At 42.1% G+C, this 116,155-nt stretch overlaps 1 protein-coding gene and 1 pseudogene across 1 annotated transcript; one reads left to right on the forward strand and one right to left on the reverse strand.

The window, feature by feature from the left end:
- Window positions 1–1,524: 1,524 nt before the first annotated feature.
- ZNF652 (zinc finger protein 652) lies at window positions 1,525–60,050 on the reverse strand. Its single transcript, XM_007525632.3, has 6 exons — window positions 59,905–60,050; window positions 21,044–22,216; window positions 18,307–18,454; window positions 17,847–17,962; window positions 16,054–16,198; window positions 1,525–2,752 (listed from the first exon to the last, which is right to left on the reverse strand). Exons 2-6 carry the CDS (start codon window positions 21,947–21,949, stop codon window positions 2,241–2,243), a joined length of 1,827 nt encoding a protein of 608 aa, XP_007525694.1. The 5' UTR covers window positions 21,950–22,216; window positions 59,905–60,050; the 3' UTR covers window positions 1,525–2,240.
- Window positions 60,051–66,933: 6,883 nt separating this feature from the next.
- On the forward strand, window positions 66,934–67,101 carry LOC132542187 (U2 spliceosomal RNA; annotated as a pseudogene).
- Window positions 67,102–116,155: the final 49,054 nt, after the last annotated feature.

Below are 116,155 nucleotides of genomic sequence, written 5' to 3' on the forward strand. Positions count from 1 at the left end.
TTGGTTTGGGTAACTGGATATTCAAAGAATGTATACAAATACTTAAAATAACATTCTTTAGAATTAACATTCAAAGACAGAAAAAAGCTATGTCTTGAGATACTTTTCTGCCTCAATCCAAATTTTTCCTATGCTCACTGTAAAAACACAAAGGCAGTAATCAGAAGGAAAAGGTCTACAAGTATAAAACCATAAAACTAAGAAGAGAATGTGGTACCTTAAAAATAGGGGCTTAACCTCTATTAGAAGGGTTCCTTTTTTTTTTCTTACCACCGAGATAAATCAGCTAGAAAAGCCCCTAAAGCATATTTGCACAATTAATAAAAAATAAATAAATAAAATCCAGAATTCTTATTCAGGCAATAGTGTAAGAACCCGAGGAAAGAAAAATCAAGGGAGTTCAAGATTGAGAGAGAGAAAACAGACCTAGCTCTGGAACTCAGTTCTGAGATTAAAAAAAAAAAAAAAATCCTTAGCTATAGATTTTAATCTGGATAAATGTGATCTATTAAATATAATCAATCAATACATTAGCCCTTCTATTCAGCCTTTCCTATAAGCTCCTGAATGATCATGCTTTTTTTGAAGTTCCCCACACTTGAAAAAGCAGTCTGCCTAAAAGCTTTAAAGGTACCGCCCACTTCTTCTTCTAGCGTTTGCCCTTCTTCCGTAGCCAGTCAACAGCGTCTGCTTGTTGCTGGCTTTGAAAGTGACTGGGATCCATGTGGATTCAGTCGGCTAGGAAGGATCGTCAGTTTCCCCAATGAATGGGTACTCACGGGATGCACCACAGGAAGGTCGATCCAATGCCCACTAATCACTTACAAATCCTGCTCTCACACAATTATGTGCAGAGGAAAGGGCAGCAAAATTTAGGGGTTTTCTTTCCCTCACTACAATTTAAACTTTAGAACTCAAAGTTACAGCTATACTCAGTGCTAGCACAGGCATTTAAAACCTCAGAACCGGTTTTTGAGTTCTCATGCAAACATCTCAGCCACTATCAACATGTTTGTGATTTTAGTGTACTATTTTATCTTTTTTTTCCTATAACAATTCTAGAATTATAAAGCAGTCTCAGAATGAGACTTCAATTTTCCATCTCATAAAGGTTGGACATGAACAGGTTCTAAGGGAAGTGAGAAGCAGACATGACTGAGATGAAATACTTCCCACCACTTCCTCATTTTGACCATGAACAGATTTACTCAAATTTTCAAAAATTTCAAGCTTTAGGTGACTTTCCTGGAAAAGGCCTAATCCTCTGAAAATAATCCTCTTTAATGTAATTACGGCATCAGGTGTAACATGAATGGCAGGAGCATGTTAGTGAGCCCAATAGATACCTGAACACTGAGCAAAGACTTAAAAAAAAAAAAAAAAAACTACCAAGAACTTATGCCAGGTTCTGAAAGCAAAGCCTCACTTCTGCAGTCATCTGGTCTGGAAACCATTTCAGATACATCTAGTCTCTGAAGCACCTTTGACTTGTACGGATGTAAGAATAATTTTGAACTATAGAAGTTATATGCATCTTTAAGAATCACATTTTGATGATTATAAATTTTTTTCTATTTTACAACATAGGTTCAGCTACATTGAAAAAATTACACCGCTTATTGAAATACATTTCATCTTAGAAACAGACTACTAAAGAAGTCTATACAAAAACTCTAAAATAATTTCTGTAGTAAAATAAAGAGTGTGTTAGGAGAGCTACACAAAGAAGAAAATTTCCATCTTTCTCTATAATGCTTGATATACTGTGAAACATGGCTAGCTGAACTCTGTAGCCAGCACCAAAAGCTGAAAAGAATTTATATGATACACAGTGATACAATTAATGCTCTGGATTAATCTCACAGCCTTCCCGATTAGTACAAAGAAAACCTGGCCTATCCCCTCTTTGAGGAGAAGTCCAGGATATAAAAAGCAAGCATACCTCATCAGCTGATATGAAATTATAAAATTCCACAGTCCAAGTATTTGAAATTTATAAAAGTCACCAGAAAATGCAAGCAAACTGGGCTTGAGTTTGGTGGTTCCCCTGGTTCAGATGATAGTTCCCTCTGTGAGCTCAAGATAAGTCTTGTTTTTTTTCCCCTTGGATGTGTTGATTCACCAAAACAATGACAAAGCTCTTGGTGGCAGCTGACAGCTACAGAAATGCTCACCGACTCTCTTTCTGCAAACTCATGTATGGGAACATAACTCACAGAGAACACTTAAGGAGATGGATGTTAATGATGCTGTGCTGAACTGTTCTTCTCTGCCAGGTGCCGCAGAAAGTTGTCCTCACCCTGGCCTCTATGATTTAAAGGCTCGCTCTTAAAGAGAGCTGGAGGTGGTGGCAGGTGAGGGACTGGAGGGATAGGAAGGTGGTGTGGGTGGTGAGGGTGTGGGTGGATGTGAAGGTGTGAGAAGGGGTGGGGGATCTGCCGAGGGGGAAGTGCGTTTACAGGATTCATGTTGATAGGAGGGGTTGGGGTTGTGGGTGTGTTCACCACAGAAGGAACTGGGGTGGCAGGGGAAGTTGTAAGTGGGATCTGGACAGCAGGCGGCACATTCACGGGACTGGTTACCCGAAAGCACTTCTCCTTGTGGGCCTTAAGCATGTTGGAAAAACGGAACCGCTGGCCACACACATCACATGGATAGGGCTTCTCGCCTGTGTGAGTTCTGCGATGCCTCTTCATGTTGGGGCGGCTGGTGAAGCTTTTACCACAGATTTCACAGATAAAGGGTTTCTCTCCTAAGGTGAACACAGATACAAAAAAAAAAAATTAAATAAAAATTAACATACTCTGTGGTAATGATGCGCTCCTGTTTTCCTCATATTCAAAAATATTATCACTCCTTTCTCTTACGGTATTTTCTATCTATTCTCACAGTCATGAAGAGTCCCAAAGATGGCACTTACAAAAAAGAGTAGATAAGAGTATAGCTAATACACTGCTTACAACCTGGGTTTGTTTAATAAACAAAATAAAAGGGGTGAGGTCAGGTGATAGCTCACCTGGTAAGATTACCCACCTTAACCTGCAGGAACCCCGGCACCATATGGGAACACTGTGGCATTGGTGGAGGCTCCATGGATGATAAGCCTCTTTTCTCTGTCTCCCTCTCTCTCTTCCCATATGTCTCTAAAATAAAAAGTTGGGGGGCCAGGCAGTGGTACACCTGGCTAAGCACTCACAGTACAGTGCACAAGGACCCAGGTTCAAGCCCCTGGTGCCCATCTGCAGGGGGTAAAGCTTCATGAGTGATGAAGCAGGACTGCAGGTGTCTGTCTCTATCCCTCTCAATTTTTCTGTCTTTATCCAATAATAAAATAAAAATAGAATTATTTAAAAAAAAAAGAGGAGAAAAAAAGTTGGCCTAGAGGCAGTGGTATCACATATGTGCAAGGCCCCAGAACCACAGTTTAAAAAAAAGGGGGGGTGTGGGGGTTATTTATAATAGTGGGTCTTCACATCCTATCTAAGGAATTGTTCATATGACTCAAGGAAATTAAAACTATAAATGAATCCCTGTCGTTACATATAGGCAAGTTAATCTGTCAGAAATTTCTGACATTCCTACCAACAGTAAGACTTCATCCAATGTGTTCTGTAGAGCAAGTGTGTCTTTAATTAATTTCTACTTAGACATAATCCTTAGCAAGTAGGTTACTTTCTGGTACTGGTCTTGAAAAGCCCAAGTCTGACTCACAACATAAATTTCACATTTGAATATTTCCTAGTGGAAGTGATGCTGGCATTTCTGCAGACATGTCTTCATTATATGGTATGGTATTATCTGGATTATTTATTTATTTATTTATTTATTTATTTAATCAGAGCACTGTTTAGCTTTGGCTTATAGTGATACTGAAGAATTGAACCTGGGACTTTGGAGACTCAGTCATGAGTCTCTTTACATAACCATTATGTTATCTACCCCTGCTTTCTGGCATTATTATTTAAAAAAAAAAAGATTTAGTTTTCATATATGAAAGACACAGAGAAAAACAGAGTACCACTTTGGTGTATGCAGCATAGGGTATTAAACTGGGAACCGTAGTCATGTATCGTCAATGCTCTACCAACTGAGCTACTTTACACACTGCAAAGTTTATTTTATTTTACCTTTTTTGGGGGGCAAGGACCCAGGTTCAAGCCCCCAGTCCCCACCTGCAGGGGGAAAGCTTCATGAGTGGTGGAGCAGTGCTGCTGGTGTCTCTCTGTCTCTCTCCCTCTCTATCTCCCCCTTCCATCTCTATTTCTGGCTGTCTCTATCCAATAAATAAAGATAATAAAAAATAAATTAAAAGATACATTACTTTTTTTTTCTTTACCAAGCACTGTTCAGTTCTGACTTATGGTAATGCTGAGAATTGAAGCTGATACCTCAGAGCCTCAAGCATAATAGTCTTTTGCATAACTGTTCTGTTATCTCTCCAGCTCTATCTGGTGCATGTGAAGAGTTCTTAGCATTCCTGGTGTCAGTCTACTACATGCGCCCCTAAGAGCTTTTTCCAAAAGCCCAAAAGTACAGGGACACTGTGTATGTAATGGGATGTGTTACTTCTCGTTGAGAACCACTGGGTCAATGAGTTAAAACGGAAGCAAATCCCGTATCTCTAAAAGCACTTAAGGAGGAAATTAGGTTTGTATTCTAAAGGTTTAATTAAAGCAACAAGTTAATAAGAGCGAGATGAAAGGTCAGAGCAGTGTTCCTTCATACATGATGTTGAGGATTGAACCTGGGGCCTCAAACATTAGAAATGAATTTTATCTGCTAGGTCACCTCCCTGGCTGCTCAAAGGGTATAATAGGCCTGAAGAAAAGGTGTTTTAATAAAGACAGAGAATCAGAAGAGAAGACAGAAAATAGTAAGACTTTGGCAGGCTGTCTTGTGCAGTGCTGAAAGAGCAACCTGGCCAATAAACACAGACATTCCAATCTGTTGAGTATGAATGTCACTGAGTCACACAGAAATACTATCTATCTATACTTAGTTTAAAATCTCTCTTGAGCTTGAAACTCACTTTTCAGACCACCTAGTAGATTTCTTCACTAGAATACTCTATAGATTTTTCAAAATTAACAAGTGAAAAGTTAAATTCATTATCTTCTCTAACAAGTCTTTAAAAAAAAATTTCTTTGTTGGGGGATTAATGGTTCACAGTCAACAGTAAAATACAATAGTTTGTACATGCATAATATTTCCATATAATAGTACAACCCCTACTAGGTCCTCCTCTGCCATCATGTTCCAGGATCTGACTCCCCCTCCTGCCACACCCACCCCAGAAGTCTTTTACTTTGGTGCAATACACCAACTTCAGTCCAAATTCTGCTTAGTGTTTTCCCTTCTGATCTTATTTTTCAACTTTTGTCTATGAGTAAGATCATCCCATATTCATCCTTTTCTTTCTGATGTATCTCACTTAACATGATTATCTTCAAGCTCCAAGATGGGTTAAAGAAGGTGAATTCATAAATAAATAAATAAAAACTAAAAAAAAAAAATTTTGAAAGCATTAAAAAAAAAAGAAGAAGAAGAAGAAGAAGGTGAATTCACCATTTTTAATAGCTGAGTAGTATTCCAGTGTGTATATATACCACAACTTACTCGGCCATTCACCTGGCTTGCTTCCAGGTTTTGACTATTACATACTGTGCTGCTATGAACATAGGTATACACAAATCTTTTTGAATGGATGTGTTGGGTTCCTTAGGATACATCCCCAGGAGAGGAACTGCAGGGTCATAGGGTAGGTCCACTTTTAGCCTTTTGAGAGGTCTCCATACAGCTCTCCACAGGGGTTGGACCAACTGACATTCCCACCAGCAGTTCTAGCAAGTCTTCTATTTTTCCACTTTAGGTATTAATAAAGACTCCCAAACTGAGTAGCCTTGATTCTTTCTTTCCATACCACCAACAGACACTCACTCACCAGAGTCATTCAATTCTAGTTGTCTAACATTTTGATTTTGTTTACTGTCAGTGCTATAGTTCTATCTTCACAATTGTTTACTTGGGTTATTTTAATATTCACCTATTTTCACTGTTGCAAATATTTTTGTTGTTGTTACTTAGAGCTCTGCCACTCTAACCTCACTTTTTTTTTTTTTTTTTTTCCTCCTCCAGGGTTATTGCTGGGCTCGGTGCCTGCACCATGAATCCACCGCTCCTGGAGGCCATTTTTTCCCCCCTTTTGTTGCCCTTGTTGTAGCTTCGTTGTGGTTATTATTATTGCCCTTGTTGACGCAATTCGGTGTTGGATAGGACAGAAAGAAATGGAGAGAGGAGGGGAAGACAGAGAGGGGGAGAGAAAGATAGACACCTGCAGACCTGCTTCACCGCCCGTGAAGCGACTCCCCTGCAGGTGGGGAGCCGGGGGCTCGAACCGGGATCCTTACGCCGGTTCCTGCACTTTGCGCCACATGCGCTTAACCCACTGCGCCACCGCCCGACCCCCGTAACCTTTTTAAGACAGAAATGAAGAAGCAGACACAAAGAGAGAGGGAAAGACAGCACAGCACCGAACCTTTCCCCAGTGTGATAGAGGCCAGGCTAGGCATGGCAAAGCAGGCATCTGACCAGGTGGAGAGAGCTTGCCATTCTCCTCTCTAATCCTGCGCCCTACCCTCCACTCCTTTCTCCACTGCAGTCAGAGTGAACTTTCAGACAGTAGTGTTACACTCTGCTAATCATTCAGGAACATCCTACTGACTTGAGATGAAAGGGGGAAAAATGATGTAGAGCTTATAGGGTACTTATTTATTAATTTTGTGATCTTGTACCACCTATTTACTACTCTCCAATGTCATGACTTAGCATATATGCCACCCCATTCTACACTTCAATCCACCAAAATTTAGTGAGTCCATGCACATGCTTTTACCATGAAGCTATTGCCATGCCTCGCTTATCTTTCACCCCAACTCCAATCTGATGATACACTCTGTGAGCCTGTGGACTATTTCAGTCTTGCTCATCACAGTGGCTCTACTTAGTAAATCATTAGTAAATATTAAAAAAATTATTACCTTTATTTATTGGATAGAGACAGTCAGAAATCAAGGGAAAGGGGGAGAGAGAGAGGGAGAGAGGAAGACAGACAGGAAGAGAGACAGAGAGACACCTGCAGCCCTACTTCACCACTGGTGAAGCTTCTTCCCTGCCGGTGGGAACTGGGGACTCAAACCCAGGTCCTTGTGCACTGTAACATGTGCACTCAACCAGGTGTGCCACCAGCTGACCCCCCATTAGTAAGTATTTAACTCTAAGACATGCACTTCCCCCCACAAGTTAACATCTCTGGAACTGGCACACCCTGAAGCCAGTTTTTTGATTAGCAGTATTTTCTTAGCAGTATATAGCGCAAGTCTGCTCTATGATTGCTGGTCCCGTGGATTTGGGAAAAATATGCTGCTCACCAACAGGGTCATTCCATTATCTTCCCTACCTTAAAAAAAAAGATTTGTCAGTTGTACCCTTGAGACAACAATAGTCTTGTAAAGCATTTCCTCAATAAAAGCAAATGACTAAGGTTAACAAAAAGAGATTTATCTATTATTAATATGAGAGAGAAAGAGAGAGAGTGTGTGAGACCACCAGAGAATCACTCTGGCACACAGGATGCCAGGTAGCAAACTTGGGACCTCCTGCTTGAGAATCCAATGCTTTATCTACTGCGCCGCCTCTTGGGGCCTCCATTACTTTCCTGCCCTACAGTTCTGTCTTTGACTATCTTCTTGTTATAGTTTAGCTTTTACTATACATTTTTAAATAGGCTGACTGAAGGACATGAAAGCTCTGACTTTTCCTGGTAAATAAATAATTTCATTTATATGTAGTAATATTATCTATCATATATGAACCATCTGATCCTGATTTTTTTTTTCTTTCTTTTCATTAGAGCACTGCTGAGTACTAGCTGATGGTGTTAGGGTGGTGCTGGGATTGAACCTGGGAACTTGAGTGCTTCAGACATTAATATGTATTGTGCTCCTGCCCTGATCCTGACCTTTTAAGTAAACTGACACAAATTGTAGAAGCTTCAAGCCAAACTTGAAATGATACCTTTTGCGTTCATATTTTACATATCCCTCCATATCACTACTAAGCTTCCATTAAATTTATGCCAGAATCACTAAATGTGTGGTTCTGGAGTGAGTTAAACTACTTTGGGTAATTTATTTAATCTCAGCTTCAGTTTCCTCAAGTGACAGATAAAAATAATAGAGGAGTTGGAAAAAGGACTAGAAAGCTGGATCAGGGGAGAGAGTGGCTCCCAAATATGGGAAAGTAGAGCCCCACCTCCCCCAGATCCCTGCCCCACTAGGGAAAGAGAGAGACAGGCTGAGAGTATTGATCAACCTGCCAACGACCATGTTCAGCAGGGAAGCAATTAAGAAGTCAGGCCTGGGGGTCATGCGATAGCGCAGTGGGTTAAGTGCATGTGGCGCAAGTGCAAGGATCTGCGGAAGGACGCTGGCTCCCCACCTGCAGGGGAGTCGCTTCACAGGCAGTGAAGCAGGTCTGCAGGTGTCTATCTTTTTCTCTCCCTCTCTGTCTTCCACTCCTCTCCCCATTTCTCTCTGTCCTATCTAACAATGACGATAACAATAATAACTACAACAACAATAAAAACAAGGGCAATAAAACGGGAGAAAATGGCCTCCAGGAGCAGTAGATTTGTAGTGCAGGCACCGAGTCCCAGCGATAAACCTGGAGGCAAAAAAAAAAAGTCAGACCTTTGGCCTTCTGCACCCCACAATGATCGTGGGTCCCTAATCCCAGGGGGATAAGTAGGAAGCTATCAAGGCAGGGGACTGGATATGGAGCTCTGGGGGTGGGCAATGTGTGGAAATGTACCCCCCCCCCCTTATCCTATGGTCTTGTCAATGTTTCCATTTTATAAATAAATAAAAATAAAAAAATAATAACAGGACTTAAAAAAATACAAGGAAAAGTACTTAGAGTGGTATACAATGCATTCTAGCTGCTGTTAGTATCATTGTTGTCATTACCACGATCACTAGTATTGGACCATACATGTCTTAAGAGTAAACTCAGGCATTGTAAGATCAGTATACTTTATTAATGAATGAAAGTAAGAGAGTGACTAGAGCTCAGGGAAGTATGCAGTATTGGGGACTGAACTCAGAGTCTCAGACACAAAAGTCCTATATCTACCCTCTGAATACTCTTGGTGAGCTATAACCTGGTCTTAACTCATCCTTGTATTCCTAAGTACTTACCACGGTGTCTGGTACCAAGAAAATCAGCAATTGCTCCATTACTGGACTCACTCCGCACCAGTTTAGGAAACCTTGCCTAAAGGATGGTCAGCTTCTCTAAGGCTTGCCTCATTTTTCTTTAAGTGAAAAGAAATAGCCTTGTTCTGGGGGGATGGATCAACCTGTCAGTGCCTATGTCCAAGGGAGAAGTAGCTATAGGAGCTAGACCTCCCACATTCTGGATCCCAAAAAGAATTTTGGCCCATACTCCCAGAGGGTTCTATACCCCCATTCCACTAATGAGCTTGTCACCAGGAATCCTGTTTTAATATCATCAATGAAAGGGAAAACACCAGATTCACAGAAAAAACTATCTTTCTCTCCCCCTCTCTGTCTTCCCCTCCTCTCTCCATTTCTCTCTGTCCTATCCAACAACGACATCAATAACAACAACAATAATAATAACTACAACAATAAAACAACAAGGGCAACAAAAGGGAAAATAAATAAATATTTTTAAAAAGCATATAAACATAGATATAGTTATAGAATCAGCCAATATTGGCAACCTTGGGAGAATTACTACAGCTTCCAATGGTGGAGATGGGGACACAGAAGTCTGATGGTGGGACTTTATACCCCTATTATCTTACAGTTCTGTAAATAAGTATTAAACCATTGCCTTAAAAAGGGGGGGGGGGGTCAAAGGAGAGGAAAAAAGAGAGAAATCAAACTTTCTGAATTTGTAAGAAATTAGAATAAAAAAGAAAGAGGCTGCACCAAAGGAAAAGACTCTGGGGTGGGTGTGGGGGAGAGTACAGGTCCTGGAAAAGGATGACAGAGGACCTAGTGGGGGTTGTATTGTTATGTGGAAAACTGAGAAATGTTATGCATGTACAAACCACTGTATTTACTGACTGTAAAACATTAATCCCCCAATAAAGAAATTAACAGAAAGAAAGAAAGAAGCAAGGAAACAAAGAAAGAAAGAAAAGAAAAGAAAAGAAAAGAAAAGAAAAGAAAAGAAAAGAAAGAAAGGGGTTAGGTAGTGGCGCACCTGTTAAGTACACACATTACATTGCACAAGGACTTAGGTTCAAGCCCCTGGCTCCCACCTGAAGGAGGAAAACTTCATGAGTGGTAAAGCAGGGCTACAGGTATCTTTCTCTTTCCCTCCCCTCTATATCTCTCCCAACCCTGTCAATTTCTGTCTCTATCCAGTAATAAATAAATAAATAAATAAAAATTCTTTAAAAAGAAAATTACTCTTAAAAAAAGAAAGAAAACCACAAGAAATAAGCTTATCACTGTCAATTCCTGCAATAGCCTTAGTCCTCACCAAAACAATATCTAAATGTGTTCTGGATCCAGTCTTCTTCTTTTTAAGGAGACAGGCAGTGGTGCACTTGGTTAAGCACAAGAAGCTGAGTTCAAACTCCTGACCCCACCTACAGGGGAAAGCTTCATAAGTGGTGAGGCAGGGCTACAGGTATCTCTCTGTCTCCTTCTCCCCTCTCAAATTCTCTGTCTCTACCTAAAAAAAAAAAAAAAAAAAAAAAAAAAAACTTTTTCCCCAAAGGTTTTATTTCTTTATTAATAAGAAAGATAGGGAGAGAGAGAGAAAGAAGGAGAGGCAGAGAGAGAGAGAACCAGATATCACTTGGCACATGTGCTGCTGGGGACTGAACTCAGGACCTCATGCTTGAGAGTCCAATGCTTGGGGTGAGGGAGATAGCATAATGTTATGCAAACAGACTCTCATGCCTGAAGGTCCGAGGTTCTAGGTTCAATCCCCCACACCACACATCAGAGTTGAGCAGGGTTCTGATTTTAAAAACAAAACAAACAAACAAACAAACAACAACAACAACAACAACAACAAAAAGGCATGTAGAAAATCCAATGCTTTACCCACTGCGCCACCTCCCGGCCCACTGTTCATCCAGTCTTAAACAAACTATTTCTTTTCTTCTTTTTCTTTTATTTTTCCAAATCTTCCTACTTTATTGTTAGACTCTTCCACAGGCTGACTTCTTCCACCCTAAGCCTCTTCTAAGAGTTTATCGAACTACTGTATGTACTTTCACTCATCAATGGATAAAAGGCTGAACAAATGAGCTTCTTTTTAATCAGAGCAGTGTTCAGCTGTTTTATGGTGGTACAGGGAAACAAATCAATTTTTATAATCCATCTAAGGACATTCTTTTTGGTCCTTTGCTTGCCTGTTGGCCCTACCCTCACCTTCAAACTTTATGTCTGTCTGTTATGAAAACTTCATTCCCTGGACTGGGGAGATAGCGTAATGGTTGTGTTAAGAAGCTTCTGTGCCAGAGACCCTTGAGTCCCAGGTTCAATCTCTAAAGCTACCATAAGCCAGAGGGCTAAGCAGTGCTCTGGTAAAGAAATAAAATTAAAGAAAGAAAAAAAGCTAATTTCTTCCCCTGAGAAACAAGCCATGGTCTAGCAAAAAATGTTCATTTTTTAAAAAAACTTTTGAGTAGGATTAACTATGCATAGCTATAAATGAAGCAAAGCTTTTAATCTACATCCTGTCAGTTGGCACCTAGGTCTTTCCAGGTACTGCCCCACCCTGTGAGTGCCTTGAGGCCTCTCATCAAGACTTTGTATAGGAAGGAATGATTCAAGTTGGTAGAGGCTCCTCCTGTCCTGGTAGGGCCCAGTACCCACATGACATGCAGAATTGAGGGTCCCTGCACCTCCAGTTTCTCTGAATGTTTGACAAACAGAAAGATAACATACAGGGCTGGGGAAACAGCATCATGGTTATGCAAAAGGACTTTATGCCTAAGGCTTTAAGGTCCCAGGTTCAATCCCCATAATCACCATAAGTCAGAGCTGAGTAGTGCCCTGGTCTTTCTCGCTGTATCTCTCTAAGATAAAATAAATAAAAAATTTTTTTAAATGACATATAGCTGCAGGTCGGAAGCTCAAGTAGGGAGAATAGTAGATGTTCCTTTTTTAAAAAAAATTTATTATTATTATTTTTTAATTTTTTTTTTTTTTTAACCAGAGCACTGCTCATCTCTGGCTTATGGTTTACGGTAGTTGCAGGGATTGAACCTGGGACCCTGGAGCCTCAGGCACGAGAATCTCTTTGCATAACCATTATGCTATTTATCCCTGCTGGTAGATGTTCCTTTTCTTCTCTAAGGTTAGTTCTTTAATGCAGTAGAACACAGGGCTTGCAAACATGAGATCCTGAGTTTGTTCCCTGACACTGCATATGCTTTTCTCTCTTCCCCCTTGTTAGTAAGTTTTTAAAAATAAAGTTGAGCCCTATGGTTTTGTCAAGGTTTCCTTTTTATAAAGAAAAAAAAAAAAAGGAAAAAAATAGCCTCCAGAGCAGTGGGTTCATGGTACAGGAACAAAGCCCCAGCAATAACCTTGGAGGCTAATAATAATAATAAATTTAAAAGTAAATAAATAAATAAAGTTGAGCCAGGAGATAGCTCACCTAGTAGAGTACACACTTGATGAACAAAGACCTGGCATTGAGTCCCCAGCACCATTCACAGCAGGTGTTATGGTGTCTCTCTTTTTCTGTCTCTCCCTCTGTAACTTAAAGAAAAAGAATCCCCAATTAAATTCCTGGCACCCTATATGCCAGTGATGTTGTGGTTCTCTCTCTCTCTCTCTCTCTCTCTCTCTCCTTTTTCAGAGCACTGCTCAGGTCTGGTTTATGGTGGTGTGGAGGATTGAACCTAGGACTCTGGAGCCTCAGGCATGACAGCCTCTTTGCATAACCATTATACTATCTACCCTCATGCCCCCCTTTCCTTCTCCCTGTTTCTCCTTATCTTGTGTTAATAAACAATATTTTTTTAAAGTGACTCAGAACTAAGAGCCTAGTCAAGAGCTACCAAATTATAAGCATAGAATTTATATTAAACACTGCTATATTTGGAAAGTACTGCTACATACTTGGGCTTCAAAGTTTTCAGTATTTTCTAAGGTACTATTATTTGACTAAATCTTCTTGTGGTTCTTCATCTAGCCTAATCCTTAAAATGTAAGAGTGTGCCCCAATGATGATATTTTACCTACTACTTCCTACTGTGAGAATGACAACCATTATTACTACCATTATCCTAATAGAGGCACACAATGTGGTGATTTGGAGAACATAGAGAGTACATTTGAGCTTATATGAAGCTTTTTCTTTCCAGAACCTTAAGTACAAGTTCCATACGGTAGCTATGGACAAATAAATACAAGACACTGAACAGAACTGGCTTCAAGTTAAAGCACTGGATTGGAGTCTCTGATATTACTGGCTTGACTGTTTTTGCTACTGAGTACACAGTTTTGTTTTGTTTTTAAATCCATCAATAGCTTAACTGCATGCAGATTTTGGAGACTTTTTATATAAGTATGTGAAGAATCAGACTAGCTACACAAGGAGTCTTAAGCAAAAGGCATACCTGTTACCCAAGACAGCAAACATGCAGTTGCCTGACTGAAAGACAGCTAAATGGAAATTCATGAGGCAGAATATTAAGGTTGAATAAACTGTATTTTTTATTATCTTTATTTATTTATTGGATAGAGACAGGCAGAAATTGAGAGAAAAGGGGGATGATAGAGAGGGAGAGAGACAGAGACACACCTGCAGCCCTGCTTCACTGCTTGTGAAGTTTTCCCCCTGTAGGTGGGGACCAGGAAGGTTGAATAAACTTGAAAAAAAACTTTTTATTTTTGCCTCCAGGTTTATCACTGGGGCTTGGTGCTGGCCCTATGAATCCACCACTCCTGGTGGTTATTCCTCACCCCCAACCCCTCCCTTTGCTACTTTGTTTGACAGGACAGAGAGAAATAAAGAGGGGAGGGGAGACAGAGAGGGAGAGAGAAAGATAGACACCTACAGTCCTGCTTCACTGCTTGTGAAGTGTACCTGCTGCGGGTGGGGAGCTGGGACTCAAACCTGGGTCCTTGTACAGATCCTTGCCCTTAGTACTATGTGCACTTAACTGGGTACACCACCACCTGGGCCCCCCAAAAGATAATTTTTTATTAATAAAATTTTCATTTCTTTACTAATACCAGATAAAGGAGAGAGAAACAGTATCATTCTGGTATATCCATGTTGGGCATGGAACTCAGAATCTCATGGATGTAAGCTCTACTTAGTGTATAGGGCCACTATTTATTTAATTTTGTATTGGGAGGGCGAGATGGAAGGAGGAGTATTAATCAGCTCTAGCAATATGGTGGCACTATAATAATTGAGCCTCTAGAGCCTCAGGCATGTAAATCTAGTACACAACCTGTCTGTTATTTTCCTTGCCCTGAACTTTTGATTTTAATAAATTTTCATAAAAAATATGAGGGTGTGGCCAGGGAGATGGCTCAATAGGCTGAGTATAGGACTTATATAGGAGAGGTTCCAGGTTCCATCCCAGATATCACATATACCAGAGTGAAAGTATGCTCTGGTTGACCAGTTTCTCTCTCTTCTTCTTCTTCTCTTATTAAGTAAAATTGTGGTAGTGTATTGCACCAAAGTAAGACTCTGGGGGGGGGGGGGGAAGAGTACAGGTCCAAAAAGGATGACAGAGGACCCAGTGGGGGTGCTGTATTGTTATGTGGAAAACTGAGAAATGTCATGCATGTACAAACTACTGTATTTTACTGTCGACTGTAAAACATTAATCCTCCAATAAAGAAATTAAAAAGAAAAGAAAAAAATGGGGGGTGGGTCTTGGGTTTATGGTTGGGAGGTGATTTAGCAATAGACCAAAGGACTTGCATTCATGGGTCTCTCTGGGTTCTACCCCAGGCACCATACATGACAGCATGGTGCAGTGCTCTGGTCTTTCTTCTTAAATAAACAAATAAATAAATAGATTTTTTAAGAATCAGAGAGTTTTCTGCTTTGAATGGAAAATAAGTCCATCAGGCAGACATTTTTCTTTGGAGTGCGGTAGCAACAAAAGAGCGCCATGGGCAGAAAGTCCTTACCATGAATTAATAGCAGGCTAGGCTAGGCAAGGTAACCTCTTGCTACTCTAAGTCTGCTACTCCACAGACTGAGAGAATCTAGAATCCTATTATTACATTTTATTTAGAAACTTGCAAGACTTTTCATACTGTTCAATTTTTTTGCAAAGACTGCTTTTTCCAGAAGGTCAGGTTAAGACTAAGAAAGTAATGATAGTGTTTACAGAGGAAGATGTTATCTCAGCCCAGCCGGATAATCAAGTGCTTACAAGATTCAATTCTATGTTATGAAGAATATAATGCTGAAAGCAAAAAGTGGTTATAAAATAATTGAACCTCATGTAATTGATATGCTCCTGAAAAGTATTAAATTCTGATAAACTGAATTCAATCAATAAAAGGTTCCTCTCTTCCTTAGACAGACAGGCTATACACATAGGCATATAAGCCAGTTTCATATAATCTCAAGATCTCCTCTTCCTCAAAGGATCCATTATCTTTCAGGATCCCAAAGTTAAAAGACACTACTCATATAAAGTACTATGAAAGGGTGGAGGGTAGACAGATAGCATAATGGCTATGCAAAGAGACTCTCATGTCAGAGGCTCTAAAGTCCCAGGTTCAATTCCCCACACCACCATTAAGCCAGAGGTGATCTAGCAAATAAATAAAGTATTATGAAAAACCTGACTTTAAGTAGTATAACTATGTAATATATACAAATATATTACATGTATATTAATATATATATGGAATTTTTACCTAGAATAAAAATTTGTGTTTAGGTTTTTAAAAACTGACTCACAAATGATCATCAGTCAGTAATTGAAACATACTTGTATTTCTCCCAAGAAATTCTTACCAGTGTGTGTTTTCATGTGTTCATCGAAGTACTGCTTCATGTTGAAATCTTTGCCACACCACTGGCACATGAACTGCTTATGCCCAATGTGGATGCTCATGTGGGAGCGGAGCTGGTACTTGTACTGAAACCTTTCATCACAGTTCTGCAAAAGATACAGTGGAGGGGAAGTGTTTTTCTTATTGCTGTGATTTTTAAGTACAAAGTGAGAGATAGAGACGGTGAGATGTACCTGGTTGAGTGCACATGTTCCAATGTGCAAAGACCCAGGTTCAATCCCCTAGTCCCCATCTGCAGTAGGGAAGCTTTACAAGTGGTGAAGCAGTGTTGCAGGTGTCTCTCTTTCTTCCTATCATTCCCTTCCTTCTTGATTTCTGCCTGTCTCTATCCAATAAATAAATAAACATAATTTAAAAAATAATCATTTATTTAGGGGGGGAAGAAAGCATAGAAGCTCCCCACAGTGACCCCCCCCATCACATATATGGTAAAGCAGGCACCCTTCCAGGTGAGCTTTTTTGCTGGCCCATAGTGAAGATTAAAAAAAAATTTTTTTTTGGGGGGGGGGAGTTGGGCGGTAGCGCAGTGGGTTAAGCATAGATGGCGCAAAGTGCAAGGACCAGAGTAAGGAGTGAAGCAGGTCTGCAGGTGTCTATCTTTCTCTCTGTCTTTCCCTCCTCTCTCCATTTCTTTCTGTCCTCTCCAACAATGATAACAACAATGATAACTACAACAACAAAACAACAAGGGCAACAAAAGGGAATAAATATATTTTAAATTATCATTATTTATTGGACAGAGACAGCCAGAAATTGAGAGGGGAGGGGGGTGATAAAGAGAGAGATAGAGACACCTGCAGCACTGCTTCCCCACTTACAAAGCTTTCCCCCTACAGGTAGGATCTGGAGGCAGAGTAGTTTTATTTGAGCTGACCCTAGATAGTCTCTAGATCAGGTGCACCCCTTTTTTTTCCATATGCAAAACCTGTTTGTGTCAACTATTTGGCTCTGCTGTATTTCTACAGTTGGGTTATTAATAGGGGGAAATCTCAAATATAAATATCACAGAAGCATGTCCAATCTCTGAGTTATTGAGTAAAAGAAAATAACTCATGTTACTTCTAAATTTAACCAAGTCTGACAGAGTTAACAGTGTATTTAAAATACCATTTCATGGCTTGGGACATGGTGTAGTGGATAAAGTGCTAGACTTGCAAGCAAGAAGTCCTGAGTGGATCCCTGGGTACTACATGTGCCAGAATAATGTTCTGGTTCTCTCTTCTGCTCATAAATAAATCAATAATTTAAAATGTGGGTTTTCTAGATAGCAGAGAGATCATACACAATATTCAGAGTAAAGATACGCAGGTTCTGTTGAGTGCAGCTTACACTTGGTATCACATCACACGCATCTCTCCCTATCTCACTATATACTAGTTTGTCAGAAGTTGTGACGTATTTTCTATGTTTTTCTACACAAAAGTGTGTCATTACTTTCTGACATCTCAGTATATAAGACACAGTTCCTAGGCTGGACCTAATGGGCTGTGTGTTTTTTTAATTTATTTTAATTTATTTATTATTGGGTAGAGATAGAGAGAAAACTGAGGGGGGAAGCAAGAGAAGGAGAGAGAGAAAAAGGGAGAGAGCGCGAGAGAGGAAGGACACCTGCAGCCCTGCTTCACCACTTGTGAAGCTTTCCCTTTGCAGATGGGACAAGGGGTTTGAACCTGGGTCCTTGCGAGTGCTTAACCAAGTGTGCCACCACCTGGCCCCTGGCTGCACTTTTCTTACCTCACATCTGAAGGGCTTTTCTCCAGAATGCTGCAAGGAGTGCACCTTGAGTGACATACTGCGTTTGAATGATTTTCCACAGGTTTCACATGTAAATGGCATGTCTTTTGTGTGTGCTGAAATACAGAATATACTTATACTCAAATATCAAAACTAGAAAAATGTCCTACCTACCATGAGATTATTTTGCCATCTTAATTTTTCACACCCTAATTTGTGAGGTTTTAATAGCAATGTACTCAAGGGAAAAAATAATAACAATGTTGAAAAGAAACCTGGGTGTGGAAGACTACACCATTCAATTTAGTTGTGCTTACTGAAGACATGCTGCATTTAGTTTGAACAAGTCAAAACTGATTATAGTAAGGTCATTCCTCATACTCTGCCCAAACTAGAGCGTAAAACACTCAAAGAACAAAGGAAAATTACAGGTGAGAGGAGAGAAGCAGGAAAAACTTACCAACCATGTGTTTCCGTACATGAGCCATGGTATAGAACTTCTTTTCACAAATTTCACAGGAAAATTTCTTTTCTGCATATCCATGAACAATCTTGATATGTTCATGAAGGGACCAGAGTTTCTTGAATGATTTGTTACAGGAAACACACTAAGCAGGATAAATAGAAATAATCTTTATTTGTAGGGACTTGCAGAATGCCGTACCTGCCTACTGGCAGATGAAGTGAGCGTGCTTTAAGTCTCATGGCACCAAGCTGCAACTCCAACAGAGTCCAGAGTCCAACACCAATACCTATAATTCTATTTTTCAAGATGCATCTTTTAGAGACACTTTGGGAGTGTGGAAACAATGGTTAAAAAAAAAAAAAAGAAGGAAAAAGGACAGAGTAAATAACATAATGGTTATGCAAAGAGACTCATGCCTGAGGCTCCAAAGTCCCAGGCTCAATCTCCTGCACCACCATAAAACGGACAAGCAGTGCTCTGGTGAAAAAAAAAAAAAAAATCTGGTGAAAAAATGCAAAATCCTACTAATATCAAAGAATTTGCTGCTTTTATCAATGGACTCAGGGCCTTGTATATGAGCGAAGTCACTGCATAGGAGTATTATGTAACGAGGAGGTTTCACAAGTGGTAGAGCAGTCAGTGCTAGTGTATCTTCTTTCTCATCTCTCTCTCCCTCTCTATTTATCACCCTCAGTATAAAAGGAAAGTAAGAGTCCACTGGGAATTATGTAGGTACAAAGCCCTGGTGAGAGGAGGAGGAGAAAGAGAAGAAGAAAGATAAACCTCTTAGTGGATATTGTTTGAGAAAAGAATATTCCCATTAGCCTTTTTTTTTTTTAACACCTGCAGACCTGCTTCACTGCCTGTGAAGCAACTCCCCTGCAGGTGGGGAGCTGGGGGCTCGAATCTGGATCCTTATGCCGGTCCTTGCGCTTTGCACCACGTGCGCTTAACCTCTGCGCTACTGCCCAATTCCCCACCCATAAGCCATTTTATAGGCCTGGACTTTAGTTTCTATTTGTTACTATGCTGTCAGAATTATTAGAATTTATGGGGGGGGGGGGAGAGAAGCACAGCATTCTTTTGGAATGTAAAGAGCGAAATCCATAAAAACCTAACTTGTTTAAACATATTACAGTGAAGAATAGTAAGGAAAGTCACAAAGAGGCTTCATTAAATGTTTTATTTTAGGGCTGGGGAAAACAGCATAATGGTTATGCAAAAGGCTTTCATGCCTGAGACTCTGAAGTCTCAGGTTCAATCCCTAGTACTACCATAAGCCAAAAATGAGTAGCACTCTGGTAAAAAGCAAAACACAAAACAAACAAACAAAAGAAACCTTTCATGCCTGAGGCTCTGAAGTCCCAGGCTCTATCCCTGGCACCACCTTAAGCCAAAACTGAGCTTTCTCTATGTATATTTCCCTCAGTATCTCGCTTATTAGATGTTTTTATAATGTTAATAATTTCAAATACTAAAAACCAAATGCTTTGTTGTTGTTGTTAACTTGGTAAAGTAGATTTAAGTGTAATGAAACTACACAGAGGTCAAGAACCACTTTTCCAGCAATGAATCATGACAGAATTTAAGTCTGGCCCCTAGGGTGCAGCACTGGATCACACCTGAACGGCTACATCCGGTTCATAACCAAGCAAGGAAGGACACTGGTAGTTACAGCTGGGCATGAGCACCATGACTCAGTCTTCTCTTATTTACCCACCATGCTGAAAAGCAAGCCACAACTGATGAATCGAAAGGCAGTGAATTTTTAGCAAATGTAACATATACTGTATAAGGTCTCCTTAAAATAAAGCAATCATCTTAGTTGTTCATTAAAAGCAAGAGGAAAAGAGAAAAATAAACAGCAATCCAAGAAACCACAACAAAACAACTTCATCTTTTAAAAGATTTGCTTAAATATGTTTAAACTAATATTTTAAAGATCTTATGAACACATAAACAGACTTACCTTTTATGAACACCGTTAATATGTATTCATATGTGCAAGCCAATATAACACACCATGATATAATTCACTCGACAAAATACAACTTGCCGCTCAGGTAACCCACCACAATACAGTCCTCTCAAGCCACCAGCCTGTGAATACCTTGTGCTGTTACCTTAACTGTACAGTAGCATAGCGTGACCCTATTGCAAGGTGAGCAACATTTCCAACCAGCTCAGCCTCTGTTAATGTTTGCATATTCCCACGGGCTCAGCCTCTTGACAATTTAGTGCTGTCATTTCTCCACTGGTAAAAACAAACTCACTCCTGGAGATCTTCCATGTCCTCCGGTCTGAGTCATTACGGTTTTTGTTCCCATCAGCTGCACTAGAATCTGGCATATTTTTAATGAAAGAATCTCTCTCTACTCCTGACCTTTATTCAATGTCCCCCGCTTTGACAGAGAAGATGCCAGAATGAATTATGTTATGTGTTCTACCACAGTGGATCTCAGTGGAAAGGCATTGCTGGCTTAACTTCCTGGGCAATCACCTATAACAGATCCCTTTCCAATGTACCTGGGTTCCCACTAGTCCAGCGTCAGTTAAACATAATGCTTTTGAAATAAAATGTTAAGACCTAGCAGGACCTTTTTAAAAAGGTAAGTTGGTGAAATCTGTCCCTTCAGCCACAATTGTACTTATTCTTTTGGGCAGATACCAGGTGAGTCTGAACAGCCAGGTTCTATCCTGGAAAGTTTGCCCTCTTGGTGATGAAACCTACCTGAATATTTTTTTCACAGTCTGTTTGCTGGTGAAGGGATAGCTCACTTTCCAGGACAAACTTCTTGCCACATTTATCACAAATCTGCATGCGCCTATGAGTAACGTTCATGTGCTTCTCTAGGTACCAGCGAGTATTAAACACCCTGGGGCACTTCTCACAGGTCAGAGTCTCTTTCTCTTCACACTTAGCTTTCTGGACTGGTGCTTTGGGCTCCTTTGTGGGCCGCTTCTTACGTTTAGGTGGCTCTACACTCTTCCTACGGCCTCTGGTCGTCCTGGGAGTGGGGGAAGTGGCAGCTGCAGCAACTGAGGCAGCTCTCCTGGTTCTCCTTTGTGTGACGCTGACTTTCTCCACTACCTCCTCCTTTTTCTTCTGCCTTTCATTCTCTCCATAGTCGTTGCTGTCATCTGTGGTATCTTCCTCACTCTCTTCCTCTTCCTCCTCACTGCTTGTCTTTAAAACAGGAGTCTCTTTGGACTGAGAAGAGACACCCTTTTCCCCTTTAGAGACATTTAATGTTTGATTATTAAGGTTTACCTCCACTATGATCTGCTCCCTTTTGTAAGAGACTTCCTCCTCTTCCTCCTCCTCTTCTGTGTCATCAGAATTCTCCCGGTCTTCCTTAACAGTGTGCACGTCAGACACTGCTCTCGTCTCCCTGAAATATGGTTGTTCTTCTGTTTCATGGAGATGTGGTTTGCTCATCTTGGTGTCCACTAACACAGAATAAGGACTTCCTGATTCTCGTTTGTATACTTTGGTGGACAGGTCAAGTTCCTGGTTGGCACCATGATAAAAGGTAGATGGCACTTGACCACGATGGCTATCTTCTTGTGCCATCCCCGCTACATGCACAGCACAGTTTTCAACCAGCTCCTGACAAGAACTGGCTGTGTGGCTCATTGGTTATGTGGCCCAATTTCTTAAGCAGTTCAGACTATTGCAAAATAGCTTTAAAATAAGATGATTATTTAAGACTCAAATCTTTTTCTATCCACAGAGAATCACCCAAATGGGGGTGGGGGGGAAGGTATTCCTGGAAACTGTGTGCAAGACTTCCAGCATTGGCAGCACCAAAGCATAAATCAAGAAGGTTTGGTATTATGGCAAGAGCAGAGCACTAGTGACTTTTCTTTTGAAGAGAACTGCACGTGACTTGGAGCATCTTATCTACAAAGAACAAAGAGAAAAATAAAAGGTCAGATACTACTACTTCCTTTTTATACTGTGCACCTACAACATACATTTATACTTATGCATCATACCACAAATAGAGCTTAAAATGACTAAATTATTTATATATACAATCCTCTCTCTTTATATTTACTTATTTATTTTGGATAGGGACAACAGAGAAATTTGAGATGGGGTATAGGTGGGGACAAAGATATGGGGAAAGTATAGAGAGGGAGAAAGACATCTATAGCACTGCTTCACTGCTGGTGAAGCTGCTCTCTTGCAGGTGGGGATCTGGGACTTAATGGGTCCTTGTGTATTATAATATGTGCATTCAACCAGATGTGCCACCACCTGGCCGCTGCTTAACTGATTCAATGTGGGCCATTATTTTACTGGTTTATAGGCAGGGATAGATAGCATAATGATTATGCAAAGAGACTCTCAAGTCTGAGGCTCCAAAGTCCCAGGTTCAATCCCCTGCACTACCATAAAACAGCTGAACAGTGCTCTATTGAAAAAAAAAAAGTATGAGGGTCCCTGGTATTGCAGGTATCAGAATGGTGATCTGAATCTCTCTCATTATAAATGAATAAATAAATACTTAAAAAATTTACTGGGGGGCTGGGTGGTGGCGCAAGCACCCTGGTTCAAGTCCCCAGTTCCCACCTGCAGGAGGAAAGCTTCAGGAGTGGTGAAGCAGGGCTGTAGGTGTCTCTGTCTCTCCATCTCCCCCTTCCTCTCAATTCCTAGCTGTCACTATCCAATAAATAGAAATTTTAAAAAATTTAAATTTATTGGTCCAACCCCTGTGGAGAACAGTCTGGAACTCCCAGAAGGTTAGAAGTGGATCTATCCTATGATCCTGTAATTCCTCCCCTGGGGATATATCCTAAGGAACCCAACACACCCATCCAAAAAGATGTGTGTATACCTATGTTCATAGCAGCACAATTTGTGATAGTCAAAACCTGGAAGCAACCCAGGTATCCAACAACAGATGAGTGACTGAGCAAGTTGTGGTGTATATATACACAATGGAATACTACTCAGCTATTTTTAAAAATGGTGACTGCACCATTTTCAGCCCATCTTGGATGAAGCTTGAAGAAATCATGTTAAGTGAAATAAGTCAGAAACAGAAGGATGAATATGAGATGATCTCACTCTCAGGCAGAAGTTGAAAAACAAGATCAGAAGAGAAAACACAAGTAGAACCTGAACTGGAATTGGCATGCTACACCAAAGTAAAAGACTCTGGGGTGGGTGGGGGGAGAGTATAGGTCCAAAAAGGATGACAGAGGACCTAGTGGGGTTTGTATTGTTATATGGGAAACTGGGAAATGTTATGCATGTAAAAGTATTGTATTTACTGTTGACTGTAAAACATTAATCCCCCAATAAAGAAATTAAAAAAATTAAATTTAAAATTTTCGCTGGTTTACATGAATTCAGCACACTTTTTGGAATGTAAATTCAAAGGTAGCAGGTGTCATTACTGTGCTATTCACTGTGCTATCCTGAGAGCTGAACATAGTTCCCAGCACACTGTAGTGTTCAGCCTCATAAACAATGACTACGTGAGTATCTGCTAGAGTTTAGGTTCTCCATCCTCCACACCACACAACCTACTGATATGATGGATCTCTGTTATACAGTGTGTATCATACATAAAACACACGAGCTTTACACTGGCTGGCTTTCTTTTCGACATCAGTTACTATCATCCACCACAGTGAGAGAGCTCCCACAACAAAGAGAGTAGTAAACTGTCAGACCAGGAAAATAAAGCAAGTTCACAACCAGAAAATAGAGAGATGTTCCTAGCCTTACATAATTTATAAAACTGAGTATTGTTCTCAGATTTATCAGAGTAATTTAAAAGTTGCTAAGTATTTTTAAATTTGTTCCATGCATAACCTACTACATGAATTCAATAACTGGATGGTTTTTCATGTGTCAGTTTTATAGAAGTTCAAATTCTAAGAAACGGTAATCATCAGGTTGGCATAGTTCCAAGAAAAATGAAACTATCCATTTAAAAAAAAAAAAAGATGGGAGTTGGGCACATGTGGCGGTTAAGCACATGTGGCGCCAAGAGCAAGGACCGGCATAAGGATCCCGGTTCATGGCCCCGGTTCTCCACCTGCAGGGGAGTCGCTTCACAAACGGTGAAGCAGGTCTGCAGGTGTCTAACTTTCTCTCCCCTTCTCTGTCTTCCCCTCCTCTCCATTTCTCTCTGTCCTATCCAACAACAATGACACCAATAACAATAACTACAACAATAAAACAAGGGCAACAAAAAAGAAATAAATAAATATTTTTTTAAAAGCTAAAAAAAAAAAAAGAGTAGGAGGGCACAGGGCACATCATTTGCTCTGTACAGACCTCACACTGCTGTTTCATCAGTCACCTAGGCTCTGAGTCGTCTGAGTACTACTGTAAGCACATACCCTGTCTAGCTGACAAGAGGAAGAAAACTAATTTATTTGAATGACTTATATACAGACAAGCAGTAAGGAGTAAGGGTTAAGACCTATTTATTACTTCTATTTACTTTATTTTTTTTGTTTATTTTTACCAGAGCACTGCTCAGCTCTGGCTTATGGTGGTGTGGGGGATTGAACCTGGGACTTTAGAGCCTCAGGTATGAGAGTCTCTTTACATACCATTATGCTATCTACCCTGCCCTCTTCTTCTCTTTTTTTTTTTTTTGAGGTGTTTTTTTTAAATTTATTTCTTTATTGGGGAATTAATGTTTTACATTCGACAGTAAATACAATAGTTTGTACATGGATAACATTCCCCACCCTGCCCTCTTCTATTTAATATCCATCTTTTTAAAAAAATATTATCTTTATCTATTGGACAAGGACATCCAGAAATTGAGGAAGGGGGAGACAGAGGAGAGAGACAAAGACACCTGCATTATATATTAATTAATGAGGGAGATTGGAGGTGTAGAGGGAAAGGGGGAGAACTAGAGTGGTCTAGAAGGTGGTGCAGTGGATAAAGCCCTGAACTCTAAAGTATGTGGTCATGAGTTCAATCCTTGGCAGCACATCTCTCTCTCCTCCTATCTTTCTCATTAATAAAATCTCAAAAAAAAAAAAAAAAAGCAATCTTTTTTAAAATTTTTATTTATTTATTGAATAGACAGAGAGAAATTGAGGGGGGAGGGGAAGATAGGGAGAGAGAGACAGAGACACCTGTAGCCCTGCTTTACCACTCATGAAGCTTTCCCCCTGCAGGTGGGGATCAGGGGCTTGAACCAAGGTCCTTGAACACTATACTGTGAGCACTTCACAAGGCATGCCACCACCTGGCCCCAGAAATATAACCTTAAAGAGAGAGAGAGAAAATCAGACATTACTCTAATACATGCGATCAAACTTGTGGCCTCATGCTTGAGCACACCACTTTATTACTGTGCCACCTCCCAGAGCACAATTCTGCATCCATGCAGCTCCCTTGTATCCTCCCAAGAGTGGCAGCACAACTTTTTGCTTGTGGAATTTATTGCTTACATTATTTGGACATTACGTAGTTCACAGCCATTTCTAGCATTATTCTGCTGTCTCCTTCCTCTTCCATTGGCTTTGCCACTATGAGGGGGGCTGTTTTAAAGACTTTGCACATGTACGATTATTCCTGCAGTCACAAATCTCCTTGAATCAAGTATTAATAGTTTCTTTTATACCTTGTGTTTTAGTAAGAGAATCCTAGTAGCTTTATTTTAGGTGTGTCAAATATCTGACCTACAGAAATAATGTAAATTACTACAAGTGCATCATTAAATTTATTGACATTATCTTAAATTAATCAAGGGAGGAGAGACAGTAGAACTTAAGTCAGTTAAAGACTAAGAATTGGTGGTCCAGGATGTGACGCAGTGGATAAAGCACTGGACTCTTAAGGATGGGGTCCTGAGTTCAATCCCTGGCAGCACATGTACCAGCATGATGTCTGGTTCTTTCTCTCTTTCCTCCTATCTTTATCATGAATAAATAAATAAAATCTTAAAAAAAAAAACAAAACTAAGAATTGGAAAATTGGGAGTCGGGCGGTAACGCAGTGGGTTAAGCGCACATGGCACAAAGCGCAAGGACCAGTGGAAGGATCCCGGTCAGAGCCACCGGCTCCCCACCTGCAGGACAGTCACTTCACAGGCGACTGTCTTCCCCATCTCTCTCCATTTCTCCCTGTCCTATCGGACGACAGCAACAACAACAATAATAATAACCACAACAATGATAAAGCAACATGGGCAACAAAAGGGGGAAAATGGTCTCCAGGAGCAGTGGGTTCATGGTGCAGACTGGACCCAGCCCCAGCAATAACCCTGGAGTCAGCTCACACCGGTAAGCTCCTGATGCACACAACCCAGGTCAGAGCTTGGCCTCCACAGCACTGGAGAAACTTCAGTTGTAATGATTCTCCCTCTGACTTCTCACTCTCAGTGGAGGTAAAAAAAAAAAAAAAAAAAAAAAAAAAAAGAACTGGAAAATTAATCAGGAAGCCAGGGAAAAAATAAATGTAGGAAAAACCTTTGGTGGTGTCATTCTTAATATGTCCTTCCCCAAGTCTTTCTGGCCCTCAGCCTTCTAGGCATGTGGTGGAAATGTACTTTCTAACCCTGCTCTAGCTGGCTGGACTCTGTGACTGCTTGTGGTTAGTACATCATGAGTAAAAAGGATGTGGGGGAATGAAAGGAAGCCCGTTCAGTACAACATGCATCTAACCGGTGCAAGCCCCTGGATCCAAGCCCCAGCACCACGTGGGAGCATGATGGATGACAACAGGAGACTTCCATGGATGGTAGAGCACAGCTGCAGTGTCTATACTCTAGAGAAAATTTGCCGGGATGGGCTAGCTTCATGGGTGGTAGAGAGACAACCAGGGACTCATGGCTGAGTGGGACGCAGTTCAATCTTTATTGTCGGGCTAGCTTCGCAGGAGACAGACTGGGACTCTTGGAGTCGGAAGGCAATTCCAAGTGTGCTAAAACAGAAGAGCAGCTGTATATATACTTGCCAAGTAGGGTGGAAACAGGACGTGATGTAGAGAGGGTGGAGCGAAAAGAGACTGGTGGAAATCAGGGTGACTGCAAGAGGGGGCAGAGCAAAAAGAGAGGGGGCGGAGCAAAAAGACATTGTGAACCAGTGGGGATTAAACCAATGCCCTGCAGGCAGGGAGGTTCCTAGGTAACTGGTTATGTAAATAGACCGCAGGGATAAGCAGGGGGAAGCTGGCTACTGCCCAACAAGGGGGTATGGAAGGAAGGAAGGAATGGAGGGAGGAACGGAGGAAGGAAGGAAAGTAAGCAAGGATGGCCAGCAGTATTGTGCATGGGCAAGACCCAGAGTTCATCCTTTGACTCTGCATAAAAAATAAAATAAGTGGGGGGTCAGGCAGTAGCACAGCAGGTTAAGCGCAGGTGATACAAAGCGCAAGGACTGGTGTAAGGATCCCGGTTCTAGCCTCCTGGCTCCCCACCTGCAGGGGGGGGGTCACTTCACAAGTGGTGAAGCAGGTCTGCAGGTGTCTATCTGCAGGTGTCTATCTCCCCGTCTTCTCCTCCTCTTTTCATTTCTCTCTGTCCTATCCAACGATGACAGCAATAATGATAAGCAAGGGCAACAAAAGGGGGGGAAATGGCCTCCAGGAGCAGCAGATTCATAGTGCAGGCACCAAGCACCAACAATAACCCTGGATGCATAAATAAAACAAAATAAAATAAGTGATACTTGGAAAGCGAGGGCATTTTTAAAATCAGTATGAGACTCTCCAGATCTCTCTGTCCTCTGTCACAGGGATCAACAATCTTCAAGACGATGACCTGAACCTCCTAAATGACTAAAAGGACCTACAGGAAACGTACAATGCAATGAATTCATTTTTACATAAAAATTTAATGGATGGGGGTAGATAGCATAATGGTTATGCAAAGAGACTCTCATGCCTGCAGCTCCAAAGTTCCAGGTTCTATACCTCCCACCCCGCAACATCATAAGCTAGAGCTAAGCTGTTCTCAGGTTTTTTGGTTGTTTTTTTTTAAAAAAACTATTAAAATTCAAGGATTTACTTTCGTGTGGAGTTTTTTTAAAAAATTAATTAAAATTAGGACCAGAGCACTACTCAGCTATAGCTTCTGTAGCACCAGGGACTGAACCTAGGAAGTCAAATGTTTCAGATATGAATCCTTTACATTATCACCTCCCTGGCCCCACATGGAGTATTGTTTTTCGTTTTCTTTTTTATTTTTTGGATAGGACAGAGAGAAATTTATAATGGAGGGGAAGATAGAGTGGGGAGAGAAAGACACCTGCAGACCTGCTTCACTGCTTGTGAACTGACCCCCCCACACACACACACAGGTGGGGAGCCGGGGGCTCAAACCGGGATCCTAGCACAGGTCCCTGTGCTTTGTACTATGTACTCTTAATCTGCTGTATCTGGTCCTCACAATTACTGATAAAGATTCCAAATTGAGTTAGATGGAGCCCTATAAAAGTTTTTCTAGTGGTCCAGGAAGTGGTGCAGTACAAAAAGCATTGGACTCTCAAGTAAGAGGTCCCAAGTTCAATCCCTGGTAACACATGTAATAGAGTGATGCTCTGGTTTTCTTTTTCTCCTACCTCATTAGTAAAAAGCTTTTCTAAGATGAGAACAGGGACGATGTTCTCTCGCCAAAGTAGTCTCTTAGTCTGTGTTAATATCAAGGCATATTTCACTGTCAGGAAAATAAGGAAATGACATCTATTACTTTGGTAGTGAAGGGAGGGAAGAAGGAAGGAAGGAATGAAGGAAGGAAGGAAGGGAGGGAGGGAGGGAAGGGAAGGAGGAAGGGGGTTTGGGTGATGGGGAGGAAGAGAGAAAGGAGAAGGGAAGGAAAGCAAGCTTTACAAAAATAAATAAATAAGGAGGTGGTGCAGTGGATAACCACTGGATTCTTAAGCATGAGGTCCTGAGTTTGATCTCTGGCAGCACATGGTCAAGAGTGGTGTCTGGTTTGTGTTCTCTCTCTCCCCCTTCCTAGGCATCTCATTAACAAAGAAATAAAATATTTAAGAATAAATAAATAAATAGCCTGAAGATCCCACTGCTTTTTTTTACCTGCCACCAAAGTCACTGCTGGGGCTCCACACTTGCATAATTTCTCCATTCCTGGAGGCTGCTTCTCCTTTTCCTTTATACCTTTTTTTTTTTAATTAATTAATTTTCCCTTTTGTTGCCCTTGTTTTTTTATTGTTATTGTAGTTGTTGTTATTGATGTCGTCATTGTTAGATAGGACAGAGAGAAATGGAGAGAGGAGGGGAAGACAGAGGGGGAGAGAAAGACAGACACCTGCAGACCTGCTTCACTGCCTGTGATCCTTATGCCAGTCCTTGTGCTTCATGCCATGTACGCTTAACCCGCTGCGCTACCTATACCTTCTTTTAATGCAAGTAGTGGCTTGTTCAGTGGCTTCATGAACCACTATACTTTCCACTTCATATATGTGGGACTAAATTTACATTTCTCCTCATGCTTAAGAAAGGTTTTGATTATTGAAGCTTATATCATTAATTAATTAATTTGTATTATAATGAAGCTGGTCTCCATTATAAGCAGGTGTCTCTGTGACCCCAAATCACCACCCAGGGGACTAAATCTATAAAGGTTCAACTCACTGATGCTGGGTGCATATGCCTGTGGAGATTAATATCTACTGTTTTGATTATTATGATTGTTATTAGTATACTGGTTACATTATTCTACAGATGTTGAATGGTCTACCCCAATCTTGGTTTTCTGTTTTGTTTTGTTTCCATAAACACTGCTTATGTTAGTGTATAAGCTTTCAGTATGTGAGGTTTTCCAAGAAAGCATACCTGGAATCATAGCAGATATATACCTATAATTAAGTCAATGAAGCCATGTAGAACCAGTCAGCAGACGTATGAGCAAATCTAAGAAGTATGGTTAGAAAACAACTGTGGGGCTACAGAGTCAGCTCACACCGGTAAGCTCCTGATGCACACAACCCAGGTCAGAGCTTGGCCTCCACAGCACTGGAGAAACTTCAGTTGTAATGATTCTCCCTCTGACTTCTCACTCTCAGTGTTTCCCTTTCTAGCTGATAAATGTTGGCCCAGAGTGGTGAAGAAGGTGGGGTGGGGGTGAGGAAGGGAAGAGAAAAAATTGTCCAAGTGGCTATGGCACATGGAGTTCATGGGAAACAAACAAAAAGCCAAATGAGTAAATAAGGGTTGAACTATCAAAAGAACCAACAGCCTGGGCTAAAAGAAACGGTGACTGGTCAAGACTTAAAAAGCTTTTCAGGGGGTCGGGCAGTAGCACTGTGGGTTAAGCACATGGCACAAAGCACAAAGATTGGCTTAAGTGCAAATATCGGCTTAAGGATCCTGGTTCCAGCCCACAGCTCCCCACCTGCAGGGGGGTGTTCACAGGCGGTGAAGTAGGTCTGCAGGTGTCTATCTTTTTTTCTCTCTCTCTTGTCTTCCCCTCCTCTCTCAATTTCTCTCTGTCCTATCCAACAACAATGACAGCAATAACAACAATGATAAACAACAAGGGCAACAAAAGACAGTTGCCAGGAGCAGTTCATTTGTAGTGCAGGCACTGAACCCCAGCAATAACCCTGGAGACAAACAAACAAACAACAACAAATAAAAAAGGCTTTTTACAAGGATCTATGGCAAGAATAGGCTAAGAAAGCTATTCACTTCCCTAAAGGGAGCATCTTCCTTGTTGTCCATTTTGGACACAATCAAAGCACAAAAAAGGAAAGGAACAAAGTCTAAGAGGATGAGGCCAGAAGGAAAGGAAAAACAAGTGAGTTATCCTCTTCAGAAGCAGTGAAATCAAGGTCTATTCGAGAATATTCTCCACTTCTACAGGGGGTCCCTCCTTTCAGTGACTTCAGAATTTGCTGCTGTCTGTTGTTAACTATGTCTCCTACTCTTCCCTTTTAAGATTATAGTAGTTAACCCTGTTATTAGTCATGAGTATATATTGTATGTGGGGGTAGATCATCATCTCATTTCCTTCACAGGTCTCTGAATCAAGAACCGCAACATCTGAACCTGAAGTTAAGACTACTATGCACTGTCACATGAACAACCACTTAGCTCACATATCCTTCGGTCATTCAGAGATCTTACACTTGGAGTTTAATGCCATGATTGGATAAGACCTGGAATTTTTGAGGTCTGGGAGGTGGTACAGTGGATAAAGCACTGGACTCTCAAATATGAGGTCCTGAGTTCAATCCCCAGCAGCACATGTACCAGAGTGGTAGCTAGTTCTTTCTCTCTCCTCCTAGCTTTCTCATTAATTAATTAATTAACAAGTAAAGACCTGGGATTTTCTACCTTAGGAAAGGTATGGGTATTTTGTTTGTGAGAGACAGCAGAACAAAATATTTGATGACCAAAAGGATAGTGCTGATATCAAGTATTTTCATCTGTCCCCCTGGCACAGGTAGCCATAGAAACATCAATAAGTCATACTGTCACAACAGAAGAAACAGTCTAATTATTCATTTTGAAAAACAAAAATACGGAGGTCGGGTGGTGGCGCAGTGGGTTAAGCGCATGTGGCACAAAGCGCAGGGACCGGAGTAAGGATACCGGTTGGAGCCCCCGGCTCCCCACCTGCAGGGGAGTCGCTTCACAGGCGGTGAAGCAGGTCTGCAGGTGTCTTTCTCTCCTCCTCTCTGTCTTCCCCTCCTCTCTCCATTTCTCTCTGTCCTATCCAACAACGAACAACATCAACAATGGCAATAATAATAACCACAACGAGGCTACAACAACAAGGGCAACAAAAAGGGGGGGGGGGAAATGGCCTCCAGGAGCGGTGGATTCATGGTGCAGGCACCGAGCCCAGCAATAACCCTGGAGGAAAAAAAAAAATACATAGGCTTTCTGCCCACATCTCTCTTCACTTGACTTTGTCTTGGCACCTTCTCCCTTGTCTAATTTTTGGTGACAACCAGAACTTAAAATACCTCCTAAGGGCACAACAGAGTAGCTTTTACAAAACTAAAACATAGTAGGGAAATTAGAACTTTCCAGGTTCCCTCAGCCCAGCTCTTAATGCATATCTAAAATTCTAACTAAATTATTACCAATCATTTTGGTTTTTAGAAAACTCTTAAGCTAAAATCTGAGCTTTATGAACTTCAAAAGTAGATAGGAGAAACACATGGGAAATATCTGCTGATTCTTAAAGCTGCGTAAATTCATCTCTACAGTAATAGAACAACACAAGTTCAGCTGCTTTAAAGACAATTTTATCCTTTTATTAAATTTTTTAAATTATCTTTAATTTTTTAATTATCTTTAATTTTTTTAAATTATCTTTATTTTTTTAATTATCTTATTGGATAGAGAAGACAGGCAGAAACTGAGAGGATAAGGGAAGACACAGAGGGAGAGAAACATAGAGGCACCTGCAACACTGCTTCACCATTCACAAAGCTTTCTCCTTGCAGGTGGGGACCAGGGGCTCAAACCTGGGTCCTTGCACACTGTAACTAACATGTGCTCAACCAGGTGCACCACCACTCGGCCCCCAACTTTCTCCTTTTTCATAAAACAAATTTCAAAATGGGTTATTCTTAAGTGTTCTACTACAATGAATGTACATAATTTGGGAGGCAAATGTGGTAGTGGTGTTAGAAATGTACAAACTGAAAATAAATGGTCCAAGTAGTCTAAAAGCTTCTAGGAAGTAGTAGCTTTAGACAGTTTTCAAGAGTATCTCTTTAAATTCAGTTAAAAGGAAAACTACTAATTCTGTTCTTGAAATGTTTTAATAGTTAATTGACAAATTCAACAGTTTTTTTTTTCTTCAATTAAAATATGTACCTACACGATCATGAAGAGACCCACCGCCTGAGCAACCCAGAAAAAAGGGAAAAAAGATGTATCTAGATCCTCCTCATATATAAAAAGTTTCTTTGGAGTAAGTCTTCTTATGTTGGAAGGGCAATCTTGGTAAGGCATAGCAATCTGCCACCACTATTTACTCAACTGCCTTGAGAATCAATTCCACTGACCTATTTCCAAAGTTCAAACAGTTCACACACTGTCAGGCCTTTATCCTGTTGAATGAATAGGTTACCAAGGCATACAGCTATCTATGGGGACCTATCCAAAACAGAAACTACCCAGAAGAGAATGGAACAGGGGCAGGGAATAGAGAAAGACAAACACATATTGGCAGAGTTCTTCCAACAAAAGTGATCTCTTGGGAAGAATGGACAGGATGATATTTAGGTCTGTGATAATAGTGATTTGGCACTTTGTTCAGAGCTTCACTCTTTAGAAGGTATTCACTTCTTTTCCTCACCAGATAAACATGCTACTGACATATTTGCCAAATAACAACTAACCTCAAAGTCCTTGGGATGGCCAATTATTTAATGAGTTTCTCAAAAGTAGAAATTTGAAAGTTTAGAAGAAAAATTAACATTATAGTTGACAAAATCTGGGTATTATAAAGGAAAGTGTATCTCAGATAAACCTGAACTAGGGCAGGGGGTAGCTAGCATAATGGTTATGCAAAGAAACTCTCATGCCTGTGGCTCCAAACTCCCAAGTTCAATCCCCCACACCACCATAAGCCAGAAATGAGCAGTGCTCTGGTGTTTCTCACTGTGTCTTTCTCTCTCTGCATCTCTCTCAAAAATAAAAATAAATAAAATACTTTAAAAATATTTTTTAAAAATAAAGTAAAATAAACCTGAACTACAGGTTAGCTTTAGATGGGCAGAAATAAAGGTAGAAAAGTCATTCCTAGAGAAGGAAAATTAAACAGGGATAACAGTGGGGAACTTTCTGAACAAGAGACAGTTTAAATTATTGAGTTTTGTTAAAATACAGGCATATGGAAGGGAGAGCGCAAGATATGCAAATCACTGCCATATTGTGGTCAACCCTGAAGATTAAGCTGAGTTATATCTTTTGTTTGTTTGTTTTTTAATTGCCACCAGAGTTCACTGGGGCTCAGTGCCTGTACAATGAATCCACTGATCCTAGCAGTCAATTTTTTTTTTCCCCTTTCTGTTGTTGGTAGGGACAGAGAGAAACTGGGAGGGAAAGGATAAATGATAAACAGAGAGACAGATAGAGAGATAGAGAGATAGATTTGCAGTACTGCTTCACCTTTTGAGAAGCTTTTCTCCTACAGCTGGGGGCCAAGGACTTGAACTCAGGTCTTTGCACAAGGTAGTGTAAGTGCACTAACAGTGGTACACTAGCCTTTGAATTATATAGCAACAAACAATTTCAGATCTATATTTTAAGTATAATGTTGAAATGTACATAACAAAATAAATATACAATAAGATAATATAAATTTAAAACAAAGAATTGAAATAGATTTTAAAAAAAAAGGAAGTAAGATAACACCAGGGATTAGGATCAAAATAAAAGCATAAACCATTTTTTTAAAAAGATTTATTTATTTATTTATTTATTTATTTATTTATTTATTATCTACTTCAAGAGTAAGAGAAAAGCCAGAGTACCAATCTGGCACAAATGGTGTCAGGGATAAAATCTAGAGCCTCGTGTTTATAAATCCTGGGCTCTACTCACCTAGTCATAACACACACAATTTCATTTTTATTTTGTTTTTAATTTTATTATCTTTATTTATTTATTAGAGCCAGAGGAAAAGGGGGAGATAGAAAGTCACCTGCATGGAGCAGGGCACCAAAGTAAAATCCCTGGGGTGAGGGTAAGGGTGGACATTTGGCTTCCCAGGACGGCGGGGGGGGGGGGGGGGTAGTAGGATGGGACAGTCTTTTGGTGGTGGGAGTGGTGTTTCTGTACACTCCTATTAATTTGTAGTCATATAAATCACTATTTAATTAATGAGAGGGGAAAATTGATTGTGTATCTCAAGCTTTTTAAAGCACAGACTGAATCTTTTTAATACATAGGCTGAGACTTTGATATGTTGACTCTCTCAAAAGCCTAGACCAGGGAGAACAGAAGCAACCAGTGGCACTGCTATATACAAGATGTTCAGTATTATACAGCAAATCCTAACAAAGGGACTTTTCAAAGTTAACTCAATTACCAAATAATGTGATGATAACAATAACTATCTATTGTCTTCTTGAACCCTAAGACAGCAGGAACCTCACATTTCTACTATAGAGCCTATATTTCCCCCAGTCCTGGAACCTTAGGGTGAGGCGCACTTTCCTGCATGCTTCTCTCAATTCATACCAAATAATATTGCATCTGCCAATCACAACCTAATCAACACGAGTGCCACCTCAGCATGCTTCACTTCAGACTTGTGTCCAGAGACTTCACATGTGGAATGACAACCCTTCAGCTTCATTACTCGGGTGAGACCTTTCCTTTCATAGTATTCTCTAATTCCATTCCAGGTGGTTCACTTCCTAGCAAAGTCCCAAAACCTAGATATAGACCAGGTCCCATGAGATAGAGCATATGTTCACACGTATCCATAAACTAGGGCAAATATATACCTGAAAGCAAAAGCACACAATAGTCTGCAGTGAGTACCCCCCAACACTTCATCTGCACTATTCCAGCCTTTAGGTCTATGACTGTTCAACAATTTGTTTGGCTTTGTATGTTAACTCTCTTTTCAGCCACCAGGTTCCAGATACCAGCATGATGCCGAGCAGACTTCCCTGGACAGACGACCCCACCAATGTGTCCTAGAGCTCCACTTCCCCAGAGACCCACCCTACTAGGGAAAGAGAGAGGCAGACTGGGAGTATGGATTGACCAGTCAATGCCCATGTTCAGCAGGGAAGCAATTTACAGAAGCCAGACCTTCCACCTTCTGCAACCCACAATGACCTTGGGTCCATACTCCCAGAGGGATAGAGAATGGGAAAGCTATCAGGGGAGGGGGTGGGATACGGAGATCTGGTGGTGGGAACTGTGTGGAGTTGTACCCCTCCTATCCTACGGTTTTGTTAATGTCTCCTTTTTTAAATAAATTAATTTTTTTTCATTTAAGAAAGGATTACTTAACAAAACCACAGGGTAAGAGGGGTACAACTCCACACAATTCCCAACACCCAATCTCCATATCCCACCCCCTCCCCTGATAGCTTTCCCATTCTCCATCCCTCTGGGAGCATGGACCCAGGGTCATTGTGGGTTGCAGAAGGTAGAAGGTCTGGCTTCTGTAATTGCTTCCCCGCTGAACATGGGCGTTGACCGGTCGGTCCATACTCCCAGTCTGCCTCTCTCTTTCCCTAGTAGGGTGTGTCTCTGGGGAAGCTGAGCTCCAGGACACCTTGGTGGGGTCTTCAATCCAGGGAAGCCTGGCCAGCATCCTGATGGCATCTGGAACCTGGTGACTGAAAAGAGTGTTAACATACGAAGCCAAACAAATTGTTGAGCAATCATGGACCCAAAGCTTAGAATAGTGGAGAGGAAGTGTTAGGGAGGTACTCACTGCAAACTCTAGTGTACTTCTGCTTTCAGGTATATATTTTGCAGTAGTTTATAGATACGTGTGAAGATATGCTCTTTCTCACAGAAACTGGTGTGTATCTAGGTTTTGGGACTTTGTTAGAGAGTGAACCACCTGAGATGAAATTAGAGTATACTATGAAAGGAAAGGTCTCACCCGAGTAATGAAGCTGAAGGGTTGTCATTCCACATGTGAAGTCTCTGGACACAGTCTGAAGTGAAGCATGTTGAGGTGGCAATCGTTGCGTTGGTTAGGTTGTGATCGGCGAATGCAATATTATTTGATATGGATTGGGAGAGGCATACGGGAAAGTGGGCCCTATCCAAGGGTTCCAGGACTGGGGGAAGTAGGGGCTCTATAGTGGAGATGTGAGGTTACTGCTGTCTTAGGGTTCAAAAAGACAATCGATAGTTAATGTTATCATCACATTATTTGGTAATTGGGTTAACTTTGAAAAGTCCTTTTGTTAGGGTTTGCTGTACAGTACCCAGTATCTTGTATATAGCTGTGCTATTGGATGCTTCTGATCTACTTGGTCTAGGCTTTTGAGAGAGTCCGCATATCAAATACACAGCCTATATATTAAAAAGATTCAGTTTGTGTTTTAAAAACTTTGAGACATACAATTGATTTTTCCCCCTCTCAAATTAATTAACTAGTGATTTATATGTCATCTACATTTTGCTAGGAGTGTACATAAACACCATTCCCACCACCAAAAGACTGTGACCCATCCCTCCCACCCACTCCCACCCCCCACTGTCCCAGGAAGCTGCATGTCTACCCCTCACCACAGGGTTTTTACTTTGGTGCCTTACTTACAATTTGGTCAGGTCCTGCTTTTAGTTTCCCTTTCAGATCTTCTTACTCAACTTCTCTTGATGAGTGGGATCATCCCATACTCATCTTTATCTTTCTGACTTAGCTCACTTAACATAATACCTTCTAGCTCTGTCCAAGATGGGTTAGAGAAGGTGGGTTTATTGTTCTTGATAGCTGCACAGTATTCCATTGTGTATATATACCACAGCTTTCTCAGCCACTCATCTGTTGTTGGGCACCTGGGTTGCTTCCAGGTTTTAGCTATTATGAATTGTGCTGCTATGAACATAGGAGTACACACCTCTTTTTGGTTGAGTGTTATGGAGTCCTTGGGGTATAACCCCAGGAGAGGAATTACTGGATCATACGGAAGGTCCATGTCTAGCCTTCTGAGAGTTTTCCAGACTGCTCTCCACAGAGGCTGTAGCAATTTACATTCCCACCAGCAATGTAAAAGGGTTCCTCTGTCCCCACAACCTCTCCAGCATTTGTTGCTGCTGTCCTTTTTGACAGTATGCCATTCTTACAGGAGTGAGGTGGTATCTTAGTGTTGTCTTAATTTGCATTTCTCTGACAATCAGTGACCTAGAGCAGTTTTTCATGTTTGTTAGCCTTTTGGATCTCCTCTGTAGTGAATGTTTTGTTCATATCCTCTGCCCATTTTTGGATGGGGTCATTTGTTTTTCTGGTGCAAGGTTGCTGAGCTCTTTATATATTTTGGTGATTAGTTTCTTGTCTGATGTATGGCATGAAATTAATTAATTTTTAAAAAAGAAAGACACCTGCAGCCCTGCTTCACCACTCACAAAGCTTTCCCCCTGCAGGTGGAGATCAGGGTCTCAAACCTGTGTCCTTGTGCACTGTAACATATGCGCTGGAATAGGTGTGCCACCACTCAGCCCCACACAAACGACTTTAAACTAAAGTCTACTAAGGTAATATTTAACAAGTTTAAATTGTAACTTTTCAAATTCTTTATAAGAATATGTTTCTTACAAAATAACTATGTAATTTTCCAACCTAGTAATTGAAACTAAAACTCAGGCCCACACTAAAATCTTTTATCCCCTAATCTAAAAATGAATGAAATCTCAGCATGTCCTATCTCTTCCTTAAAAATACTCTCTAGTGGGTCCAGGGAGATAGCATAATGGTTATATATTTGTTATGCCTGTGGCTCTAAAGTCCCAAATTCAATACCCTGTACCACTGTAAGCCAGAAGTGGTTTAAGAAGTTAAAATTATATATTTTTTAAAAATTTAAGTCTTTAGTGTCAAGTAATTTTTCAACCTATAATATGGTATATACTGGAGGTTTATACCATTTCAGATGCAAAGCAAGTATAGTAATTCTTTAATATGAAGGTCCCTGGGTTGAGGTGACAGCATAATGGCTATGCAAAAGGCTTTCATGCCTGAAGCTCTGAGGTCCCAAGTTCAGTTCCTAGCACCACCATAAGCCAGGGCTGATCTGTGCTTTAGTCTGTCAGTACTTTCTCTTTGCCTCTCTCTTTCATTAAAAAATGTCTATTGTATTTACTGTTGAATGTAAAACATTAATTCCCCAATAAAGAAATAAATAAAAAAAAAAGAATTTGGTTCCTCAGAGAACCATGTTTATATCTGAAAAAAAAAGTTTGTTTGCTTATTTATTTATTTCCTCCAGGGTTATTGCTGGGGCTCAGTGCCTGCACTACAAATCCACTGTTCCTGGAGGCCACTTTTTTTTTTTTTTTTTTGCCTTTGTTGCCCTTGTTGTTTTTATTGTTGTAATTACTATTGTTGTTGATATCGTCGTGTTGGATACGACAGAGAAATGGAGAGAGGAGGGGAAGACAGAGAGGGGGAGAGAAAGACAGACACCTGCAGACCTGCTTCACCGCCTGTGAAGCGACTCCCCTGCAGGTGGGGAGCTGGGGCCTCGAACCGGGATCCTTATGCCAGTCCTTGCGCTTTGTGCCATGTGCGCTTAACCCGCTGCACTACCGCCGGACCCCCAATATATATATATATTTTAAATGTGAAAATTCCTGTATGCTTCCACCAGTCTCCTTTTTTTTTTTTTTACTCTTTTTAAAAATTTATTGGGGAAGTAATGTGTACAGTCGACAGTAAACACCAGTCTCCTTTCTATAAAAACATTATTTCACATAATGACTAAGTGCTCAGATGTTTTAGATATTTATTTACTTATTTATTTAAAGGAGCAAGAGAGAACAGGATCAAGCTCACACTTTGTTACTTGTATGCTTGCAAGTCCTGCACACAACTGCTGTATCACCTCCTTAGTTGCAAAAACATAGGTATTTTTAAAGCTAAGAAAATCTAGGGACTGGGTGGTGGCACATCTAGTACAGTACATGTTACAGTGCACAAGGACATAGGTTCAAGCTCCTGGTCCCCACCTGCTAGAGGGAAGCTTCCTAAGCTGTGAAGCAGGGCTGCAGCTACCCCTCTACTTCTCTCTCCCCCTTCCCTCTTGATTTCTGTCTCTAATATATATATATATATATATAGAATGTAGTTGCCGGGGGCCAGAATGCGGCACACGGGATTAAGCGCACATAGATAGTACTAAGCTTAAGGACCCATGCAAGGATCCTGCTTCGAGCTGTTGGCTCCCCACCTGCAGTGGGGGACACTTCACAAGCGGTAAAGTAAGTCTGCAGGATATCTATCTTTCTCCCTATCTCCCCCTCCTGTCTCAATTTCTCTCTGTCCTATCCAGTAAAATGGAGCAGTGGAGTTGTAGTGCAGGCGCTGAGCCCCAGCGATAACCCTGGAGGCATAAATAAATAAATATTTTAAAAAATAAAGTTTATAAAAAGTAAACATTTGGAATACCCTGCTAAAATACTTTTCAGTCTTCAATATCTTTTCCAATCTGAAACCTTTTTTTCATCTTGGTCCTACTGAAAATGATACATTGTCTGGAAATAATTTTTTTTATAAACTCGTGGATAACAACCACGTACGATGCCGAGAGAGTTCACTCAGCAGAGTGCACACAATGCCATACATGAGGCCCTGGACTCAAGTCTCAGCACCATGGACAGCACTAAGGCAGCTCCATGCATGGTGGAGTGGTGCTCCTGTCTATCTCTCCCTCAACACAAGGAGAAGAAAGAGGAGGGAGAGGAGGAGAAGTAGGAGAAGGAGGAGGAGGAGGAGGGGAAGGAGGAGAAGAAGGCAAAGGCAAAGGCAAGGAAAGACAAGAGAGGAAAATACTGGCCAGGGACAACCATTCATCAGTGGTATCAAGCATGTGCAAGGTCCTGAATCCATTCTCCAGTGGTGCATAAAAAAGAAAACAGATAGTATTAAAACACTTCACTTCAGGAAATTCAAAAATATAAAACCAGTCCAAATTAAAATATAACCACTTCAAAGTAAAGGGGACAATTTCAAAATTAAGCCCCAAACAGCTTTTGATACAAACCACTGTATGTTGAAGAAACAGTAACCTAGTTTCATTTTGAGTATAATGTTTGTTGTCCTCAAGGGATCAGAAACTTTCTAGAAAAATCTTTTGTAAAATGCCAGATAAACCATCTGGGAGCTAGCTCACTTGGTAGAGCATGCAGTGACAAATGAGTGGCCCAGGTTCCAGCTCTGTTATCATATGGAAGTGAGACAGCATCAGGGGAATTTTAGTGCTGTGGTGTCTCTCTCTCTTACCTCTTTCTCTTCCTCTCTGTAGATAAAAATTTTAGAGTGAGAGCTGGTGAAATAGCTCACTTGGACTATGTGCTGCTTTGCCATGTGCACAACCCAGATTCAATTCTGGCCCCTACCACACTGAAATAAGCCTTGATGTTGTGGCCTCTCTCGACCGATCTTAAATAAATAAATAAATAAAACATTTAAAAATATCAAAGTGGTGAAATTGCATACATGCAAAAAAAATGGGGGCTGGGTGGTGGCACACCTGGTTGAGTGCATATGTATACAATGCACAAAGACCCAGGTTCAAGCCCCTGATCCCCAGCTGCAGGGAGAAAGCTTTGCAAGTGGTAAAGCAGTATTTCAATTGTCTCTCTCCCTCTCTATCAACCACCTTCCCTCTGGATTTCTGGCTGTCTCTATCCAATAAACAAATAAAGGTAATTTAAAAAAAATTAAAGTTAGGTAATAGGTAAAGAAAATAGAGGAAAATGGCAATATGTCCATATGCCATGACACACTTCAACTTAAGAGAAGAAAAGCATGGTCCATATGAACATATATGCATACACTAACCACAGACCATATCAACAAGCCCCAGTCACTAGTGACATAATACTAACATGTGAACTCGAGGCAGGTGGCCATCTGATTATCTGCTGTGAGGAGAAAAACCCCTTAACACCACACAAAACTATTCTTGGCTATTTACTCCTTGGGGCAATTGATCAATAGAGACCTGAGCAGGGAAAGCTAATGGAAAACATTCAAATATACAAAGGTTTCCCCACACACACACATAGAATTCTTAATTACCTTCTCTAAAAATATGGCTCTCTGTATCAAATTTTCAGTATGCATATTTCAGTATGGCAAAAATTCTAAGCATCTTCAGGGGTAGATAATATAACGGTTATGCAAAGAGATACTCATGCCTGAGGCTCCAAAGTCCTAGGTTCAATCCCCTGCACCACAATAACCCAGAGCTGTGCAGTGCTCTGGTGTTTCTCTGTGTCTTTCTCTCTCTGCATCTCTCTCAAAAATAAAATAAAATAAAATTCTAAGAATCCACATTTCTGAATGAACAACCTGTTTCAAGGCACTATCACCTCATAAACTAGAGAAGTTATTTTTGGGGTATAATAAATTAATTAGTAAAAATACAAGCTTTAGATATTTACATTTCAATTACAATAGAATGTCTAAAAAAAAAAACAGCCTGTGAACAGCAAAAGCACTGAGTCCAAGAGGAAGTGAACAACTGGCTCAAAGACAAATGAGTAGGTGGAAGAAACATTTATGTGGGGAGGAGGATTTTTATACAACACTTTTCTTTATCCAAAGAAAACCACATCTCTTTATAATATATATGCTATAAACAGCTTGTATTTTTAATTTGGTTAAAAAAAACAAACAAATACTTGTTTAATAACTTTTGTCATAACCTAATTCAATCAGTGGTTAAGATAACCAAGTCCACATGACCAAGTAGGTTGCCTGATTAGATAGGTCTAAGGACATGACTAAATCTAATTCTCTTTCATGTACTCATATTGAATGAAAGACTTTAATTAGTAATGTGAATTTTTAAAAATATTTATTTTCCCTTTTTGTTGCCCTTTTTTACTGTTGTTGTACTTATTACTCTTGTTATTGATGTCTTCGTTGTTAGGACAGAGAGAAATGGAGAGAGGAGGAGAGAAATGGAGAGAGGAGGGGAAGACAGAGAGAGGGGACAGAAAGATAGACACCTGCAGACCTGCTTCACCGCCTGTGAAGCGACTCCCCTGCAAGTGGGGAGCCGGGGGATGGAACCAGGATCCTTATGCAGGTCCTTGTGCTTTGCGCCATGTATGCTTAGTGCCAAGTGTGCTTAACCTGCTGTGCTACCGCCCAACTCCCAGTAATGTGGATTTTTATTAAACTATGTTTTTTTAAAAATTTATTTATTATTGGACATAGACAGAGAGAAATTCAGATGGTAGGAAGAGAGAAGAGAGATACCTGCAGCTCTACCCCATTCATGAAGCTATCCTCTGCAGGTGGGGACCAGGGGCTAGAACCCGGGTCCTTGCACACTATAGTGTGTGCACTTAACCAGGTGCACCACCACCTGGCCTCTAATGATAGATAAGTGGGTAAAAAAAATTTTTTAACTGTCATATAAATATATAAGATGGATTACTATTCAGCTGTTAAAAATGATGACATCATCTTCTTTGCACTATCTTAGAGGGAACTTGAAGACATCTAGTTGAGTAAGATAAGCCAAAAAGAGAAAGACAAGTATCAAACGATATCATTTATAAGCAGGATTTAATAAACGGGCTTGGAGGGAGAACACAAAGTGAAATGTGGACTGGGCATGGTGTACTACATCAAAGCAAAGGACTCCAGGGAGGAAGGGGCAGAAGAAAACTTTCGAGTCCTGATGCATAATGAAATTATACTCAGGTGTCAATGACTGTACTGTGAAGCATTAACCCCCTTAATAAGAAGAAAATAAATAAAGGGAATAATCACACTTTTTAATCTGACTATGGAAATCCTAAATGGGCTTTTTTTTTCCCCTTTTGGTACTAGTGCTTTGTGCCTATGTAATACCACTGTTGTCAGTGGGCTCTTTTTTCAACCTATTAAATATAAATACAGATAGATATAGGGAGAAAGAAAATGCAGAAAGAGGAAAGAAAGACATCATAGCACTGTTCCACCACCTGTGAAACTTCCTTTGGTGCCAAGCCAGTGGCAAAAACAAAACAAAATAAAACAAAACATGTTAACTCTCTTTTCAATCACCAGGTTCCAGATGCCATCAGGATGCTGGCCAGGCTTTCCTGGATTGAAGACCCCACCAATGTGTCCTGGAGCTCAGCTTCCCCAGAGACACACCCTACTAGGGAAAGAGAGAGGCAGACTGGGAGTATGGACCGACCAGTCAAAGCCCATGTTCAGCGGGGAAGCAATTACAGAAGCCAGACCTTCTACCTTCTGCAACCCTCAATGACCCTGGGTCCATGCTCCCAGAGGGATAGAGAATGGGAAAGCTATCAGGGGAGGGGGTGGGATATGGAGACTGGGTGTTGGGAATTGTGTGGAGTTGTACCCCTCCTACCCTATGGTTTTGTTAATTAATCCTTTCTTAAATAAAAAAAAAATTAAAGAAAGAAAATGCAAAAATTAAATAAAATAAAACAAAACACAGTAATCACAAAGTAAGCAGACTTTTAAGAACATTCAACAAGTATTTGTTGAAGACCTACTATGTGTGAGGTGCTAACACATCTGTGAACAGTACAGATATGATCCCTGGTCTTATACTACTGTCAAGTAATAAACAGGGTTGTCTGGACAATAGGCTCTATGGTTACCTATTTATACAAAAAATAATGACTGTCCCTTTTTTTTAAATTTTATTTATTTATTTTCCCTTTTTTTGCCCATGTTTTTATTGTTGTTGTAATTATTGTTGTCATCGCTGTTAGATAGGACAGAGAGAAATGGAGAGAGGAGGGGAAGACAGAGATGGGGAGAGAAAGATAGACACCTGCAGACCTGCTTCACCACCTGTGAAGCAACTCCCCTGCATGTGGGGAGTCGGGGGCTCTAACCAGGATCCTTACGTTGGTCCTTGTGCTTTGTGCCACGTGCGCTTAACCTGCTGTGCTACCGCTCGACTCCCTTGTTCCTTTTTTTTAAGTTTTTTTTAAATATTTATTTATTTATTCCCTTTTGTTGCCCTTGTAGTTGTTGTTGGATAAGACAGAAAGAAATGTAGAGAGGAGGGGAGACAGAGAGGGGGAGAGAAAGATAGACACCTGCAGACCTGTTTCACCATCTGTGAAGCGACTCCCCTGCAGGTGGGGAGCTGGGGGCTTGAACCGGGATCCTTCTGCAGGTCCTTACTCTTTGCGCCACCTGCGCTTAACCCGCTGTGCTACAGCCCTGACTCCCATGACTGTTCCAAAGAGCAACATGCTTATAAAATGTGTAACATTTCAAGATTTTAGCTTTCTTTTTCACTCCTTTAAAGAATTCACCAGGCATTTTTTTTTCAAATTGCATAAAAAAAGAAAAAAAAAGGACTTTAGCTATTCATTGCATTTTAATGTGTATACCTGCTAAGGTAGTAAACCAAAGTTTTGCTTTATTCAAATAAGAGGAAGTAAAAATCTGATTGTATTACATCAAAATATATACAAAGCTAATAAATGAATTAAAATGAAAATGTTAAAAATGAAAACTATTTTATAAACGTTTAAGCCCCTTGAGAAGAAGCAGTTCTTTTTTAAAATACTATATCCATGGGGCTGGAAAGATAGCATAATATAATTTTTATGCAAAAATACATCTGAGGCTCAATCCCCTGTACCACCATAAACCAGAGCTGAGCAATGCTCTGGTAAAAAAAAAAAATACATATATATATATTACTTCAACATTCTAACCTATATATGTTTCTGGATATTTCTACTCAAAGGAAATAGGGCAGGAAATGTAAATATGAGTGTGGAAAACTGTCATAATGGCTAGCAAGGAAACTACCAAAGCTGTGTCAAAGCTGGGGAGACAGCATACCAGTTATACAAAAGACTTTCATATCTGAATCTCTGAGATTCCAGATTCTATCCACAGTACCACCATAAGCCAGAGCTGAGCAGTGCTTTGGTGTCTGTCTACCATACATCCATGCATCTCCCTTCCCACCTATCTATGGGCTGTTGGAAAAGTTATGATGTCTTTTCTTTCTTTTTTTTTGGATAGGGCAGAGAGAAATCGAGAGAGAAGACAGAGGGGGAGAGAAAGATAAGACACCTGCAGATCTGCTTCGCAGCTTGTGAGGTGACCCCCTTGTAGGTGCAGAGGCGGGGGTTTCCTTACGCTGGTCCTTGCACTTTGCACCACCTGTGCTTAATCCGCTGCACTACTGCCCGGCCCCATGATCTTTTTTCTTTCTTTCTTTCTTTCTTTCTTTCTTTCTTTCTTTCTTTCGTTCGTTCTTTCTTTCTTTCTTTCTTTCTTTCTTTCTTTCTTTCCTTCCTTCCTTCCTCCATTCCTTCCTTCCTCCCTTTCTTCTTTTTCTTTCTTTCTTCCAGATTTTATTTATTTATTAATGAGAAAGATAGGAGGAGGAGAGAAAGAACCAGACATCACTCTGGTACATGTGCTGCCAGGGATTGAACTCAAGACCTCAGGCTTGAGTATCCAATGCTTTATTCACTGCACCACCTCCTGGACCACTATTTTTCTATGCAAAAATACATAATAACTTTTCCGACAACCCAGTATCTGTCATCTTTCTCTCTCATTAGAATTTAGTGGGGGAAAGGAAGCAGGAGCCAGCCAAACAAGCTCCTAATGGACAAAAATAAGATAACTGAGTATGAACAAGGACTAATGACAGTAGTGTGTAAAGCGCATCAAATGTGATTAAATCCATTAGGTCACCTATAGACTATACAAAAAGAACTTACTCTTCTGAAAACTGTTAAGTGAAAAGAGAAATGCAAGTATTTGGTTTGCTTTTCCCATCAGATCTGAACCTTAGTGAAATTAACAGCTACTAAGGAAAAATTTCTTTTTATAGAAGTATTTCAGTTTATAATTAAAAATAGGGGGCTGGGCGGTATAGCACATCGGCTTAAGCACACATGGTGCAAAGCACAAGGGCCGGCTTAAGGAATCTGGTTCGAACCCCCAGCTCCCTACCTGCCGGGTCGCTTCGCAAGCAGTAAAGCAAGTGTCTATCTTTCTCTCCTCCTCTGTCTTCCCCTCCTCTCTCGACTTCTCTCTGTCCTATCTAACCTCAGCAACAGCAATAACAACAATAAACTACAACAAGCGCAACAAGGGCAATAAAATGGGAAAAATGGCCTCCAGGAGCAGTGGAGCCCCAGCAATAACTTTGGATGCAAAAAAGTAAAAAATAAATAAATAAATAAATAAAAAATAAATTATAGTGGTAGTGTTATTTTGCAATTCCTAATTAATAAATATAGCAAAAATCATCAATGGCTGGTAACAGTACCCAAAAAGAAACAATCCGTAATGTCTCCTGGCAGAAGTATATGCCACCACCCACCAGTCTTGTCCCATTCCTACAAGAAAAACTGAATCTTAATCTGGCAACTGTATACATACAATAAATGGTTGTGGATTCTTCAAGAACAAAAACTGCAAGAAAAAAGAAAGAGAGGAAGGAGGCAATCAAGCAAGCTAGCTTAACTAGAGAGGAGATAGCAAAATGATTATGCAAAAGAGATCCTTCAAGCCTGAGGCTCCAAGGTCTCAAATTCAATGCCTGGCATCACCACAAGCCAGAACTGAGCAGTGTTCTGGTAATAAATAAATAAGTAAATAAATAAACACAAAAGAATATTTGGGGAGTGCAGTGGTGATTCACCTAGTTAAGCACACATTGCTCTGAGCAGGGTCCTGGGTTCAAGCTCCCACTCCCCATCTGCAGGGGAAAGCTTCACAAATAGTGAAGCAAGTACTGTAGGTATCTGTCACTTTCCCCGCTCAATTTCCATGTTACAAAAAAAAAAAAAAAAAAAAGGAAGGAAGGAAGGAAGGAATGGAGGAAGGAAGGCAAGAGGAAAAAGACTGCTTCTAGGAGCAGTGGATTTGTCGTGCAGTCACCAAGCCCTAGCTATAACCCTGGTAGCAATAAAAAAATTAATAATAAAAAGGAGAGAGAAAGAAAACTCAACCAGCAGTTGAGAAAACTCAATCAGTTATGCATGACTGAGATTCCCCGTTCAATCTTCCCTGGTGCTGCATTCACCAGAGAGGCATCTAACTTGTCATTCTCTTATGTAAAAGCCTCATATACATAATGAATAAATTTTTAAAAAATTTAAAGAATTTATTTATTTATTCATGAGATAGGAGGAGAGAAAGAACCAGATATCACTCTGGTACATGTGCTGCTGGGAATTGAACTCAGGGACCTCATGGTTGAGAATCCAGTGCTTTATCTACTGTGTCACCACAATAAAAAGCTTTTTTTTAAAAAAAGAGGGGGAAACAAAATAAATTTAAAGAAAAAAATTTTTTTTAAGTAGACATTAATCATCACTTTTCTTTGCATCATAATTTAATATTTGAGCCTGTATTCAAATAATAAACTGGAAAAGCAATTATGAGTTAAGTGGGCAATATAAACACTGGTTGAATAATTAATGATGGAGAGGAAGCTATTTGTAATAATAATATTGTAGTTGTCTTTTTTTTTTTTTTTTTCTGTTTTAAGGAGCCAAAGCTTCACACATGCATAAACTCAATCACTGGTCCTGGGCTGCTTTTTAACTCAGACAAACAGGCAGAGAGAGGGGGAAAAGACACCACAGCACTAGAGCTGCCCCCCCATACCATAGTATGCCCAGGGAATTCTAGTGCTCGAAGCTGGACCGTACACATGGCGAGGCAGGGGCCTCACCTGGTGAGCTATTCCTTTGACCCTGTGATTGTCCTTTTCCTTCCTCCCTCGCTCCCTTTCTCCCTTCCTTGACAGACCAAACCACTACTCAACCATTTACGCAGTGCAGTTCTGGGAATCAAATCAGGGCCTCTCATTGGCAAGGCATATACATTATTGCTGAATCATGTCCCCATGAAAAAGAATTATGGGGCTGGGAGGTGGTGCACCTAGTAGAACACAAGTGTGACCATGTTTTAAGAAGCTGGGTTCGAGCCCCTGCAGGGGGGAAGCTTCACAAGTGATGAAGCAGTGCTGCAAGTATCTCTCCTTCTCTATCTTCCCCTTCTCTCTCAATTTCCCTATCTCGAGCAAAAGGAAAAAAGAAAGAAAAGGAAGAAAATGGCCACTGGGACCACTGGATGTTTTATGCAGACACCAAACCTCAGTGGTACCCCTGGTTGCAATAAAACTTTTTTTTTTTTAATAAGAAGGAACTATATTTCATTGTAATAATGTCACCAAACTCCTAAAGAGCAAAACACTTCTCATATTAAACTAATGTGTATTCATTCATTTTTCTTTTTTTCTCTTTTTTAATCAGAGCACTGCTCAGTTCTGGCTTATGGTGGTATGGTGGGGGATTGAACCTGGGACTTTGGAGCCTCAGGTACTAGATAATTTTTTTTTTTAACCAGAGCACTGATCAGCTCTGGTTTTATGGTGGTGCAGGGGATTGAACCTGGGACTTTGAAGCCTCAGGCATGACAGTCTGTTTGCATAACCATTATGCTATCTACCCCTGCCCTAATTAATTTTTTAATCCTCTCATATTCCAGTTCAGGATCTCAGATTTGCTAGAGCCTATCCCAGCAGATAAGGGAACAAGACAGGTCTCAATTCTGGACCAGAAATCTTTTCCATAGCAGGCCACACTCACACATACACACCCACATGCATTCAGACTGGGACAGTACAGACACACCACTGACCTAACATGAACATCTCTGAGATGTACCAAGCAAAAATCTACAGACACAGAAGAAATTTGCAAACTCTACTTCAGCTGAGAAGTGCTTCTTTTTTTTTCTCTCACAAGCACTATGAAAAATGATGTCTACATTACTGCAGCACTGTCTCACCACTTGTAAAGTGAAGCTTCCCCGCTGCAGGTGGGGACCAGGGGCTGGAATCCAGATCCTTGTGCATTGTAATGTGTGTGCTCAATCAGGTGCACCACAGCCTGCCCCCACTTTTTAATCTGAAATTTTTATGGTTTTTTCAAAAGCAAGACTTCTTCCTTTAAAAGACAAAAATATAATTTCAACTTGTGTAGGACATCATAATTTGAAGAAAAAAGGGTCAGCAAAATAGCTCACCTGGATGGTGTGCTGCTTTGCCAAGTGCAAAGGTTCAAAGCCAGCCCCCACCACACTGTAGGAAGCTTTGCTACAGTCTCTTTCTCTGCCTCACTGTTTCTATCTAAAAAATAAACTAAGATCAAGTAAACTGAAAGCTAAAGGAAAAATGTTAACTACAACCTAAGAAATTAGGGAGGGGCTGGGAAGAGAGCACAACTGGACAGTACATGTGCTCTGTCAGGCACACAGCCCAGGTTCAAGCCAAGCTCTTGCTGCACTGGAGGATCACTATGTTTTGGTTTTTGTCTGTTTTGTTTTGTTTGCCAGAACATGGCTCAGCTCTGGGATGTGGTGGTTCTGGGAACTGAACCCAGGATCTCTGGTGGCCAGGAATGAAAACCTATTTGCATAACCATCATGCAGTATCTCCCCAGCCCACTCTTTCTTTCTATACTTAAAAAAAAAAAGAGTGGAACTGCAAAGTCCAATACGAACCAAAATAAAGGAATTACAGAGGCTGGGCAGTGGTGCATCCAGTTAAGCGTACTTAGTTCTATGGGCATAAGGACCAGGTTCGAGCTCCCACTCCTCATGTACAGCAGGAACTCTCACAAGAGGTGAAGCAGGTCTGCAAGGTGCCTTTCTCTCTCCCTATCTCCCTTTCCCTCTCAATCCTATCTAATAATAAATAAATAAATAAATAAATATTTTTTAAAAGAGTTGCAATTATTTTAAGATATTTTCCATTATATTTAATCCCTCCTTATATAAATATAAGAGAATACACAGGGCTTGCTTGCTCTCTCTCAATATTGTGAAAATCCAGTGAGGTCTAAAAAAATGTTCTAAGAAAAAATGATTTGAAATTTTGTCCCATTAAACACTTCAACGATTAACTTAAAGCTGGACATTAGTCTTCCCAGAACTTTATATTTATTTTATTTATTTACTTTTTGCCTTCAGGATTATTGCTGGGGCCCGGTGCCTGCCGCCGGTGCCTGCCGTATGACTCCACTATTGCTGGAGGCTATTTTTTCCCATTTTGTTGCCGTTGCAGAGGACAGAGAGAAGTCAAGAGAATAGGCAAAGAGAAAAACAGACATCTGCAGACCTGCTTCACCACTTGTGAAGCGAGCCCCTGCAGGTGGGGAGCTGGGGCTCGAACTGGGATCCTCATGCCAGTCCTTGCGCTTTGTGTCATATGCGCTTAACTCACTGCGCTACAGTCTGACACCTCCTCCCATAGCTTTATTTTAAAATAAAAAATAGTGAGTATACATTCACATGGAACAATTTTTTAAGTACACAAAAGTATCATATAGGGAGTCGGACTGTAGCGCAGCGGGTTAAGCGCAGGTGGCACAAAGCACAAGGACCAGCATAAGGATCCCGGTTCGAACCCCGGCTCCCCACCTGCAGGGGAGTCGCTTCACAGGCGGTGAAGCAGGTCTGCAGGTGTCTATCTTTTTCTCCTCCTCTCTGTCTTCCCCTCCTCTCTCCATTTCTCTCTGTCCTATCCAACAACGACAACAACAATAATAACTACAACAATAAAACAACAAGGGCAACAAAAGGGAATAAATAAATAAAATAAATATTTATTTTAAAAAGTATCATATAGACTAAAGTAGCATTATTCATGATAGTACACCAGAAAAAAAGTCTATCCACCGTATAATGTATACATATATACTATAAAGAGACAACAGAATGTTAGACACTAGTTGGATTATTAAATGAATATTAATTGAAAATAAATAATTATTATATACATGACTATTGTAAACATAATTTTGAACTTAACAAGTCATAGACAAATGAGAATACATTGTATTCCACTTATATAAAGTTTAAAAAAACAAGCAAAATTGATCAATGATGACAGAATTCAGAACAGTGACAACCTTTGAGAGTACAGTAACTGGAAAAGGACTTGAGAGATTTCTGGGAGGTTAATTCACCTTGCTTATCCTAGGTGTTAATGAGGAAAGAAGTTGTGATTTCTCTCTGTATATTTATGAATTCTTTACTTTTCTATATGTTGTATACTTGAATTATTTTTAATATTTTATTTTTTTAAATATTTTCTTTACTTATTTTTTAATGAAAAAGACCAGAACACTGTTCAGCTCTGGCTTATGATGGTATGGAGGATTGAACCTGGGACCTCATAGCCGCAGGCATGAGTCTTTTTGCATAAAAACTATGCTGTCTCCCCAGCCCATATAACTGAAATTACATTTTTTACTTTTTTTTTTTTTTTAACCAGAGCACTGTTCAGCTCTGGTTTATGGTGGTACAGGGGACTGAACCTGGGACTTCAGAGCCTCAGGCATGAGAGTCTGTTTGCATAACCATTAAGTACACAGTGGCAACTGGAGAAACTGTTCAACTGCTAAAACACTGGGCTCTCACTTCTTTAGTTCCTGGTTCAACCCCCAGCATCAACACGTACCAGAGTGTGCTCTGGTTTCTTTCTCTTCTCTTTGTCTCACATGAAACTCTCATATATAATCAATAATTTTTTAATTAATTAAATAAAAAGTACACATGAAATGACCCCCCTACACTGAGTCATCCAGTCCATCCTCTTCAACAGACTAATAATATTACTAGTTTCTTTTGAAACTGACGTTCAGCTTCTGAAGAGTTATTTCATGTTATGTAGGAAAATCTCCAAATATATTCACTCTTGTACCCAAACTCTTACACAATCAAAGCACATTTTTAATATACAGTTATGTGCCCTGTTTTTCATTAATAGCATAAGTTGGAAGCTTTCCACAGGGGTGTTGGGTTGTAGGACACTCGGTTAAGTACTTACATTACAATGCTCAAGGGCCCAGTGCAAGCCCCTACTCCCCATCTGCAGGGGGGAAGTTTGACAAATGGTGGGACAGTGAGCCTGAGAGTCTGTTTGCATAACCATTATGCTGTCTCCCCTACACTTCGCATTCTTTTCTGGAGTTATATAAAATTGATTCTATTGTATGAATATATCCTAAGTTTTAAACCAATTCTATATGGATGGACACACAGTTTTCTTTCCAAGTAAATAAATTAATTCTGAATGTTTTGCATATTTAAAAAAAAAAAAGCACACAAGGAGAATCTTTCAGGCAAGATAATCTCAAACTGTATATAATGTGTTTTAATAGTATATAAACACAGGGAAGATATATGTGTCAGTCAAGAATTAGGGGAAAATGTATAAAACATAAAAAAAAAAACCACCTGAGGTAAGCAATACTACCCACCACCACTCAAAAATATATATATATCACACATCTTATCATGTGTTTCAATGTTTGTAGGCCAGTTTTACTTTAGATATAATAATATCAATATATTCAAAAGAATGAGAACTCACATGGGCTGGGATATAAACATTGTATAGGTTATACAGTATAATTAAGAAGCTGTATTCCATTGAGTTCTCTAAATAGAATAAAGATTCCAAAGTTGAAAAGTACAAATGACTTAAAAGTCTATTTTTTTTTTTTTACTAGCATTTCAAAGGGAATCACTCAGATATGACCAAGGGCAAGGAGGAGGAAGAGGAGGAGGGGAGGAGAAAAGAAGAACAACATCAACAACAGAAACAACTAGCTATCTGCCAAATCATTTTATTCTACTAGAAAGAAAAAAAAAAAGAATGGCTAAAAGCTCCCCCACCAAGCCCCCCACCCCCACCCAAGTAGCTCAATGTATTACAAACAGAGAGAGAAAAAAGTATAAGTCAACCATCTAAATTTTATTTGTTCAGTCTGGACCCACTTAAGTGTCATTATTATTACACATTCTGGCCAGCATTTAAGTTTTTTTTAAGTGTCTGAGGCAAGTCTAAAACCATTATTTAAAGCGCAAGGACCGGCATAAGGGTACCAGTTCAAGCCCCTGGCTCCCCACCTGCAGGGGAGTCACTTCACAGGCGGTGAAGCAGGTCTGCAGGTGTCTGTCTTTCTCTCCCCCTCTCTGTCTTCCCCTCCTCTCTCCATTTCTCTCTGTCCTAGCCAACAACATTAATAACTACAACAACAATAAAAAAGACAATGGCAACAAAATGGAAAATAAATAAATATAAATTAAAACCATTATTTGCCAACTTTTCTTTATCAACATTCCAATACTGGTGACTGACTACACCAAAGTGCAAGTGTCAGGTGACTCAATAAAAAAAGAAAATAAGGATTAGCAGATTCCCTGAGGTAAATCCTACTGAATTACTGCTGTGTCTGTTTTATCTGAAAAGTCTATCTGTAACTCTTGTGAGTTTAAAATCATCACAATGATATTCTGTAAAAAGGACAGAATAATGGAATTCTTTAAGAGCCAAGAAATCCTATTTTAAAAGTTGTATGGGCTAAGTAAAATTACATATATATTCTTCACTCTGCTTTTCAAAGTAATCAATTCTCTTTTAAAAATGAAAAAAAAAAACTGTTACAAACCTGTCTTTTTAGGTAAAAACAGGACTCGGAGGTACACACACAATTTATAGGTATAAGCCTAAAGGGGAAAATTAATAAAATCTGATAGAAAAGAGTCCTTACTTTGCTTTCTCCCTCCAGAACAAAAATGCCCAGACCACTAAAATCTACAGCTCTAATAACAGTTTATGATCAACACCTCAGAAGAGCAATGGAAATTACATTTTTCTCACTTTATTTTATTTATTACTCATGAGAGAAAGAAATTCACATGAGGGAGAGAGACAAGACAGAGCACACTTCAGTACATTAGGGACCAGGAACTTCAGGCATGCAGAGCTGATGTTCTTTCTACCAGTTGAGCTATTTTCCCCAGATTTGAGCAATAAGGTTTATTTATTTATTTATTTTATTGGATAGAAACAAAGAGACATCAAGGGGGAGGGGGAGACAGACAGAGACAGACCTGAAACACTGCTTCACTGCTTGTTAAGCTTCCCCCACTGCAAGTAGAGACTGGGATCTTGAACCCAGATCCTTGTGTACTGTAACGTGTGCTCAACCAGGTATGCCAACACCCAGCCCAGCAATGAGAATTCTTTAAGAGAAAATATTCATGGGACTGAGAGGCGGCTTATCATTAAGGTCCCATGGTTCAATCTTTGCTAGTCATTAAAAATAGATGAAAAGTTTTTTGCAAGCAAAAGATACTGAGTTCTATGACACCACATACACCAGAATGATGCTCTGACCCTTCTTTCTCCCTCTCTTTCATGAAATAAATCTTTTTAAAAACAAGAAATGTCGGGAGTCGGGTGATGGTGCAGCGGGTTAAGAGCACGTGGCGGGGAAACTCAAGGATCCCGGTTTGAGCCCCAGGCTCCTCACCTGCACTATAGTCGCTTCACTGGCGGTGAAGCAGGTCTACAGGTGTCTGTCTTTCTCTGCCCCTCTCTGTCTTCCCCTCCTCTCTCCATTTCTCTCTGTCCTATCTAATAACGACGACATCAATAACAACAATAACTACAACAACAATAAAAAACAAGGGCAACAAAAGGGAAAATAATATTAAAAAAAAAAAAAACAGGAAATGTCCATAGGCGTTTTTAAAATCAAAATAACTTCTATAAAACCAGACTTAACTTTAATAGGAATCTGATATATTCACTGATTCTATCATACACTTTATGGTTTGTATTAACCATGGAAATTTACACAAGGCTTTTTGTGTGATTCCATCATGGAAAAAGTATTCACTGAGATACCCTAATGCCTTCACCCCTTCATAACCAAATCTCTAAACAGATTTAAAATAAGCACAGCCTGTGGGTAACACTTTAGAATACAGAACTAGGTTTCATTGCCTCCACCAAGTTCAGTCAACCACAGAGCAACAAATCAAAGTTCCAATAAGGAGACTGCACCTGCAAGGCTTAGGTATGCTCCAAAGCGAATATTTGCAACTTTTTCATCCCAAATCTACACAAATGAAAGTATGCAGTTTACAGTGCCAGGCCTCTTAAATCTTGCAAACCAAAATAGTCAGTAGTTTCACTCCCACATATCCTGTGTCCTACCAAATATCCAGCTCTTAGTATGCACAAGTGTCAAAGACGACTAGAACCTTGCATGTATTAATTTTAATCCTCATAACAAACCCCATCCTGTTGATAAGAAAACTGAGGACAGAGAAGCCAAAGTGATTTGTCCCATGCCAATAAATGGTGGAGTGATGTATGATGCAAATCTAACTCTGCTCGACTCCAAAGAAATGTCTCTCTGATCCTCTTTCCGCTAAAGTCACTAATTACAACACTAGCTCACCTTTACTGAAGTAAATTCAAGTGCTGTCTGAAATGATGACAGCAACTGAGGAAAAAAAAAAAGTCATATGAAAATCAATGCATAAGACCCAAGAGTTTCTGATGAGAAATGCAGTCCTCTCCTTTAGAATAACTAGTTCCAAAGACTAGGGTTCAAAATACAAGAGGATCCACAGGGTTTTGCTATTGTTGTTGTTGTTGGCTATCTTTCAATTGACTTTTTAGAACAAAGGAAATGAAACTAAAGAGTATAATCACGTTTTGAGTGAAATTATCTAAAATCCTTTAGAAAACAGTAATTAAAAAAAAAAAACTTCACTTTTACCGTTTACTTCTTAAATAGGATCCAGACCATCAAACATGAAATCACATCACAGTATTACTATCAATTCTTTTTTTTTTTTCAAAGAGACTTAAAAAGTACTTTCTTACCACACTACAAGATTACTTCCCATACTTAGAGCAGAAATGGAAACAGCTCTGGGTGTCACGAATCAGATCTTGAGGCCACAGTTGCAGACAGTAGGTGCCGTTTCCCTTGAGTTGAAGCTGCTGATCTGAAACCTCCTAAGGGAAGGGTGTCTGGAGAAGTGTGTTGAAGAAACTAAAGCAAGCAGTTTGTATTAATGAGAGTGAGCTGCTGGCACCACTACTCTTGACGTGTTCCACTGCTATGCAATTGTTTTCTGGCTTTCAACCTCTGAATCTGGCAGTGAGAACTCTGCTCTCAGTCCTAGGTGGTGTTATATGACCAGCTGCTCTGTGGTGTGTGGGTGTTTAAGTAAGTGACTGGTAAGAAGAGGTTCTACAATATTAAATCAAGGTGCACTGTCCCCTGAGATTTTAATGATCTGTCACGATACTGCGCTAACAAAGAAAAGAACATGTTTTCAACTCTAAAAGGGTTTGGGCTTAAGATAAGGCAAATAATTTATAACAATAAAATGTGAGGCTTAACAAAAAACACAGCCTGTAATATTATACCTCAAATGCATTTATTAGATAATAAAAAATGTGGTATTTGCACTCTCAGCAAGCTTTCAAACTTCATAGGGAACACTGCATAATTACTGAAATAAATGCTACTTGTTCCTAGGATGTGAGGAATGGTTTCTAGCAAAATTCCATGTCTCCCTTAACTTTCAAGAAGTTGTCAATGCCATGAATTCCTTGGTCTCTCTCAACCCCTCAAATGCAAACAACATAGAAGTCTGACAGATTCTTCAAGTGAAAACTACTGTCAGACTTCTAAGCTCCTGAAGAGCAGGAGGCTGTGTTTATTTTGCATCACTGCAGCTCACAGCACCATCATAAATTGGAATAAAAGGCTCTTGATTAAAATATGGTCAAAAAGCAAATGGATGCTCAGTGATTTAAACAAAACAGCTTATATTTATCCTGTATTTATTGACAAGGTAGTAAAATTCCCATTCCTACTTCTAGATTCTAAATGGGAAGACTGAATTCCCTAGCTACAGAATTGAAATTCTTCCATTAAAACAAAATTAAAAAATTATCCTAATGGCAATGTCACCCTTAACAAAGACATGAAAACACTGTCAATACAGTTTTAAAAAGAAAGAAAGGAAGAAAGAAAGAGAGAAAGAGAGAAATCTTCATAAAGCATGTGCTCTATTATGGGAATTACAAAGCTTTCTTTTAAAGAATCATATTTTAAATATTATAAATAGCCTCCATAAAACAGACCACTAGCTTTGCTAATGACATTTGCTATAAGAAGAACATAGTACACTACATGGGTACACTATCAATTTTAAATTATTTTGACCCCAGTTCTAACTTTTTCTGAAACTCTCCCATATGTCTCACTTCTGCAGAAAGACAGAGAAATGATATCCTACAAATATTCAACTCATTGTAATCAAAGAAACACAAGGATACAGTCATAATCTACTTTGTTGTTTATTGCTCAGGACCAAAGTAATGCCAACCTTTAAAAAAAAAAAAAAAAAGCAGAGCAAAAACACAGACTCAAGTTCCTTTCACTTTTGCAATAATACAAAATCTTAACCTGAGGTCCGAGGACCAACTTCAAGACGAATGTAAATTGCATACACAATTATGTGTTTATTCCACTAACGGGGTCCTTGGAACTTTTTATTATTTTTTTTTTTTTTTTGGAACTTCTATAAACCTGAAGATAGGTTAAAAATCAGTGAAACAGACATTTCCAGGATCACTAAAACGAGTGGTGAGTATTTTAAACAAAATTACACTCAAGACAGTGTCTACCTGAATTCATGTGCAGTGCTAATACACACAGGCCAAGCTGCCCACTAGCTCTGAGCATCACAGCAAGGCTCACAGCTCTCAATCAGTCCTCCCCAGGACCATCACCTACCCTCGCAGCACATGCACACACATCCCAGCCACTGCAGCTCCTCTTCCTTAGACACACACATGTCAACAAAGCATGTGTTAGTTGCCATTCCCAGAACAATACCAGGCCTGGACATCTCCGGAGGGGAAAAAAATAGAGAATTCTTCACAAAATATTACCCTATTTACTTCCTATGACTCCATCGCAGATGCTAAACACCACAACAAACAAATGCAATTAACACCTACAATAGGCATCTAAGTAATTGAGGGAAAGCATTACTCAGCTATGACTGAGGGTGTGTAGGACCTACCTATTAGGGAAACACTAACAATGCTTGAATATCGGGACAATCAATGACAGACTCATGCACGAACATCCTGAGAGCATGAATTGTGGAAAGCACCCTTCTCCAAAGGCAAAAGCACATTCCTTTGATTGGCATATGCCATTTCTGACAATGGATCCGCAGTGACAGCGTCTGCTCGGCAATCAGGAAGTGTGTGTGTGTGTGTGTGTGTGTGTGTGTGTGTGTGTGCGCGCGCGCGCGCGCAGTGAGGGAGGGACACACTAGATGTGATCAAAGACTGGCCCTCTTCAAGGAAGAGCATATGGGATCTTTAATAGTGAAGACAGACACAGACGTCGAGGGTGAGGCAGGGGGCATTTCTCATTTCTATAGGAACCATCCCTCAACAATGAACATGTTATGTGCAGACGTAGTGAGGGTGTCACGACCATTAGTGTCTCCCATCTATTAAGTTAAGAGTCTGATGGGAGGGGAGGGGAAGCCGCGGGGGTGGGGGGGGTGAAGAAAGGTCGACGCTGCACTCTGGGGTGAGTCCTGGGCGGGTGTACACAAGATGCATTTTATCTCAGGTAGCAGCACAATACTCCGGGGGTTGGAAGTCTGGACGCAACCGCAGGGCGGGGGAGGCAGAGGGTGCAAACCACCAGCTGCAGGGCAGAAGAATGCTCACCAGAGCACCGGCGCAAGCCTCCCCGCGGCCGCTAGCCCGTGCAACCCCACTGTCCCCGCAGGCCTCGGGGCAAAAGGGACTCGCTGCAGAGCTGGAGGCCAGCCCGGGTCCCGTGGGGGGGGGGGAGGAAGGAGTGGAAGAGGGCGCCCCCCAGCCCGAGTCCAGGAACACAAGAGCGCAGAGCTCCGGGCCTCCGCGCCGGATGGGCTGCTCCGGCCTAGTGCACGCACTGCCTCGGAGCAGGGTTAGCCCGGAGCCCGGAGCCCGGGGCGGCCCGGCGGGATGCAGGGAGGAAGGGCTGTTGCACGGGGCGCAGCCGCGACCGCGGCGTGTGCGTGGGGGGCAGGGGCGCCTACTCACCCGGGCCGGCCGCCTCCGCCTCCGCCTCCGCCGCCCCGACCGCCGCGTCGGCGGTCCATCCCTGCGGCGGGGGCCTGCAGCCGCGGCGCTCGAGTAACAACCGCCGGCCGGGCCGGCCCCTCCCCCCACCCAACGTCCGTCCTCAGGGCCGCTCCGCAGACCCGGCCTCGGCCGCCGCCGCCGCCGCCGCCGCAGCGCTACGTGGCCGCCGCTCCGACGTCTCGCGACTCCCTTCCGAGCGCGCGAGGGCGAGCGGGGCCGGCGGGGAGGGCGGCGCGCGGGGAGGGAGGAGGGGAGGGGGTGTGCGTGTGTGGATGTGTGTGCGAAGAGGGGGCAGGGAGCGAGGGAGGGAGGGCGAGCGGCTGCGAGAGCGCGCGCGCGCCCGCGGCCCCTTCCCTCGCCGGCCCCCCCGCCCAACAGGCATCCCGACACCTCCCTCCGCCCGCCCCCCTGGCATCCCGGCCGCTGGGCGCGGCGGCGCGCATGCGCGGCCCTCAGGGCTAGCCTGCGCGCACCTTTTCTCCCTCCTGCCACATTGTGGGCGCTCAGTCGTCCAGATAACCGCCGGCTCCCGCTCCACCCCCACCCTCCGCTACCCCGCCCACTCCGCCCACTCCGCCCACTCCCGAGCGCCCAGGTAAAGGCGTGGGCTGCGCGTGCGCACCGCTCTCCTGGGTCTGGGGGCGTGGTTGCTTGGAGGGCGCCAGAGCGAAAGGGGGGAGTGCGGGACTCCTCGAAATAGGGGGCGGACTAGGGTTAGGGAAAGGTAGAAAGTGAAGAAGCGGGCCTGAAGGAGGCAAAGTAGGCCCCAGGGAGATTTAGAATCGAAAGAACCTTGGGTTTATGAAATAAAGTTTTATTTTTTTTTAATCTATAAAATGTTTGCTTTTGGCCTCCTTTTCGCCGGTGTGCAGTGTGAATGACAGAAAACAGAAATAAGTCAAACAGTGGTGGTCATTCGCCGATGAACAGGACAGCTAATAAAAACCGGAGAAATACAGAGATTGCCAGAGCGGTCAGAAAAGCAAATTCAGAGTGACTTGCTCTGTGCTCAGGATTAGGGGAGGGTGTGTGTGTGCGCGTTTGAGACACAGACCTGCTTCAAGAAAGGAAACCTGCATTGTTATATTGCAACATTGTGACTAATTAGCTATTAATCATTAATATAATTAATAGTACTATTAGTTAACAAGGTAGCATTTATACAACTTGGTGCCAAGAGAGTATTCATAATTGGAAGGACTTTTAGTACAGTGAGAGGAAGGCCCAGGGTGGAAAAGAACCATGGCAGCAACTGCAGGGTCAGGATGACCTCTTCCATCATAAGCTAATCTTTCCTGACGTTTTCCCAAATCGGCCTTAATTGGGCTTTCTTTCTCTCTTTCTTCCTTTCTTTTTGTTTGTTTTCAATTTCTTTATTGGGGGATTAATGGTTCACAGTCAACAGTAAAATACAATAGTTAGTACATGCATAACACTTCTCAGTTTTCTACATAACAATTAAACCCCACTAGGTCCTCCTCTGCCACCATGTTCCAGTACCTGAATCCTCCCCCCACCCCAGAGTCTTTTACTTTGGTGCAATACACCAACTCCAGTCCAAGTTCTGCTTTGTGTTTTCCCTTCTGTTCTTATTTTTCAACTTCTGTCTATGAGTAAGATCATCCCATATTCATCCTTCTCTTTCTGACTTATCTCACTTAACATGGTATCTTCAAGCTCCATCCAAGATGGGTTAAAAAAAGGTGAATTTACCATTTTTAATAGCTGAGTAGTATTTCATGACTTACTCAACTCATCTGTTGTTGGATACCTGGGTTGCTTCCAGGTTTTGGCTATTACAAATTGTGCTGCTATGAACATAGGTATACACAAATCTTTTTGGATGGGTGTGTTTGGTTCCTTAGTATATATCCCTAGGAGAGGAATTGCAGGGTCATAAGGTAGGTCCACTTCTAGACTTCTGAGAGTTCTCCAGACTGCTCTCCACAGGGGTTGGACTAATTTACATTCCCACTAGCAGTGCAGAAGGGTTCTTTTGACCCCACAACCTGTCCAGCATCTACTGCTGTTACCTTTTCTGACGTATGACATTCTCACAGGAGTGAAATGGTATCTTATTGTTGTCTTTATTTGCATTTCTCTGATAATCAATGACTTGGAGGAGCAGTTATTCATATTTGTTAACTTTCTAGATCTCTTCCTTTGTGAATATTCTGTTCATATCCTTTCTCCATTTTTGAATGGGGTCATTTGCTTTCTTGTTGCTGAATTTGGCGAACTCTTTGTATATTTTGGTTATTAGCCTCTTGTCTGATGTATGGCACGTAAAGATGTTCTCCCATTGTAAGGGGCCTCCGGGTGATGGTATCTTTTGCTATGTAGAAGCTTTTTAATTTGATGTAGTCCCATTGGTTTATTTTTGTTTTAGTCTTCTTTGTAATTGGATCCGTATCTGATAGTTTGTGGTCTAGCATCCAAGTTTTGATCCATTTGGAATTTACTTTTGTGTTTGGTGAAATACAATGGTTCAGTTCAATTCTTCTGCATGTTTCAATCCTAACTGGGCTTTCTTATCTTCCCTCCATTATTTAAAGCATGCTTAACATGTGAAGTGCTACTTGCCAAAGTAGATAAAGTACTAGATTCTCAAGCATGAGATCCCAAGTTCAATCTCCACATCATATGTGATAGAGTGATGCTCTGGTTCTCTCCTCCTCTTTTTATGTACTAAACAAATGTGCTGTCACTAAGGCTGTCCTCTCTAGACAATTTCAATACAAATTCAGATATCTAAACCCTTAATAGCACTCCTAATACAATTCCTGTGGGAAGCAGAATAACATGAGCTTGGGCCAAAGTTAGGAAAGAGATTGAAACTTTCTCTCTTTATTTCTTATTATATTTATTTATTTATTGGATATAGACAGCTGGAAATCAAGAGGGAAGGAGGAGACAGAGAGGGAAAGAGATAGAGAGATACCTGCAGCCCTACTTCACCACTTGCAAAGTTTTCCCCCTGCAAGTGGGGACTGGGTGCTTGAACCTGGTTCCTTGCACATTGTGACATGTGCACTCAACCAGGTGCACCACCACCCAGCCCGTGAGATTGAAACTTTATAAATAAAGGTGTTTAAAAGCTAAATGTGTCCTTGGCCCCTTTCTAGAACAATTGCTTAGTTTTACTACACTTGAACTGCAGATCCCATGTATTGTAATTTGGCAACTTTGGGTCCTGTTGAGTGAATGTATAAACACCAAAAAAATGATCTCATGGAGGCCCAAGAGGGTGGCACACCCAGTTAAGCACACGCATTATCATGTGCAGTGCAGAGCTTCAGGTTCAAGCCCCCACTCACTACCTAAAGGGGGAAGCTTCACTAGTAGTGAAGCAGATAGATCTGCAGTTGCCTCTCTCTCTCCCTCTCGATCTCACCTTCCCATCTCAGCTTCTCTCTGTCCTATCAATCATATTTCAGCAGGTAGAAAATCTTTAAGCATAACAAAAGAAAATAAGCGTAAGTTATAAAAGGAAGGACTTAGATTTAGTGTAAGAAAGCACTTGATATAGGTGGAGATTGACAAGCCCAGAACACTAACTTAACCTTCTTGCATACTTAAGCCGCACCCCTCCCTCTCTCTGAGTTTGCAGAGATCACTAAAGAAAGGAGGTGACTTTCCAGTTTTCTATGACTCTCCAGCCACAGACCAACCCTCTGCAGGACTTAATAATTAGAGTCATAATAATGCTACTACCTCCACTGAGAAGTGCTTTATGGTTCTTGCAAGGAGGCTAAGTCCATTATCTGATCAACTCTTCCAACAACCCTGTGAAGCAGGCATGACAGGTATTATTCTCAGTGAAGGAAAATCAGGTCAAGGAATATTTAATGGCCCAGCTAATGTAACCCTGCCCAATACACAGTAGAGCCAGAACAGGACCCGAACTGATTTTCCTCTTTTAGAGGGTTTGATGGACCTCCTCTCAAAAACTGCTACTTACCCCTACAGGGTAAAACATGGGTAATTTTAACATGTGTTGGGATTTTATTTATTTATTTTAGAGCATTATTCAGCTCTGGCATATAGTAGTGCCAGGGATTAATCTGGGACCTTGAAACCTCATTCATGAAAGTCTTTTTGTGGGGCTTGGGCGGTGATGCAGCGGGTTAAGCTTACATGGCGTGAAGCACAAGGACCGGTGTAAGGATCCGGGTTCAAGCCCCCGGCTCCCCACCTACAGGGAAGTCGCCTCACAAACAATGAAGCAGGTCTGCAGGTGTCTATCTTTCTCACCCCGTCTCTGTCTTACCTCCTCTCTCCATTTCTCTCTGTCCTAGCCAACAGCTAATGATATCAACAACAACAATAATAACCACAACAAGGCTACAACAACAAGGGCAACAAAAGGGGGGAAAAATGGTCTCCAGGAGCAGTGGATTCTTGGTGCAGGCACTGACTCCCAGCAATAACCCTGGAGGCAACAACAACAAAAAAGTCTTTTTGTGTAACTACTACATGATCCCCCTCACCCCAGCTGAAGTATAACTCTAATATTCAATTCTATGTTGCATCTCCTTTATTTAATTTTTTCCCTTTCTTTGCCCCTGCAGGGCCCTGGGGCTTGTTCTTATGTATCTGAAGCATTGATCACTAATATTTGGAAGGTTTTTAGCCCCAGGGGGTATCAAAGACATGCCATTGATTCTCCACTCCCTTAACTCTTGCCCCTCACATACTTACCAAAGGAAGAGGGCCTGCCAATTGATGTCATCCCTCCACATGTCACAAGAAGACGTTTGCTCTCAAGCTTCCAATTCCATTGCTTTCCTTCTCTGACTGCTGGACAATTTTCAGAGGCAACATTTAGCATTCTTGCCTGGCCTCACTGGAGAGTAAGAGTCTGTCTGGTTTCCTGGCCTTGGCTAGTTCTTGAGTAACATTTTCACCAGGACAATGATCAGAAGTCAACAGAAATCATTTGTTATCTTTATTTTTTGGCACCAAGGTTATTGCTGGCATTTGGTACTTGCATACCTCCACTGTTTCAGGTGGCTTTTTTTGTTTGTTTATTTGTTTGTTTTGGATAAAGAGTGAAAGATAGAGCTAGAGAAGGAGAGACTGGGGCAGGGTAGTAGTGCACCTGGTTGAGCATACATGTCGTACTGTGAAAAGGCCCAGACTCAAGCCCCCAGTCCCCACCTGCGAGGGGAAAGCTTTGTGAGTGGGGGAAGCAGTGCTGCAGGTGTCACAATATCCAAAAACTTTAAAAAGAGGAGAGACAGAAAAGGAGAGATACCTGTAGTACTGCTCCAGTATTCATGATGCTTTCCCCTTTCAGGTAGGGGTGGGGGCTTGAACTTGGGTCCTCAAACATGGTAACATGTGTGCTCTACCAAGTGAGCCACCTGAAACCCACTTTTTAAATTAAATCTTTAGCAAAAAAGCTCCTGCACACTTTGACAGTTCTGAAAATCTACTCGGATTTAAACAGCAGGAGAAATATCTGATTCCTATAAAGTGAACTGGATGGCCTGACACAATCTACCTCTCACTTCCCAACTTTGCATGACTGCATTCTCTTCTGTAATGGCTCGTACCACCAGGTCTTTTATGCAGGCCGTGGCTGTGGCTCCGTTTTCCCATTAACTAACATTTCTGTACTTTTTAAAAAGATAAATCTTTCATATATATATATATATTGCATAAAGACAAAGAAATTGAGAGGGAAAAGGGAGATAGGGACAGAGACATCTGAAGCACTGTTTCACCACTCCTGAAGCTTCCTTCTTGCAAGTAGAGACTGGGGGTCCTTACACAGTGTAATGTGTGCACTTAATCAGGTGCTCAACTTCCCAGCCCCTAACATTATCATTCTATGGCACCAGACTGAGAGCCAGTGGCCTAATCATGGTCTCCTAGGTTCTCATACTTATAACACTGTTACATATGCTCAATCATTTCAACCCTTAAATTCTGTTTAAAAGGGAGTCAGGCTGTAGCACAGCGGGTTTAGTGCAAGTGGTGCAAAATGCAAGGAACGACCTAAGGATCCCAGTTCGAGCCCCTGGCTCCCCATCTGCAGGGCAGTCACCTCACAGGTGGTGAAGGCAGGTCTGCAGGTGTCTGTCTTTCTCTCCCCCTCTCTGTCTTCCCCTCCTCTCTCCATTTCTCTCTGTCCTATCCAACAATGACAACATCAACAACAACAATAATAACTACAACAATAAAACAACCAGGGCAACAAAAGGGAATAAATAAATATAAAAAAAAAAAAAAGGAGATGAGATTATGGGCTGGTAAGAGAGCTCACCTGGTAGCTCTCCTGCTTTGCCATGTGCATGACCCAGGTCCTTGCCCTGTTCATTGCGGTAGAAGAAGCTTCAATGGTGTCTGATCCTCTCTCCTTTTGTCACTCTCTCTCTCTCTTTTTTTTTGCCTCCAGGGTTATTGCCGGGGCTCGGTGCCTGCATCACAAATCCACTGCTCCTGGAGGCCATTTTTTCCCCTTTTTTGTTGCCCTTGTTGTTTTATCATTGCTGTGGTTATTATTATTGCTGTTGTTGCTGCTGCTGCTGCTGTCGTTGGATAGGACAGAGAGAAATCGAGAGAGGAGTGGAGACAGGGGGAGAGACTCCTGCAGACCTGCTTCCCCACTAGTCCTTGCGCTTCAAGCCACGTGTGCTTAACCCGCTGCGCTACCGCCCAACTCCCTGTCACTCTCTTTTTTATCTGAAAAAGTTGGCTGGTAGAAGTGCAAAGGATTAAAGAAAGATAGAGAGATCATGTGGTTGTTAGAGTCTTCCCAACCTGACTCCCAGGATTCTACTCTAGCAAGCTGACTATATTCATCAATACCCTGTAATTCTATTTTTTCACAAGCACTGCTATCCAGTTCTCACTTCTAAATCCTTCCTAAAAGAAACTGCCCTTTTTGCAGAACAGATACAGCTGTTTTTGAAGTCCCTTTTGCATTCTCATTTCATGTCTCTTATGACAGTATTTAATTGTTCAGAAAACTGGGCTTTTATCGCTTCTCGGCCTTTTGGCTAAGATCAAGTGTAGAAAACCGGGCTTTTTTACTTTTCTGGCCTATGACTTCTATGCATACACACATATTGTATATGTATGTGTCCAGTGTTAAAGGGATGTGAGTTGTGGGCACTTTTACTCTTGTGCCCCATCGTCTCCACCACCCCATTTGAACCCTAGTGGAAAGTTAAACACCTTACCTGCAGGGGGAAAGCTTCGCAAGTGGTGAAGCAGAGCTACAGATGTCTCTCTGTCTCTCTCCCTCTCTATCTCCTCCTTCCTCTCAATTTCTGACTATCTCTATCCAATACATAAATAAAGATAATAATTGTTTTTAAAAAATTAAACACTGGGTGCCTGTGAAGAAAAAAAAGAGGATGCTCTAAAAAGCCAAACTCGTAAACACAAATCTGTTCTAGGGATAGAGAGAAGAGTGGCTACTGGACTGGCCAGTGCAGTGTGGTCTGAGCTGTAGTCTGAGACCTCCCTCTGGTTCACACACTTCCCTACAGTGATCTTCTCTGTACAGTAGCTTCTCCATTTGAAACTTCTCAGGAGTTTGGACTTGAATTATCCTGACCTCCTTATCCTCAAGATGATTTTTTTTGCGTCCAGGTTTATTGCTGGGGCTCAGTTCCACCACTACCAATCCATCGCTCCTAGTAACCTTTTTTTTCTTTTTTAAATTTATTTTATTTTATAGAACAGAGAGAAATTGAAAGGGGAGGGGAGTTAGAAAGAGGGAGGCAGAGGGGCCGGGTGGTGGCACACCTGGCTGAGCGCATGTATTACAATGCACAAGGACCCCGGGGTTCGAATCCCTGGTCCCCACCTGCAGGGGGAAAGCTTTGCGAGTGGTGAAGCAGTGCTGCAGGTATTTCTCTGTCTCTCTCCATTTCTATCACCCCTTTCCCTCTTGATTTCTGGCTATACTTATCCAATAAATAAAGATTTAAAAAAATTAAAAAAAAAAAAAGAGGGAGACCAAGATAGACACACCTGTAGACCTGCTTCACCATTTGTGAAGCGTCCCCACTACAGGTGGGAGCCCAAACCCGGATGCTTGCACCAGTCCTTGCGCTTAGTACTATGTGTGCTTACTGGGTGTGTTATTGCCAGGCCCCCTCAAAAATTTTTTTTCTTTATTGTGGGATTAATGGTTTATAGTAAAATGATTTTTCATATTTATTTTCCCTTTTGTTGTCCTTGTTGTTTTTCATTGTTGTTGTAGTTATTGTTGTTGATGTCGTCGTTGTTAGGATAGAGAGAAATGGAGAGAGGAGGGGAAGACAGGGGGAGAGAAAGACATCTGCAGACCTGCTTCACCACCTGTGAAGCGACTCCCCAGCAGGTGGGAAGCCTGGGGCTCAAACCGGGATCCTTACGCAAGTCCTTGCGCTTTGCACCACCTATGCTTAACCCGCTGCACTACCGCTTGACTCCCAGAATGATTTTTTAAAGCCATGTTTATGTGACAATTTCTACAAATCTTTTATGACCGCATTTAATTCTTCCCTCAACCCTGGGAGATAGGAATGGCATAAAAGGTTGTCTTATCACCCCATTTTATTCAAAGATATAGTTTCATATTTCATATGAAAAAGGGGGAGGAGTTTAATATGAGAAAGAGCAAGAAATCAGAGCACTGCTCTGGCACTTGTGACACCAGAGATTGAACCAAGAACCTCAGGCATGCAAGTCCTATGCTCTTGCAGCTAAGTTATCTCCCCAGGGGCTGTTCCCCATTGTTTGAGAGAGAGAGAGAAACCTGGGAAGTGGTACAGTGGATAAAGCCTTGAACCCTCAATCATGAGGTACCAAGTTCGGTCCCCAGTGAGGTCCAAGTCCAAGACTTCTCTGTAATAGTGCCGAAGTCTTTGGCTGAACAAATAGATGCAGTCTCTGCTCTCTGGAAGTGTGGGCTCAAATGGGCAACCACAATTCCAGCAAACATCAAAGAACAAGCTAATCATGATCTTACATACAGGACTCAGTAAATAAACAGATAAGGAAAGTCATGTTTGCTTGGTCTGCTAATGGATTAAAGCCAGTGATAACCCTGGTGGCAATAAAGAAAAAATTCTAGATAGGTAAAAAGTGTTAATGAGGCTAAAGTTTTAGCACAATCACGTCTGTCCACTTGCTTTGCACACAGAAAAATACTACACACATTCTTCTCTTTATCTTCATGATATCGGCAGGCATGGATACCAGTGTACACAAAGTGGGATTCAGGATCATTTAGAAGTCATCTCTGGTGGGGGTTGGGCGGTACCACAGTGGGTTAAACACACATGGCGCAAAGCACAAGAACCGGCTTACGGATCCGAGTTGGAGACCCTGGCTCCCCACTGGCAGGGAGGTCATTTCACAAGTGGTGAAGCCAGTCTGCAGGTGTCTATCTTTCTCTCCTCCTCTCTGTCTTCCCCTCCTCTCTCCATTTCTCTCTGTCCTATCCAACAACAATGACAGCAGTAACAATAACAATAATAACCACAACAACGATAAAACAACCAGTGCAACAAAAGGGGAAAAAAATAGCCTCCAGGAGTAGTGAATTTGTGGTGCAGGCACTGAGCCCCAGCAATAACCCTGGAAGCAATAAATAAATAAATAAATAAATAAATAAATAAATAAATAAAAGAAGTCATCTCTGGTGGTCCAGGAGGTGGTGCAGTGGATAAGCATTGAACTCTCAAGCATGAGGTCCCAAATTTAATCTCCAGCAGCACATGTACCAGAGTGATGTCTGGTTCTCTCTCTCTCCTCCTATCTTTCTCATAATTAAATAAATTAAATCTAGAAGAAGGAGAAGAAGAAGAAGAAAAGGAAGTCGTCTCTGCCTTCAAGTAATTTCTTCAGCCATTTTTGTAATTGAAATCGATGGGAATGCATCGGTTATCCCTACCTGTATCACCACAGACAGACAAGGGCAGATGAACTCAAATCTGTCTTACTTTATCAATGCAAGGTAGCCAGTTAGGACAGTGGGAAGGTGTTGGTCTTAATTTAAAAACAAAACAAGGGGCCAGGTGATGGTGCATCTGCTTAAGTGCACACATTACAGTACGCAAGGACCAGGGTTCAAGCCCCTGGTCCCCATCTGCAGGGGAAAAGCTTCACAAGGGATGAAGCAGGGCTACAGGAGTCTCTCTGTCTCTTTCCCTCTGTCACTCCCCTCTCACTTCTCTCTGTCTCTATCCAACAATAAATAAATACAAATTTAAAAAAAATTTTTTAAAAAAACGGCCTGGGTAGTGGCACAGCTGATTAAGCACACATGGTGCAAGGACTGGTATAAGGATCTTGGTTCAAGCCCCCAGCTCCCCACCTGCAGGGGGGGTCACTTCACAAGCGGTGAAGCAGGTCTGTAGGTGTCTTTCTCTCCCCCCTCTGTCTTTCCCTCCTCTCTCCATTTCTCTCTGTCCTATCCATCAACAAGGACAGCAATAACAACAATCATAACAACAATGACAAACAACAAAGGCAATAAGAGGGGAAAAAATAGCCTCCAGGAGTAGTGGATTCTTGGTGCAGGCACCAAGAATAACCCTCCAGCGATAACCCTGGAGGCAAATGAAATAAAATAAAATAAAATAAAATAACAACCAACCACCAGCTACAAATACTGAGTTTCCAGTATACCTATGAGCAAGTGGGGACTGCCCCGCCCCCCAAGCTGGAGAGCCCTCTTATCTCCAAGGGCACTCTTACAGCCCAATTCCTCCCCAGGAGGTTCTGCCTCAGGGTTTGTCTATCTTAAGATGATCTAAAGCAATGAGGCCTGGATTGTCTTTGAGTCTTTAAAGAGGCTGGCAGATTCTTTTAGGCAGCACGCTTTAATTGTTGTCTGTAATTGATGTGACATACGCCCCAGAGGCATGCACTGAGGTCCAATTGCAGAGATGGTGTTTTAAAAATCGGAATTAATTAATTAAAGAAGGCGGCTGCGGGGTTGTGAGTGCCAAGCTCTGTAACCCTAAACCTGCCAACCCACCTGACCCACCTGCCTCATCAACTGAGGAACAATCCCATGAAGGGAGGATAGGAGACCTAGATACAGTGCAAGAAGAGGGGCTGCAAGTGGGGGGAAGGGCAGGGTTCTTCCCTTTAATAACCCCCCCCACACACACACACACACACACCAGACTTGGCTCTTGAGAACTGGATGTAGAAATCAGTGTGTGTGTGTGTGTGTGTGTGTGTGTGTGTGTGTGTGTGTGTGTGTGTTGGGGGGGCAGCAAAGGGGAGGCAAAGTCAAAGGAGGCATGTGAGATGAGCTGGCGGGCAGGGAAGAGGCAAGAATGCACAGAACTGGGATTTGGAATGAAAGGGGGAGCTGTGTGGCAGGAGCAAAGAGAGATGGAACCACTCAGGTAGTGACGGCAGACCCGCAGAGCTAGTGGGAAGGAAGGGACTGTGTGGGCAGAGCTCAGACGTAAAGCTTTAATGTGGGGTAGGAAATACGGCACCTGGAGCCTCTGGTGTTCAGAGGAAGTTATAATTAAACCCCTGACCTGAGGTCATTAACACTGTGGCAGCTTTTCATAGGAGTTGGGCTAATAACAATAACAACAACAATAATAACAATTAACCATAATGAGACCTTATCTGGAGCAGGTTCTTTCCTTAGCTTTGTAAGCATTATGTCATTAATTCCCCGGGCTGCTCAGGGCCATCTTTTTTCTAGAAGTAGTGGAGGTATAAAAAAGAAACAGATAATCCCTGTGCCATTCCACTTGCTGCTTTTGTCTGAGCAGGCTGTTTTTTTTTTCCCAATATTTATTCACTTTTGTTGCCCTTGTTGTTTTATTGTTGTAATTATTATTGTTGTTGGATGGGACAGAGAGAAATGGAAAGGAGAGGGGGAGAGAAAGATAGACACCTGCAGACCTGCTTCACCCACCGTCTGTGAAGCGACTCCTCTGCAGGTGGGGAGCCAGGGGCTCGAACCAGGATCCTTACATTGGTCCTTGAGCTTTGCACTATCTGTGCTTAACCCACTGGGCTACTGCCGGACTCCCTAGGGCTGGTTTGTTTTAAGAGAGATTCTTAAAATAGGGTTCTTTTAGGGCTTCACAGTTTTACATTCTTTTGCTTCTATTTAGAATGATGTTTAAATAAGGTGAGTACACATATAAATTGATCATGACAAGATGCCTAAATAAGTTTGATGTGAAAAACTTTAGTCCTGGAAGGCCAGAATGTAGTTCATTTGGTGGAGTGCACACTTTTTCTTTTCAAGGCCCCAATCACCAAGTGGAAACACCATGCACAGAGGAAGCTTCATGTGTGGTGGGAGAGTGCTATGGAGTCTTTCTCACTCTATCTCTCTACCTCTCTTCTCTCACCCTCTATCTAAATAAACCAGCAACCAAACAAACCTGTTGTATTCCCCATGCTCAGAACTGTTCTTTACTCTCCTATGAATTCTCTGATGTCAAGTGGCAGAGAACTTTGGGGGAGGCTTTCCCACATTCTCCAGATTTATGGTTTCTCTCTAATATGCACACTTATGTAGGTAGTTATTGTAAGTGAAGGTTTCCCAACAGTCACTTTGTTCGTGTAATTGAATTCCAAATTGCTGAGTCAGATGTGCCTCAAGAGCTTCCAGACTCACCGGAGGGCTCTCCCACAAACAGACACACTAGAAATAGGTTTCTTCCCACTAGGGATTCTCTGATGTAGAAGATGGTAACTCCACCCAAATAAGGGATTATTCATATTTATTATACTTGTGAATTTTTTTCCTGTATGGATTCTCTGATGTTTAATAAGAAAGGAAAGGCAAATAAAAAAAAAATCTCAACAAAGGTATAAAATAATAAATAAAAATTTTATAAAAAAGAAAGACAGAAACTGGCTGAGGTAGGACAGAACAAAAAAGTGACTTGGGAGGAAGTACAGCAGATAAAGCATCAGACTCTCAAACATGAGATCCCAAGTTTTACTCTTGGCACTGCATGTGCCAGAATGACATTCTGATTTTTTTTTTAATCCCTCTCTCTGTCTTTCATAAATAAATGTATCTCAGGAGCCAGACAGTGGCACAGTGGTTTAAGTGCACACGGTGGAAAGTGTACAGACTGGCATCAGGATCCCAGTTCGAGCCCCCAGCTCCCGACCTTCACAGGTGGTGAAGCAGGTCTGCAGGTGTCTTTCTTTCCCCCTTTCTGTCTTCCCCTCCTCTCTCTATTTCTCTCTATCCTATCCAACAACAATGACAGCAATAACAACAACAATAATCACAACAACAATGATGATCAACAAGGGCAACAAAAGGGAAAAATGAATAAATAAATTAAGTTTTAAAAAATAAATAAATATGTCTCTGAAAAAGGAATGAACAAGGAGAAAGAAAGAGAAGGAAGGATGGATGGAAGAAAGACAGGAAGGAAAAAAGAACTCTTTCTAGGGCAGTGAATGGAAAACTGCTTCAAACTTAAGACACTTTGGAAATTTGTCTCACTAGTACTTTTATTTATTTTTTAAAATTTATTTATTCCCTTTTATTGCCCTTGTTTTTTTTAATTTTTTAAAATTATTTTTTATATTTATTTATTTATTTTCCCTTTTGTTGCCCTTATTGTTTTTCATTGTTGTTATAGTTATTATTATTGCTATTGATGTCATTGTTAGATAGGACGGAGAGAAATGGAGAGAGGAGGGGAAGACAGAGGGGGAGAGAAAGATAAACACCTGCAGACCTGCTTCACCGCCTGTGAAGTGACTCCCCTGCAGGTGGGGAGCCGGGGGCTCGAACCAGGATCCTTATGCCAGTCCTTGAGCTTTGCGCCACCTGCGCTTAACCCACTGTGCTACCACCCGACTCCCTTTTTTTTTTTAAAGATTTTATTTACTTACTAATAGTAAAGACAGGCGGAGAAAGAGAGAGAGAGACAGAGAGAGAGAGAGACAGAGAGAGACAGAGAGAGAACCCCAGACCCCACTCTGGCACATGTGGTGCCTGGGATTGAACGCAGGACTTCATACTCCAATGCTTATCTACTGTACCACCTCCCAGACCACTGTAATGCTATTTTCTCAGTCTAAAGCTGAAGCCACCACTTTCACTTTCACCAATCATATCTAAAAAGGAATGCTTTACTGCCCACTTCATATACACAACCCTATTCCACCAGCATTCTTGGGCCCATTCCAGTTCTAAGAGGAGGAATGTCATCACCATGTGACAGAAGCACTAAGTGCAGATGGAGCCCTGCCCAGGAGAGGCCCCCCAAAAGGCCCCCCAAAGTGGTTTGTATTCATGTACATTGAGGGGTTCCCCCATCTCTACCATCTACCACAGTCTTTTTTTTTTAAAAAACTCATATGGGATATTGATGCTTAGAGAGAATGTGCATCATCAGCTAGGCCTTTTTACTTATGTCAATGTCATTAGAAGACTTTCCAAAGTTAAGACTATAACTTTTTCTTGCTTGCTCCATTCTGTAGAGGGTGGTGGCAGACTAGTAAGAGAGTGTAATCTACAGCGTCTCGACTTGGTGAGACAGTTGGAGGATTTTTTTTTTCCCCCAATTAGAGTAGTTAAACACTGACTCAACTTCCAACAATTGCATGAGGGTTAAGAGGCTCCATTCATAGACAAGTTTCACAATGAAACATGGGAATTCTGCCTGTCATGGGCGATTTAGTCCAAGCAGAGAAGAGGGTGGCTTTCACAGTCAACAAATTGCCTGCGTTCTGGATTGGTACCTCATCTGGAACTATGAACTGCCTTTTGCAGTTCTCCTGGATTTCATTGCCCAAAGGGCTTATTTGCATGAAAGAAATTCATCTGCTCTTAAATCTGTCCCTGCTTCCTGTGTCACTTCCCTAGTAGATTGAATTCAGGAAGGAAGGGGCCTCACCCCAACTCTAGAGCCCCCCCACCCTCTTATATACCTACTGGGGTGGGCAGATTAGAGACTGGTGTTGTTTTGGGTCTTCCAGGCAGGAAATAAGAGATCTGTGAAGCCGCAATAGAAGTGCAGCCCTGACTCTTGGGAACTCTGATAGTCCTCTGGAAACCATACACATCATTAATTAATTAAACTTATTAATTTATGAAAGAGAGAGAGAGAGCATCACTTTGACACTTGAAATGCTGGAAATTGAACTCAGGACCTCATGCTCACAGGATAAATGTGCCACCTCCTGGGCTGCCTATGTACACATTCTGTTCTTAGGTTTCCAAGGGTTGGAGGCACACCTGTCCTAATCACCATTAGAGTGGCTTCAGTACCTGGTTTATAATAGCTGTTTACTAAGTATTGAATCAATCAGTCAGTTCTGAATGTGGAAGTGATTTCTTTCCAGAGCTCTTCATCCTAGTTCTTGTTCTATTCAGAGAGTTACATTATAAATGCTAGCATGTTGGGGACAGGAATGCTTTTGGGTGATTAGGAGAAAAGCTAGATGTACATGGGGAACATCAGTACTAAAAATAGGGGGAAAAAAGTAAGTAAATAATCACAAAGATTAAAAAACAAAGTGCATGGGAAGGCACTTGGCACTTGTTTGTAAGTTCAAATTCATTGTGATAAGTGACAGGGAGCCGCTGCAGGAGGTGAAGGTAAGTAAGTGAGGTTTCATTATCATAGCCATGTTTGATCTGGAAGAGGGTAGGCTCACTAAAGAATAGTGTACGTTGGAGCAGGCTAGTCACAGTAGCAAGTGTAAGAGGTGACTTGGGCCAGCAGAGTGACTCAGCTTGTGAGAATGCCAACTTTCATACTGGAAGTCCCAGAGGCTGCAGGTTCAATCTCCCACACCATTGTAATGCCAGAACTGAGCAGCACTCCAGTCTTTCCCATTCGACTCTAATTCTCTCTCGCTCATAAAAAACAAACAAATCCTGGTCCTAGAGGTGGTGCAATGGGTAGAGCACTAAACTAGCCTGCATGGGGCCCTGAGTTCAGTCTCAAGTATCATATATGTCCGAAGGACGCTCTGCTCCCCGTCTCTACCTAATTAACAAATTAGTAAATAAATAAATCTTTAAAAACAAATAGCACAAAACATTACAAATAAATACATTTTAAAAAAAGAGAGATTACTTTTGTTGCTATAGGCTGTGTATTTCAGCCAGGTGGGCATGAGAAACCCAGCAAGACTGAGTGAGTGAGAGCTGAAGCAGACAGTCAGTGCAAACCAGGCCCGGGCTGCCCAGAAGCGAAGACATCTTGGGAATCAACCCAGGGTTCTGGTGTTGGGTGGAGTGGTGGTGGTGGTGATGGGGTGAAATTAAAAATGAAGAGCTTTCTGTCTCCACGGAGTGCCTTACGCATGCACACCCAGCTCCGGCAGACTACCTTGCACATGGTAGCTGATAAACACTCCATAAACAAATGCATGGCTGATGGTCAGGTTCTTGGAGGTACTGAGGATGTGAAAGCTTGCAGAGGCCCTCATAAAGTGCTGGTACTATCCTCTCTCCTCCAATTTCCTCAGTCTGCTCTTCTGTACTGACCCATCTCTCCTTTATGTGAGAAAACTTCCTCACAGACTGATACTCGTTTTTTTTTTTTTAAAGATTTTATTTATTTATTAATGAGAAAGATAGGAGGAGGGAGAAAGAACTATCCATCACTCTGGTACATGTGCTGCTGGGGATTGAACTCAGGACCTCACGCTTGAGAGTCCAGCGCTTTATCCACTGCGCCACCTCCCGGACCACAACAGACTGATACTCTTTAAAAAAGGGAGGGGGCTGGATGATGGCACACTTGCTTGAGTGCACATGTTACAATACACAAGGTCCCAGGTTCAAGCCCCTAGTTCCCACCTGCAAGGGGAAAGCTTTGTGAGTGGTGAAGCAGTGCTGCAGGTGTCTCTCTGTCTCTCTCTCCCTCCCTATCTCCCCCTTCCCTCTTGATTTCTGGCTGTCTTTATCCAATATATAAATAAATAAATAAATAAATAAATAAATAAATAAATAAATAAATATTTTAAAGAAATTTAAAGAAAAAAGTTTGGGGCTGGGGGATAACACAATAGTTATGCAAAGAACCTTTTATGCCTGAGGCACCTAAGGTCTGAGGCTCAATTTCCAGCACTATCATAAACCAGATCTGAGCAGTGGTCTTGTAAAAACAAAACAAAGCAGCTCCCACACCTAAGGACATCTAATCTTTAACTAAGGGGCTCAGACTATTAAATGGGGAAAGCAAAGTCTCTTCAACAAATGGTGTTGGAAACAATGGGTTGAAACATGCAGAAGACTGAAACTGAACCACTGTATTTCACCAAATACAAAAGTAAATTCCAAGTGGATCAAGGACTTGGAGGTTAGACCACAAACTATCAGATACTTAGAAGAAAATATTGGCAGAACTCTTTTCCGCATAAACTTTAAAGACATAAATTTTAAAGACATCTTCAATGAAACAAATCCAAATACAAAGAAGACTAAGGCAAATATAAACCTATGGGACTACATCAAATTAAGAAGCTTCTTCACAGCAAAAGAAACCACTACCCAAACCAAAAGACCCCTCACAGAATGGGAGAAGATCTTTACATGCCATACATCAGACAAGAGTTTAATAACCAACATATATAAAGAGCTTGCCAAACTCAACAACAAGACAACAAATAACCCCACCCAAAAATGGGGGGAGGACATGAACAGAATATTCACCACAGAAGAGATCCAAAAGGCTGAGAAACACATGAAAAAATGCTCCAAGTCTCTGATTGTCAGAGAAATGCAAATCAAGACAACAATGAGATACCACTTCACTCCTGTGAGAATGTCATACATCAGAAAAGGTAACAGCAGCAAATGCTGGAGAGGGTGTGGGGTCAAAGGAACCTTCCTACACTACTGCTGGGAATGTCAGTTGGTCCAACCTCTGTGGAGAACAGTCTGGAGAACTCTCACAAGGCTAGAAATGGACCTACCCTATGATCCTGCAATTCCTCTCCTGGGGATATATCCTAAGGAACCCAACATATCCATCCAAAAAGATCTGTGTACACATATGTTCTTGGCAGCACAATTTGTAATAGCCAAAACCTGGAAGCAACCCAGGTGTCCAACAACAGATGAGTGGCTGAGCAAGTTGTGGTATATATACACAATGGAATACTACTCAGCTGTAAAAAATGGTGAATTCACTGTTTTCAGCCGATCTTGGATGGACCTTGAAAAAATCATGTTGAGTGAGATAAGTCAGAAACAGAAGGATGAATATGGGATGATCTCACTCTCAGGCCGAAGTTGAAAAACAAGATCAGAAAAGAAAACAGAAGTAGAACCTGAAATGGAATTGGCGTATCGCACCAAAGTAAAAGACTCTGGGGTGGGTGGGTGGGGAGAATACAGGTCCAAGAAGGATTCAGAGGACCTAGTGGGGGTTGTATTGTTATATGGGACTCTGGGGAATGTTATGCATGTACAAACTATTGTACTTACTGTTGAATGTAAAACATTAATTCCCCAATAAAAAAATAGTACGAAAAAAAAAGCAAACAAATCTGATTATTTTTTTTAAGTCTGTTTATGAGAGAGAACCAGGCATCAGTCTGTCACATCTAGTGCCAGGGATCAAACTCGGGACCTCATGCTTGAGAGTCCAATACTTTATCCACCGCACTACATTCCAGACCATAGGTTGTTACTCTTTGGGGGAGGGGGGAGGTGAGGGGGGACAGAGGGTAAGAGAGGATGGGAGAATTGTCAGACAGGATTCACTCAACCCCACCCAGTCACCAAGTTATTTTTCACATTTCCTTTTAGTCACACACACACACACACACACACACACACACACACACACACACACACACACACCTTACCCACTCATTGTCTGGCCCTCTGCCCCCAGGCCTGGCCCATCTTTATTAGACCCTGGCTCTTCCTCTCCCAGGGTGCTGAAAGTGGCCTTTATAGAGTTGGAAACTTTGCAGGACAGTGGCATCACCTTCCCTCTGGGGCTTGGGGGGAAGATCCAAACTTCAAATTAGACTCGAAACTAGGAGCCTGACCTCATGATGCCCGAAGCACCTGACAAATAGGGAGGATACTAGCTCTGCTGTCCTGGCCTCAGACCAGTTCTCTCTTCCAGAATCCACACCTTCCCTGGCTCCCCTCCAAACTGACAAGATCTGCCCCAGTTGGGGGAAGGCAAGCATGGTCTAGTGCATAGGGAATGGCAGTAGAGGGAGGGTTTTTTTTTTTCCCACAGGACCGCCCTCAAATTAGTCTCCAACTCTGGTCTTTTCCCCTCATGAGATGTTCTGCCCTTGCTTCCAGGGGTGGGGGCTTGCCTGGAGTTAAGACATTCCCCTTGCTCTCTGGGGAAAAGAAAAAACACTGCAGTCACTTTGTGTTCCCTTACAGCCAGGAGCCACCTGCCCTACCCTCCCACCCTACCCTACCCCACCCTACCCCACCCTACCCCACCCTACCCTACCCCACCCCAGGAGCCTGGCTCACTGGTGAATGGTGACTTGGGGCTCAGCAAGGCAGGGTCCTGCAGGATGAAAGCTCAGAGAAGCCCAAGCAGGAATAATGATGATAATCATCAACTGTGGCGTCTTCACCATCTTGGAATGCGAGGCCCCACGCCCTATGTGCCCCACACCCCACTCCAAGGGCTCCTCTCCCTTGGTTTTATTGCAGCGATCCCACACTCTGCGATTCCCAGCCCAGCCCATCTGGTTCCCCAAGGACGCAGTCCAGTTACCTGCTCATCCACTACCCAGGCTCTATGGGAAGAGTCGGCTCAACAAGACCCAAGTGAATAGTAGCCACTTGGAAACTCTGGGCTCCAGGGTTTCCCAGAGAAGCTGCCTGCCTGTCCCTGGCCTCAAGCACTTTCCCACAGCCCTATCTCTGTCTGGTCAGTGTGAGCGCCAGGAATCTTGTCTGTGTCTATACATTTGAACTCAAGTCCTGGCTAGACCACAGGCTAACTCACCAGAGGACCCTGGGGACATTTGGTTTTTAACTCCTTTGGGCTGTTAAAGGGACCATGAATTACCAAAGAAACCAGCCTGAAGCCGCCATCTTTCTTGGGCATACGTGTGAGCAAAGTCAGAACTCAGCAAACTCTGTGCCTTGTCTAGGGACCAGTTCTCTCATACCTGAGCACTGTTCCTGAGTTTGAGTCCCTCCTGAGCTCATGTCACCAGTTTAACTCTTTGATAGGCTCACTTAAAATCAAATTTGTGGGGGCTGGGTGATAGCGCAGCGGGTTCTTCTTCTTCTGGCGTTTGCCCTTCTTCCGTAGCCAGTCAACAGCATCAGGTTGAGCCTGATGTAAAGTTTCGAGACCTCCTTTGAATCTGGAGAGGTGGCAGTCGTTGACTATGTGGGTCATAGTCTGTCTGTAGCCGCAGGGGCAGTTCGGGTCGTCTCTGGCTCCCCAGCGATGGAACATAGCGGCGCACCGGCCATGGCCTGTTCGATAGCGATTGAGGAGGGCCCAATCATAACATGCTAGGTCAAAGCCGGGTTGACGCTTGCAGGGGTCTGTGATGAGGCGCAGCGGGTTAAGCACACATGACACAAAGTGCAAGGACCAGCTTAAAGATGCAGGTTCGAGCCCCCGGCTCCCCACTTGCAGGAAGGTCTCTTCACAAGCGGTGAAGCAGATCTGCAGGTGTTTATCTTTCTCTCTCCTTCTCTGTCTTCCCCTCCTCTCTCGATTTCTCTCTGTCCTATCCAACAACAACAGCAATAACAACAATAATAACAGCAACAACAATGATAAACAACAAGGACAACAAAAGGGAAAAAATAGCCTCCAGGAGCAGTGGATTCATGGTGCCGAGCATCAGTGATAACACTAGAGGCAAAATAAAATAAAACAAAACAAAACAAAAAATCAAGTTTGTTTTTTAGAGAACAGAGTTCACTGAGTTACACCCCCCCCCCCCAACTTTCCAAGGCTCTTTCCCCATTGCTCTCTGAAGATGAACTCGGGATCCTGTAGTCTAGCACGTGACAGTTTAAAATCTGGTTATAGAGTAGCCCGGAGGTGGTGTAGTGGAGGACGTTTTGGACGCTGAAGCATGAGACTCTGAGTTCAATCACTGACACTGCATGAGTTGAAGTGAAACAAGGTTTTCTTTGCTCTCTCTCTAGTAAATAAGTGAATACATATAGATTTAAAATTTGGTTGTAGGGACTGGGGACATAGTTTAGCGGTAGTATAATGCCTTGCATGTATGCGATCCTAGCTTCAATTCCCAGCAACATCTCCTTACCCCCATAAAAATTATTTTGTACCATACCTTCCCGGTCCTTCTTCACCCTCTAGATGTTGACTGGAAGAAACTACTCTGTTATACATAGGCTATGCGTTTCTATTCCAGGGCTCTGATCCCTCTTTGGAAATAACATTTCCTTCATCTCCACCTTCATTCTCCTTGACTATGCCTGGCCCTGGGCTCACTTGATCCTCCCAAGCTGCCAAGACTACCACCCTGTTGGGAAGACCCAGGCATGTGCTGACCTCCCTCCGACTCATCAGTGTACTGGGGGCTTGTTCATCTTTGTGCTCCTGGCACTCATCACAGCACCTTGCAGAGAGGGCATGTGCTCAATGTTTGTGTTGGACATAAATTATATTGAATGACCATCCCCACTGTAATAACTTCCTACACAACTGTACTTTGAGAAAGTAGAGATAGGGTGGGGGAGATGGCATAATGGTTATGCAAAGAGACTCTACTGCCCGAGGCTCCAAAGACCCGGGTTTAATACCCAATACCACCATAAACCAGAGCTGAGCCACTGCTCTGGAGAAAATAAATAAGAAATAAAATAATAAACACATAGAACCTCCCACCTATACCTTCTTCTTGTCCACATTTCCCATATAACCATGATAGTTTTTTTTAAAGAAATCTTTTTTTCTGTTATTATCTTTATTTATTTATTGGATAGAGACAGCCAGAAATCAAGAGGGAAGGGGGTGATAGAGAGGAAGAGAGACAGAGAGACACCTGCAGCCCTGCTTCACCACTTGCAAAGCTTTCTGTCTGCAGGTGGGGACTGGGGGCTTGAACCTGAGTCCCTGAGCACTGTAGTATGTGCACTCAACCAGGTGCATGACCACCTGGTCCCGATAGTTTTCATAGCAGTTTAGTTGTTATTCTTCTTTTAGTACTATTTATTTTATTTTTAAAAAGATTTTATTTATTTATGAGAAAGATAGGAGGAGAGAGAAAGAACCTGACATCACTCTGGCACATGTGTTGCCGGGGATCGAATTCCAGACTTCATGCTTGAGAGTCCAAGGCCCTATCGCTACGCCACCTCCAGGACCACTATTTATTTATTTATTTATTTATTTATTTATTTATTTATTTATTTATTTATTTTTACCAGAGCACTGGCTTACGGTGGAGTGGGGGATTAGAACCTGGGACTTCAGGGCCTCAAGCATGAGAGTCTCTTTGCATAGCCATCATGCTATCTAACCCTCCCCCTCTGCTTATTATTCTTTTGCAAGTTTGTTTTCATTTTCTATATTCCACTTACGAGTGAAATTGTCTGGTAGTTTCCTTTCACTTCTTATTGCATTTGGCATATCATCTCCAGTTCCACTGATTTTTTTGTCCCAAACAATGCAGTGTCCTTTTTAACAATAGAACAGTAGCCCACTGTAGCTCATCATTTTTATATCTAGTCATCTGTTCATGGGCATTTAGGTTGATTACAGAAAAATAAAACTTTATTAGAGGTCCCAGTTTTGATCCCTGCTGAGCAGTATTCTGGTTTAAAAAAAAAAAAAAAAAAACCTAGGGAGTCAGCGGTAGCGCAGCGGGTCAAGCACACGTGGCGCAAAGCGCAAGGACCGGTTAGGATCCTGGTGCTTCGAGCCACTGGCTCCCTACCTGCAGGGGAGTCACAGGCGGTGAAGCAGGTCTGCAGGCTCTGTCTCTCTATCTCCCCTTTCTCTCTCAATTTCTCTCTGTCTCTATCCAATAACAAATTTTTAAAAATTTAATCTTCAAAAAATAATTATTTTAATGTGAAGTTGCATTTTATGGATGTATATTCTCCCTCTCTTTGGTGGGACCCACATCTTCAGGACTCCACAGCTTTGGCTCCAGGGCTGACACTAGAAACGCTTTCTTCACCCAATCCAGGGTCCATTCTGACCTTGGACTCTGGGTTCTTCCCTCCTCAGAAAATGCCTCATGCATTGGGAGTTTTAGCTTTTCTAGACCCCAGAACCTCCACATCCCTTTAAGATTCATGCGCTAGAAGGCCTGGGATTCAAGTGGTTAATAGAGGCGAGTGGTTGGGTGTGTTTAGAAACCTCTCACCTGGATCTTTCTTAACATTCATGGAACACTGCTGCCCATTAAATGCCATTAATAATAGTAAAAAAATAACGTTGGCAACACTTTAGTATCTACTTCATGCTTTTCTCTGGGGAGCTCACTTAATCTCCCTCTCATCTACTGAAGAAGGAGAAGCATCAAGGCAATTAAAGAGAAATAAGCCACTACAACCGTGATCTGAACACAAGCATCCTTTGTTCTAAGAGGTAATTGCAGTACTCAGCAGTTTAGAAGCATGGAGCCAATATGTAGAAAGCCAGTTCATTCCTGAATCTGAAACTTAGGATTTAAGAACTTTGGAGGCTGAGAGACACTACAATGGTTGTGCAAAAGAATTATATGCTGAGGCTCTAAGGTCTCAGGTTCAGTCCCCAGTACTGCCAAAAGCCAGAATTGAGCAGTGCTCCGGTCTCTTATCTCTCTGTAATTCTCTCTCTCACTGAAGTAAACATATTAAATAGATAAATATTTAAAATTACAAAAAGAATTTCTATCCCAAATGTGTAATTATGTGTAATATGAAAACTCCCATAGTGAGAAATGACATCTCATGCTGAGGTAATGCATGTTGGTTTGTTTACAAATTGTATACCTGGCTGATTATCATTAGTGTCTCAAGACATACCATGTCCTGGGGGTGAGGTTTGTTTTTTAAATAATGATGGGAGCTTAAAATTACTTTTAAAAATTATTTATGTATTTATTCATTATTTGATAGGAAAGAGAGAAACTGAGAAGGGGAGAGGAGACAGAGGAAGAGACACCAGCAGACCTGCTTCACTGCTTGTGAAGTTTCCCCACAGCAAGTGGGGATTAAGCTTACATTTCAAACAACCACTTAGGATGGAAGGAACTAGAGGTGATCATACTCAGTGAAATGAGAAAGAGGTGACACACAGGGGGCTGGGCAGTAGTGCAGCAGGTTAAGTGCTCATGGTGTGAAGTGTAAGGACCAGCCTAAGGATCCCAGTTTGAGCCCCTGGCCCCCCACTTGCAGGGGGTTCCTTCACAAGCAGTAAAGCAGGTCTGCATGTGTCTATCTTTCTCTCCCCCTCTTTGTCTTCTCCTCCTCTCTCAATTTCTCTCTGTCCTGTACAACAACAGCAATGACAATAACAACAACAAAGGCAACAAAATGGGGAAATGGCCTCCAGGAGCAGTGGATTCATGTAGTGCAGGCACTGAGCCCCAGCAATAACCCTGGAGACAAATAAAAAAAAAGAGGTGGCACACAGCTACCAGAAGTTTGTGCTCAAACGTGAAATAGAGAGAACTAAAGCACATGCACTTGCAAGGGAAAAAAAAAATTCAACCAAACTGTCTTTCAGACTTGGTGACAACTGTGGTGGTTATCAGAGGGGTGGGTGAGATGCACAGAGCTTTGGGGGTGGGTGTGGTATGAAACTCTACCCTTGAAACCTTACAATCTTGCAAACCATCACAAGTCATGACTAATTTAAAAACTTAACAACAATTTAATAGAAATATTCTGTGCCTGTCTGTCATGTTGGCCCTAACCAGATTGTCACTATTTTAGCCCTCTGTTGGTGTTGTCAGACTTCCTGTGAGCTTCTGCCAACTCTGCCTTTGTTGAGTTAAAGTGACTTTTAACCTGTAGTTTCTTTTTCTTTTTTTTTCTCTTTTCCTATTCTTTTTTTTTTTTTTTTTTCCCTCCAGGGTTATGGCTAGGGCTCAGTGCCTGCACTGTGAATCCACTGCTCCTGTGACTTATTTATTTATTTATTTATTTTGATAGGACAGAGAGAAATTGAGAGAAGAGGGGAATATAGAGAAGGAGAGAGAAACATACACACCTGCTTCACCACTTGTGAAGTGACCCGCCTGCAGGCAGGGAGCCGGGTGCTCAAACTGGGATCCTTGAGCTGGTCCTTGCACTACATTCTATGTACACTTAACCTAGTGAGTCACCACCTGGCCCCTTAACTTGCAGTTTCTATGCACTAATCTTTTTAACCCACATGTCCACTGTGTGAAGGTTAATTTGACTCTAGCTAGATAATATCACTTAAGCAGAGAAAGCATTTAACCAGATAACCTGCCACATCATAATTTTCCTACTGTGCACAAAGTTCATGGGGAGCCCTGTAGATTACCCAGAAGCATTTCTTAGCTTCAGCTTCCCTTCACAGACCCCACACATCATGTGGCTCAATACCTATCTGTATGATAAACTAGTAGGAGAGCTTACATGGCCTCCTCACAAGGGGGGCTTTCGGCAACCTCACCTCATTTTCATCATCACACTTACCTTCTTACTCTTTCCAATGCCTACCTGATGATTTGTCATCTCAGATCTTTCTAGACTTTATTAGAATATTCTTTGTAAAGGTCACATCTCTCTCCCTTTATTCTTTACCTCAATGAAGGACAACACTAAATGTTCATTTGCTGAAACCAGAAACCACAGTCAGTCTCCTTCCTCCTTGTAGTTCTTTCAAATTAGTCTACTTCCTCAGGGCTCTGATCCTTGCTGGGGGCCACTTAGCCAGTGAACCTCCCTTTCTGCTGTTCTCTCCCTCACTCATTTTCCTTTGAACTTCCCACCAGGGAATTTACTCAAACACACAAGTCCAATATGGGTCCTCTCTCTCCAAGCCTCTCCATTAGCTTCAGGCTCACAAGATCAAGAATGAATCTTGGCAGAATGTTGCAAGGCCAGGCCCAGCTGACTTTTTCAAATTTGTCACTGCTGGTTGCCTTCCCTGCTCTTGGCTGCCAGCCTGTTCCCCAGGAGTCAATATGCTGCATACCATGTTCTCTTGTGTTCAGACAGCTTTTCATGCTGTCTCTTCTTGGTCTGCTGAGCTTGAACTTCCAGCATGACCTTGCCTGGCACCTTCCAAGCATTAGAGGCAGAGAACGTGACTCCATCTTTCTGTACCTCACATTGAATAGAGAGCACTCTTGTATTATCCTGAAGCAAACTTGGTAGTTTGTATCCTCCCTAAGACTTTGGCTTCAGAACAATCAGGTACATCTCTTACTACTCTCTGTACTCCTTCCTCCACTCCCCACCAATGTGGTGTGCTAGCTGGTTCTCAAAGGTTCTGCTTTATTGACATGAGGTAGTAGCAATTCCTCTCCCACCTGTAACTCACACAGCCCTCTGCTGTAACCAAGATCCTTGTGCAGGTGCTTACACTTATGTACTATGTGCATTTAACCTGTGGCATCACCGCCCAGCCCCTGAGAGTCTATTTACATAACCATCATGCTATCTACTCCTGCCCAAGAGCTAACATTTAAAAAATATTTATTTAATTATTCCCTTTTGTTGCCGTTGTTGTTTTATTGTTATAGTTATTATTGTTGTTCTTCTTCTTCTAGTGTTTGCCCTTCTTCCGTAGCCAGTCAACAGCATCAGGTTGAGCCTGATGTAAAGTTTCGAGACCTCCTTTGAATCTGGAGAGGTGGCAGTCGTTGACTATGTGGGTCATGGTCTGTCTGTAGCCGCAGGGGCAGTTCGGGTTGTCTCTGGCTCCCCAGCGATGGAACATAGCGGCGTACCGGCCATGGCCTGTTCGATAGCGATTGAGGAGGGCCCAATCATAACGTGCTAGGTCAAAGCCGGGTTGACGCTTGCAGGGGTCTGTGATGAGGTGTTGATTATTGTTGTTGTTATTGATGTCATCATTGTTGAATAGGACAGAGAGAAATGGAGAGAGGAGGGGAAGATAGAGAGGGGGAGAGAAAGATAGACACCTGCAGACCTGCTTCACCACTTGTGAAGCGACTCCCTTGCGGGTGGGGAGCCGGGGGCTCAAACCAGGATCCTTACGCAGGTCCTTGAGCTTGCACCATCTGCGCTTAACCCACTGCATTACTGCCTGACTCCTGCTAACATTTTTTAAGAACTTATTTATTTATTCATGAGAAAGATAGGAGGATAAAGAGAAAGAACCAGACATCACTCTGGTAAATGTGTTGCCAGGGATTGAACTTGGGATATCATGGTTGAGAATCCAGTACTTTATCCACTGCACCACTTACTGGACCACAAGAGTTAACATTTAAAAAGTAACATCACCAGAGGTCCAGTTTCCATCCCCAGCACCACCACAAGTCAGAACCGAATAGTGCTTTTTATAGTAACAACAATAATAATAACAATATAAAAGCAAAGAGTGAGAAAATTTTTAAGCAGTCCAGGATGGACTCTCAAGCATGGGGTCTTGAGTTCAGTTCCCAGCAGCACATGTACCAGAGTGATATTTGGTTCTTTCTCTCTCTTCTCCTATCTTTCTTATGAATATAAAAAAAATCTTATTTATTTATTTATTTATTTATTTATTCACTACCAGAGCACTGCTCAGCTCTGGCTTATGGTGGCACTGGGGGTTGAACTTGGTACCTTTGATGACTCAGGCATGAAAATCTTTTTGCATAACCATTATGTCATTCTCCCAGCCCAATAAATAAAATTTAAAAAATTTTTATTATTGTTGTAGTTATTATTGTTGTTGTCGTTGTTGTATAGGACAGAGAGAAATGGAGAGAGGAGGGGAAGACAGAAAGGGGGAGAGAAAAATAGACACTTGAAGACCTGCTTCACTGCCTGTGAAGCAACTCCTGTGCAGGTGGGGAGCCGGGGCTCAAACTGGGATCCTTACATCCGTCTTTGCACTTTGCGCCACGTGCGCTTAATCCACTACACTACTGCCCGACTCCCCTAAATAAAATCTTTAAACAGAATAATTTTAAAGAAAAGAGTTGGCAAGGGGACCCATTTCAGTGATCTTTGTTGCATTAGCTCTCTTAATGCTCATCACCATGGCAGGAGGTCAGCACAACCGACAAATCCATTTTACAGAGGAGGAAACAAACACAGAGACATTTTGTTAATAGTCCAGTGTCATGCAGTGCCTAAATATTAGGGTCAGGGGCCAAATTCAGCTCTGGGTTCAGAGCCCAGGTGGTTGGTTACTGCCCCAGTGGAGTCAGTCCGAAGTCAATTCATTCAGTCCTATGTGGTCCTTCCCATTCTCAACAAGGATAGTGTTCCCAGCCCAGCTCCTTTCCACCACGTCCTGGGTTAAGGGTCTGGTGGTCTACCAACTGTCTCTCTGCAGAGAGGATAGCTACACTCTCCCCACTGTCCTTGGAGAGTCTGCCTGCCCACTTCATTCCTGGGCCAAGATTCTTGGTGGTGGTGGAGGAGGGATGAACCTCAATCTTGGCCTCAAGGAGTAAAATTCACATGCCTGGAAGAACCTGGCAGAACCAGGTCCAAGCAGATAAAGACCATTCTGACCACATGCCCACTAGCCCCTGGAGCATCCCCCTGCCTGTTCTACCTGTCCAGCTTTTGGCCATTAGTAACACCTCCCTCACTGAAACTTTTGTCTCTTCTGCCTAGCGCCCCCACCCCCCCCACACACACTTCCTTCCTGTTCTACAACAACTGGGTATTTTTAACCTGAGGTTTCACTCACCTCTCACTGCCCAATTGGGACTGGGCAGGGCTATGGGTGTGCTGTGAGGGCTTTGCCAACCTTGGAGGCTGAAGTCAGTGACCCTTTCCACTGGGCCCAGCTTTAGCCATCTCTGTTAAGCTCTCTGTTCTCGGCTTTGGAAGCAAACACCTTGCACAGGCTATAAATCAAAACTTTGGAAACTACACAGGGCAATAGAGGGAACCAAGGAATTAGCTCAGCTGGTGAAGCATTGGTCTTGCCTACTTGAGGCTCCTAGTTTGATCCTTGGCACCTCATGTACCAGAGTGGTGCTCTGTCCTGTTCTGTGTGTTAGTAAATAAAACTAACCTTTTTTTTTTTTTTTCCTCACCAGAACGCTGTTCAGGTCAGGTTTATGGTGGTGCTGGGGATCAAGTTTGAAAACTTTGATGACTCAAGCATAAAAAGTACTTTTCCATAACCATTGTGTTATATCCCTAACTTTTTAAAAGAATTTATTTAGTTGTTCATGAGAAAAATAGGAGAGAAAGAACCAGACATCACTCTGGCACATGTGCTGCTGGGGATCAAATTCGGGACCTCATGGCTGAGAATCCAATGCTTTATCCACTGCACCACCTCCCAGACCACGCTATCTCCCTAACTTATAAAGCAAATTTTTAGAAAAGACTCTTCTTAGGACAAATAGTTCTGCACCAGACTTTCATGCATGGGGTCCAGAGGTCCCAAGCCCCAAGTTCAATCTTTGAATTGAACTTAAGCCAGAGTAGAACTTTCTCTCCCTCTCTCTCTCATTAGAAAAAAAAAAAAATTGGAGAGACAGCACAATACTTATGCAAAAAGACTTCCATGCCTTAGGCACCAAAGATCCCAGGTTCAAACCCCAACACCACTATAAGCCAGAGCAGAACAATGCTATGGTAAAATAATAATAATAATAATAGTAAATATATATATATAATTTAGATCTAGTGGGGGAACTTTGAACTTTCAGAGCTCTTTTTTTGTGGTCTGCATCCAGTCCCTCTGAGTCTGGAGAGGGAGAAGGCCCAGGACTTCCCTCTGTTTTTCATCTTCTGCCTCATCACCCAGGTGGACCCACTAACCTCCACTCCACCCTCTCCTGCAGGCCTCAAGCCCCATAGCCTCAGCTTCTCTGCACCCTGCGTGCTTAAAAGAGAAACAGTTTGATGTGGTCCGGGAGGTGGCGCAGTAGATAAAACACTGAACTCTCAAGCATGAAGTCCTGAGTTCAGTCCCTGGCAGCACATGTACCAGAGTGATGTCTGGTTCTTTCACTCTCTCCTCTTATCTTTTCCACTGATTAATAAATAAAATATTTTTAAAAGGAGAGAGAATAAAACATTTTGAAATAAAATGGTTAAAGAAAGGCCAGGCTAAGGGACTGGGTGGTGGCACCTGGTTGAGTGCACATCTTACAATGCCCAATTGTTTGAGCCCCCGGTCCCCACCTGCAGGGGGAAAGCTTCGTGAGTGGTGAAGCAGGGCTGCAGATGTCTCTCTATCTCTTCCCCTTTCCTTCTTGATTTCTGGCTGTCTCTATCCAATAAATAAATAAAGATAATAAATTAAAAAAAAAGGAAGGCCAGACTAAATGTGGATAAAGGGTATACCACTGCCTTATACAGGAAGGTATGAGAAGACATGTGTAACTGTATGTGTAACTGTAAGAGCCAGTTGCTAGTAATCTATTTCTGTCCTCCCTGCTTGCTATGCACCAATGAAATCGTGCCTAGTAACTTAGAGACCTGTCCTATAGGTGTAAATAACCTATAGAACAAATGCCAGCTGTTGGTGCTCTTTTTTTGAAAGATCTGACACCAAGCTCACTGGCATAAATAAAGTTTCTTCTTTTCCAAATATTTTTCTGGGCTCAGTTGCTATTTCAGTTGGAGAAGCCAGCAAGATTAGACTGCCAAACCCATTTGTGGCAAGTTGGGGAACTTTCCAGGCACAGGTACCAACCTTGAAATTTGGACTAAGAGATGTGCACACCTCTGACGGTACCTGGAGTCTCCTGTTCCGAGTGGCGACTCTGGGACAAGAAATCACTATAAGGCCCCCTGCCAACTCACTACCCTGTTGATCAGTTCAGCCTCCAGGTTAATGTCAGGGGAGAAAATAGCTTGCTATCCCTGCCTCCCTCAACCCTGCCACTTACTTACCTGAAGAGGAGGGAAAGCCTACTCATGACTGTGAAGAAGTGATTGATGAATTCTTTTCATCAAGACCTGATTTGGTGACCTTCCCCAAAGCCAATCCAGAGCTGTAGTTATTCACTGATGGCAGCTGATATCAGCAGGAAGGCACCTATCACACTGGGTGTACACTCGTAATCCCCAACCAAGTGATTGAGGCGGGAGCATTGCCAGGGGGATGGTCAGCATAAAAGGCAGAACTTCCTGCCTTAACCCAAGTCCTGCGCCTTGCCAAAGGAAAGAGAGTATATGCATACTCCCCATAGGCGTTTGCCACTCTGCACATCCATGGGGAAATATTCAAAGAGAGAGGCCTGCTGATGATGATGGCAGGAAAAGAGATAAAGAACAAGACTCAAATTCTGCAACTTCTAGAAGTGGTTTGGGATCTGAAAGAGGTGGCAGCAATCCACTGCCAGGCACATACAAAGGGAACTGGTAAAATCACAAAAGGAAATGAACTGGCAGATTGAGCAGCAAAAGGTGCTGCTCTCCAGTCCATTCCACCTGATGATGTCCAGGCACTATTCTTGGCAGGAGAAGTGACTGAACCCCCTAAATATTCCCCTGAAGAAAGTGACGACATTCTGACAGAAGAGGGAAAGCTGGGCCATCTTGGATGGTATAGCCTGCCAGATGGATAGCAGTGCCTGAAGCCATCAGGCCCCAGGTGGCCCAGCAATACCATGAGCTGACTCATCTTGGGAAAACCGCTTTGAAGGCTCTCCTAGAGCAATAGTTTTACATCCCACGTCTCACAGCTCTAACGGCCTCAGTATGCTCAAAATGTGTGGTGTGTGTCTGGAATAATCTGAAGCAAGGGCCAAAACTGGGCCCCAGAGCCCAATGTATGGGAAGCATGTCCTTTGAAGACTTAGAAGTAGACTTCACTGACGTAAAATCCTGTCAGGGATACCACTATCTTTTGGTTTGTATCTGCACATATTCAGGTTGGGTAGAGGCATATCCCATCAGGATAGTGAAAGCATGAGAAGTTTCTAAATCATTACTACAAGATATAATACCAAGATATGGACAGCCAGCCAGAGTCAGATCAGATAACAGGCCAGCCTTTGTCTCACAGATTATGAAACAAGTGACAAGGGCCTTAGGGGTCAAGTGGCATCTTCACACAGCATATGACCCATAGTCGTCAGGTCCAGTTGAAAGGATGAATCAGGAGTCAGGTGGTAGCGCAGTGGGTTAGATGCCGGTGGTGCAAAGCGCAAGGACCGGTGTAAGGATCCCGGTTCGAGCCCCTGGCTCCCCATCTGCAGGGGAGTTGCTTCATGGGCGGTGAAGCAGGTCTGCAGGTGTCTATCTTTCTCTCCCCCTCTCCATCTTCCCCTCCTCTCTCCATTTCTCTCTGTCCTATCCAATAACAATAACAACTACAATGATAAACAACAAGGGCAACAAAAGGGAATAAATAAATAAATAAATATTAAAAAAGAAAGAAAGGATGAATCAAGACTACCCTGGCCAAATTCTGTCAAGAGACTGGCCTGCCTTGGCCCTCAGTCCGGCTTTTGGTGTTATTCTGAGCTAGATGTACCCCAGGATGCAACAGTCTCTTACCCTTTGAAATAGTGTTTGGAAGACCACCTCCTATCACCTGAGGACTCCAGGAAGACCTACATGAAATTAGTGAAGCTGAACTCAGAAAACAGGTAGGTCTGGGAACAGCGATATGTGAGATTACCAGATGGGTGGGAGAAAAAGTGGCAATAAAAGTAAGTCAACATGTACACATGCTTAACCCAGGAGATAGGGTCTTGGTGAAAGCACACAAGAGGGACTCCTTAGAACCACTATGGGAAAAGCCATACTAAGTCATACTAACCATACCTCAACCCCTTAGAATTGCAGGACTGAATCCCGGGATTCAATACATGCAGGCCAGGTTTGCTGAATGAGAAGAGTGAACCTCTGGCTTGGACCTTGCTGAACCACTGTGGCTAAGACTGAGGCAAACTACACTACTCTTCTTGTCCCTAAACCGAGGGACTCAGGACAAAGAGAGAGAGACAGAGAACCAAGCAGAAGGCCCACTGCCCTATTGATCCTGAGTCCCACTGTGATTATCTTTTTTAAAAACATATTTTATTTGTTTATCTCTGGATAAAGACAGAGAGAAATTGAGAGGGGTGTGGGAGATAGAGGGGGAAAGAGACAGAGAGACACCTGCAGCCCTTCTTCACCACTCGCAAAGATTCCCCCTGCAGGTGGGAACCAGAGGCTTGAACCTGTGTCCTTGCCCACTGTAATGCGTATGCTTAACCAGGTGTGCCACCGTCTGGTCCCTCTTATGATTATCTTGACTGTGGGACTGATTGCAGTAGCACCCTGAGATTAGGCGTTAGGAGTATGGGTCGCTCTGGGTATTGTCTACATCCTTGTCATCACCCTTCTTTTCTTTATTCAGTGCTTCTTGTAATGGGGCTGGCAGCTCTCATGGGGGCACTAACTGCCCAAGTGAGTTCTTGAAGAAAAGTAAATTGGAACCTCCTTCTCTGCTTACTTTTATATACTTGCCCACTGCTACCAAGGGCAAAATCCCACTGTTTGTACCCTGACTCTGGGCACAACTTGGTAGAAATATTGGACAGGGCTGGTGGACATGTTAAGACCCCTATGCTGGCAGGACCAACAACACTGGATTCAGACAAAAAGGGTCTGCTGAGAAACAGAAGAATGAATATAGGATGATCTCACTCTCAGGCAGAAGTTGAAAAACAATATAAGAAGAGAAAACACAAGTAGAACCTGAACTGGAATTGGCATGTTGCACCAAAGTAAAAGACTCTGGGGTGGTGGGGGGAGACTATAGGTCCAGGAAGGATGACAGAGGACCTAGTAGGGGTTGTATTGTTATATGGAAAACTGAGAAATGTTATGTACATACAAACTATTGTATTTACTGTGGAATGTAAAACATTAATTCCCCAATAAAGAAAAATTTTAAAAATGGGTCTGCTGAATGTATGAGGGAAAAATTGGGCTGTCTGGTGGGGGAGGAGTCCAATATCAGGTTAAAGCCAGACATCAGCAAAGAATAACCAAGGTCATACAGGCCATACAGGCAACAATGCCTTTCCCATACCAAGGTTTAGATCAAATTCGAGGGAGAATCTCCACAGATAATCAGTCTAGTTAACACATCATTTCAGCTGGTCCAGAGCATACAAGGCAATGGCACTGAGATTTGCTGGTTTTGCTTTGCCAGGAATATGTAGCAGTCCCCACCCCAACCAATTGGTCCCAGAGAAATGAGCCTGCTAATTCAACTATCCTAATAGGTCCCATGGTGACTTAGGTTACCTTACCAACCCAGAGTAACCTAACCTGCCTCATCTTAAAGAACCCAGATCTAGGAAATCAATCTCTGGTAGAAATTCTAGGGGAGTGGTGCAGTCAAAATGAAACTATAGTCACCAGTGAAACATTTTGTGACGACCCTGGAGTCTTCTTCCTATGTGGTGACACCGCATACAGGTGTTTAAGAATATCACTGGGAAATGCTTATGTATATTCCTCACCCCCAGGATCTTGGTTTACTCTGAGTTCAAGTTTGAAAATCACCTAAACCCTAGATCTAGAGAGAATATAGCTGTCTTAGTTGTGATGGTCTTAGGGGCCAGAATAGCTGTAGTAGTAGGAACAGGAGTAACTGGAGTAGGCACCTCAATGGGCCTGTATCACAAGCTCTGCACAGCTCCATGCTGACATGGAACAGGTGGCTGATTTACTAGTGTCACTCCAGTCTCAAATCAACTCTCTTGCTGCAGTCATCTTCCAGAATAGATGGGGATTAGACTTGCTTTCAGCAGAGAAAGGCGGGCTTTGTGCCTTCCTGAGAGAAGAATGCTGTTACTTCATTAACCAGTGAGGAGTAGCAATGGTCAAAGTTAAAGAACTCAGGGACAGAATCCAGAAAAGGAGGCTAGGGATGGGAGAACTGTTTCCCACTTTCCAGCTGGACACCTTAGCTACTGCCCCTTGCTGGCCCTTTGTTCTTTCTCATCATTCTTCTTATGCTTGGCCTCTGTGCTTTGAGGCTGATGAGCCAAATGATCACTGAATGTCTCCAGGTCTTCTATCTTTACCTGGTCCAAACTCCCTACATACCTTTGAGTCAAGCCCATAGAGAGCTTTCGGAATATGAAGACAAGAGGATAAAATAGTTAAAGAAAGGCCAGGCTAAATGTAGACAAAGGGAATGCCACTGCCTTATACAGGAAGGTAGGAGAAGACATGTGTACCTATACATATTACTGTAAAAGACAATTGCTAGAAATCTATTTCTGTCCTCCCTACTTGCTGTGCTATGAACCAATATAATTGCGCTCAGGAATTGAGAGACCTGTACTATAGGCATAAATACCCTATAGAACAGAGGCCAGGGAGTTGGGTGGTACTGCAGCGGGTTAAGCACACATGGTGCAAAGCACAAGGACAGGCATAAGGATTCTGGTTCGAGACCCTGGCTCCCCACCTGCAGGGGAGTCACTTCACAAGAGCTGAAGCTGGTCTGCAGGTGTCTATCTTCCCCCCCCCGTCTTTCCCTCCTCTCTCCATTTTTCTCTGTCCTATCCAACAACAGTGACATCAATAACAACAACAATAATAACTACAACAATAAAAAAGTAAAAGAACAGAGGCCAGCTGCTGGTGCTCTTTTTTCTGAGAAATCTGACACCAAACCAGCTGACAGAAATTAAGTTTTCTCCTTTTCCAAATATTTGGTTCTTTGGACTTGTTTGCTGCTTCAGAAACCCAAATAACTGCTGAGGGAAGATAATTGGACATTTACATTTTGAAAACGATCATTTCTAAGTTGGTTTCTTTTTTATGTAAATATATTTATTTATTAACATGAGAGGAGAGAAAGGAAGAGAGGAAGAGAGAGAGAGAGAGAAGAGAGAGAAGAGAAGAGAAGAGAAGAGAAGGGAAGAGAAGAAGAGCGGAGAGAGAACCAGAGCACCACTCTGGCACATTTGATGTGGGACCTCATGCTCTTAACATTCAAAGCCCTAGACACTATGCCATCTCTTAAGCTGCTTAAATTGGTTTCTGTACCAAACTTTATGAAACAAAACGAAATGCTGATCCTGACTTTGATTCCTTGAGAACTTGTTTGGAGCTTGTTAGAGGCAAGTACAGATACTATTATACCCTCGACTGAAGACCAGGTCTGTCTCTATTTGGGGAAGGTCATGTTTGAAAGGGACGCACATGGAGCAGTGAGGGAGGAAGGGGACACCCTACCTAGCCAGCTAGATCAGCCTAATCAGCCCTGGCGATCAATAGGGTGACAAGATGTTGCAGCCAGATTGCCCTCACATCCTTGACTTTGATTCCTGGCATCACATATGCCAAAGTGATACTCTGGTTCTCACTTCTCCTCCCTCTTCCTCATCAACCAATAAATAAGTTAATATTTTTGTTTTCTTTTGCTTGTTTGCTTGTTTTATAGAGAACCAGTGATAACTGTGCAAGTTGATATCTGAGGTTTTATTGCTTAAGTATTTTTAAAAATGCATTTATATATTAGTGAATGGGGGCATTATTCTGGCATAAGTGATAATGCTGGGGATCAAACTCAGGGCTTTGTGCTCACAGGTCAGGTGCTCTCAACCTGCTGCACCACCCTCTGGGCTGTTTTTTTTTTTTCCTTATTGGAAGTGAATTTCAAAAAATTTTTCTTGAGAGAGATTTCATTCATTCTTTTTTGTTTGTTTGTTTTTGTTTATTTCTTTATTGGGGGATTAATGGTTTACAATCAACAGTAAAATACAATAGTTTGTGTTAGAGGCAGTAACTCTAGCATGGTTTTAAGTGTAGTTTTAAGTATAGTTGCTTTTTGCCCTCCTACCCAGTGAGGTGGAAAAATTCCTTGCCCTTTTCCCCTTGACAAACAGGACCTAAACAGTGAAGGCCATCAGTTATTTTGCAAGCTGCTTGAAAGACCCTGCATCTGGCAAGCCTTATCAGGGCCTTTGCATAGGGTTTGAGGAATGCTGTTACTGAATAGTTATAGCAGATGGCTGGATAAATTGCAAACAGATGGCCGGGTGGTCCCAGCTGATAGCAAAAGAATGTGGCGACCCCCACTGTGGCCGGGTCCTATTGGTCTGGTTCATGGTGTGATGTTTAGAACTAGCTCATGCTTTGCTTTGAATGGATCATGCTTTTGCTGAGTTTGAAATGATTGGATTTTGTGTTTTCTATAGCATGTTATTGGATATAGGCTGATAAGGTGATGTGTTCCCCCTCCCTGAGTGTAGTCTGAATTCCTATAAATTGTGTGGTTTGAGCCTTGTTCAGGGTCGAGCTGGTGGACTGCTGCCAGTTGCCACTCGGCCCGGATTCGAATTCATTAATAAAATCTTTTGCTTCCTTGCAGTGGATGGTGGTTTGATTTTGCTTGCTAACAGTTTGTACATGTATAGAGATTTCATTTTTTCAAGTCCCTCACAGTGACTCACTGCAGGCTGCTAGTCCTGGGCTAATGTTCCCTGAAGTAACTGATAGTCTAATGATGACCTGAAGCACTGAGATAGCCTGCTACACTGAGTCATGGAATGTTGAAGTAATTAGCATTTAAAAATAGTATGGAGATTTGTTTTTGTTTGTTTATTTGTTTGTTTTCAATCAGAACACTGTTCAGTTCTGGCATATGGTGGTGCCAGGGATTATCAATCCTGGAAGCTCAGAGCCTCAGGCACGAGAATCTTTTATCTCCCCAGTTTCAGCATTATTTCTACTCAAAATGTTGATTGTGCTTTAAAACATTGGATTCCTCTAAAAAGAAGTAGGCACCTCTGTATACAAAATTGGGAACTGACTTTCCCTACGGCCCAGTGAGCACTGGGTACCTGGTGACACACTTCTGTTCCCACTCTCCAATCACTCCCACCTCTGTGCTGCCCCAAGATTCAAGAAGCAAGGCCTTCCGGTTCCATCATAAGCAACGGCTGCAACCCTATTATGTCTCATTGCCTCCACCCACCAGCACCTCTTTGGGAGTTCAGCATCCTCTCTGTTCATTGGGTGCCTCCCAAGAGCAGAAAGAGTCATTCAAGGTTGGGACTGGGAGAAGGCAAAAGAAAAGGTGTCCATGCTGCCTGCAGATAGATGCCTGGACTGCTGCTCACTATCTGTTCAAAAATGACTCTCAGGGCCAAGCAGTGACACACTTGGTAGAGCAGACTTATTACAATGTGCAAGGACCCAGGTTCAAGTCCCTAGTCCTTACCTGAAAGGGAAAGCTTCACAAGTGATGAAGAAGTGTGCAGGTGTTTCTCTTTATCCATCTCTATCTTCTACTTTTATTTTTTAATTTTTATTTATTTATTTTTAGTTTTTTAGTATTTACTTATTTTCCCTTTTGTTGCCCTTGTTTTATTGTTGTCATTGTTGTTGGATAGGACAGAGAGAAATGGAGAGAGGAGGAGAAGATAGGGAGGGGGAGAGAAAGATAGACACCTGCAGACCTGCTTCACCGCCTGTGAAGGGACTCCCCTGCAGGTGGGGAGCCGGGGGGCTCGAACTGGAATCCTTACGCTGAGTCCTTGCGCTTTGCGCCATGCGCACTTAACCTGCTGTGCTACCACCTGACTCCCGATTTCTTTTGTTTTTAATTATTTTGTTGTTGTTGTTGTTGTTGCCCTTGTTGGTACAGCCCTTCTTGTTGCTGTTATTGTTATTGTTGTCATTGATGTTGTTAGATAGGACAGAAAGAAATTGAGAGAGGAGGGGAGACAAAGAAGGGGAGAGAAAGATAGACACCTGCAGACCTGCTTCACTGCTTATGAAACAACTCCCCTGCAGGTGGGGAGCCAGGGGCTTGAACTGGGATCCTTACACAGGTCCTTGCACTTTGCACCATCTGCGCTTAACCCGCTGTGCTACCGCCTGACCCCCCACTTTGATTTCTATTCATCTCTATCCAATAGTAAAACAATATTAGAAAAATATATTTAAAAAATTCCCAAAGCCTACAGTGTTCGACTAGCATGATAGTTAGTTCATTTGGACAGTGTGCCTCATTTTTATGCACATGACCCAGGTTTGAGTCTGGCCCCAACACTCTGCAGGAAGCTTTGGTGCTGTGGTGTCTTTTCTGCTCTGTCTCTGTTTTTCTATATGGTAAAAAAGAAAGAAAGAGAGAGAGAGAAAGAAAGAAAGAAAGAAAGAAAGAAAGAAAGAAAGAAAGAAAGAAAGAAAGAAAGAAAGAAAGAAAGAAAGAGGAAAAGTCAGTTTGGAATGGTGAAAACCCAGTGACAGTAACAAAACAAAAACAAGCAAACAAAAAGTCTACAGGTAGGGTAGAGGGAAATAGCATAATGGTTATGCAAATATACCCTCATGCCTGAGACTGAGGTCCCAGGATCAATCCCCTGCACTACCAGAAGCCAGAGTTGAGTAGTACTCTGGTAAAAAATAAATAAACGGGGGTCGGGCGGTGGCGCAATGGGTTAAGCGCATGTGGCGCAAAGCGCAGGAACCGGCGTAAGGATCCCGGTTCGAGCCCCCGGCTCCCCACCTGCAGGGGAGTCGCTTCACAGGCGGTGAAGCAGGTCTGCAGGTGTCTATCTTTCTCTCCCCTTCTCTGTCTTCCCCTCCTCTCTCCATTTCTCTCTGTCCTATCCAACAACGAATTGCATCAACAAGGGCAATAATAATAACCACAACGAAGCTACAACAAGGGCAACAAAAGGGGGGAAAAAATGGCCTCCAGGAGCGGTGGATTCATGGTGCAGGCACCGAGCCCAGCAATAACCCTGGAGGAAAAATAAATAAATAAATAAATAAATAAATAAACAAACAAAAAACAAGTCTGCAGATGCTAAAGGGACTATGAACTGCCCAAGAAACTAGCCTGAAGCCACCATCTTCCTTAGATATGTGAGCCAAAATCAGAACTCAGTTGGCTGACTGGCAGTGGCACACCTGTTGAGCACACAAACTACAGTGCACAAGGACCCTGATTCAATCCCCAACCCCACCTGCAAAGGGGAAGTTTCACTAGCAGTGGAGCAGTGCAGGAAGTATCTTTTTCTCCCCCTCTCTATCTCCTCCTTCCCTATTGATTTCTCTATGTCTCTGTCCAAAATAAATAGTAATTTAAAAAAAAACTCAGCTGGCCTGGCTCTGCAATGGAAGAGGCTGCATCCCAAGGCTCTCTGACTCTGTGGAGTAGTAGGGACAGTGACCTGAAATGCTGTCCATCAGCCATCAGAGACACGTCCACAACAGCAGCTCATGATGTCCGATCCCAGATGCTACAAGAGTGGGTCAGCAGGAAGGATAGAAAAAAAATGCAGCCAAAGCACAAGGACCGGCATAAGGATCCCGGTTCGAACCCCGGCTCCCCACCTGCAGGGGAGTCGCTTCACAGGCGGTGAAGCAGGTCTGCAGGTGTCTATCCTTCTCTCCTCCTCTCTGTCTTCCCCTCCTCTCTCCATTTCTCTCTGTCCTATCCAACAATGACGACAACAACAATAATAACTACAACAATAAAACAACAAGGGCAACAAAAGGGAATAAATAAATTAAATTAAATATTTTTTAAAAAAGAAAAAAGAAAAAAATGCAACAACCTTCTTGGTGGAGACATGATACTGTCTGAAGGCCTCTGGTTTGAAGAACTCCTAAGAATGTTTACTGTGGCCTCCCCTCATGTCTACATAGTGTGCAGGCTTCTCTCACAGCTTGAGTCCTCTTCAGTTTCTTTCCTTGCCTTTTTTTGTTCTTTCTTTCTCCCTCCATCCCTTCATCCCTTCCTTCCTTCCTTCCTTCCTTTCTCTTTTAAGTTTATTTATTTTTCCTTTTGTTTCCTTTGTTGTTTTATTATTGTTATAGTTATTATTGTTGTGATTGATATCGTGATTGTTGGATAGGACAGAGAGAAATGGAGAGAGGAGGGGAAGACAGAGAGGGGGAGAGAAAGATAGACACCTGCAGACCTGCTTCACCACCTGTGAAGCCACTCCCCTGCAGGTGGGGAGCCGGGGGCTCGAACCGGGATCCTTATGCCGGTCCTTGGCTTTGCACCTCATGTCCTTAACCCACTGCACTACCGCCTGACTACCCCTTCCTTTCTTTCTTTCCCAGAGCACCGCACAGTTCTGGCTTACAGTGGTGTGGGAGAATAAACTTGGGACTTCAGAGCCTCAGGCATGAAAGTCTTTTGCCTAACCATTATGCTATCTCCTTCACCCCTAGTTTAACTCTTCATTAACTGGAGGTGGCAGAAATGAATAAGATATTGGACTCTTACACATGAGGTCTTGAATTTGATCTCCAGCATCACATGTATGAGACTCTCTCTCCCCTCCCCCATAAGTAAATCTTTATTTTATTTATTTGTTATTGTTTTTTGGAGGAGGCGGGGCTACAGAGCAGCAGCAGCTGCGTTTCTCTTCTCTCCTCGGTTAACTAGAAATGTCAAAGGAGACCACCTGAGACCAAAACAAGACAAGACTAGAACTACTTTGGGAACCCACCAAATCACCAGAGCAACCAGAGACCACAACTCTGCCCAGACCTCCAGCTCTACCCAGTTGAGAAACTTCTCTAAAGAAAAAGAAATATCTGGTCTGGGAGACGGTGCAGTGATAAAGCTTTGGACTCTCAAGCACGAGGTCTTGAGTTCGATCCCCAGAAGCACATGTACCACAGTAATGTCTGGTTCTTTCTCTCTCCTCCTATCTTTCTCATTAATAAATAAATAAAATATTTTTAAAAAGAAATATTAAAGATCACTTAAGACTGCAACAAGATGAGACTGGGACTACTTTGGGAACCCACCAAGTCACCAGAGTGAGTGATTAAGCTAAAAAACCTATTTATAAGTAAAAAGCCCTCAGGATACCGTACACTATAGGGAAGAACAAGAACAAAAGAGGCTTGATCAGCCACTGTGCTTCAACTCAGGGATTGAGATAACTTTGAAACAACTGTTAATTTCCACAACTGTGGAACTCTTTTTTTAAATTCTTTTTTTAAAATTTTTTATTATTATTATTTTTTTGTGTTATCTTTATTTATTTGTTGGTTAGAGACAGTCAGAAATCGAGAGGAAGGAGAGACACAGAGAGACACCTGCAGCACTGCTTCACCACTTGTGAAACTTTTCCCCTGCAGGTGGGGACTGGGGGCTTGAACCTGGGTCCTTGCGCACTATAACATGTGCGCTCAACCAGGTGCGCCACCACCTGGCCCCGTGGAACTCTTTAAGTACCTTACTTAGAAATCAATCCAGGCAAGAGTGATCAGTGGACTGAAAAGTACTGAGAAAAGGACCTCATAACACACTATCATAATGCTTAAACCAAAGAGAAATATTGGAGAAATGAACTAGGACAAAAGTCCAGCTAAAAGACCCCCAAAGGTAGAAACACAAAAGAATGAGATCAACATCCAAATGCTAGTTAAGGAATTAGTCACAGGAGTGAGGAAAGATTTTGAAAGAATTGTCATCAGAAATGCAGAAACAACAAGTGATCTACTGAAAGAAAGCACTATCTTGAGGTAATTAGAGAGCTGAAATCTGAAATAGCTGAGCTAAGAGCACAACTAGCTGAACAAGCTAATACAGGATGAGAACAGGGTAACAAAATAGCTGAGCTACAGAAAACAACACAGGGGAGAGAGAGCAGAGTAAATGATGCAAAAAACAGAATTAGCAAGACTGAGGATGAATTATAGAAAATTAAGAAAGAAGTAAGAGATCTCAAAAATAGACTAAGAGATACTGAAAAACAACAACAGAGATATGGGATGATGTCAAAAGAAATAATATACGCATTATAGACCTACCAGAGGAAGTGGGGTGGATTGGGCAATAGTGCAGCAGGTTAAGCACACATGGCACAAAGTGCAAGGATCAGTGAAAGGATCCTGGTTCAAGCCCCCAGCTCCCCACCTGCAGGGGGTTGTTTCACAAGTGCTGAAGCAGGTCTGCAGTGTCAGGAAATTGTGAGGAGCCTCACAAAGCACCCTGCATTTTTCTGCCTCCAGGAGTCTGGCACTCCTTAAAACATTAAGCCAGCTCCCCCTACTCCACCCTGTATTCCTGATACTATGGCCTATCTACATAATCATTGTTTTGCCTGAAAGATCCCCACCCATTCCATTCCTTTGGTCTATCTTCTTTCTACCCTCAAGACCCTCCCTGCCTGCAGGGTATTATCAATCCCACCAGTTAAAACCCTCGCAACAGTTGCTAAGGAAGTTCCTACCTTTCCAGCCCTTTTTGCCTTTCTCTGCCCCTTTCCTAGCCATTTCCATTTCCCTCACAACAGTTGCTAAGGAACTTCCTACCTTTCCAGCGCCCTTTTGCCTTTCTCTGCCCCTTTCCTAGCCATTTCCATTTCTGGCTTGCCACTTCCAGGTCTGCCCTTTATAAGCCTTGGCTCTCTGATCAATAAAGATATTGCATTGTCTCGCCGCCACGAGCTTGGTTCATGAGTCATCTCCCTCATGTCGCTGAGTGAGTAGCAGCCCAGGCTGGCTCCGGTCATGTTCTCTCCAATCCAGAGAGTATGCGCCTGGGAAAAGGCACCCCCACGCTAGCATGACAATGCAGGTGTCTATCTTTCTCTCCCCCCTCTGTCTTCCCTCCTCTCTCGATTTCTCTCTGTCCTATCCAACAACATCAATGGCAACAATAACAATAATAACAACAAGGGCAGCTGCTGTCAACTATCATCAAGTCTGCCCTGAAAGAAGTTTTGAAAGGTCTCCTATGAACAATCAGATCACCATAAACATGCTATATATCAGAACACTCTAAAAACTACAATAGTGGCATTAAAATATCTTTAATTTATAATATCAGTAAATGTCAATGGCCTGAATTCACCTATTTAAAGGCACAGAGTAGGAAGATGGATCAGAAAATACAACCCAACCACATGTTGTCTGCAGGAATCCCACCTAACTCAACAAGACAAACACAGACTCAAAGTGAAAGGATAGAAAACTACCATACAAGCCAATGGACCAGAAAAAAGGGCAGGAATAGCTATGCTCATATCTGACATGATAGACCTTAAAATAAATAAAATTTAAAAAGATAGGGATGGATATTACTTAGTGCTCAGAAGATTAATCAATCAAGAGGACTTAATGATTATCAGCATCTATACACCCAAGGAGAGGCCATCTAAATACATCAAACATCTACTGAAAGAGCCACAGCAATATATTAATAGCAACCCAGTAATAGTAGGGGACTTAAACACCCCACTCTCTCAACTTGAAAAATCATCCAGGTAGAAAATCAACAAAGAAATGAAGGAGCTAAATGAAGAGCTAGATAAACTGAAACTATTGGACATTTTCAGAGTAAAAATGGTGATTTCACCATTTTTCAGCCCATCTTGGATGGGACTTGAAGAAATCATGTTAAGTGAAATAAGTCAGAAACAGAACGATGAATATGGGATGATCTGATACACAGGTAAAAGTTGAAAGACAAGACCAGAAGAGAAAACACTAAGCAGAACTTGGACTAAGCAGAACTGTTGTATTGCAAAAGTAAAAGATTCTGGGGGTGGGGGTGGGGATTTCAGGTCCTAGAACAGGATGGCAGAGGACCTAGGGAGGTTGTATTGTTGTGTGGAAAAAGGAGAAATGTTATGCATGTACAAACTATTGTATTTACTGCCGACTATAAAACATTAGTCCCCCAATAAAGAAATAGAGAACTAAAAAAAAATAATAATAATGACTATTATTATTATTTTTTAACAGAGCACTGCTCAGCTCTGGCTTATGCATGGTGCTGGGGATTGAACCTGAGAACTCAGAGCCTCAGGCAAGAAAATTATTTGCATAGCCATTATGCTGTCTCCCCAGACCCTCCCTCTAAATTCTTTATTACACTCATATAAAATATACATTTGTCTGCTTTTAATTTTGTTTTTGTTTTTCCCAGCTAACAAGGGGAAACAAGGATCCTAGCAGGGTAAGATTTATCAGAAAAGTCTCTCTCTCTTTTTTTTTTTAAATTTACTTATTCCCTTTTGTTGCCCTTGTTGTTTTATTGTTGTAGTTATTATCGTTGTTGTTGGATAGGACAGAGAGAAATGGAGAGAGGAGGGGAAGACAGAGAGGGGGAGAGAAAGACAGACACCTGCAGACCTGCTTCACTGCCTGTGAAGCGACTCCCCTGCAGGTGGGGAGCCGGGCGGGGCTCGAACGGAGATCCTTACACCAGTCCTTGCGCTTTGCGCCACGTGCTTAACCCGCTGCGCTACCGCCCGACTCCCCAGAAAAGTCTCTTTTAAGAGAGAGATTTGAGACTAATTTTGTCATTCAAGCCATCCCAGCAGGTCAAGTAAGTCCTAGGTACACAGCTAGGGAGCCCAGATTTCTCCCATCACTTGTGCCAGGAAGCTGCTTTGTGAATCTTGGGCTGCCCCTTCCCCCCTGGGCCAACAAGGCAATAAGGACAGGGGACCAGCCCCAGCAAGGAGGAAGTGGACTGGTTTCCTGTTTGTTTGTGAATCTCAGAACAGCACCCTGTAGCCATGAGCACCAGCTAAGCAGAGCAGGCCTGGCCTGAGCCAAGTGCCCCAAGGAGCCATTGGCCAAGGTAGTACAACTTTCTCCAGCAGGGAGGGGCAGTCATGCTTGGATGGCTACCCTGGGAGCAGCCTTGCCAGCTGGGCAGGGACAGAAGGCAGAGTAACCACTTCCCCAAAGAAAGCAGAGTCACAGTTATAATACAAAGAACTGTGGGCAGCTCCAAGGGCTCAAGTACTGCCAATTCCCCACTCTAAAGTTTCTTTCCAAGGGACCCCAGGTACAATCCTTTTGCCTTCCAGAGAAATCTTGTGCAGGGATCACAGGAACCCTTTAAAATTCAAGGTAGCACGCATTGTGGTTTGGTTTGCAATAGCAGACTACATGAAAACCACCAGCAAGTGTACCCCAAGCCAACAACAAAACAAGATAAAGCCACACCAAGGAAAAGATGGTAGATTAGCATAGCAAGATGATCCAATAAATGAGAAGAGCAACTGGAGAGCAGGACAGTGTGATCCTTCCTGTGCAAATATTCAGAACAGAATAGGACACATTCACACAGACTTACAGATAAGTGTGGTGGTGGTGGTGGTAAACTGACAACTTTTTGTTTTCTGGAAGGAAATTTAAGCACCCTAACTGTAGTTATTTTTGGAGAGAGAGAAACTGCAGGAGAAAAGTGTGAAGATGATGACTTTTCATTGTTTATCTTTCTGGACTGTCTAATACACATTTATACATATACATGTTATTACATTGACCCACTCTCTTCTTTTTTTCTGTATATTTCTCTTTAAAACTCTTTAAAATAAGGTACTCTGTGGTCTGGGAGGTGGCGCAGTGGATAAAGCACTGGATTCTCAACCATGAGGTCCTGAGTTCGGTCCCTGGCAGCACATATACCAGAGTGATGTCTGGTTCTTTCTCATGAATAAATAAATTCTTAAAAAAAAAAATAATAAGGTACTCTGTAGTACTTTAACTGCATGAAACCAACAAATACTGTTTCAAAGACAATTTAGAGTCAAGCAATATGTGTTTGCAAGATAAAAAGCAGCGTTGCCTTAGTACTACAGATTCTCCAGGAAAACCAGTGGGGTGGGAAATGGGGAAAATGCTTTGCTTTGAAAATCAGAATCAAAAGAAAGGAAGGAAGAAGAGAGAAAGAAAGAAAATCGGAATCCCTCAATAACAGGGCAGTCTATCCTATACTCCAAGGGTGGACTCCTTACAGCAAACATCTGTCTTCTGTCTTGTCACTCCTGTTCCCTACTTCTGACCCAAATTTCAGGGCTTTATAATTTAACTTAATTAACTAACTGGATAGAGCCAGAGAAATTGGGAAACAAGGGGGAGATCAGAGGGAGAGGAAAAGAGAAATTGGCAGCACCATTTCACCCCTTGCAAAGCTTCCCCTCTGCAGGTGGAGACTAGAGGCAGGTAGGGACTGGGAGCTTGAACCAGGGTCCTTATGCATCATAATGTGCTCTCAGCTGGGTGCACCACCACTCAGCCCCTTATCAATTAACTTTTGCCCAGAACCAAGCAGTAAGGAACCAAACTCTAAAAGAAGGCAAACAAAATCAACACACATGACCTGATTATCTGTCATTTAGACTCACTTGCATTAGCCTTTTTGTTTTGGACCTGGTCTGACTCATCTAGCCCAGAAATATACTCAGTTGGTACTCAGTGATCTTTCTTAGATGCATGAATGGGCCCTCTTGTGTTCATAGCCCTTGTCATTTTCAGGTCTTTTTGTTCACAGAGAACATCTCCAAGATGGATAGTCAAGCCTCCCTAAGTGCTTATTACATTTGAGAAATTTAATTTTGCTTTTCCTCATGAGTGTTTCAGGAAGTGGGAAAGGAACCATTGTGGATGCAGAAAGAGACTGCTGGCCCATTTTGTGTTTTGTTAACTTAATTACTGAGTGAGCTCCCAAGGCTAACCCCCAGCTGTTTAAGCCTGAGTATTCGGTGTCCTGGAAGCTTTCCTGGGTTAAGAAAGAGTTAATAAAGCTGAGCTGGGTGATCTCCCATCTGGCAAAGAGATGGGTAGCACCAGTTTGGCCAGTGGTTGGGACAGGGCATTGAGTATATTTACAGCCACAGATGCCCAGAGGATTCTATATCAGGAAGTTGTCTGCAGAGGGTCACCTCAACCTATTTACTTAGCCTCAGTGCTGACACTAGCGTCCTTCGTATCCTTTCCTGGGATCTTTTTTCTGAACAGTTTGTACTTGTCCACACAATCTGGCACCTGCAGTAACAGATAGGCTTCTGCCATCTGGTGGACAAAAACAGTAACTGCTTTGAGAAACCTTTGAGAACAACTTTTTAAGTCAGTAAATACCAATCTTTTGCAACCATGGAACTCTTCCTTCAAGTGACCACAGTGACTAAGATCCTAAGGTAAGACAGATTAATCCAGGTTGGGGAGACAGTGTAATGTTTATGCAAAACACTATAATTCTGAAGCCCCAATGTCCCAGGTTCAATCCCCAGCACCACCCTCAGCCAGAGCTGAGAAGTGTTCTGGTTGCTCTCTGTGTGTATCTTTCTGTATCTCTCTGTCATTAAAAATAAATCAAATTGGGAGTCGGGCTGTAGCGCAGCGGGTTAAGCGCAGGTGGCGCAAAGCACAAGGACCGGCATAAGGATCCCGGTTCGAGCCCCGGCTCCCCACCTGCAGGGGAGTCGCTTCACAGGCGGTGAAGCAGGTCTGCAGGTGTCTGTCTTTCTCTCCTCCTCTCTGCCTTCCCCTCCTCTCTCCATTTTCTCTCTGTCCTATCCAACAACGATGACAGCAACAATAATAATAACTACAACAATAAAACAACAAGGGCCACAAAAGGGAATAAATAAAATAAAAAAATAAAATAAAATAAAATAAAATAAAATAAAAAATTAAAAAAAAAAGTTTAAAAAAAAAAATAAAAAAATAAATAAATAAAAATAAATCAAATTAAGTGGCCCAGGAGGTGGTGCAGTGGTAAATCTTTGGACTCTTAAGCATGAGGTCACGAGTTCGATCCCTGGCAGCACATGTGTCTAGTTCTTTCTCTCTCCTCTTTTCTTTCTCATGAATAAATAAATAAATAAATAAACAAATAAATAAGTAAATACTTTAAAAAAGAAATATTTATTAAAAATAAATAAATAAAATTAAAGTAAATGAATATTTTTTAAAAGACAGATTAATTCAAGCCTGGGTAGTACACATACTCACTATCATGTACAAGGACCTAGGTTCAAGTCCACCAGTCCCCATCTGCAGAGGGAAGTTTCAGGAATGGTGAAACAATGCTGTAGGTGCCCCCTTTTCTCTTTCCCTCACTACCTCCCCCTTCCCTTTCAATTTCTCTCTGTCAATATCAAAAAGAAAAAATAATTAAAAAACAAAAGAAATGATTGGTAGGAGTGGTGGATTCATAAGGCACCAAGCCCCAATGTTAACCCTGGTGGTAAAAAAGCCAAAGCAAAAACTTATTAACTCATTCTTGTGGGCAGGGGAAATAGCATAATGATTATATAAACAGACTCTCGTGCCTGAGGATCACAAGTTCAATCCCACATACCACCATAAGCCAGAGCTGAACAGTGCTCTGGTAAAAACAAACAAACAAAAAACTCACCCCTGCTCACAATTGCAGACATCTGATAGACCCATCCCCTCCACTGTAAGGATGAGGAAACTGGAATGGCAAAAATAGCTCACTTGTATAGCATAGCTGCTTTGCCATGTGCAGGATCCACATTCAAGCCTGAGGGAGTTTCAGTGCTGTGGTGTCTTTTCCTCTGTTTCTCTTTCTCTATATCTGAAAAAATTAGCCTGGAGAGTTGAAACCCTGGCAATGATATTTTAAAGAGGCTGAGGAAATGGACACTTACAGATATGAAAGGACTTGTGCAGAAAGTGGCACAACAAAGGCTAAAGCACAAGTCCTCTTTGAACAATATCCAACCAACCTATACATCAGCCTCAGGTAAGGACCCAAACACAGTTTCCTGAGTGCCAGGTGAAGCCAAGGCATCTGGGAGGAACCCAGAACTCAACTCCTCTTGCATCTGTTTTCTTGTTTTAATCAGATTAGGTTCACACTTCTGATGGTCCATGTGTCCCTTTCCCAGTAGGTACAATGTAGGTACACAGATGACAATTGTCATCTCAGAGTTCCAGTAGAGTTTCCTGGTTTCTGATACTGGGGGGAGGCAAAAAGAGCCGTGGGACACATATAAAGGAGGGAACAAAACTATTCAGAGTCCTGTGCTAAGCACTTTCACTGTTATCATTTCTTGTCAGTCCAGTGCTTTGTCAATTAAGCCATTTCCCCAGCTTGTCATCATTACAATTTTTTTTTTAATCAAATCTGGTTTATGGTGGCGTGAGGGACCGAACCTGAGACTTTGAAGCCTCAGGAATGAGAGTCTCTTAGCATAACCATTATGCTGTCTATCCTCAGCCCTCATTTACTCTTCAGTAATACTGAAATGCAGATATACATTCCTCCCCCGCCCCCCCACCAGAGCACTGCACAGCTCTGCCTTACTGTGGTGTGAGAGATTGATCCTGGGACTTGGGAGCCTCGGGCATGAAAAGCTTTTGCATAACCATTATGCTATCTCCTCCACCAGCTCAGATTTTGTAGTGTCAACAAGGATTTCTGAGGGTCGCTGGTGCAAAAGCCTTTACAAAAAAATAAGACACTGGGGCTGGGTGGTGACACACCTGACTGAGTGCACACAGTACCATGCACAAGGATACAAGTTCAAGGCCCCAGTTACCAGCTGCAGGGGGTGGGGGATAGGGAGGCAAGCTTTAAGAGCGATGAAGCAGTTCTGCAGGTGTCTCTCTCTTTCTCTTCCCATCTATCTACCACTTCCACCTTAGTTTATCTGATCTCTATTAAAAAATAAGCAAATAGGGGGTCGGGCAGTAGCACAGTGGGTTAAGCGCATGTGGTGCAAAGCGCAAGGACTGGCGTAAGGATCCCGGTTCGAGCCCCTGGCTCCCCACCTGCAGGGGAGTCGCTTCACAGGCAGTGAAGCAGGTCTGCAGGTGTCTATCTTTCTCCCCCCCTCCGCGTCTTCCCCTCCTCTCTCCATTTCTCTCTGTCCTATCCAACAATGAGGGACATCAACAACAACAATAATAACCATAACAAGACTACAACAAGGGCAACAAAAAGGGGGAAAAAATGGCCTCCAGGAGCAGTGGATTCATGGTGTAGGCACTGAGCCCCAGCAATAACCCTGGAGGCAAAAAAAAAAAAGCAGCAAATAAATCGAATAAGATATGAACAAATAGAAAAAGGCATATTCTCTGCCTCCTCCTATTACAGTTGAACTAGGGTGAAAGTGTGATCGAGAGGAATGCAACACATTCATGCATCAGTGAGTGAAAAGGAAAGATTCCCAGGACAAGGAACCCAGGTACAGAATATCTGGATGCTGAGAGGTGAGGTGGAAACAGTAATAGAAGTGTCTGGAGATTCCATTGTACTGGAGACTCCACTGCACCTCTGGCCTTACCCCTGCATCTGGTGGACAGTCAGGCAAGTTGCCTCACTTGGAAATGAAGAGCTTGTTCCCAGGGATTCACAGGTCTCCTGCTCAGTGCCATACTGAGATTACAGTGAGCGAGAAAATAACCCTGAAGGGAGTCAGAGTTGGACAGGACCTTGGGGAGTGTGTGTGGGGGGATTGGGGGGTGGCGGTTTATGAATCTGGAAGAAGGAACTAGCATTCCATACTGGGAGGTTGGCAAAGGCAAACAAGGAAAAGAAGCAATTGCGAGCTAGAGACGGCTCAGTCACCTGTCTCTGAATGCTTGGTAGAGATCAGGTTTGCCTCAAGTCGTAATAAGGCTCATCCGAAGGTTCTTTGGGTTCTTGGTTATCTTTGAATAGGCATGGTCCTAACCAGGAGATACTCTCCCAAAGGCCCCCGCTTCTGGCAGCCATTGCTACACCAGACTTCTTTCCTTAGCTGTGGACTCCCTCTGCTTTAGAAGGGCAGTCCTGGGCTGGGGAGATAGCATAATGGTTGAGACTCCAAGGGCCCAGGTTCAATCCCCAGCACCACCATAAGCCAGAGGTGAGCAGTGCTCTGGTCATTCTGAACCAATCTCTCTCTCTCCCTCACTAAAATAAAAATAAATAAAAAAATAAAACTTAGGACTGGAGGACTTCCGAAGGTGGAGCTACAAGCAGCAGATTGCTTTCTCTCCTCTCCTCTCCTCTCCTCTCCTCTCCTCTCCTCTCCTCTCCTCTCCTCTCCTCTTCTTTCCCGGATCAACTAGGAATACCAAAGGAGACCACCCGGGACCAAAACAAGACAGGACTAGAATGACCACAGGAACCCAGTAAATCACCCGTGAGTACAAACACGCGTGGCTGGTGACAGAGAGGAGAGAGGGGCCTAAGGAGAGATTAAGTGACTGCTAACAGTTCAGCAGTTTATCAGTGGAGACACCACCTCCAGTCTGCTCCACCAATAAGGGGACAGCTTAAGGGAGGAGAGGACTCCCCAGAGACACACCAAGTGCAACTCTGAGTCTCCATTGCTACTACCCTCAGAATCTGGAGCAGCAACAGGGAGGGACACCAGGGGACAGAGATCTAACCAGGATACGCAGAAGACTATACCTCGGTGGTATAGCTGAGGGGCTGTGAAAGTCTCTTTGCATAACCACTGGATTATCTCTGCCACACCCTGCTTTATCTCTTGGTCAGGAGTCAGTGATTAAGCTAAGAAGCCTATTGATAGTTTAAAAGCGCTCAGACTCCCATAGCCTACAGGGAAGGAAAAAAAAAAAAAAAAAGAAAGAGGCTTTTAAACCACTGAGCTCCAACTCAGGGATTGAAATATCTCTTAACTTCCGCAACTGTGAACCCTTTAATTAACTTACTTAGACACAAGTCATTCCAGGCAATAGTGATCAATAATTTGAAATGTGCTGATAAAGGGAACTCATAACATAATATATAAAATGGTTAAAACAACAAGAAAAAATATTGGAGACTCGAACCAGGACAAGAGTCCAGCTAAAAGTCCTCCAGAGGGTGAAGCACAAAATAACGAGTTCAACATCCAAACATTAGCTAAGGAAATAATAACAGGAGTGAGTAAAGAATTTGAAAAAATTGTAATCAGAAATGCAGGAACAACAAATGAGAATATGGAAGAAAATACTAATTATCTCATGGTTATTAGAGAGCTGAAAGCTGAAATCGCTGAGCTAAGAATGCAACTAGCTGAACAAGCTAAAACAGTATCAGAGCAGGGCAACAAAATAGATGAACTCCAGAAAACAGTAGAGGGCAGAGAGAATAGAATCTATGAGGCTGAAGACAGAATTAGCAAGATTGAGGATGAATTAGAGACAACTAAAAAAGAAGTAAGAGATCTCAAAAAGAGATTAAGAGATGCTGAAAACAACAACAGAGTCCTATGGGATGACTTCAAAAGAAACAATATACGCATTATTGGCCTACTAGAGGAAGAAAGAGAAGGAGAGGAAGAAAGCATTCTCCAGGCCATAGTAGCTGAAAACTTCTCTAGTCTAGACAACATCAAAGATATAAAAATTCAAGAAGCCCAGAGGGTTCCAAACAGAATTAACCCAGACCTAAAGACACCAAGACATATCATACTTAGAATGGAAAGGAATAAGGATAAAGAAAGGATCCTCAAGGCTGCAAGAGGAAAACAAAGAGTCACCTACAAAGGAAAACCCATAAGATTAGCAGCAGACTTCTCCATACAAACACTACAGACCAGAAGAGAATGGCAAGATATCTATCGAGTGCTCAATGAGAAAGGCTTTCAGCCAAGAATACTATATCCTGCTAGACTGTCATCCAGACTAATGGAGGCATCAAAACCTTCTCAGACAAGCAACAGTTGAAGGAAGCAACCATCACCAAGCCTGCCCTGAAAGAAGTTCTGAAAAGTCTCCTATAAACAACCAGACCACCACAAATAGGACATACATCAAAACACTCTAAATCTCTACAAGAATGGTGTTAAAATATCTTCAATCTTTGATATCAATAAATGTCAATGGCCTGAATTCAACTATTAAAAGACACAGAGTAGGAAGATGGATCAGAAAACACAACCCAACAATATGCTGTCTACAGGAAACCCACCTAACTCAACAAGACAAACACAGACTCAAAGTGAAAGGGTGGAAAACTATCATACAAGCCAATGGCCCACAAAAAAGGGCAGGAGCAGCTATTCTCATATCTGACATGATAGACTTTAAAATAGATAAGATTAAAAAAGATAGGAATGGACACAATGCTCAGAGGATCAGTCAATCAAGAGGACTTAACAATTATTAATATCTATGCACCCAATGAGAAGCCATCTAAATACATCAAACTTCTACTGAAAGAGCTACAGCAATATATTAACAGTAACACAATCATAGTAGGGGACTTCAACACCCCACTATCTCAACTTGACAGATCATCCAGGAAGAAAATCAGTAAAGACATAAGGGAGCTCAATGAAGAGATAGACAAACTAGAACTATTGGACATTTTCAGAGTCATTCATCCCAAGAAACTGGAATACACATTTTACTCAAATCCACATGGGTCATTCTCAAGGATAGACCATATGTTAGGCCACAAAGACAGCATCAGCCAATTCAAGAGCATTGAAATCATCCCAAGCATCTTCTCAGACCACAGTGGAATTAAACTAACACTTAACAATCAACAAAAGATTAGTAACAGTCCCAAAATGTGGAAGCTCAACAGTATACTTCTTAACAACTTCTGGGTCAAAGAGGAAATAAAGGAAGAAATCAAAATGTTTTGAGAGTTCAATGAAAATGAAGACACAAGCTATCAAAATATTTGGGACACAGCTAAAGCAGTCCTAAGAGGGAAGTTCATAGCTATACAAACACACATTAGGAAACAAAAAAAAGCACAAATAAACAGCCTGATTGCACATCTTAAAGACCTAGAAGAAGAACAACAAAGAAACCCTAAAGCAACCAGAAGGACAGAAATCACTAAAGTTAGGGCAGAAATAAATAACATTGAGAATAGGAAAACCATACAAAAGATCAATGAAAGTAAATGTTGGTTCTTTGAAAGAGTAAACAAAATTGACAAACCTTTAGCCAGACTTACAAAACAAAAAAGGGAGAAGACCCAAGTAAATTGGATAGTAAATGAAAGAGGAGATATCACAACAGACACCGCAGATATTCAACATATCATGCGAGGCTTCTATGAACAACTATATGCCTACAAGCTAGAGAACCTGGAAGAAATGGACGATTTCCTAGATACCTACCAACTTCCAAAACTAAGTAAAGAGGAAGTGGGTAACATGAACAGGCCCATCACAGCTAATGAAATTGAAACAGTTATCAAAAATCTCCCCAAAAATAAAAGTCCTGGACCAGATGGTTTTACAAATGAATTCTACAAAACTTTCAAAGAAGAACTAATACCTCTACTTTTAAAAGTCTTCCAGAAGATTGAAGACACTGGAATACTCCCTGCCAGCTTCTATGAAGCCAACATCACCCTGATACCAAAAGCAGACAGGGACACAACCAAAAAAGAAAACTACAGACCAATATCTCTGATGAACATAGATGCAAAAATATTGAACAAAATTCTAGCCAACCGGATACAGCAGTATATCAAAAAGATTGTTCATCATGACCAAGTGGGGTTTATCCCAGGCATGCAAGGCTAGTTTAATATACGTAAATCAATCCATGTGATCCACCACATCAACAAAAGCAAGACCAAAAACCACATGGTCATATCAATAGATGCAGAGAAAGCCTTTGACAAAATACAACATCCCTTTATGATCAAAACACTACAAAAAATGGGAATAGGTGGAAAATTCCTGAAGATAGTGGAGTCTATATATAGCAAACCTACAGCCAACATCATACTCAATGGTGAAAAACTGGAAGCATTTCCACTCAGATCAGGTACTAGACAGCACTGCCCACTATCACCATTACTATTCAACATAGTGTTGGAAGTTCTTGCCATAGCAATCAGGCAGGAGCCAGGAATTAAAGGCATACAGATTGGAAGAGAAGAAGTCAAACTCTCCCTATTTGCAGATGACATGATAGTATACATGGAAAAACCTAAGGAATCCAGCAAGAAGCTTTTGGAAATCATCAGGCAATACAGTAATGTGTCAGGCTACAAAATTAACATTCAAAAGTCAGTGGCATTCCTCTATGCAAACACTAAGTTAGAAGAAATTGAAATCCAGAAATCAATTCCTTTTACTATAGCAACAAAAACAATAAAATATCTAGGGGTAAACCTAACCAAAGAAGTGAAAGACTTGTATACTGAAAATTATGAGTCACTACTCAAAGAAATTGAAAAAGACACAAAGAAGTGGAAAGATATTCCATGTTCATGGGTTGGAAGAATTAACATCATCAAAATGAATATATTACCCAGAGCCATCTACAAATTTAATGCTATCCCCATCAAGATCCCAAGCACATTTTTTGGGAGAATAGAAAAAATGCTACAAATGTTTATCTGGAACCAGAAAAGACCTAGAATTGCCAAAACAATCTTGAGAAAAAAGAACAGAACTGGAGGCATCACACTCCCAGATCTCAAACTGTATTATAGGGCCATTGTCATCAAAACTGCTTGGTACTGGAACATGAATAGACACACTGACCAGTGGAATAGAA

Source organism: Erinaceus europaeus, chromosome 12 (assembly GCF_950295315.1).
Source record: "Erinaceus europaeus chromosome 12, mEriEur2.1, whole genome shotgun sequence".
Classification (NCBI taxonomy): Eukaryota; Metazoa; Chordata; class Mammalia; order Eulipotyphla; family Erinaceidae; genus Erinaceus; species Erinaceus europaeus.

Coding starts and splice junctions, on each gene's coding strand:
- ZNF652 (XM_007525632.3), bottom strand. CDS start 21,949: ATGAGCCACACAGCCAGTTCTTGTCAGGAGCTGGTTGAAAACTGTGCT. Junction 18,455..21,043: donor ACTGTGAAAAAAATATTCAG/GTAGGTTTCATC, acceptor TATCCTGCTTAG/TGTGTTTCCTGTAACAAATC. Junction 16,199..17,846: donor AAAAGCCCTTCAGATGTGAG/GTAAGAAAAGTG, acceptor TATCTTTTGCAG/AACTGTGATGAAAGGTTTCA.